Source organism: Monodelphis domestica, chromosome 4 (assembly GCF_027887165.1).
Source record: "Monodelphis domestica isolate mMonDom1 chromosome 4, mMonDom1.pri, whole genome shotgun sequence".
Classification (NCBI taxonomy): domain Eukaryota; kingdom Metazoa; phylum Chordata; class Mammalia; order Didelphimorphia; family Didelphidae; genus Monodelphis; species Monodelphis domestica.
The window spans coordinates 286,623,850-286,768,028 of record NC_077230.1 but is presented as its reverse complement, the minus strand read 5'-3'; the positions used below and the strand labels follow the sequence as shown (position 1 = coordinate 286,768,028).

Sequence of the window (144,179 nt, the reverse complement as noted above, 5' to 3'; positions counted from 1 at the left end):
TCAAAATCAGTTCATAAACCAATAAAAATCAATCCATTGCTTTATTATTTTTTATAGTTCTCATCATTATTTTTACAGTATGGATTCCTGCTATGGACATCCAGGATAATGCATGATTGTCCTTGAGAGTAGTCCCATCTGATAGCAGGGTCTGAGATGAAACTGGCCTCCTGTTACTATGGGATATGTTACTATTGTATTTTTGAAATATCATAAAACTACAAGATGGGGTTCTGGGAAGAGACCACTTACTTATTCTTCTGTGGGAGGGGGTGAGAACCAAACTGAATATGATTCTTTACTTTGATATTATCTATCCTCAGAGATGGGCACAGTGCCTTTGAAGGGAATGATGCTCCCACTTTGTGATTATGTGTGGTGGAGGGGCTGGATTGACCATTGGGTTCTGGGAAGGTATGGCATGTTAATTGGATCCTCTCTTAAGTCAGCTCTAATGGATGGAAATTGAGACCCGAGGAACACATTTCTGACTTTAGTTTGTTGGAAGGTGATAATCTTAAAGTGTGATGGTGGCCTTTAGAGTCATGTGAACTGGAATGAGGTAACAAAAAGAAGTCCATTAAAGGTGAAAGAGCTAAGCTTTATTATAAATTAAAAACAAATCTTAACTACACCTAGGCAACAAAGTGGTGCAGCAGATAGAATGTTGGGTCTGAAGTCAGGAAGATTCATCTTCCTGAGTTGAAATCAGCTTCAGTTTCCTTATCATTATAGAGCTGGGGAAGGAAATGGCAAAGTACTCTAGTATCTGCCAAGAAAACCCCAAATAGGATCAGGAAGAGTTGGACACAATTAAAGTGACTGAACAATCACTATACCTACAGAAAATGTGAGGTTGTTGGCTTAGATAGAGAGATTAATCTAGGTTGAGAATAGATTTTTTTGAAAATGTTTAGGCTGGGTTAAAGTGAGAGCATAAGATATGTAGGTTAAAAGGGAACTAATGGCTCATTTCCTCCAATTCCTCTCATCTTACTGAGGCCCAGTGAGGGAAACTGACTTGCCCAATATCACACAAATGGAAGAGCAGAATTCAAAAACAGGTCTTTCAAGTCTATATTTAGGGACTTTCCCCACCATCTTTTGCTGCTTCTCTATTTTGATACACAAATGGGCATGATCATTTTACACTTTGTACCTATTTTGGTTTTATCTACAGAATCACGGAATTTTAGAGTTACAAAGGTGTTCAGAGGTCATCCAATCCATATCTCCAAAGGAATCCCTACCACAACAATCTCAAACAGTTATTCTACCTCTGCTTCAAGACCTCCACTAAGGGAATAACCTATTAACCTATCTCCCCTTGGGACACCTCTAATTATTAAGAAGCTTTTCCTGACATCATCTAATTTTATCTTATAACCAATGGAATGGCCAGGCTTTAAAGAGTTGAGGTTAAGGTTCAATGCCAATTTGGTAAGAAGTCTCCAGTGGAGTTCCCCCGGGTTCTGTCCCAAGGTACTTAACATTTTTAACAAATACAAAAATTCTCATGTTGAACTTAATAATCTATATGGATTCAGAGTTAAGTGACATTTTGTAGAAATTTTGTAGGTTCTTGTTTAGAATTGCTTGTGTATGTTTTTGGAGGTAAGGGTGAAGCTGAGATTGCTTGAACTAGTATTTCAGGAAATCATTGGAAAAAAATGTTTTTTTTTTTGAGAGGGAAGACCTAAGCTATACTCATGTTTAAAGGTCATTTAGGCATAGATCTTAATCTCATTAAATTTACAGTTGATATGAAACTTATTCCCTGGATAATAGTTAGGATCCAAAAATATCGTGACAGGTTAGAGCAATAAGGGGGCTGGCCAATAAGCACACAGTTCTTGGGGATGCTCAGATTTGTTCTTTTTGGCCCATTGTATAGATCACGTGTGCATGTTCCCTTCCTGGTTCTAATGTAGTATATGAAACTTTCGAATCCTGTTTCCAGACATGCATGACTAAGATGTCAGTACTATACAATAATGAAATATCTTCTAATTGCCTGCAAAGCCAGAAGAACCTACACCTAAGGGAGTGATGAACTGGAACTGTCACAAACTGGATAATGAACTGGGATTGTCACAAAAAGGGATGACCTGTTATTCTCTCAAATTCCTTTTCTTTCTGGTGGTAAGTGAGCCATTTGGGTAAAGGCAAACATTTTATCTTCTACCTGCCCACTCTATGTCCTGATCAAACTGTACCCAAGCTTCCTTTATGTTTATCTTTTCCTAGTTTCAAGTGAATAAATATACCAAGAGTGCAATGAATAGGCAACTATATTAGTTAGGGACATCCATTAGAGTTTTCAGAAGTCCTGCAAGTGACCAGAGTTGGTAGTAGGGGTCACATAGAATAGTACTTGCCAACAATAAAAGGAAACACCTTCAGATGGATACAGAGAGAGACCTGAGGAAGGGGCATCTAGGTGGCTCAATGGATTGAGAGCCAGGCCTAGAGATAGGAGGTACTGGGTTCAAATATGGTCTCAAACGAAAACACAGTATTCATCCATTCTAAGACAGAAGTAAGAGTTAAAAAAAAAGGGGGCCCTGAGGATAGCAGCGGGATTGTGACTACTTCATGCCAAAGAAAAATGCTGACTATGTATAGATTCTGAAAAGACACTGATTTTTAGAGTCTATCAGAGAACTACACTAGTGGGGAACTTTATTAGAATTCCACAAAGAGAGAAAAGGACTTCTCAGGCCAAGAGCTATGAGATACCCCTGGCAAAATGTGTTCTCTACATGTTTGCCTTGGTACCATCTTATTATAATTTTGAACTTACTCTTCCCCGGGTCCTTGTATATGCAAGGGGAGAGTGTGCCTTTTGTTTTTAGGGCTTGTTTTATAGCAACATGGCATAGCAATGCCACCTTGGTAAATACACCTGATCATAGTTAATGGAGATCAACTGGTTAATTGATAATAGGGAATTCACCAGTGGGGGTCTGTGAGTAGCAGTATTAGAAAACCCACCCCCCTTGTATTTACTCTTAGATCTCTAGGGGGAACTACCTTCTAGAGACTTGAACTTCTAACTCAACAGCAAGTTGGAAGTGTGGCTCTCGAGAGGAAGATACACTAAGATGATGAAATCCATTAAGTATCAATTTAAAGTCTTGTATTTGAATTAAAAAAACAATTTCATGAATATAAGAAAAAAGATTCATAATTAGGAATCAATTTGTCTGAAAAAGATATAGGAATTTTAGTGAACTGAAAGTTTCCAAACTTCCACGAATGGATTAAAACCAGATAGGAAATATTAACACATGCTATGTAGAACTCACCAAGAAGGGCAAATGTAAAGGTGGTCTAAGGATTGGACCTTCATTGGTGGATCCTCTTATTACATTGGATTCAGACCAATGTTCTGGTCTATCAAGATCTTTTTGGATCTAATGTGTTAGCTTTATGTCATCTCCTTTAATTTGATGAGCATGCCATCTGTGTGTAAAATTCCTTAAACCATTAGTATAGCTCTTTCCTTCAAGAAAAAAAAAATCCCTCAATCTTTCAGTTGACCCTTGAAATGCTAGTACAGAGAGCTTCAGCTTGACTGTAAGGTCCCAAAATATCCATGAACACTCCTAAACAAATCCCTACAAAATGTAAGACAGATGTCATTTAATTCTGGAATCCTATAGATTGCTAAATTCAATGTGAAATAATGTTAAATAGCATTGGATCAAACACAGAATCCTAGATCACTCTACTGGATAACTCCTGCCAGGATGACAAAACTACTTTTTGAATCTGGCCATTTGATCAATTTTGAACCTCTGCTGTCATCTTTAGTGCTCTTTTCTCTACTTTCCCTCTAAGACTTTTGCTAAAATATAAAATAAAGTACATCTCTAGCATTCTCTTGAGTTACCAATTAAGTAACTGTCAAGAAAGGAAATAAGGGTTAGATTAGGATGACCTATACTTGAAGTTATGATGTTTTTTTTTAATTGTTGCTTCCTTTATAGATGTTGGCTCACCACATCTTTAATGATCTATTCTAAAATTTTCCCAGAAATCAAAGCCAAACTTATTGTTCCCATAGTTTACAGATTCTAATTTCTTCCCTTACCTAAAACTTGGGAAAATATTCACTCTTCTCCAGTCCATTTCTCCATGACCTTTCAAATATCACTGACAATGACATTGCTAATTTTTTTCAGTAGTCTGGGATGTAGTTCATTCATATAGGCCAGTTGGCATGAATTCATTCAAGGAAGCTAGATATTCTTGTCCAGTATCCGAACTTACGTTGGATAACAACTCATTGTTCAACATTTTGGTTCTTGTTTTTATTTTTTCCCAGGACAGAGCTCATTCTCTTTTTTAGGGAAAACAGAAGTAAAATGAGTTTTCTTTAGTCAATTATCATTGTCCCAACTACTCTAAGTGGCATACCTATACTTTTTATGCTCAATTTCCCCAATAACTACCCTCTCTCTTCTGTCATTTTTAGCTTTTCTCACCAGTATCTGATCATTCTGAGTTTTTTTTTATGACACTATTTTAAAGGACCTGTGTTATGCTCTTGTACAGTCTTCTGTTACCTGCCCCCCTTTCCTCATCTTCTGGGAACATTTAAAAAAGCAAATGCACTGATAGTGACTCCCTGTGCATCCACATTGATCTCTTTGGATAGCTACTTTATAAATGGAATCATTTTCCTTTGTTTCTTCAGAATTTAATTCTTGAGGTTTTGTTTTTTTACCTCTTGGATTAATTTCCCCTGTACAGTTTTGGTCTGTTGAATCCTACCTTCCTTTAGTTTCTAGACAATGCCTTTTTAGTTTTGGAATCAATATTGTTTTACCCCCATTTTAGCCTTGATATATTAACTAGGTAAGAATACATCTCAACAAATCAGTCAATCATAAACTTTATAGACTATGTGAAAAGTTTTTGTAAGTCATTTGTTGAAGTGAAATGATATTGGATTAGTTAATAAATATTTATTAAACACCTACACTGTATTAGACACTGTGCTAAGTACAAGGGATACAAAAAGAGTTAAAAGACAGCCCCTACTCTCAAGCAGCTCAAAATCTAATGAAGACAAACAAACAAATACATCCAATCCTCAATAATCATGTGCTTAACTTTCCCAACTTAAAGCATTATTGTCATTTTATTAAAAACCTAGTTTTCACTTTTGCATTGATAACCTTGAACATTTATGACTACACACAGTAAAGGAAAAATGAGAGTCATAATGCACACAAGTTTGTGATATCCTACTGGTCTTGTTCCCCATGTTGTTGTAAAGAATGCTCCATGCATTCATTGTAGATTTTCGTTATTTCCCCTAAAAACTCAAGTTTGTGTTGCAACTATGCCTAAGTGTACTTTCTTCAGTCCTTTGTGCTCTAGGGTGATGTCCAGTCTTGGCATCTGACTAAAATCCTAGCAGTCTTCCCCTTGGTTTTCAGAGGGTAGCCAAATTAGAGAGATTTCCAGTAGTACTGTGTACAGTACAATGCCTTTATAAATGGAAAAGTAAGATTCAGGTTAAAAATGTTTTATTTTTAAGTATTTTATTTGCTGTACAGTATTTATGGTACTATAGATTTTATGTTATTAAAAGTGAATAGTCTGAAATGAATGTTTTATTTTTTAAATTGAGGTGTTAGCAAAAGGGCACAGAATTCTAGGCAATTACTAGTGAGAAAAATTGTTTTGCATGTTGCCAATTTTATTTTGTGTCCTGTATTTTAAGGGTCATTTCATTTTGTGATTGCTACCTTAGGAAAAGTACATGTTATCAAAAATGTTTTATTTTAAAAAATTAAACATAGAAAAGCATATTTTCAATAATTTCTAGTGAAAATGACAGTTTTTGGTGATAACAGGAACCTAATCTCCTATTTCCTATTGTTTCAATGTTATCAGCATTTTTGTTTTTTGACTTTTGCACCATTTTCTAAGAACATTACTCTCTTAAAAGTTGATTGACTGTATTACACAAAGAAGTTCTATGGGAAGTAAATAAGGGAGGTAAGGCACTAGAATTAAGAAATATTCAAATATTCTTATTATAATTAATAATATCAAAGGGTACATCTGGCAAGAAATCTGTTCCATTTGACTGGGGGATTTCATTATGTCCTTTGGGTCCAATATAAAAAGCATCAAGTTATGTTGATTCAGAGAATTCTAGAAATTGGAGTAAATCTGAACTTCTAGCAAATTCCTGAGGAGGAACCACTTTGAGGTGGTATGGTGTGAAAAAGAGGCATTGGCTTTGATCTTGGCCAGATATCCTTCTCTTAAGCCTTCCCCTATGTCTGTGCTTTAGCCAGAAGAGGTCCTTGAAGCTTTATTGAATTGAGAGGATGCTGCATATCCCCTCTTTCCATTGGTATCTTAGCTATATTCTCAGATAAGCTGACAACAATATTTATATCAGCAGCCAAGGAAAGCTAGAACAAGATGCACATGCCCAAGGGGAACTTCTTGAGCACTCCATAAAAGGGAGAAAAAGACTTCTAGAAACTAGGATCCTTTCTCACATTTGTTCTCTAAACTTGAGCCCACTTTTCCCTGGAATCTATATATCAGTGCATGGTGTCCTGTCACAGACTTTTAGTGGAGAATGTTTATACTATTAAATGACCTACCTATGGTTATGCGACCATAGATAGTGAGTGTCAGTGATATAATAGAAATATAAGACTGATGTAAGAGGCAATATTCCTTTCTAAAAGTTATTTAAGGCTGGCTAAATGACTCTCAACTGATACTCTTGGGGAGAAACACACCAGTGAGTTGATTGCACTAGAGAATCATTTTTTGCCCCTCTTGGGTATCCTTAGAACTCTAAGGGGAAAGATGTAGTCTTGCTCTGGGACTTAAGACTCATCTGTAAGAGTGGAGTTAGAATAAGAAAGAAAGGAAATAAGATTCTATTAAGCACTTACTATGTACCAGGCATTACACATTATGCATTTTACAAATATTATCTCATTTAAATCTCTCAACAATCCTATGAAGTAGATGCTATCATCACCCCCATTTTAACAGTTCAGGAAGCTGAAGCAGATAGAGTTTAAGTGATTTGCTAAGGGTTATACAATTGGTAAATCTCTGAGGCTGGATTTGAATTCTGGTTTTCCTGAGTCTAGGTGCTCTCTCTCCTGAGCCACCTGACTGCTGACGTGGTCTCTCATCTTGACTATATAACCTTTGAATTAAGAGAAAGAGAGGAGGGTAGCTGGGTGGCTCAAGGTCTAGAGACAGGAGGTCCTGTGTTCAAATCTGCCCTCAGACCCTTCCTAACTGTGTAACCCTGGATAAGTCACTTAACCCCCATTGCCTAGCCCTTACCACTCTTTTGCTTTGGAATGACTACACAGTATTGATTCTATGATGGAAGCTAAGGGTTTAAAACAAAAAGAGAAAGAAAGAGAAAGATGACTCACTACAGGGAAGGGGAAACTTTTTAGGATTCCGGAGGAATCAGAGTTAGGTTAGTGACAGTGGGGAAAAGAATGAGGGTGTAGACCCTTTGAAGAAATGGCTTTGGGGTTCTGTAATAAAAAATGTGTTAGCAGCATATCAGAGGCATAGGTTCACAAGATTCTCCCTCCATAACAATTTGGAACTGCCCAAAGGGCTACAAAATTGCACATACTCTTTGACCTAGAACAACTCTGCTTGATTTATAACTCAAAGAGATCAAAGAAAAAGGGAAAAGGCCTTATATGTACAAAAATATTTATGGCAGCTTTTTTTGTTGTGACAAAGAATTGGAAATTAAGGGAATGCTCATTAACTGGGGAATAGCTGAACAGGCTGCGGCATATGATTGTGATGGAGTACTATTATGCTGTAAGAAATGACGAGGGAGATGGTTTCAGAAAAAAAACACAACATGGAAAAATCTATATGAAATGAAGCAAAGTGAATTGAGAAGAACTGAGAGATTATTGTGTACAGCAACAGCAATGTTGTAATGATGATCAACTGTGTAAGACTTCACTACTCTGATGAGAACAATGATCCAAGACAATAATTCCAAAGGACTCAGAAAGAAAAAAAATGTTACCCTTTGAGAACTGATTTTTTCTTGTTTTTTTTTCAATGTGGCTAATATAGAAATATTTCTACATGATTTCATATAATAATTTATCTCATTTTGTTTGCCTTCTTAATGAGTTGGGAAGGGATGGGAGGGAGAGAGAGAATTTGTAGCTCAAAGTTTAAAAAGAAAAAGAATATTAAAGAAAGAATAAATAAATAATAAAAGAAAAAAATTAAAATTAGAGATTCCTTCTCCATGCCAGTCTGGAAATAGTTGGTACTGTCATCTGGATCTTATTTTGAGAAGGGCAAGGGTTTGGGGTGCACAGTAGAGGCTGTTGGAAAGATATGTCAATTGAAAGGAGAATAATATTAACTCAATCTCACTGTGTCGACCATTTGCTTCTGGGCCCAGACGCAGCTCGGCCTCTTGCCCATTATTCTTGGGCTCAGGCTGTCAGCTCTGTACTCTCTACAACGACTCAGGTGTGTGCCCGGCTGCTGCCTGTCGCCAGTGGGCTGTGGCCAGTTAGTGAGGCTGTTAGATTAATCAGATGGGGCTCTTTCTTCCTCACTCAGGATATATTTATTGCCTTCTCTTCTGCCTCTAATGGGCAGCATTTCTTTTCCAAAAAGTCATTCATACAATAAATATCTTTTTTCCCTCCCTTTCTTTCCAACCTCCCCCTCTTCCTTTTGTTTCTGTGATAGAAAGGCTTGTTCAGAGAGCTTTCTTGGTGGACCTGGTGAGTAGTTGAGTCTGATGGTCTTATAAGGAAAGGGGCTTGGTCTATCTCTGTCTCTGATATCCTTGGACTCCTCTTTTTTAAACCCTTTCCATCTTGAATCACTTCTTGTTTGCCCCAGTAGTTTACTATCATGCCAGACAACCCCCTGAAAAGACAGGAGTCTCTTATTTCTAACCCTGTTTCTTCAGGTGGACACTAGGACCCTTCCCGGGCTGGAGAGGACAGGGAGAGGATTCCCCAGGCAGATTAAGGTTTTCCCATCTCTTCAGGTCGTACCCTTTTGAGCTGTCCTCATAATCCTTGAGTCTGACCTAGTTTTAAGACTTAACCAGGTAATAGGGATAGTAATAATAAAAACAATAGGTTTTTGTATAGTCATTGAAGGTTTGAAAAGGTCTTTACATACACGATCTTGTTTGATTCTTACAATGACCTTGGGAAATCAGAGTTGTAAGTGCTGGTCTCATTGTTCAGAGGAGAAAACATGGTACCCAGTCTGGTCCCTTTGTTTTTCCAGTGATTGTCTTTCCAGCCTGGAATGCACTCTTCCCTCACTACCACCTCTTTTGTTGTTATTGTTTATTCATTTAAATCCTGTTTGACTCTTCCTGACTCCATTTGGGTTTTTCTTGACAAAAATACTGGGAATGATTTTCCTTTTTTTTCAGCTCATTTTTCAGATGAGGAAACTGAGGCAAATAAATTTAAGTGACTTGACCAGGGTTACAAAGCTAGTGAGTGTTGTTCTCAGGAAGATAAGCCTTCTTGACTCCAAGTCTGGCACTCTATCTATTGCACCACCACCTGCCCCCATCTCCACCTCTAGGAATCCCTAATTTCATTTGTAACTCAGTTTGGGACCCATCTTCTATATGAAGCCTTTCCTGACAGTCTCACTTATGAATTCCCTTTCTCTTTCTCTCTCTCAAAACAATCTTGTATTCCTTTTGTATATATGTACATCTGTTGTCATTTATTTGTTCTCAGTCATGTCTGACTTTTCATGACCCATTTTGGGTTTTCTCAGCAAATATACTGGAGTGGTTTTCCATTTCCTTCTCCAGCTCATTTTTACGTATGAGGAAACTGAGGCAAAGAGAGTTGAGACTTGCACACAGCCAGTAAGTATCTGAGGCTGGATTTGAACTCAGGCAGAAGAATCATACTGACTTCCTATTAGAATATAAGTCCATCAAAGGCAGGGACTATTTCATTTTTTACTTTAATACTATTAGTGATTGGCATGGTACTGGTGCTGGCATATAATAGGTGCTTAATAAGTCCTTGTTGAATGATTTATTAAATGACCTAAACATGATTATACAACTGACTTCTACATTCAGTAATCTGTCTGCTATGCCATGAGGACTTTCCAGCTTTATTGATATTGTTAACATCAACAAATATTTACTTAATGTCTCCTATGTGTGTATGGCACTGTGTTGGATACTGGGGACTCTTTCTACCTCTGGAATTTGCAGTAATATTCTCTGGGAATAAAAATGTTTCCCCAGACCAGACTTTTGGATACTTAATAGTAATAACTGATATTAATATAGTCATTTAATATTTAAAAGGTATTTTATATACTCTTTATTTTTATGCCATCTAATATGATGTATTTATTACTTTTCATTATCTCATTTGATCTTTGTAATGATCCTGTGAAGTTGTGCCCATTCTACAGGTGGAGAAATGAAATCTCGAATTAGTTAAATGACTTATCTAGAGTTAAGCTGTTAGTAAGTATTAGAGACAGCATTTGTGCCCAGGTCTTGCCTTACCCCAAGTTGAGGTCAATATTTGCTATAACCCTTTGTTCTGGAAGGGATCTTAAGATGTCATCCAATCCACCCCTCTGCCCCTGGGCAGAGCTGCACACATGCCATAAAGAAAGCTCCCCATAGCCCTCTCCAATCACCAGCTTGCTTCTTCCTGCACATTAGCAGCCTGAGGAAAGAGGATAGAAGCTTTGGAAAGAGCCCAAAGTACCCATTAGATGATTGTTATTATGTCGGTGAGTGTTGTAACTGTACAAGTCTGAGGTCTTAATAAAAATCCAACATTTTCCAATTAGCCGTTGCTTAATTAGCATCATGAATATTCAAGGCCCTCCCCCTTTCACCCTAGCCCTTTTCACATCTCTCCCCCAACCTTGATTTGAAAATCAGACACTTTCTCTCTACTGTCGTCTTACTCCATCAAATTTCATTAGTAACACCCTGCTAGATGGGAAGTAGCGAAACCACATAGCTTCGGTGTCCTCTCTCCCTCCCGCTGCTATGGTGTCTGGGTGGCTGCCTGCCATCCCCAGCTCCCTGTCTCCCTTCCTCCCCCAGACCTAGAAGGCAAGGCTAGAGCTCTGATTAGGACGCCTCCCCAAGGCTCTTGGGAAAGCGCAAAAGTCACAGCTATGAGTGTTACTTACGGAGCCCTGCGCAGAAGCCCGATATCCTTCTGGGAGCGCCAAACGTGGCCCTGGAATAGATGGGGTTAGATGGATAGAATATTAGATCTGGAAGACGGTGTCGAGGTCAAACCTTCCTTTATAGCACCAGGATATTGCAGCGTAGACGGCCACTTGCCCTACTTAGAAGAACTCGTCAGTGGCAGAGGCCAGAGGAGAGTCACAGCCGTGTGGTCGGAGCAGAAAGAGAACTAGGTTTGGGGTCAGAGGCTCGTGACTTGGAGTTGGCAGAGGACTTCGAGGTCCTCTAGCACAGTCCTACTGGTGTGGGCTGGAGGGTCCCCCCAACCCTGCCAAGTAGCGGCAGAAGAACAAAACACGGAAGCAATACCTAACGGTGGATATGGGTACCTTTTAGATGAGATGTATGGGCTACTTAGATTTACAATTATGAGAAAAGCCCTCATGTCAGGCTTTAGATGCAACCTAGGCTCTTGCTTGCGGGGCTCTGAGGGGTGGTTCAGTTTCCCAGCACACAGGACTAGGTTCAAGCCATGTTCAGGGTTCGCAAGCACTGCTTTCCTTTGACCCTGTGCAGAAAGAACAAAATTGGACTGAAAGTTGCCCCGTAGTGTTTGACATGTCATTAATATCCCATTTATATTGCTATTTGCTCCCCATGAGGAGGCCAATGGAGTGAATCATGGGTAAAGTGGCATCAGTTCCTTGGCAACAACTGCCCAAACAGATGACCCCTTCCTTGGTAACTAATCAAGATAAAAAGCATTCCTGAGAACTCAAACTTACCTCCTTACTTACTCCTTACTAGCTACCCTCTCACTATACTATGTAGCTCATCATGTAGCCACTCTATTTACTATAATGTCTTGTAATAAAGCTTGTTCCTTTGCCATGGAGTCATCTTGAACTGCCAAATTATTTGGATAAGACCCTAATTTCATTGTACCCACATTACTATCATTTAACAGATGAAGAAACTGAGGCACATCCGGAGGTCAAGGGATCTGTCCAACATCAGACAGGGGGGTTAGTTATCCCAGCTGGGATTTGAACTCATATCCTCTGAATCCAAATATTCTCAAGGCACCAAGATCTGGATTCAAATTCCAGCTTGTTGACTTAATTATAGATTTAAATTTAGGAGCATCATCTACTCCGTATATGTCTTATCGGTATCTAGCGATTACATATTACCTCCTTCACTTCTGTTAGAATATATGTTCTTTGCAACTGCTTGATCACATGGGGTTGATGGGAATATGACTGGGGATGTAGACTCTAAAGTTTAGAGTCTAATTGTTTAGAATTTAAACGATCACCCTAGTGCAATTATTATCAATAATATGGAAAAGGGTCTTGATCAATGACACATGTAAAACCCAGAGGAAATGCACATCAGCTACAGGTGGGGGTAGGGGTAGGAGAGGGAAAGGGCATGAATCTTGTAACCGTAGAAAAATATTCTAAATTAATTAGTTAAATAAAAAATTTTAAAAAAAGAATATATGTTCTTTGAAGGTAGGGGCCTTTCCCTCTCCCTGTCTTCTTTAAAAAATCTTCTACCCTTTGCACAATTCTTGCCACATAGTAAATGCTTAATAAATGTTTGTTGACTGACCTCCTTAGATATCAGTTTTGCCATCTATGAAATAAGGAGGATGAACTAGATATTCCTAATTCTTCCCACTCTAAATTCTTTAACTTAGTTGTCCTAGTGGACAGAGTGATGAGCCTGAAGTCAGGAAGTTGTTGTTCAGTCATTTCAGTCATGTCTAACTCTTCCTGATCCCATTTGACATTTTCTTGACATAGATATTGGAGTGTTTTGCCATTTCCTTCTACAATTATTTTAAAGAGAAGGAAACTGAGGTAAACAGAGTTAAGTGGTTTGCCCAGGGTCACAGAGTTAGTAAGTGTCTGAGGCTGATTTGAACTGGGGAAGATGGGTCTTCCTGACTTCTCACCTGATTTTAAATCCAGCCTTAGACACTTGTGCTGTGGGATCCTGGGCAAGGGCTTCAAACTTCTACCTCTTTCAGTTTCCTCAACAATAAATGAGGATAATAATGGTGCCCCCCTCTCAGATTTGTTGTGAGAATCAGATGAGATCATGTTTATAAATCACTGAGTACACAGTACATATTCGCTTCCTTCTTTCTTCCTTCTTAATAAGATGTGAGCTTCTCTCAGAGAAAGAGGGCAAATCAGGAGAGGAGTCCAGCCTGAGCTGCTCTAGAATCTTGTTTTATTTACTGTCCTCAGGGATGTTCCTTGCTTCTTCCTGGCTGTGGGAGACAGAGATACAAGGGGCTCCACCTGGAGCCCCTTCTCCTAGACCCTCCTTCTTCCCATGGAAGGTTGGGAGCTTTGTAGGGAGAACATGTTGAATTGGCTGCAATTTGGCTTTAACTTGGAGGTAATTTCCTGGCTGTGCCTGCAGCTTCTTAATGCGAGCTGTCAAAATGATCTAAACTCACAGTCTGCCAGCTGCACAGCTGACTTTATTCAGATACATCTAATGTGACAATTTTGTCAAAGCTTGTTTTAAAGAGCTGTTTTGACTGGGTGTTAATGCACCCTTCCTCATCAGCCAATTGCTGCATCTGATCTTCCCAAACCAGGGGCAAGGGGAAATGATTTGGGGGTGAGTAAAATGTTCCTGAGGTGGGAGGGTGGGGGATGCTAACAGTGACAGTGACAGTCTGTGCTGGGTCTGATGATGGGCTGAGCAATACAGTGAGTGAGCCACCAGCCCCCGCCCAGATGCTGGCGGTTGGGACAGGGAGGCTGCGAGGCCCACCAGGCACTCATGAGCAGAACTGGAAAGCAGAGGGTGGGAGGGAGGAGCTCAAGGAGTTTACATTAATGAGGATGAGTTATGGGATTGCAGTCATGCTTTGAGAAGGAGGAAGGAGCTCTGTTGGAAAGGAAAGGGCTCAGCTGCTGGGGGGATGCAATAAGTTAATCACAAATTCTTCAGGCTAGAAAGGGCCTCCTGGAATGATCCTGTTCATCCCCTTGCCTTTGAACATGACTGCTCTAATGCTAATGGAAAAATGTCCATAAAAGCAGATGCTATCGCCTTGTGAGTCACCTGGGTCTCTGCCTCAGGTTTGATCAAGAGAGCCCCTACTGACTTCTAAGTCCCAGGCAGGCGGGGAAAAGAGTTTTTTCCCTCTTCTATTTTAAATCTTTCTGTCAATATGTGTGGTATGTCTTTTGTGTCTTTTAGCACTTTCTGTTATGTATAAGAAATAAATACCCATCCTATGCCTGAATATCTTTCTATTTTCTTCCTTTGGGGAATCCCTAGACAGGAGCCTCAACCTAAGTTCTAAATAAATCATCTTGGGCATTGGGGTTGGGGTTTAACAAGCTGACAATTGTGAGAAAAGAGGGCCATATCCCTCTTATACTTTAGGCCAGTACTAAACTGGGACCAAGATTGAATAAATTGGTCCTCTCCATAGGGAGAGGGAGTGGGTGCCAGGCCCTAGGGCATTAGATCCAACATTGATTCTTATTATGAGTAAAGACAAAAGTGAAACAGTTCTTACCCTCTAAAAGCCTTCATTGTAAAGGCTGAGACAAGATGTATTTGTCTGTCTGTCTATCCATCCATCTATATATCTGACTGTCTGTGTATTTATACTTATCTGTCTTTTTTGTCTGCCTGTCTTTCTATCTTTCTTTTTATCTCATCTATCTATCTATCTATCTATCTATCTATCTATCTATCTATCTATCTATCTATCTATCTATCTGTATGTCTGTTTATCTATCTATCCATTTGTCTATCTATTTATCTGCCTGTCTGTCTGTCTATCTATCTATCTTTCTATTTATCTATCTCATCTGTTTATCTGTTTGTGTGTCTTTCTATCTGCCTATCCGTGTGTCTATTTATCTGTCTATCTGTCCATTTGTATATCTATTTATCTGAATATCTCTCTGTCTGTCTGTCTATCTGTCCATCTGTATATCTATTTATCTGAATATCTGTCTGTCCATCTAGTGATTTCTATCTATACATAGTGTGCAAAACAAATACAGGTGTTTATGGGAGGGATAACCTAGCAGTTGGAGAGAAAAAGGAAAATTTCTTATAGAAGGTGGCACTTGAGAAGTCTCAAGGAAACCAGGGAGTCCAAGAGGAAGAGTGAGGAGGGGGTGTTATCCAGGCAAGAGAAATGGTCAGTGAAAATGCATGGAGATTGGAGATATAGAGCCATGTATGACAAATAGATAGAAGACCACTTTAGCTGGATTATAGAATGCTGGGACAGGTAGATGCCCCAATGGGCCAAGTGCTGGACCTGGAATCAGGAAGACTTGAGTTCAAATATAACCTCAGATACTTAATAACTGTGTGATCACAGGCAAGTCACTTCACCTTGTTTGCTTTGGTTTCCTCATCTGTAAAATGAGTTGGAGAAGGAAATGGTAAACCATTACAGTATCTCTGCCAAGAAAACCCCAAATGGAATCAGGGAGAGTTGGATACAATTGAACCGCAACAATAATAACAACAAAAGAGTGCAAGAAAGGGATTAATGTACTTCGAGGCTGGAAAGATAAATTGAGGCCAGGTTTTTAAGGGATTTAAAGGCCAAACAGAGGAGTTCATATTTGATCTTACAAGCAATGTGGAACTACCAGAATTTGCTAAGGGGAGTGGTGAAGATTGCTATAATATCATCAGATTTCTGCTTTAGGAAAATTACTTTGGCACCTTAGAGGGGTAGTCCTGTCTTCAGTGACAACTTGAGAATAGATGGTCATCAAGTTCTCCTTAAAACATTCTTGTGCAAGCTTGAAGACTACTTGAAGACACTATAACAGGTGCATTGTATCCTCCTCTCCCATCTTTTTTTTTTATTACCTTCAGGATTAATTATCATTTGCCAATACTTTTTAGATTCCAGATGGACCAAGTTGTCACAATTCCTGCCCACCCCCAATTCCCATCATCAAAACTTAAGGGGAATGACATTCATACTGCCCTGGCCCCTTCTCTGAGCTGCAGAACTCTCTTGATAGGCAGGGGAAAATTCCCAAAGCATTCTTCTTGAACAGAGCAGACTGGGAAAAGAAGAGCAATATGGTTTCCATTCTTTTTCTGTCTTTTGAAGTTCTCATCTCATTGTTAATTTCTTTTTAAATGTTTCCTTTCTCCATGGACTGCCAGTTATTGATGTTTATTTTTAACTTGCATTTGGTTAAGATGAATCAGAACTGTCTCTTTTTCTAACCTACAGATGGTCCCAGAAGGGAAGACTGAGGGTTCTGGTGTTTCTACTGTCACAGTGGATATGCTTAGGGTACTACCTCTTCCTGACTTCCTGTATTTCCCCAGGACTTTCTTTTCAGATCCATGGAAGATCCCTTGATCCTGTCCCAGTCCCTCTGCATTCATCCCTCGTACCCTTAGGATCCTCTGTGCTGCAGGATTGCCCTTATTTATTTTCATAAAACAAAAGTTAAAAATAAAAATCAATAAACATCAGATTACCAAGGGAGGATTAATTCAACCTTTGTAAATGCTAATGAGATTTGAAACACCAGACATTAGGGCAAAAGATTAGTGTCATTCTGAATAATCTTGGTAGAGGAATGTGCTGGGGTTTCCTTTGTGGGATGACTCCCCAAATGAAAGTGCCTTGTCTCCTCTTGACCTTTTCAATCCTCCTGGCTTGGTTTATTCAAACCAGGCCTGGTTTCTCTTCTCACCAAGACCAACTTGGATGGGGCATTGCTGAAGAAAATTGAACCAGATGCCATAAACTGGGGTCTTTCTGAAACAAGTGAGGTTATTAAAATGGTGGGTGTCCCCTTGGAAACAGGTGGGCATCTGCATGGAACTCTGGGTTCTCTTAGAGAAGTAGAAAGGAAGCTCAGATTTCTGAGAATCCTGATTAGTGGTTGGGCAGCATAGGCATTTCCTCTCACCTGCTTTGGGAAATTCTTCCAGGCCTCATTGTCAAAGGGTGTAAGAGCTAATCACTTGGTCAATTCTCAATTATTCAATTCAACAACTATTTATTGAATATCTATCATGCTCAAGGCATCGTGCTAGGTATAGGGATGCCATAGATGAATAACACAGCCTCTGCCTGTAAGTAGCTTAGAATTATTACTTGATCATAAGAGTTTGTAGAAAGGATTAGAATAAAATAGGGTTGGAAAGAAAGGTTTTGACCTGGTAGAAGGGGTGTTTGAATGCTCCCTAAGGACTAAGGGATTAGGACTTCATCCCAAAAGCCCTGGGGAGACACATAAAGCTTTTGAATGAAAGCATGAAATAATCACTCTCAGTTTTTAACAAATAATAGAAACTGAGAACTATTTCATTCAACTGTGTTTCATTCTAATTCCACCCCCCTTTACCAGTAACCCTTTCCCCAATCTCCAAGCATGTCACAAGTTTAGGCTTCCTCAAAAAGAATAAATTTAATGTGTTTTTCCTCTTCTCTCTTTACCAGCCCACCTTCTTGGAGAAGATGAGAATGACTGGTGAAGTGTCCTTTAAGTGAAGGGAGTCAGAGGAGGAAAGGGAATCAAAGAGAGCCCTGGATAATCCCTAAATGGGATAATCAGCCTTGGACAAAAGCATAGTGACTGTTCAGCCCTCACCTCCCCCACATCAGGCTTTTGGGCTCTGCATATATGTGAATGGGAATAGAGGATGGGTTTCCCTCTTTATATATATCAGATATAATGTGTGGTGTCTGTATGCAATTTTTCTAACAACAGCAGGTTCTCAATACAGAGCAATACCACTTTGGCAGACCATTTACTGTGATAAGAAGGAAATACCCATGAATAGAGTTTTCTTTGCAAATCCCCTTTCTTGGCTCCAGACCTAGCTATGGATTTCCTCTGGGTAATAGATTTTTAGTTCTTTTCACTTTCTCCTTCTTACCCCCTTCTTTTTCTGTCACTGTGTAGTTTGCTTCCTGACACTCACCTAGAGATGGATTTTTCTTCTGTGCTCCCCCAGCCCTATGTATTGTATGTCATCTGGCTCTTAAAAGGCAGCCAGTATATAAAGATGTTCTAAAATGTGGATAGTATAGGGGAAAGATCCATGTGTTCTAGGTTTTAGTCTTGGTCTTACCAAGTGTGACTGAGGGAAAGTCCCTTCACTCTTTCTTTGAGTACCATAGGATTCAATTTTCAAATCCATAAAATGGAAAGATTTGAAGAGATGATCTCCAAAACTTCTTCTATATTAAAGTATAAGATTGTACTTAGATTTTGGGGACACTCTAAATATTTATACTCTGAGGTGGTATGGTCTGAGGGGCACGAGGTAAATCCTGACCACCAGGGATACCTTCCCTACTGACAATTAACAGTCCATCATCAATAAGTCCTATTTTGTCACACTTGAACAGAAAATCAAGTGTCCTCTAGAGGAGGGAGTGGTTATGTCCACCTTTGGGCCAGAGGCAGAGAAATAGGAGCTTGTTAGAAACTCCAGAGGTGGAGGATGAGGAAATTGCCATTACACAGAAGCTCCAGATAACACTACAAATAGAGAATTATAACTAGGCAGAATAAATGAGAATTTGTTGAGTTACCAACATTCAGAAAGCTTCCTTGCCTAAAGGTTCTCTCCTAAACCTTCTCCCCTACCTCCCACTCCTCTTCTAGCTCAAGACCACCATTTCCAGGGCCTCATCTCTCCCATGTCCCATTCCTAGGTTCTCCTTCCCCAGTCAATATGGTAGCCCCTCAGTGTGCCTTCCCTTTGCTCCTGACTATGGTGTTTCCTGCACTTCTTTCCAGTGTTTAGGAGTCATTGGCTATGCTGGAGACATGGCTGGATTCTCTGGGGGGAACATTCTGTGCCTCTTCAGAACTACATTATATCCAACTCTACCTATCACAAAGTTATGTGTAGGACAGTCAAGATGAAGACCAGCAGTGTGTCTGCTAAGGGGGAATATTGATTCCCTCTCACACCTGGATGGATTTCCTTCATTATGGCTCCTCCTATTCTCTCATTCCTCTTTCTTTGCAATGGAGCATCGTGGAGTTTTTGCCTACAGGGTTTTATGCCTACTGCATCCCAAGCTCTCTCCCCTTTTCTGCCCCACTCCTAAAATAATTTCCTTGAAGGACAATGATTTCCCATTAATTCTGTGAATAAAGATCAATTGTTATAGAGGTGCAGACAGAAGTCAGACAGAAGAAACAGGTAAACAATGATTGCTGTTGAATCGTTTCAATCATATCCTACTCTTTATGACTCCATTTGGGGTTTCCTGACAAAGAAATTGGAGTGGTTTGTCATTTCTTTCTCCCTCTCATTTTACAGATAAAGACACTGAGGCAAACAGGGATTAAGTATCTGAAGCTGTAGAGATGAGAAGTCTTGCATTGAAATCTGGCTTTAGACCCTTCCTTGCTGTGTGATTTTGGGCAAATTGCTTAACCCCAAATTGCCTAATCTTTACCATTCTTCTACCTTGAAACTGATACTTAGTATTGATTCTAAGACAGAAGGTAACAGTTAAAAAAATCTGAGACTGGATTTGAATTTATGAAGATGAGTCTTCCTGATTCCTAGCCAGTGTTCTATCCATTTTACCATGTAGTTGCTTGCAAACAGTGATTAGTTGAGTATATAGACAAAGGAACAAAAGGGAGGAATTATTGAATCTTGAGCATCGTTTCCTTCTCTTAGTCATGAGGCTTCCCTTAGAGTTGAAGCTTTAAGCCCTTTTCCTGTCTTCCCTTCTCCATTTCATCCAAATAAATGCAGACCTATTGAAAGTATAGGGACTCATCTCTTCCATTCTTTGATTAAACTTGGTTTACCTCTTCTATCTTCGCAGGATGTTCTGTTTAAAATGTAGAGGCTCCAGGCCAAGCAATGAAGACAGAATCTACCTAGGATAGGGTGCTGCAGATTTTGCTCCAAGGTGCCAGTATCTAGATGGACCCCCTATTAGAAGTCCCTAAGGCTTTAGTTTGACTGAGTTCTTTATATGCCTTCCTCTCTAGGGACCTTGAGTATCTGGGGATGGAAGTAGTGATTAGAGTAAAGGACACTCTAAAACTTTAACTATGGTGAGGAAGGAAAAGGAAAGAGAGCAGAAGAAAAAACGTCCTCTAAATTACAATTTTGCTTTGGACTACATGGCTTTTATTCATCCTAAAACCTTTGGTCATACTCACTGATCCTGGCCCCTTTCACTTGTCTATCCTTATCCTACTTACTTTTTTTCTCCTAGTGATTGGTTTATAAGCATCTTGGCACTTGAGAGGCAAGTGCCCCCTACAGATTACATTCCTTTCCTCTCCCTACGGGGTTAGTCACTATGGTTGCAAATATTTCTGGGCAATGGCTTTGAGGGCTGCTTCTCTGGTGATCCCTAAGGGACTATCCACATGCAGGATGCAGTATCTATTTTTCTCTGGGGAATTCAGAGCTCCAGGCTCTAAGATTTTGTGAATGGCAGTTTCCTGGAGAGTCATCACCTTGCCTGTCCATCATGATACTCCTAGCTCCCAACCTGTGTAGCATTTCCTGTGAATTTAGTAGTTAGCAGAAGAAAGTGAGGAATGGACTCCTTTTCTTAGGTGTGAAAGTGGGAGAGCATAGGAATCTAATTTGTCTGAGAGTTCTAATATTTCTTCTAGAAATTAGCTCTTCTGTTACTGATGGGCTGACTGCATGGCCTTTAATGTAGAGGTAATAAGAATAGGAGAAATGGCCTTAGCAGAGCCATTCCAAGTCCCAGCCTTAGCATCTGTGTAACCCTAGTTCATAATCCAAATCCATTGGGAGATATGTATGGAGAAGGTAGATGTTTTTCTTGTGGGAATTTGGCTATTGGTTTTCTATTGTTTTAACCCCTCTGAGGAGGTATGATGCTAAACACAACTTCTGGTCAGTCATTCAGTCAACAATCCTTAATTATTAAGCAACTACTATGTACCAGATACTATGCAAAGAGCTTGGGATACGAAGAAAGACAAAAAAAAAAACATTCACCTCTTTCAAGGAGCTCCTAGGTTGATGTAGTTGTGTGGGTGGGGATGGGTGAGGAGCAAAGTCCCTGAGCTAGAGCCCCCCTTATTGATTCTCCTATTCAGATATTGGTTCCCCCCCTACTCATATACATTATTGCCAACCAACCAGCTCTTCTAGGTATGAGCTACTTGCCACTACCAACTACTGCCACCACCACCACCATCATTATCTTCAGTGAAAACTCTTTGAGGTCAGGGATGATTTCCATTTCCATAAAAGTAGATACTGCATCCTGCATGTGGATAGTCCCTTAGGGATCACGTAAGAAGAAGCCCTCAAAGCCATTGCCCAGAAATATTTACAACCATAGTGACTAACCCCATAGGGAGAGGAAAGGAATGAAATCTGTAGGGGGCACTTGCCTTCCATTTTGTCTTCATATCTACAGTAATTAACAGAGTACCTAACACATGGTAGGGGCTTAAGGAAGCATTTGTGATTATTGTGAGTATAAAGCACCTTTATTTGTGTATGTGTTATTCTGGACATTAAATCATCCTTGTACTTCTTTTTTTTGTTGAAACCCTTACCTTCCATATTAGAATCAATACTGTGTATTGGTTCTAAGGCAGAACAGTGGTAAGGGCTAGGCAATGGGGGTTAAGTGACTTGCCCAGGGTCACATAGCTGGGAAGTATCTAAGGCCAGATTTGAACCCATCTCCAGGCCTGGCTCTATGTACTGAGCCACTTAGTGCCCCCACATATATTCTTTGAAGGCACAGACTTTCATCTTTGTCTCCACTGTTCAGTATAGCATCATACACATGGTTGTTGTTTCCTCTTTTGTTTTCAAAGAGAACCAATGATGCTACAAGGTGATGTCTTGACTCTGACATGAATTGGCTTTAAGTGAGGCATAGTTGCACAAAGTCATTGAGCTCACTTTTCCTTCCAGAGTCGTCCAAGTCCCGTGGCAAGACAAAAGTCAGGACCACTGGTGAAGGTGCTTGATGAATGCTAATTGGATTGAACTGAGGGAAGAGGTAAGCACTTTTGTTCTTTTATGTCCTGATTTTAGAGCTTGGGCATAGGCACCTTTCCTATTTTCCCCTCCATTTCCTCATGCATAAGAAGGTAGGGTGGTACCATGCCTAGGACCGGACCCTGGAGGATCGGTACCATTATCTGAGACAGGCGGAGGGATGAAAATGAGAGCTGTGCATGGGCTTAGGGAACAGGACTGATGCTAAGGCTCTGGGCCCGGATGGTTCTGATGCTGATGAAATAAGAAGGTTGCAGAAAGTATGCATCATTATTCTATGATTAATATATAATAATAGACTAATCACCAGGCGGAGCTGTGTTATACAACATTAGGCTAAAGATAATACTCATAGAAAACACCATCTGAAGCCTCCCACAGGATTGGCAATTTGGCCTCTCATATATCTTACATCTTGGCTCAGGTAAGCGTGAGAGGGTTCTGATTTTGTTGGGTATGTAGGAGACTAAGGAGGACACCAATATTCAGATCTCTGTATCAGTCATTGGAGGGAAGCCTGGGGAACTCTGAATTCCTTCAAGGGCAGGAAAAGCTGTACTTCTGGGACATTTGAGTTACTAGAGGCAGCAGTGACCTATGGGGTATGCAAAGATTCTGTGATCCCTTTGCATTGAGAATTTCTAGAATTCCCAAAACATGAGACTCAAAAGAGAGAAGCTTTTGGGGGGCTTCCTTGGGGTAGAGTTGTGAAGGAGATTCTGTCCCTGAAGCGAAGAAGGAAACTTCCTGGGGACAGGAAGATCCAAGACGAATATAGGTCCAGATCTTGGACCCATGCCAATGTAATGGTTCAGAAAGGGAATGTATATTGCTCACCAATGTCTGTCTGCTTCCTTGGTGCCCTCGATCTCCCATGGCAGCCAGGTGCCTGGATGTTTCCTTCCCAGAAAATGCTCCTTCCCTTAGAGTGGTCATATGCTACATGGAGACAATCTGTGCCATCACTGGGCTTTGCCACTAACCCTCCCCAGTGCACTGCCTTATCTCAGAGTGCATTTTAGGAATGAGTCCATTAGATGGTTTGCTTGTATTGTGAATTAGAGAATCCTAAATCTGTGACCCTTGGAAACCCCTATATGTCTGCAGGGGACACAGACAGAGACACATAGCCAAGGATTCTCTGGCTGGTGAAATTAGGTGCGATTTAGACTACACTGGCACCCGATGTCTTCAGACAGAGACAGCTGCTTGGGGACCTGCTGCTGTCACTCTCTTGGCCAGAGGAGTTATTCCCTTGGCCTTGTTCCCATCTTGAATGCTGCCACCTGTTTTTCTTGGTGAGGGAGGGGGTAGAGGGAGAGTGGCCCATGGCAGGAGGGTAAGGAATAAAAGAATAATGAAAGCCTGTTGTGACCTGAAGGTGGTGGTGGTGGCTAACTAGTCTAGGAAAACTAGACTAGGAAAAGGCACTTTCTTTCTAGAGAGCCCATTAGAGCAATTTCCTCCTCCAGGTCCCTCAGTAGCCTGTCCCAATGGTCACTGGACTCAAGCTCAGAGAGCCTATTTCTTTGCCATCTCTTTCCTAGAAGTAACAAATCACCTCAGAGCTTTGTCTCTTAAGGGAGACAAAGGTAAGAGGCTTCTGCTAATCATAATCTAAGGGTCATTAGTGCCCTAGAGAGCCTGGTAATGCTCCAGCTGAAGAAAATGAAAAACCATTCAGCCAAACCAAAGGGTGAAGGTGGAAAAAAAATAGAAAACTGCAGTTGTCCATTGAAGAAAGCCCAGGGATGCCAGTGTTTTTTTGTTTTTGTTTTTAAATAAGCAGAGATGTCACACCTTGAGAAAGGTCCAGTGGACTGCCTGGTACTGTCTGGCAGCACCTGCCTAGGGGCAGAACAGCTTGTCTAGTGAGTATTGCAGCAGCAGCCAAGCCAAATGAAAATCAAGATCAGCACCTGGGTAACCTGCCCAACCCATCCCAGCAGGAAAATGTCCCATACAGGGTACTCTTCCACTCTCACCAATGCTATGCCCTGCAGCAAATTTTGTGTGGACTCTTTTGAGCAAGAAAGGGCACCAAATCCATGCAGGTACAGAGCTGTCAATTGTCATGGTCATGGATGTTCCCTACATTTGTGCCTCAACACCATCACATTATAAGTTCTTGCTTGTGTTTGGGGGAAAGTACACCCCAATGTTGGGGGAAAAGGAATACAAAATAGCTTTGTACCTATTGTTCTCACTGCCATCATTTGGGCAAATGCCTTTGCTAAGGAACCAGGTATTCTGGCTGATTGTGAGGGGATCATTGGGATTCTTAGTTTGTGTTAGGAGAGCCATACTCAGAATTACCTCTAGAACCCCAGAAGTAATATCAACCATCATTCTAGGGATTTACCCCTCCACTCTGAATGCAGATTAGTGAGTCCAGAGAATAGTGTTAAGCAGGCAACTAGAAAGAGTCTCTATGGGCATTGTCCACTGTTAATCTATTCCTCCATCAAAGAGTACAAATGATGTGGATTATTCTACAAATTACCATTCTCTCTTTGTAAAAGCCAGTTTGGGGTGGCATTGCTCTTTCCTCATTTACTCCAAAAGGGCCCTCAGAGTGATGCAGAGCTAACAGACCTAGTACCATTCCCACACATGCTTCTCTGTAGTTTGTGATATGGTGCAAAGAACACTAGACTGTTCAAATCCTAACTCTGCTCTTTATTGTATATCCTCTGACATTTCATGCAAATTGTTTCCCCAGTTTGGCCTCAGCTTCCTTATTTTTAAAATGGCAGGATGAAACCAGTTGTTCCTTAAGGTACCATCCAGCTCTGAGCCTCAGAAACCTTGGAGCTCTGAGAAAATTAAATGTACAACAAAAAAGCAACACTTATAAATGTAAAATCTTAGAATTGTAGGATTCTAAACCTGGAAATAGCCTTTTAGGTAATTTCCAGAAGTGTTAAACTTGCAGCTTGTCAACTTGCTCTCAGCCTTACAAAACTCCAAAAGGAAGTAATTGGGAGATGTTTGACAAAATAAGGAAAAATGCAATATAGATAATGCTAATTTGTGGTTTTCTAAGTCAATATGTGGTTCCCAGGTATCTATTTCTATTTGTGTTTGACGCTACTGAATTAGACCAACCTTTCATCTCATTTTAAAGATAAGGAAACTGAAGCCTCTCAGAGAAGGCAAGCAATTCACTCAAGGTCACATAGATCATGGCAGAATCAGAACAGAAAATTAGACTTCCCGACTTTTAGTTTAATGTTCTTTTGCTAACTGGGAATTCATGAAAATTGGCCTTGTTACATGTATGCCTTGCCAGAAGTAATCTTGTCTATCTCTCTCCTTCTGGATGAGATAGCCTTTATCTTCTACCTCTATGAAGATGGTCTTTACTAATCTAGTACTCTCTCATTCCATTTTAGAAAGATGTGCAATAAGGAGAAGCTAATCTGAGAAAGAAGATTCTGTTCCAGTCTTCTTCTAGGCTATTTCTTGGAGCACAGCCTCCAATTACCATCCTCCCTCTCTGCCCCACTCAGTATCATAGATCCTACCATGTAAATGAGAACTGAATGTGCCCCAAATAACTGCTCTGTTTGTAGCATATCATAAAGAACATACCCTGTGGTTTTATGATGCTTAATTAATAAGCTTATTATTAATCCCCAAACACATGCCATTATAAAAATCTTCTGCTAAGATGACATTACATTCCAAATTTTGCCAAATAGTCCTTCTCTGATCCTAGCTCGTATTTTAACTACCTGCATATGTGATTCCTTAGACCCTCCCCATTCCATTTTTATTCTTTAGGGATTCCCTAGGTAGTTGCTACTTCATATTTTCCTAGGATAGTTTGTTTCTGGTTGTGAAAAAATTCACTGTGTGTGTGTGTGTGTGTGTGTGTGTGTGTGTGTGTGTGTGTGTGAGAGAGAGAGAGAGAGAGAGAGAGAGAGAGAGAGAGAGAGAGAGAGAATGAGAGAGAGAGAGAGAGAGAGAGAGAGAACGAGAGAGACAGACAGACAGAGACAGACAGACAGAGAGAGAGCTTGAGGAAGGGAAATTTCTCTTTTTCCTCTTTTTTGTCTCTGCTGTCTACAGTGGCTATTGGGAAACCTTGTGTCAGGATGGTTCAAGCTCAGAATGAGTGGTAGCTGTCAAAGAATACTAAGGACTGAAGACATGTTGTTTAAAAATGGGGGGGGGAGAAGGATCAAAGAAAGGACAATACTTCTACTTGAGATGGGGCATTGATAGCAAATGGTAGATATAAGATAAAAATATTCAATTTTTATTCCACTTCTCTTTTCTCTGCTAAAGAGAATGATTTTTGCACTAGAAAAAATGGTTGATTGGGAGTTGAAACTCAAGAAAAGTCATGAGACCCCTAGCTACTTTGATGAGTTCAAGTTAAGCCCTGAAAGATTGTGTAGCATTTTACTGTTGGATGCAATTACTGAGCCACTGCTAATGTTGTTGAAAAGATTTTGGGGACTGGGACAGGTCCCATACACCTGGAAATGGCCAACTGTCCTGGTTTTCAAATAGAGAAGAGAGTAGAGGCTATAAATTTAGTGAGCTTGATTTTGATTACTGGAAAAATTCTATAACCTGGCATTATAGGAATGGTTAGTGGACATCTAGAAAAAGAAATGTTAATCTTGAAAATGAGTGATTAAGTTAAACTTTTAATAATCTTCCAAAAAACTACATTAGACATTTGTAGAGAGATCACTGGGAGAAATAGAGAAGATTATAACTGCACCTCTGCTTTGTGTACCTTTTGTTTATATATGCACACAAAGAAACTCAGATCAGTATTTTCTGCTTGACTAAGGGTCGTTTTGGTTCTAGAAAACATATCCATGTATACCTGGAGCCCCACTTAGCCATGGAACACCTAGTAACTGCCTTGGGTTCAGTGTAGGTATTTTGAGTGACTAATTATGCAAATATGGCTTGAGATTCTATTCCTGTGTACTTTCTATTTAGAGAACATTCAGGAGCCATAAATCAAATAAAAGAGTATTTAATTAAGACAGAGTAGCAAGGTAACTCACACAGGAAAATAGACAACAGAATCGTTATGATTCTTCCTATCTGTTTCCATCCTCTACTACAAACAAAATAAATAAACCTCCTACTGGCTTCTATGCCAGAAGGGGAATAACTAATTCCCAGGGAAATGGGCAAACTTATGCTATTGGTGGCAAAACTTAGGTTCCAGTGCCATCATTAAGATCTGCTATAGCCCCTTAGGAGCATGGATTTCTCTTTACTGTGGGCACTGTACTGTCTAATCCTTCCATATTGAGTTGATTTTCTGGGCTTCTGTCCATCACAGTACCCAAGTTTTAAAATCATTAATTGTGGACTACAAAGCCATCATCCTGGGCTCAGCAAATAGCCCTTAGCACCAGACTCCACCAGCTCTCCATTATCTTCAGTAGTCTCTCTATGACTATCAAGAAAGCTGTGTTGCTAAGAAAAGTTTACCTGCCAGACTTATGCATAAGGGAAGAATTTATGACAAAGCAACACATAAAGAATATTTTGAAAAATGAAATGGATAATTTTAATTACATTAAACTAAAAAGCTTCTGTACAAAAACAATGTACCCCAGATTAGAACAGAAACAATAAATTGGGAAAACATTTTTATAGTAAGTGTCTCTGACAAGGCCCTCATTTCTCAAATATATAGAGAACTGAGTCAAACTTATAAGAAGACAAAGCATTCTCTAGTAGTTAAATGGCTACACAGACAGTTATCAGATGAAGAAATTAAAACTATGGTCATATGAGGAAATGCTCTAAATCACTATAGATTAGAGAAATGTAAAGTAAAATCATCTTAATAATAAGATACCACCTTATACTTGTCAGAGCGGCTAATATGACCAAAAAGGAAAATAATAAATATTTGAGGGAATGTGGGAAAATTGAGACACTAATGTACTGTTGGTAGAACTGTGAACTGAAACAACCATTCTGGAGGGCAACATGCCCAAACAGCCATAAAACTATGCATACCATTTGACCCAACAATACCACTACTGGGTCTTTTCCCCAAGGAGATCAGAGATGAGGGAAAAAGACCTACTTGTACAAAAATATTTTTAGCAACTATTTTTGTAGTGGCAAAGAACTGGAAATTGAGGAGGTATCCTTCAGTTAGGGAATAGCTAAATATGCTGTGGTATATGATTGTAATGGATAATTATTGCACACTTAGAAATGATGAACAGGAAAGATTTATATAAGTTGATGCAAAATGAAGTAAGCAGAACCAGGAGAACAGTATATACAATAACAGAAATATTATACGATGATCAGCTGCTAAGACTAAACTATTATCCGCAAAACATGGTTCTAAAATAATCCCAAAGGATGCAGGATTAAAAAACCAAACAAACAAAAAAACATAATCACAGTCAAAGAAGGAGCTGTTAGAATCTGATTGCAGATCAAAGCACACCATCCTTTGCTTTATTTCCTTCATGATTTTTTTTATTATATATGTGATATGTGCCTTAAGTTATGACATGGGGAATATGGAAATGTGTGTTGTATTGCACTGATATAACCTATATAATATTATTTACCACCTCAGGAAGGTGGGGGAAGGAGGGAGAGAGAGAGTTTGAATTGCAAAATGTCAGAAAACAATTGTTAAATGTTGTTTTTACATATGGTTTAAAAATAAAATTTAATTAAAAAAAAGAAATCTGCATTTCCATCAGAATATCACTTTTCTTTGTCTCTCTCCTTCCTCTTCACTTCAGCCTCTCCCTGTTGACAAAATTCTTATTTCCAGGCATAAGTCCAATAATTTCCTTAATTCCCAACTTCCCTTTTTCCTTTCCCTCTTTCCCTCCTTTCCCTCCCTCCCTCTCTCCTTCCGTCTCTCCCTCCCTCCCTCCCTACCTCCCTCCTTCCTCCCTCCCTTCCTTCCTTCCTTCCTCCCTCCTCCCTTCCTTCCTTCCTCCCTCCCTCCCTCTCTCCTTCCCTCCCTCCCTCTCTTTCTTTCTTTCTTTCTTTCTTTCTTTCTTTCTTTCTTTCTTTCTTTCTTTCTTTCTTTCTTTCTTTCTTTCTTTCTTTCTTTCTTTCTTTCTTTCTTTCTTTCTTTCTTTCTTTCTTTCTTTCTTTCTTTCTTTCTTTCTTTCTTTCTTTCTTTCTTTCTTTCTTTCTTTCTTTCTTTCTTTCTTTCTTTCTTTCTTTCTTCTCTCTCTCTCTCTCTCTCTCTCTCTCTCTCTCTCTCTCTCTCTCTCTCTCTTTCTTTCTTTCTTTCTTTCTTTCTTTCTTTCTTTCTTTCTTTCTTTCTTTCTTTCTTTCTTTCTTTCTTTCTTTCTTTCTTCCTTCCTTCCTTCCTTCCTTCCTTCCTTCCTTCCTTCCTTCCTTCCTTCCTTCCTTCCTTCCTTCCTTCCTTCCTTCCTTCCTTCCTTCCTTCCTTCCTTCTTTCCCCCATGCCTGAAATCCCCTCCCTCCTCTGATCTAATTAGTGATCTCTTTGCCTTTCTTTAAGTCCCAACTAAAACCCTACTTCCTCAGGAAGTCTTCCTGTCTTCCCTAGCCTCCTCTTAATCCCAGTGCTTTCCCCCTTTTAATTATTTCCAGTTAATCCTGAATATAGTGTACTTTGCATATATTTGTTTGCGTGTTGTCTCCTCCATTAGATTACAAACTCCTTGAGGGCAGTCACTGTATTTTGCTTCTTTTTGTATCCATAGTGCTTGGCATAATGCACACAATATGTCTTAATAAATGTTTGTTGATTTGAGAAGATAAAATGAGATGATGTCACTCTTAATTTTTCCCTGCTTCAGTTTTCTTAACTGAAAAATGAGGGTAATAATTCCACCTGTCTCTCAGGGTTGTTGAGAGGATAAAATTAGATAATTGTAAAGCATTACAATTCCTGGCACATAGTAGGTATTTAGTAAATGCTTCCTTCCTTCCTTTTCCCCATGAGATATCGCATCTTTTATTTTTTATTTTAATGTTTATTATTTCTTTAGTCCAATGCGTTTCTGTCGCCCTAAGACTTCAAGTAATAAAAGGTAGTTTCTTTACTTCATATCCACAATGAGGTGATAGAGAAATCAGTCGTTCCAGACCAACAATGTGCCTCTATTACATATGCTTTTAACATGAAATACCAATGTATCTACTAGTATACTAGGTTTGGGCAAGGCTGAACCCCTTTAATGCTGAGAATCTGAGATCAAGCTGTGTCTTAATGTGCCTTCCTTTTCCAATGTGGTCAGAGCCATTTAATAATAAAGAACTTCTGAATGTTCTTGCTGACTCAAATAATATTTTTGGAAGACTCTTCATTGGGCACTATGTCATATACAAACATAAATAAGACTTAGTCCTTACTCTCAGCACTTAGAAACAACACCTCTGCATTCTCATCCTCTCAACCAATCTACCATTTAAGATAATAATAGCTCACATTTATCTATTACTTTAAGGTTTTGCAAATACATTTTCTCATGACAACCCTATTGAGATAGAAAAGGTGCCTAAGATGCTACGGTCATGCTGGAGTCTTCATGCCTCCCTGCTTCAGGCACCATAGGCACAGTCTTTATTTTGTTTGACTTCTGAATATTCCTAATGCATCCTTTTAGCAACATACTCCCTTTGTCTTATCAGGAGGCTTCACTGTGTTCATTCTTCATCTCCACTCTTCTCATCACAGCTGGGCAAAAGTATGGCAGATGCATCTTTCTGGGGAAGGAGGCAAGTTTTACTAAAAATTGAGTAAACCAATAGGTGATGAAGGTTATGAGTTTCATATTAATAAAAGCCCCATTTGGGAAGTCATGTAGTGAATATAATGTCATATTAGAAGAAATTAAGGCTGGGTATGGGTGACACTAATACTTGCTACTGGGGGAGGCTGAAGGCAGTGGATCAAAAGCTTAGGAGTTCTGCACTATGGTCATTTGAAAACCAATTAGGTGTCCACAGCAAACCTAGCACCACTGTAGTGAGCCTCTGGGAGTGTGGTGAGCCTCAGGCTACCTCAGGTAAGGCAAACAGGTCAAAAATGAAGCTGGTCAAAGTTTTTATGTTGATTAGCAGAAGTGGAATTGGGTCTGTAAATTGTCCTTGTATATCCAGCCTGAACAAGATAGAGAAAGGAGAAGGAAGAAGAGATGGAGAAGGAGGAAGCACTGATCAGGACAGAGGGAAGTGGACTAGATGACAGTATAGTTACATGGATTTAGAAATGACTGAATGACTGGACCGAAAGAATAGTCATTAATATGTCAAAGCCAACTTTGCAAAGAGGTCTCTAGTGGAGTTCCTTAGGTATCTGCTCTTGATTCTGCACTCTTAAACATGGTTATCAGTAACTTGGATGAAGGAAGGCATGGCTAACCTACTTACATCTATGTGACACAAAGATAAGGGAGATAGCCAATGCTTTGGATAACAGAGTTAGGATTTAAACAGATCTCAGCAGGTTGTACCATGAGGCAAAATCTAATAAGGTAAAATTTCATAGTGATAAATATCAAGTACTTAATTTAGGTTAAAAAAATCAGCTCAACTCCCAAAGTACAGAATGAGGAAAGCATAGTAGATAGCAGTTGGTCTGAAAAAGATTTGAGTTTTTAATGGGCAGCAAGCTTAATATGAATCAATAGTTCTATATGGCAGTCAGAATAGCTAATGCAATCTTGGGCTGCATTGAAAAGCATAATGTTCTGAACAATGGGGCTGTTAGTTTCCATTTGCTATGCACTGGGACCTGTCAGTGAGAGTTCTCTTATGTGCATACACATTTTCCAGAAATCTTGTAACTTGGTTTCTTTGGGCTTGGGCAGCTACGTTTCAGAAGACTATCTGAAATGTATGTTTTCATAAGTCTTTCTTTGAAAATGAGAGTAAGTTTATTAAGCACAAAGAATGAAAATGCATGTTGTCATTTTGGAGAAATGTGGGATTCAAAGGATCACAGATTGAGAGCTGGAAATGACCTTAGAGGTTATGTAGTCTAACCCCCTCATTGTATAGATGAGAAAATTAAGGTTTAGAGAGGGAAAAGTGACTTACCTAGGTCTTATAGCTACAAGTGGTAGAACACAGGTGCTCTGACTATGACTTTTATTCTTTTTGTTGAAAATTTTTATATTTTGTTTTTTTTCTAATTCCATGTGAAAACAATGTTTATTTTTTAAAATATTTTTAAATTTTTTTAATATTGAGTTCCATAGTCCCTTTCCCCCCTTCTCTCCCTTCCCACTTTCTTGAGATGGCAAGCAAAAGAAATTTTATATAGATTATACATGTGTAGTTTTGCCATGCTTTGGGAAAAAAAAATCCCACAGATTAAAGCAAGCAAGCAAACAAACAAGAAAAAGAAAGTGTAGAAAAAGTATGCTTTATTCTGCATTCAGACTCTATCAGTTCTTTTTTCTGCAAGTGGATGGCATTTTTAATCATAAGTCCTTCAGAATTGATCTTGGATCTTTCTGTTGCTGAGAATAGCTAAGTCATTTACCAATGATCATTTTACAATGTTTCTGTTACCACATACAACATTCTCCTGGCTCTGCTTATTTCATTTTGCATCAGTTCATATAAATCTTTCCGGGTTTTTCTGAACCCATCCTACTTGTTATTTCTTATAGTCCAATGACATTCCATCACAATCCTTATTTCATGCTTTTTCACACAGCAAGACAGTATTTTCTAAATATAACTATGCAAATCATTGTTCATTAAAATAAACATGACTTGACTAGGTAATAGATAATCCCCTTTCTACAAGGAACTTAGCTTTAACAATATTGATAACAAATCAATAATCAGATGGAAGATCTATATTTTCCCTAGAAGGGGAATGAACATGGCTATGGTACTTGGGATGGGGAAGATGTCATGGTATGGATCTCAGCTCTAGAGCTGCAAAAAACTTCAGAGCTATCTAATTCAACCCTCATTTTTTGATGGAGGAAAATTCTACAGATGAGAAAAATGGAGGCTTAGAGTCATATAGGGTTGGCTTTTTAGTCAGTGTTTCCTTCCCCAACCTTCCCCTGCTAATATTGGAGAGAGGTGGAGGCTGCAATTTGCAATGATGGTTCCTTTAGGAGACAGGAAAGAATAATCAAAGCACTTGTAACACCTTCTGACTACTCTTGGTGGGGTGTGTTGGAATTCCTAGTCATGTAGAAAAAGCGATAGAAGTTCTGAGGCTCTCAAAACTCAGAAAAAAAATGGGAGATGAATGAGAAAAGGCCAGGAGAACGGGAAAGTAACTTCAAAGCCCCTCTTCAATTCAGAGAGCAAGAATTGAAACACCACACACACACACACACACACACACACACACACACACACACACACACACACACACACACCTCCTTCCCTAAAAAGAAGCATTAGCAAAAGATAGAACATGACAATATAGGCATTTTTCAAATTGTAGAATGCCTAGGCATTCTTGCTGACCTTTACTGAAGTGTTTTCTGTTCTGATCTATAAGACCATCTTAGCCAATCTCCCCATCTATTGCAGTCTGTCTAGACACAAAAGCATTAGTTATTTCTCTACATATACAAGTTAAATCACTTCACTAAATAGCATTAAGGACCATGTAAGTGACTTCTTCAAGGACTGGCTTAATTTACACTGGAGTTTGGATGGAGACATTGGTGAACCCATGTGGGTTCCTTTATAGATTATATTCTTCAAAATTGAGTTGTTAAGAGTGCTCAGGGAGGACTAGCACCTCTGGAATGAGAACTTGCTGAACCCTTTTCAGGGCTGTTCATTCACCTTTCAGCCAGCTCTCACCTGTGGTTTCAAGAAGTTATAGCATATATGGCATTCACACCTTGGTAAAACTATCTCAGCAGACGGGCTAACCAGACTGAGGATAACTAACAAGCTTCAAACTCATTGGTGAGTTTAGGGGATTGTCTGCTCCAAGCATATGACTTCCCCCAGTGGAATGGATACATGAGAACAATTTATTCCAGTGACCATTAAGGTGACTGCAACAGGTCCTGTGGAGGACCAGTGTCATCCACTGCATCCCAGGCCATAGCCAGTGATCCTGACTTTTGTACTGCCAATAGGCTTTGATGACTCTGAAAGAGAGTGAAATTGATGACTTTGTACAACTCTGCCTCACTTAAGCTCAATTCCTGTGTGAGTTAAGACATGGCCCTGTAATGTCACTGGTACTCTTTGAAAATGAAGGACAAAACACAGTATTCTTTTAAGTTTGTCTAGAATTTTAGGCTAAGAATTTTATATCCTTTTTTGCCCCTGGACCTAGTTTCTTTTTTTCCTCAGATGTTGAGTTTTTCTGTCAATTCTCTTATTTGTGTTTTCAACTTCTTTTCAAGTTCTTCCAGGGGTTCTTTTGGGCCCTGACATCCATTCACATTTTCCTTTGAGGCTTCACATGTTTCCTTTTTGGCATTGTTGTCCTCTTCTGAGTTCATATTTTGGTTTTCCCTGTCACTAAAGTAACTTTCTACCGTCAGGGTTTTTTTTTTTGTCTTTTACTCATTTCTCTAGTTGTTCCCTCCCCCCTCCTCACCCTTCACTCACTGCCCTTACTTTATCTATCTTTTGAGGTTCTTTGTTCCTGTGGTAGAGGGCACATTGCTCTGAGCTTGCATGGGGGTTTGTATTTTCCTTCAGTTCCTTGTCAACTTCTCTGCTCCCTTGTAGCTTCAGAGCTCTGCTGCCAAATGAGACTTTTCAGGTTTCTCTGCCTTCTGTACTTGTGTAGAGTGACTTGGGTTGGGCTTATCTTTCCATTCTGCAGCCTCATTGCCTCTGGGGGAGTCAAAGTATGTTAGGCTCCTCCAAGTTCTGTCATGATGTGCAGCTTGGGTTACTTTCTCTTCTTACTCCAGCGAGACACATTCCTCCAGCTTTCCAGCTGTGGTGATTTTCTCTCTCTCTCTCTCTCTCTCTCTCTCTCTCTCTCTCTCTCTCTCTCTCTCTCTCTCTCTCTCTCTCTCTCTGTAGGGAGAGGGGGAGTGGAGCATCCTTTATTCTACTCTCAGCATGCAACTCTTTAAATTGAGTCTTGAAGAAAGTGTCCTAGTTTCTTTTAATATTACTTTAATCCTCAATAAAGTTTGATTCTGGAACTATAGATTCATTCAATAATTCCTCTCATTGTCCAGGGTCAGGCCTGTGGTCAACCAGATGAAAGCTACTCCCTTCAAGGGTGGGAGAATAGTGGGATGTTCAATTTGGGGAATGCCTTCTCAAAATTTGCTCTTTGATCTTCTACACCCACCTGGGCCTGACTCAATGGTCGGATGTGCCTCATGGAACCCTTAATAAAGCATCATTAAGTGATTCATAAGCACTCTTGTATGCTTGAGACACTGGTCAAACCCTGGACTCCAATACTAGATTTAGTCCTAGGTGTGTAATTGTAGGAAGGATATGGATATGCTACTTCAGAGTGCCTAAAGAAGGAAAACCAACATGGTGAAGAAAGTTCTTGAGATCATGGAATACAAGGACTGGTTGAAGAACTGAGAATTTTTACCCTGGATAAAAGAAAACTTAAAGGGGACCACTGCCTCGTATCTCTTTCTAGTATGGCAGGAAACCAGCAAGAAATAGGGCTAGGGAAACAACAATTTGGTGACCATATATGAAGAGAGAGTCAGAAAAATCTCTACTTAAATGCATTTTGAGGATCTCAGTTCTAGAAGAAAAAACAGAAGTTACTTGTGATTATGAGGTGCTTTAAATTAATCTTCATCTATTATTTTCTTACCATACTATTAAGGCTTGTAGATGGAGAAACTATAGAATAAGATAATCACTGCCCCAGTACTAAATGACATAGCAGAATTAAAACTCAAGACTTTTGGCTTTTTGACTATGACTGTGGCAGATGAAGGAAGTTGGAACTAATATGAAGCTGGCACCTGGGGAGAAGGAATATGGTAGGAGAGGGTCAAGGAAATCAGAGTTCCTAATATTTCCAGTGAGGTGAATATAATAGAAGCTGAGAAAGCTAGAACAAAACCCCTTTCACCCAGTGAGAGAAAGAGGTTGGTTACATGGCCTTAATACAGGATATATGTGACAGTAGCTATACTAGCCTGCTTATTGTTGCCTGCCTCAGCACCTTTCTCTAGCCAGGTTTATTAATACATTAGGAGATGCTGGATATGGAACTAGCATCCTTCCTCTTTCATTTGTTAAGCTAGTGACTTTTTTCATTCATTCAACAACACGTTTTCTCTTTTCATCTCCATTCTGTGCTTGCCTTCTTTCTTTTCTGATGCTTTCAGTGACCCCCTTTTACATCTTGCCTTATCTTTCCCCCTCTTTTGCCAACTTTACATTCTCTTTTTCCTTTGCTTTTTATGGGTTCTTACAGTTCTCTTCTCATGGCCCTTTCCCTTCCTTCTTATTTCTGCCCTGTTTTTCATCATCATTACCCTCCTTATCACCATAACAATGATGTTTGTATAGCATAATAGCACAGTCTGGATTAGATTGATGTGTTACTTGAGATTATTCCTTAAAGAGATGTCCTGGATATGGGCTACAGTTTCTTTCACTTCCTCTTAGGTTTTGTGGAAATGTCATATAGTAGAGAGGCAGAAGGATATACATTTGGCTTTGGCAATGGGGAAGGAGTTGACTAGGGCCTGCAAATGGAAATGAACTGCCATAGAAAATAGTGAGTTTCTATGCATAATAACTACAACAATGTAAAAAGACAGAAAAATGACCCACCAAAAAATCAAAAGCAAATACAGCAAAATTATAAAGATCAAATAGGACTATGAGTGAAGAGATAAGAGAAGGCAAGCCAAACATACCACTTTTTAGGTGTGGGAGGTCCACAGGTATTATACATTACTCATGTTTTTGAAATTTCTCAATATATTAATCAGTTTGCTGACTCTTCCCATCTAAAGCACTCACCCAACTCCCCATCCCCTCCTAAGCAAACACTTCCTCATAAGGGCTTGCTTCTAGGAGAGGAGAAAGGGAAGCATTCATAGGATACTATGATGATGTAAGAAATAGAAAACATCAATCAAAAACAAACTAAAGCACCACAAAAAGTAAAATATATTAATTGGGAAGAGTGTAGAAAAAAAATAAGTAAGTGTATGGTAACTATACATGTTAAACAATTTGGCATCCACAGTTGAAGGGATATATACTCAGCAAACATGTGTGATCTGGGCAAATATGTGGAGAAGCAAATCACATCCCTGACACTGCAAAGCTGCTGATGTTCTCCACTGGTGTTGCATTCTATTCTAGTGGGATCATCAAATCTAGCTATCTTCATTGTATCTGGTACAATGTTCACTCTGAAGGCTATGGCTTACAGCTCTTTCCCCTAGCTCTTTTAACCACTTCCAGCACTTAGTGGGGATGTTGTGGTTGATAAGCCTCTCCCTTGCAGAGGAGAGGCTGTACCTTTCAGTCCTTTTGGCATCCTTCTCTTTCAGATCCCTTCTGAACCTGTGCTATATTCCTCAACTGAGCTGTTATCTTCAGACCCACCTGCACTTTAATCCTTCATCTAGTGAAGGTGGATGATGAATAATTTTCTCTCGATCAGAAAGTTCTACAGCTCTTCTCCACAGTTAACAATCTCAACCAATAGCTCTGAAACTTTGTTCAGTTGTCTCAACCAAGATTTTCAATCAGCATGAAGCTTTCTTTTCCTTAGAGAGACTGCACCAGGATGTACATACAGATGACTATGCTGAGATTATGTCTACCCTGTGAAATTTTCTGTAAACTGCTTCTCTGTCTTTATTTTCCCAACTGAATTGAACTTTTTTGCCCTCTGCTATCACCTCTGAATCTCTCAGTTCAGTTGTGAAAACTAACAAACAACTTTTAGTTCATTGGTCTTATCCTACCCTTTCACTGAATTAATCTTCCTCAGACTCTCTTTTATCTCAATAGCAAATAGATTGAGAGGGACCATGGCAATAAATTTTTTATTTTTATTTTTTTAACCATCACTCTAACAATCCATCCATTTTATGTAAATGCCTCACTTTTTTCAGCTGTAAAATGAGGAGAATAATAGTACCCACCTCCCAGGGTTGTTATGAGGACCAAATGAGATGATATTTATAAAGTATTTTGCAAACCTTATAGAGCTACATAAATTCTAGCTATAAATAAGGATGATGATGATTAGTAACAATAAATGATTTATAGATCTTCTAAAAAGTCCTGTAACATCTTCTTCATGACCTTTGTGAAGGATCTTGTTTGCATTTGGCAACAGTAAAGGGATTAAATGTGACCTGAGACTGTGAATCTCTGGTTTGTGATCAATCATCCTGGATATCATTTCAGGTTACCTCATATTGTCTCTTATTTTTTTGCACATTTGTCAGAATGGGAAGCTCTAGATTCTGTACCTTTCCTTCCACTGGTATGGTTCTAGGGTACGGTTGTACTCTTTGCTTCTCTGATGTATAAGGCAAAAGGCAGAGCTTCCCTCTGAGTTGGAATGGTGGTGGGCCAGGGGAGGGGGACTTGAATGTTGTCAGAGCTTTCTCCTCCTGCCAGCCATTAGCTGGCAGATTATGGAGGAGAAGAGTAGGACCCAAATCCCACCTGCACAGCATCAGAGCTACCAGATTTATAGTGTGTGTCAATGGCATGTCAGACTCATCACCCCCATGAGTCATAGACATCCCGTGCTACTGAGTGTGCATTAGGAGGCCAAGGTGAGAAAGTAGCTAAGAACGATGAGCAGGAATTCCCCCCAACATCTGGCTGATGCACCAGTCTCCCAGTTATCCCCAAAGGTTCATCTACCACCCCAACCCTTCTACAAATATGCATTTGTGTTTGTGTATAAACTTTTCTTCCCTCCTAATACATGTGTCTTTGCATCTCTAGCACAATGACTGGCACAGCTAACATTGCTGGAATGTATAGGCATGCATATATGTGAGAGTAATATCCTATGTGAAACCACATGACCCAAACGTAGGTGTAAAATCTGCGTGTGCTGTGAAAATCTGGCTGAGTCTTCGCCATTGCATGTGAGAGAATGTGCCCATTTTGTTGAGAGACAATGCAGTGGGTCTTGGGAAGGAACATTTCCTGAGGCCGAGGGCAGGTGTTTGTCCTGGTCTCTGCCTGGAGGGTGAGTTTGGATCTGTCTTCCTTGTTCCTGGTCGATGGCATTGATCCAGGAGGAGTGAAGAATCAATTGTAATTTGGTTGGAGGGCCCAACGCCAGAGTGTGAGAAGAGTAATTAGAGACTGGAGCTGAGGCAAGGAGCCGGGCACCCTGCCCTCGTTAGGGAATGGCAGGACAGGGCCTGTGGGGCACATAGGGGTGGCCATGAAAGGGGTTGGGTGGGAGGGGACTGAAGTTCATTCAAGGAGACTCAAGGAATATTTTTTTAACTCTTGCCTTAGGCTCTTTCCTTCTGCTTCTCTGCTCAGGACACAGTCTCAAAGGCATTAAGTTCATCTCAGGGCAGAGAAGTGGGAAATTGTAGGGAGAAGTGAGTTTCCAGATCTGTTTTACTGGGTTGAATTTTCAATGTGGGGACGGAATGGAGCCAGGTCTTTGGCAGGCTGAAATAACTCTTTCCAAAGCAGACTGGGAAAATAGGCCTGATATCAGGCCATCCCATGAGGCAGTGACTTAGGGCTTTGGTGGCTGGAAAGGAACAAGCTTTTATTAAGCACCTACTTGTATTAGGTGCCACTCGGGCAGGTAGGTGGCTAAGTGGATGGACGCTGGCCTGGAGACAGGAAGACTGATCCACTTGAGTTCAAATCTAGTCTGACACTCAAATCACTTAACCCTGTTTGCCTCAGTCCCATAGACATTTTATTTTATTTATTTTTTGTTTTGGATAATGTTAAAAGTTTACTTTTTTAAAAAGTATGTTAGTTTTATAATACAGAAATAGGTCTTGATCAATGACACATGCAAAACCCAGTGAAATTGCTCATTGGCTATGGGAGGCAAGTGGGAGAAAAAGAACATGATTCATGCAAGTATGGAAAAATATTCTAAATCAATTAATTAAATAAACTTTACAAAAGTTTGTTAGTTTTAGAAGAGGTTATATGTCTTCCTTTTTAAAAAATCTGTCTATCTAGTCATAGAGTGGATAGAATGCTGGACTAAGCATCAAGAAGACCTGAGTTAAAAGTCCATGTTTGATACCTTCTGGTTTTTGTAGCCTTGGACAAATTGCTTAATTTTTCTTGGGCTTTTTGGACTTGGACTTTTCTTGGAATTTTTCTTTTCTTTATTTATTTACAAAATGGGAAATAATAATAACCTTGTATCTTAAGCATCTCACAGGGTAGTTGGGAAATACAAATGAGATGAGATTTACAAAATCCCTTTGCAAATCTTGAAATACTGTTTGGTGATCTGTTATTGTTATTATTGGTGTAATTCTAGACACTGAGAAAGATATTAAGTGGATTAAACTATGGTCTTCTGACTCCAGGACCTTAAATACGTAGTGTAGTTCTTAGCTCACTTTATAATATGACAAATGTGAATCAGTTTTAGCCCTACCTGTCAGTGGGTTAAGCTCAAAGTACATTATTCATATTAATAAAGGGAGGAAACTTGATTATGGGACTGGAGGAAGGGGACGTATTTTGAGAGCAAAGGGCCCTTCTCATAAAGGCCAAATCTTGGTAAAATCTTAAGATGGCGGTAAGGTGGGTTAGGATAGCCAAAGATGAACATAAAGGCAAGAGATCTGAGGGAGTTCAGAGAGGAAAACAATTGAAAAAAGGGAAGTGGAAGGGGGTGGTGCTAAGGATAAGCTTTCCAAACACTTCAGTTTTTCTTTGAACTACGGAGACTACATCCTCTGACTATCATCTCAGTTCTCTGGTCTTGTGCTTCCACTCTGTGAGTCTTTTAAAAGAAATGTGTGCTTTCACCCACTTAGCAATTTGATAAGCACTGACTTATTCTAGGGCAGAAATCACAATATAACTGTTTTATGTCCCTGGCTGTCAGGAAACTTTCAGCCTAGTGAGTGACATGGATGCACTCTCTCTTCTCCAGGATGTGTTTTATCCATCTCCTTCAACATTCCAGTATAATAGTTCTAAAAACTACTTCATTCCTTTTAAAAAATTTCCCTAAATCCTTAAGTTTTAAAATGATATTTGGTGTCTCTACCTGAAAACTAGTTCTTCCTTGAGGTCCCCATTTCTCATGGCTCCTCTTCCCTTCTCAATCATTTGGCCAAAAGGTATGAGGATGTTTCTTTTTTTTTAATTTTTATTTAGTCAATTTAGAACATTATTCCATGGCTACAAGAATCATATTTCTTTCCCTCCTTCCCCTCCCCTCCCCAGACCCCTTCCCATAGCTCACATGCAATTCCATTGGGTTTCACATGCGTCCTTGATCAGAACCTATTTCCATGTTGTTGATGTTTGCACTAGGATGATCTACATCTAGTCTGCATCCCCAGCCATATCCCTCTCCACCCATGTAATCAAGCAGTTGTTTTTATTCAGTGTTTCTGCTCCCACAGTTTTTCCTCTGGATGTGAATAGTGTTCTTTCTCATAGATCACTCTGAGTTGTTCAGGATCACTGCATTGCCACTAATGGAAAAGTTCATTACATTGGATTGTGCCACAGTGTATCAGTCTCTGTGTATAATGTTCTCCTGGTTCTGTTCCTCTCACTTTGCATCAATTCCTGGAGGTCATTCCAGTTCCCATGGAATTCCTCCACATTATTATTCCTTTGAGCACAATAATATTCCATCACAACACATACCACAATTTGTTCAGTCATTCCCCAATTGAAGGGCATCCCCTCATTTTCCAATTTTTTGACAACACAAAGAGAGCAGCTATGAATATTCTTATACAAGTCTTTTTCTTTATTATCTCTTTGGGGTATAAACCCAGCAGTGCTATGGCTGGGTCAAAGGGCAGACAGTCTTTTAGAGCCCTTTGGGCATAATTCCAAATTGCCCTCCAGAATGGTTGAATCAATTCACAACTTCACCAGCAGTGTATTAATGTCCCAACTTTGCCACATCCCCTCCAGTATTCATTACTTTCCTTTGCTGTCATGTTAGCCAATCTGCTAGGTGTGAGGTGATACCTCAGAGTTGTTCTGGTTTGCATCTCTCTGATTATAAGAGATTTAGAACACTTTTTCATGTGCTGCATTAATAGTTTTTATTTCTTTATCTGAAAATTGCCTATTCATGTACTTTACTCATTAATCAATTGGGGAATGGCTTGATTTTTTGTACATTTGATTTACCTCTTTATAAATATGAGTAATTAGACTTTTGTCAGAGGTTTTTATTATGAAGATTTTTTCCCAGTTTGTTGCTTCCCTTCTAATTTTGGTTGCATTGGTTTTATTTGCACAAAACCATTTTAATTTAATGTAATAAAAATTATTTATTTTCCATTTTGTGATTTTTTTCTAACTCTTGCTTGGTCTTAAAATCTTTCCTTTCCCAAAGATCTGACATGTATACTATTCTGTGTTCACCTAATTTACTTATAGTTTCCTTCTTTATATTCAAGTCATTCACCCATTCTGAGTTTATCTTGGTGTAGGATATGAGATGCTAACCCAAACCTAATCTCTCCCATACCGTTTTCCAATTTTCCCAGCAGTTTTTATCAAATAGTGGATTTTGGTCCCAAAAGTTGGGATCTTTTGGCTTATCATAGACTGTCTTGCTGAGGTCACTTACCCCAAGTCTGTTCCACTGATCCTCCCTTCTGTCTCTTAGCCAGTACATAGTTTTGATGACCACTGCTTTATAGTATAGTTTGAGATTTGGGACTGCTAGACCACCTTCCTTTGTATTTTTTTTCATGATTTCCCTCAATATCCTTGATCTTTCCTTCTTCCAAATGAACTTTGTTATGGCTTTTTTTCTAATTCAGTAAAAAAAATTTTGGAAGTTCAATGGGTATGGCACTAAATAAGTAAATTAATTTGGGTAGGAGGGTCATTTTTATTATGTTAGCTCTTCCTACCCATGAGCAATCAATGTTTTTCCAATTGTTTTGATCTAGTTTTAATTGTGTAGAGACTGTGTTGTAGTTGTGCTCATATAGTTCCTGTTTTTGTCTCAGCAGATAGATTCCTAAGTATTTTATATTGTCTAGGGGGATTTTAAACGGACATTTTAAACCCACTATGTCCCAAACTGAATTCATTATTTTCTCCTTAAACTTCCTCTCTGCCTGACTTCCTTTTTACTACTGAGATTACCACCTTCCTTACAGTTACTCAGGCTTGCACTTTAGGTATCATGCTTAATTCTTCATTCTCTTTCACTCCATCCCCCATATCCAATCATTGACCAAGTCCTATTGTTTCCACCTTCATAACATCTCTCAAATATGCCCTCTTTTCTCCTTTGACACTGCCACCACCCTTGTGCAGGCTATCTCCTTTGGCTTAGACTATTGTGATAATGTACTAATTGGTTACCCCAGTTTCAAGTCTACTTGTATCAATATATCCTCCACTCACCTGCCAAAGAGATATTCCTAAAAGGAACATGATCCTATTATTCCCCTATTCAGTAAGCTCTGTTGGATCACTATTATCTCCAGGATCAAATACAATATATTCTGTCTAGCTTTCAAAGTTCTTAATGACATGACCCTTTCCTACCTTTCCAGTCTTCTTTTTTCAAACCCTTACCTTCCATATTAGAATCAATACTGGGTATTGCTTCTAAGAAAGAAGAGTGGTAAGGGTAATGGGGGTTTAGTGACTTGTCCAGGGTCACACAGCTATGAAATGTCTGAGGCCACCTTTCCACTCTTTTTATATTTTACTCTAAATTATGTACTTCATGATCCATTGACATTGCCTATGTGCTGTTCCCTCACCGAAGACACTCCATCTCCTAACTCTGAGCATTTCCATGTATGCCATGCCTGGAACACTGTTCTATTTCATCTCCTATTGGCTTTCATTACTTCCTTCATGGCTCAGCTTAAGTCCCATTTCCTGCAAGAAACCTTTCCTAGACCTCCTAAATCTTGGTGCCTTCCTCTGAGATTACTCCTGATTGGTCCTTTATGCATCTTGTTTGTCAGAGCTGTTTGGATGTTGTCTCTTTTATTAGAATATGAGTTCCTTGAGAATAAGGATTGGTTTTTGCCTTTCTTATCCCCAGTGCTTGGCACACAGCAGGCATTTAATAAATGCTTGTAGACTGATTTACTGTCCCCAAATTCAGTGTTATTTCAACTGTAGTGATCTAGGGCTTGAACAGAGCTCTTAGGATCATCCTTTTTAGAGCTGGAAGGGATCTTGAAGACCTTCATTTTATACATAAGAAAACAGAGACTAAGAGAAATTGCCCAAGGTACACAGATAGTAGATATTATAGGTAGGATCTGAACCCAGATTCCCTGATTCTAATTCCAGCGCCTTCCAATATACCATGCTGCTCTTCCATCTGACTTCCAGGAGAGTATAGCCAAGTCTGATGTATCTTTTCTTCATCTCCCAATAGTCCTTTCCCTTATGCCTCCCATTTGCCTATGCAATATTAACTATATTTTACTGTTTATAAAATATACTTTACAATCATTCATATGGGGCATTTAACTTTTCAATGAACATTCATATTTTTATTTATTTTCTCATTTAATCCTCAAAACAGCCCTGTGAAGTAGGTATGGGGCAGTATCTTCATTTTATAGATGAGGAAATGAAAATTTTGAGAGTTAAATGACTAGCTCATGTAATGAGCTAGATGCAAGCTGGGATTAGAAGGCAGATTTCTGAATCTTAGTCTAGCATTCTCTCTCCTGTGCCATACTACTCCTATATGATGGGGTCCATGGCAACCCTGGGACTATATTGGGAGAGGGAAGGAAGTAATCATGTTGGTGGAAGCTCCATGTTGGGGATGGGCAGTGTTAGGCAAGGCTAAAGGAATATCAAGTAAAAAGCAGGGAGAGAGTGGGAAAGAACATGTTAAGTTGAGATGGATAGAAGAGATAGAGAAAAGGACAATAGGTCAAGTTAGTGGGTTTGAGTATGTATGTGTATGTATGTGAATATTTGTGCTTGTATGTGATTATGTGAACCTCCTTCAGACTCAGGTAGTTACCACTCAGCTGACTACCTCCCTCCCCAAACATGGATGAATTTTCTTAAAAACTCTGAGCATAGGATTTGAAGGTACCACTTAGAAGATTAGACAAAATTGCTTCCTTTTTAAATAGTTGACAAATGTGTATGGGACTGGGACAATGGAAAAGGGGGCAAAAAAGATTGGAGAGGAGAATATCTGGATGCTTTTACTGCACTGCTAATAATGACAGATGAGCTGCAATTTCTATTAACTGTCTGGATTCATTTTGCCAGCTTAAGGGGAGTGTGGAGTGAGTCTTGTCCTAATGAATTCATCAAGGTGGAGGGAGAAGGAAGGAATATCTGTCTGCTATGTGTTTTTTGTCTCTATGGAGAAGATACAATGGCTGGGGATTCTTAGAAAGATAGTGGAGTTGGGTACAAAGGACTAAGGGCAAAGGAAACCCTCCCTTCTTCAGTTCCATACAAATAAAAGTTTGGGGAAGGAGTCTGAGAATGAGCAGATTCTTTTTAAGAGATATGGCCAGCACCTACTGGACTAGAAAAAGCTTACTCTTCTAGTTAGGGTAACTGTTCTGGAGGGTTGTCAGGCAGGACACAAGGCCACTTTGGAATAAGTCAGTTCTAGGGTTAGGGGGAGTGTTGGGGTTTTGTGACCTTGGATCCAGAATCCTAACTGAATTTCCTTATTTGGGTCACATTCAGTTGAAATTCCTGCCCTAGACATCATTTCTTACATTCTAGGTTTGTTCCAGTCCAAAGTGGGAACTTTTTATCTTGTGTGACTACCTCCTTGAAATTTGGGGATTATCCCCTTAAAACTTGATAAGGAAGCATAGGTCTCAAAGAGGTCAAACCTGACAATTAGTTGTTTCCAAAGAGTCCTTCCTCATATTTCTTTATGGGCAATTCTGTGATTCTCACCAATTGACTATGTAATAGAAAAAGCACTGCTTTGAGAGTCAGGGGACCAGGGTTCAAATGCTATCTCTGTCACCTACTATTCATATCATCTGGGATAAGTCGCTTAACCTCTATAAGCTTCAGTTTTCTTGAATGTAAAATTAGGGGACTGAATATGATGAGCACTATTGTCTTTTTCAACTAAAAGCTGCAGAATTTTAAGATTAAAAGTGATCTCAGAGACCATTTTTTTCAACCTGAACCAGAAAACCCTTCCCTCATTGATATGCCTGATAAGTACTCATAAAGCCTTTGCTTAAAAATCTCAGGTAAGGGAGAACCCACTCCTTCCCAAACCACAGCATTCTCATTTCAGACAGCTCTAATTGTTAGGAAGTTTCCCTCACACAAAGTCTGAATTTCCTTCTTTGCAATTCAGCCCTCTGGGGCCAAGCAGAACAAGTGTAATCCTTTTTCAGATGACAGGCCTCTGAATACTTGAAGACAGTTATCATGTCCCCCATTATTTTTTTCTTCTCTGGGTTAAGTACACCCCAGTTCCTTCAACTGAGTCTTCCTAAATCAATTGGCACTATAGCCTTAAAACATTTATAAATATGATCTGACTTTATAACCAATGCATTTGTGCTATTTGATTTCTGTTCTAAGGGTTTGTATTAATTGTCAGAAGAGCCTGACTGTACCTTAGGACCAATGAAGTATCGTTATGTTATCTATCAGATAGAAGCAGGCTGATTCCAGTGGAATTTCTTTTCAGCTCTGGAAGCGGGGAGGGAAGAGGGGAGGGAAAGAAAATGAATCATGTAAACATGGAAAAATATTTTTTAAAAAGTCGTGTTGCTAGCTAAGGAAAATATGAAGTGCTCTAAATGTGATACCAACCTGTGTCCTCCCCATAGCAATATGGGCCATGGATACAATTGGAACCTTTATAAGGGAAGGAGGAAAAGTCAACGGATTCTATAACCATTTCAAGAACATTTGATCTTTTGCATCTTAATTTCCTCTAAGGCAGAATGTAACCTCTCTGAGGACAGATTTTGCTCTTTTTTATTTTTACTATCACCAGAAATTAGCACATTATTAATGCTTAATCTATGCTCAAATTCAAATGAAGGAGAGTAGACAAGTAATATGAGCTCATTGATGTCCATCCTTTACATCCCATCTTCGGACTCCTCCATATAATAATAGCTAGCATTTTTATAGCACTTTAAATGCATTATATCATTAGGTACATAGTAAAACACTTTACTTACATTATCTCATTTGATCTTCACAATACTCTTTTGAGGTACTTATTATTATCATTCCCATTTTATAGATTAGGACATTGAGGCAGGTTAAGTTACTTCCTCAGGGTCACACAGTTAGTGTGCATTTGAGTCAGGATCCAAACTCAGGTCTTCCTGACTCCGTGTTCATTACTCTATCCACTGTGCCACCTAGTTGCCATATGCTCTACCGGAATAAGACAATATTGTTATTTAGTCATTTCAGTCTCTGTAACCCCATTCGACGTTTTTTTGGCAAATATACTAGCTTGATTTTCCTTTTCCTTCTTCAGCTCATTTCCTGATAAGGAAACCAAGGAAAATAAGGTTAAGTGACTTGCCCAGCATCATTCCAGCTAGATTAGTGTTTGAGGCTGGATTTGAACTCAGGTATTCCTAACCCCAGGTTTGGTGCTCTACCCACTATACACCCAACTGTCTTAATACCACTTCAACATTTTGATTCCTATGTTTATTGGCACTCAGTTCCCCCTTTTATAACAAATTTTACCCTCAATCCTCATGGAGTTTCCAGTAGCAAGAGACAAATTAGACTACATACTTTACATTTCTATAGTTTAAAAAAAATTCCTACAATGCTTTTCTCATGTGCTAATTTAATGCTTACAACAATTCTGTACAATTCTGTAATGCACACAGGGAAGATACTACTCTTCCCACTTTGCAGCTGAAAAAACTAAGACTTCTGAATCTGAGTTCAGTATTTTCCCTAGTTCACCAGTGCCTTATCCCCCAAACTATTGTTCTTGTCTCAGGTTACTCCCATTTAGGACCCAACACTTTGGTTACAGAGCAGACGTGGGACATTAGGGATCCCTTTTGATAGTCAGGTATATATGTCCAGTGATTTGTGATAACCTGAACTTTTGTTTTTTTCATGAGGTGAAAGTGGAAATAGCTACTTCCAGGACCCTTGGAAACTGTCTTATAGATTGACAGTCTTAGAACCTGTTGACCCATTTTGAGGACATTGTCTCATTCTGGGACAGAGCCAGGAGCTGGGGTGTGAGGCAGCAGTTTTAGCCCTTTAAAAGCATAGAACAAAGGAGCTGTCCATGGTTCTTAAGCTACTCAATGAAATTATGGACACCCAAACTAACTCTCTCACAGTCCTGGGAGAAAGAGGAATTTAGGATTTGCCAAACCATCTCTTTGCTCCTCAATAATCCTCTGGTTCTGCTTCTATTACCCACAAACAAAGGAGAAAACTATCTAATACTGTGCCCTAGATCTGTCTCTGACTCCATGAGATTCAGGGGTACTGTACTGGATAGCAGACTCTCTTCTCTCTCCCATTAGCCTCCCTCTCCCACTCCTGGGAGTTTGAGGGCATTTACAAGAGAAGCACAAAACTTATGTGTGTATGTGTCAATGTATGTGTCTTTGTTGAATATATATGTATCACTGATTCTTCACTGAGCTTGTATATATGTGTGAGAGTGCGTGGGTGTGCAGGTCTGGACGTGGCAGCAGAGCACCTGCCTGTGTGGGTGGTGTAAGAGTGTGTGTGTCCTTGGAGTGTGTGGTGTGGAGTGTGTGGGGGAGGAAGCTAATGGCTGTGGGCTATTCGGGACTGATGCTACAGTGGTTGTGAGGAGTCACAGTTCTCCCTCTACTCCATCTTTACTCCCTCTCAGAAACACACACACACACACACACACACACACACACACACTGTCCAGCAAATTACATAAATTTGACACTTCTATATGTATTGATATACTAGCATTCACTGATATATGCACCCATGCCCTTATCTCTGAATATACTGTTATATGCCAACACAAAAATATATACACATAGACAGGCACAAACCCCTAACATGTGCCAGTGAAGCTGGTCTGACTAGTTGTCATCTCCTTTTTTCTTCCATTTTTTTCACCTTCCAATTGGGAACTGATTTACTTAGTCTGGAGTTTCTTGAAGATCTATTGCTAGGTCATAGATCCTTGAACAATTGGGGGGTTGGCTGTGTGTGTGTTGGGGGAAAGGCATAGCTGATTTTTCCTCTCCAGACTTATTCATCCGTCTTTATTAATAGAACTCCTGGTTAATAGACTCCTGCTGGTGCCACCTGCTGGTTGCTGGCATTTTGTGTTAGGAATATCTGGGGAGTGGGGTAATCTAAGAGACCCCACTTGGGGAAGAGGATTTGGGGTTGGAACGTAGGGCAATCTGGACAATGAACTCTAGATAAGATCATGATGAAATTCTTGAGGGGTTTTCAATAAGCATCACTTAAGAAGGTGGAGAACATTCTGGGAAAATGCCAGGTAGACAGATGTGTGTATGTGTGTGTATGTATATACCTGTGGGTTGTGTGCATACATGCATATGTATGTGTAATTTGTGGTGCAAGTCCACAATGGTACGTTTATACCCTCACAAAAGTATGATTTGGGGACTATGCATTCTGCATACATTATGATATATATGTAATAAGTGAATGTGTGTATCATCTGTATATCTGTGGGTGTATGTATGTTCTCAGTGTTTCTGTGTGGCTTAGAATTCCTTGTATAATGCACTTATATTTTGTGTATGTGTGTGTGTGTGTGTGTGTGTGTGTGTGTGTGTGTGTCCCTATGCATATGCACCTTTGGAGAGATGTGGGTGGGGTCTCAGCTATATTGGCAGATGCACATGTAAAAACATATCCATATGGTGAGAGCTTTAGAGTTTTGGACCAAGCCATTGCTTTCACTATAGAAATGAGTTGGGGGAGGTGTGAGGTGTTACTTCTCTGCAGTAGAAAACCTTGACCTTCTCCCTTCTCCACTGACTTCATTTTCAAGAACTACCAATATAATATTTATGTCTCAGCCTCTTCAGAAACCTAGATTTCCCTCCTCATACCCCGTCCTCTTTCTCAATACCTAGGAGCCAGGTGAAAAGTTTTCTGGCAGAAAGTTATTTACAGAGGTTCCCCCAATTTGTGCCACTTTGGGCTTCTAGAGATCAGGCTTCTGTCCCTGCTTCCTCTTTGTCTGCCATGAAGTTTCTGCCATAAATGATGAATGACAAACCTCCTTCTCTGTTCTCTTGCCCCTATCTTTATCTCACTACCTCCCCTCTTTCCCAGAGCTCATGCCTCAAAGAACCTCCACAAAAGAGCTGAAGCCTGGTAGAGAGAAAGGGCCCTTCTCCCCACAGAAAATGCTCTTTTCAAACGAGTCTCCCTCCTCTCCAAATGGCACAGAATCTGCTCGGTGCCCCTCAAATAACCTTGGGAAATTGCCAGGAGAGCAGCAGCCGTGGCAGTTTTCCTCCCCCCAACCCCAACCCATCCTCCTCCTCCCCTCACTTCTTCCTTCTATTGCTTCATTGTCTCCAATCTCTCATGAGACTCTTCTTTCAGTGACTGAAGGGATTTCTGCCCTCTGGGCTAGAGGATTCAAGGGGCTTTGGGGGAGTAATGACAGGCAATTTGACAGTAATACTCTTGACCAGGCAAGTTCTCCCACTTTCAATCCCACAAACATTTGTCTTTATATGTGAGTTTCCTTGGGGGATGGGAAGGAAATTGGGAGAATGGGAAGAGGTTGGATTCTCAATCTATCTTAAATCAGGGATTGGTCCCCTTACCTTTCTTAATGCTAACTTTCTGATATGCTCCATGATTTTTCTAATCAGTTAACCTTTCCTGGACCTTCTTCCCTCTTCCCTCCACCACAATCTCTCAAATAGAAAAGTTTTCAAGGTCCCTGTTTCTTAATATTGCCCAAATCCTCCTAAGAAGATGAGATCTCAGGTAGGGCTCGGGTTATTTTGGAATTAGAGAATGAGCATTGAGTCTTGTTTCCTAATTCAGAAATGTAGCTACTTTATCTTCATTAGGATATGGAAGCCAGACTGTGTTCTTTTCTCTGGGACTCTGGAATAGTATGTGATTCTGAGCTTGTAGGAGGTCCTTTAGCCTTGCTATGGGGCCAAACACCATGGAAACCTGCTGCTATGGAATTCCCTGGAGTTGCACCATCATATCTACAAGATCAAACTCAGGCTTGTCTCCAAGATTCTCCTCACTGCTCTAAAAACTATTAGGAGAAATATCAAGTGAAAAACTCAGAGGAAAGGAAGAAGAACCAAAGAGAAGGGAAGGGAAGAGAAAGGGGAAGAAAAAAATAAAAAAGAGGGAAGAGGTGAAGAATAAGGGGAAGGAGGAGTGACAAAGAGGAAACGAGCAGAGATAAAGAAAAGGAGAGGGGCAGAGGGTGCACTGATATTTCCATATGACCTCCAACTCCTCCAATTCCCACTTCCTGCACCTGGTAAGATGGTACTCATGCCAAGACTCTGGGGAGTAGGGGTGGGGGAAGTGGGGGATAGAGATGCATTTGGCATCTCTTGGTTTCTTCCTGCACAAGAGCCTTCTGTGTGGAGACTAAGAGCTGGCCTGGATGGGGCCTGGAGACAAGGGGATCTAGAGGTTGGATGTATGCCAGAAATAGACCCCATTTCAACTCTTCCAGCTGTGATTCCAGTGCCTGGCTCCTTCCCCCCAGCTTCTCCAGCTGTGATCCCTGAAGTTTGGCCTCTTCCTCATACCCTTCTCCTATCTCCTCATTTCTCCACCCCCACCTCTATACTCCCATGATTCTGCCACTCCGAGCCAAGAATGATGCTTTCTTCTTGGGCTCTTCTTAGAAACAGCTCCCTATATTTCTCCCTTCCTTCTGTGCCCCATCAGCAATCAATTCTACATTTATCTTTATCCTTTTACTCTCATTTCTCCTTCTACTCTTATTTTTTCTCTTCAACTTTATCTCCTATTACTTCCAAACATGTACACCCATCTCCTACACCCTTCTAGAAAAATTTGTCTCTTAATATCGACAAATTTTAGAACTGGAAAGGATCTTAAAGGCCATTTAGTCCAATCCTTACCTGGCACATGGACGACCTCTTCATTTTCTTCTGAAATTGCCACATTCATTCCTGTTCCCACTTCAACTACTTTGCTAATGTTGTTCTCTTTGCCCTTCTCCCTTTCACCTATCCTTTCTGAATCGTTTCATCCTTCAATGCCTAGTTTAAGTCCTACTTGCTCCACGAATCCTTCCTGCATTCTTCAGCCTTTCCCTTTGAGCTCCTAGGTCTCTTGTAGTCTGCACCATACAATTTATAATTTGGATATAGAATATCCTGCATTGTTCAATGTTACATATATATTAATCTCCTCTAGAAGATTGCAAACTCCCTGAAGGCAGAGAACCAGTGGAAAGAACACAGGACTTGGAAGCAAAAAAAACCATCTGAATCTCATCTCAGCTACTTAATATCCTGGGCATATTACTTCAACTCTGCAGGTCTCAATTTCCTCATCTATAAAAAGAGGGAGTTGGATTAGACAATCTCTAAGGTCCCTTATGGCTCTTATCCTACCCTCCTATGACACTTGCCAATTAATTGAATTCTCCTTTTGTCATCTTTCAGAATCTGATTCTCTCTCCCTCCACTTCTCTTCCAACTTTCTGCTTTGAACTCTCACAATAGCTCATGACTCTGTTCCCTTCTAGACTGCAGGTGGTAGAGTACGAGGCCTGGACTCAGGAAGACTTGCATTTAAATCTGACCTTAGTCATTTACTTACTTGTTTTGTGATCCTAGACAAAGTCACTTAATCTCTGTCTCATTTTCCATTACAGTTTGCCTCAATAATTAAATGGGATTATTGTTGTGAAGATCAAATGAAATAATATTTGTAAGGCACTTAGTACAATGCCTAGAATAGTGCAGGCAATGGATATGTCTTCTCTTATTCCCTTTCTTCCCTACTTCCCTGGTTGCATTAATCCTAGTGATAGGAATGCCTATTCCCATCTCCCCAGGACCTTGGGACAGGGGGTAGGAAGCCTTCATTGACCACTGTCAGAACCTTAATCAGAATGGATATCTGGACAGCTTGGTTCTCCAAGAATTTTGTCATAATGATGTAGTTTCTCCTTTTAGGAAGGGGCTAGGTACAACTTTCTGACTGAAGTGGAGAAACCAGTGCAATGAACTGGCCATGGCTCTTACTAGATATCTCATGGAGCCATTAAGATTTCTCTACTGCAGATGGGGAAACTGAACCTCAAATAGAAAGGACTTGGTTCTTCCCCTGCTGAATTCTCAATCATCCTTTCAAAACCTACCCAAATGCTGCCTCCTATGTATAGCCTCCCCTGATTAGCCTGTAGATAACAAATTTTGCTTTTCCTGCTCATATCTCACATAGCAATTTTTTCTTTACCTCTCATGCAACTGACATGAACTATTGTATTTTGATATTAGGTGGCACAGTGGATAGAGTGCTGGGATTTAAGTCAGGAAGACTCATCTTCTTGAATTTGAATTTTGTCTCAGATACTTTCTAGCCATGTAATTCTGGGCAAGTCACTTAATCTTGTTTGCCTCAATTTCCTCATGTGTAAAATGAGCTGGAGAAGGAAATGGCAGACACCTCCAGTCTCTGTCAGAAAACTTCAAATGGGGTCATGAAGAATTGGACACAACTGAAATAACAATAATTTTGTGTTTTAGTTATCTGGGTTTGTGTCTTGTCCTTTTACTTGACTTTAAACTTCAGAAACATATCTTATCTATACTTGGAATTTCCTCTACTAATTAGCAATGTAGTAGATTCCTAATAAATGATTATTGAATGAATAAGTGATCCATTGCCATCAAGCTTACCAAGACCAGATCTGAGACAGTATTCTTGAGTCCTCACTTCTACCTTCCAAAATTCTCAAATGCTGAGAGTTCAATTTACAAGGGCAGAATAACTACAGGGTAGGGTCATAGCTGTCACTTTATCTCATTTTTGGCCTGAATAGCAATGTATACATTTGAGAAGGAGGGCTTTGGGGTTCGAATGATTGTGTGCCAGGGATGCTAGAAGAATCTATAGTTTGATGTCTCTTTAAAAGACTATACTGGATGGGAGATTTTCTCTTTTGTTTGTGGTGGGGGTATCATGTGCATTTTCACTCAGGCAGCTGAACCTCTTGGATGGTCTTTGGATGAGAGAGAATGGGGCCATCTCTAAAGCCCTCACCTCCTCTCTCTCCTTCCTATCCTGGAAAAATTAAAACAAAACAAAAATGCCCTTAGCTAGCCTCTTTGCAAAATATAGCATCAGAGAAGAAGATTAGGGTTGTTCATAGGACCATAAGATCATAGTTATATTTGGAAGGGATGTTAGAGGTCTTCTAGACCAATCCCTTTAATTTACATGAAATTATTTGAGGCCATGTTCAAGCCCAGGTCTTCCTGACTCCAGGTCCAGGGCTAGGGTGGAGTGAGGTGAAATGGTGGTGATTGTGGTTTATGGATGCATAGGTTCTTAGTAATTCCTTCCTAAAGTATCATCCACTTTCTTTCATGAATGAGAGACCATTTGCCTTTCTAGTCAAATTCCTGTTCTGGATGGGGCTGGCACAGGGAAAATCCTTGTGAATTCTCTGGAAAGTGGCTTTGGTAAAAATAAATATTTCTGAATTCAAATGTCGCAAGGCCATTGCTTATGATGTTAACCTTTGGGAAAAACCAATAAAAGGAAAAATCACTTTGGATTCAGTGTTGCAAAGGTTTCATTCCAAATATATAAGTACTGAAATATATATGAATCAATGTACATATGTGCTCTTGTGCACACATACACTACTATTTTGATATTCATGTTTGGTTTGACAAATAGTTTTAAGGGGAGCTTCCTCTTTTGCTTAGGATAACTCTTTTCTAAAACTTACCTGAGTCCCAGGCCTATCTTTTTATCTCCTTCCTCCAGACTCTCATAACTTGGAGTGAAAATTCAGAGTAGTGTGAGCTTTTGTGTCTTCTTTGCTTAGTGGGTTTAGAGCAAGGGAATAATAGCATTCACATCTATCCCTTGGGCTCTCACCACTCACTGTTTCAAAGTTGCAGAAGGCCATGATCATAGCTTCCATTGAAGGGTGGTGGTACATGTTCTAAAGTAATAGTATTTTGTTTAGACAAATCTAGAGGATTATGTTACCAAAGTTGAACATCTCTATGATGTTAATAAGTTTCTCCCCAGTCTGAGATGTTTAATGTTCTTGGGATGGATCAATGAATTTATTAACATTATATATAAGGGAGCACCTTACCTCCCTGGTTTTGTATGTGGATCCAGAAATTTTGCTGCCTCATGGACAGTAAGTTCATCATCCAGTAAAGGGTAGTCATTCCTTTGCTTATAAAGTTCTTAGTTGGAAAAATATAAAATAATTCTCTTTGCCACCAATAATGCACCCTTTTTCCTCTGTATGTGTCTTGCTTGAGGCAAGGTTCTGGCCTGGAAAAGACCTCAGAGATCATCCAGTCCGATGCCTTTATTTTATAGAGGAGTAAAGCCTAGAGCCAGAGAAATTAAGTGAATTGCCTATGTTCACAGTATCTCTGGTAGGATTCATACCAAATGCTAGGGGGTGGGGAGAGGAAGATAAGCTCACAACATAACTGTGGATGATTATAAGGAAGATAGCATCCTTTCTCTTTTCAGCTTACGTTTTATTTCTTGTTCTTCCTTTTCTCTTTAAAAAAACAACTTTACCTTCTAGTGACAAAGAATTGGAAACTGAAGGTGTCCATCAATTGAGGAAGGTGTGCTATGTGGTTGAAATGGAATACTTTGCACCACAAGAAATGATGACTAGGATGAGTTCAGAAAAACCTGGAAAGATTTACATGAATTGATGCAAAGTGAAATGAGCAGAACAGGAGAACAATATATATAGTAATAGAAATATTGTATTATGATCAATTGGGAAGGATTAAACTATTATCAGCAAAGCAAGTTACCAAGATATCCACAATGGACTCATGATGAAAAATGCTCTGTGGAGCCAAAGAAGGAACTATTGGATTCTGATTATGGATCAAATCATGCCATCTTCCACTTTATTTCTTTCATGAGTTTTTTTATTGTATATATGTCTTCTGTCATGGCATGAGCAATATGGAAATATATATGGCATGAAAGTACGGATATAACCTATATCAGACTATTTACTTCCTCCAGGAGAGGAAGAGAGGGAGGGAGAGAATATGAATCATAAAATGTATGAAAATAATGGTTAAAAGTTCTTTCTACATGCAATTACAAAAAAAATAATTAAAACCCCCTTACCTTCTGTCTCAGTATTAATTCTAAGGCAATCAGAGGTTAATGACTTGTCTAGGGTCACACAGATAAGTTTCTGAAGTCAAATTTGAACACAAGCCCTTCCAACTTTAGGTCTGGTGCTCTATCCACTGTGTTACCCAGCTGTCCCCTGCTTTCTTCTTATCTATTCCCATTTGTATTCTCTTTACTTTCTATGTCTCCTCTTCTAATATTCTCATCTAAGAGCTAGCTATTGTCCCCCCCAAGTCACCCCTTCAAGTCCAAACACCTTTTTAACCCAAGCTTCTTCCCTCAAATTTCCTTCCCCACCCCAACAACTTCATTTCTTAGTGATAACTACCATTTGAGTAGGACAAAGTGGATGGCTAAGCAAATTCAACCAAGATGGATGATGAAAGCCACTTTGTCCCTTTATTACCATAGCTATGTTTTTCTGCTGCCTAGATACCCTTTCAGTCTCACTGTTCTCTGATTAAAGTAAAACAGAAAGGGAGGGAAATAGGATGTGGGGGCAGTGTGTGTGTGACCCCAGCATTCCTTTACAAATCACCATCACATCCCTAAGAACCACTGGAAGAGAGGGGATCCTAACTGTATCAACTTTTTGTCAAAGGACTCAAACGATTTATAGTCTCCAAACCTTGGGGGTGGGGAGTGGATAGGGTTTGGGAAGAGAGAGCTTGCATAGCTAGGAATTTCTGAGTCTTTGAGGTCTAGATGCAGTAATGATTAGCCCAAGGGCTTACAGTTCTGGTGCAACTCATTGCATTTCCCTGGGTGGGCATGAATTATGACTGAAAGGGAGAGAAATTAAAGCAATGACTTAGTTTGAGATTTTCCATCTAAACTGTTGGAAAAGGAGCAACACTGTGCCCCCTCCAAAAAAAGTTCTAATTCTTTGTTTTCATATCTCACCTCTTGAATTTGGACTTTTCTGCCTGGAGATGTTATATCTCACTATCCTCAATGCCCAAATCATATTCCACCTAGTTTGCAGGGTGCTCTAGGTACTAGTCACCTTGTCTGGCCAAGGGGTTTGGAAGAGGCTATTCCTCTGGGTTTCGAAGCCCACACTGGGTAAAAATCACTCTGTTTCTTTCTCTCTCTCTCTCTCTCTCTCTCTCTCTCTCTCTCTCTCTCTCTCTCTCTCTCTCTCTCTCTCTCTCTCTCTCTCTCTCTCTCTCTCTCTCTCTCTCTCTCTCTCTCTCTTTCTCTCTCTCTCTGTGTGTGTGTGTGTGTGTGTGTGTGTATGTGTGTGTGTGCCTGTTTTGTATCTCTTTCTTGGGAGTTCCTTGCTGGGGAGGCTCTCCATCTTTCCTCCCCCTCTGCACTACTGTTCTCCCGCCTCAGCCAGCATCCCATTCTGGTTAGTGGTGAGTCTTTTCCTGGGACTGCTGCTGCTGCTGCTCCTTAAAAGAAGAAATTCATCTTCACCGCAGTCTCAAAATGCCAGCATGAGGTGACTTCTTGCAGTTGATGTTTCCATGACACTCATTTAGTCCTTCTGCAAATACCTTTACTGTGGGTGTAGGTGAGGTAGGGGAGGAGAGGAGATGTGAAGACCCTTCAGTCTACATAACTGCTTTGCTTGGTGGACTGATCCCCCCCCCAAGTGGTCCAGGGCTCCTCATCAAGTTTCCAATGCCAACGGAGCCCTTTATTTCCTCTCCTTCCCCTCATTCTCGTGCTGCTGAGATGGGTCTAGGCTGTGGTGGTTAGGGGTAGGATAGGAGTACATGTACAGGCAGCTCCATTTAGGAAGAAAACTTTTTGCTGTTCAAAGTTAAAAATTAGGAGTATATCTGTTGAACATGGTCTAGAGGGTGAGGGGTAGTGTGTGTGTGTGTGTGTGTGTGTGTACCCATTCCAGGTTCCTGGGGAGGAGAAGGCAGGATTGGAGAAAGCTAGGTAGGGTAGACTCTCCTGCTTGGAAAGATATCCAGGGAAGGAAATTCCTCCTCATCTCTAGGCTGCCTGTTCCTGGGTCTCCCCATTACTGAATCAGCATCCTCCCTCCTCCCGGGAGCTGCTGTCCTCAGAATTGATGACAAAATGTCTGGCTCTCTGGATGGATGGGTGTGGGCCTTTCCCGTTGCATAGTCATCCAGGACAGGTGAGACCGGGGGAGGGGGTCCCAGCAGCAACCCCGAAGAGGGCTCATCTCTCCCTCCAGAAACTTGCCATGCAGTGTGAGCAAGGAGCAGAGCAGAGACGCTAAAACGCCTTCTCCCTGGCAATGCGCATGATTCTGCGGCTCTGTGCTCTCCACACTTCAACGCACCTTGAAACGGGGCTCGCCTCCTTCGCACGGGGACGGGCATCACTCTGAGCCAATCATCCTTCACTCCCTCGGGAGACAACCAATGGGCAGGAGATAGGGGCGGCCCTAGCGGCTTAGGGCCCACGCTAGGCTTCACCATAGCATTGGCTCAGCTCTGCCTTTGCTCGTAGTGCAGGTGCTGCTGCCGCTGCCTGGCTAAGGGTAGAGAGAGGGGCTGCGATAGGAAAGGAGGGATGGAGAGAGTGGAGAGGCAGCAGAAGGAAAGGAGCAGGACATGAGAGAGGGCTTCTGTGGGGGCTCCTTGATACCGCTTTGGGGCTGGGGCATGATAAGTCTTCGGAAAGAGGGGCACTTTTAAGATATGATGACGCTCTTTGCTGGCGGGCGGTAGTACTATGATTTGGTATGTGGCCACTTTGATAGCAAGTGTGATCAGCACCAGAGGTCTTGCAGCTCAAGGTGAGTTGAAGTACAGCGTGTCTGCTCTGCCCCCATCCCTGTCTCCACCTCTCCGTCCCCTCCCTCCCCCCCACTCCCCTGGGTCGCCGGGCTTCCCTTACCCCGGGCTCTCCCCACTCCCTTCTTCCCAAGGCTGGGGAGAGAGCTCTCTGCTAGCCCGGCATCCGTGACTTGCCGCGGGAGAAAGTCCCCCGATTCTGGTGACTCGCACTCAGACTAACTACCTACCAGGGAAGGGAGAAAACTTGCCCATCTATCCCATCCATCTCGGCATCTGGAAGGGATGGAGACAGCAAGAGAGAACATGTCAGGGACCCCTGGGGCTGACCCGGCATCCCAAAAAGGATGCTCCCCATAGACCCTTGGTATCCCTCACCCCTTCCCTCAACTCCCTCCATCTCCACTTCTCTAGACTTTTCCTTTGGCAAAGATTTTCTCATAAGACAGTGTGCTTCTCCCTAGCAAAGCGACAACCCGGGGTTTGGAGAGGGGGCTTATTCTCAATTCTGGTTAGCAAGTCAGTTTGCAGGTTATTTGGTGGGAGTCCCCCTCCCCCCCCCCCCCCAGCATCCCCAGTGCATAGTGACCACTCATCAGAGAGGAGCCCTTGGCTTGGCATCCGGATGGGACCCGAGAAGGGTTCACACACACACACACACACACACACACACACACACACACACACACACACACACACACATACACACCACTGCAGCCCCGCGGGCAGCAGAGGCCCCCTCCCCGCAGTTGGCAGCTTAAGGTCAGATCACCTTGCTGTCTTGGCAAGGCGGGCACCCAGCAGAGGGGCTTAGGCGCCCTTCATTGAGACTCCGGGGAGATATGACTTCCATCCTGAGCTCTGAGTACCAGCAATAGCGGCCCGGATAGCCGTAGGGTGTTTGCCATCCTTGCCCGCACCAAACCACACAAACTTCCCAGGGAAGTACTGAGCAGAAGAGATAGACTTCCCCCAGGTCCAAAGCAGAGCGGAAAGGGAGAATTCCCTGCAGCCCTCCTCAGCGGGATTCCCACCCCCTAATTTTTATTTATTCCTCCCTCCCTCACCCCCCCCCCCCAAACGGGGGTGGTGAGGAGGAGGTAGTACGAAAGAGGGAAGCCCAGGTCCGGGGCGTTGCGTGCGCTAGCGTTGGCTTGGGAGACAGAAGACTGGGAAAGAGATCTATCTGTTCAGCTCGGGGTGGTACCCCTGACTTGTAAGGAGTCCTTGTAAGGAAGTCAGAGAAGAAGAGGGCGGGTGGGTGCCATGGCACTGAGCTCATGGTCCCCAGCGCCCAGCGATAATCTGGCTGCAGGGCAAGTGCATAAACACTCTCTGAGACCACTGGCAGAAGGGAACAATCGGGCGGGGCTGGGGATTCGTGGATAGATGTCAAGCCTAGAGAGAGACGCCTCTCTGAGTCGGGGAGGAAGTGGGGAGGGAAGGCATTCCCGCCTCCCCCACCCCCATTCCCCAATCCCTACGGTGCAAGGGCAGGGCAGACCAGCAGGAGGCGCCCTTTTCAGAGACTGCAAAAATTATGTTGGGGGGGGGTGCGGAGAGGGTGGAACCTGGAATGAAGCGCCTGAAGCAACCCCCCTCCTGGTTCTTCTTGGGAGGGGGACATCCTGGAGGATCAAAGAGAGAAGACTGGAAGTAAATAGTATATTGCTATGGACAGGTCTCACAGTTCATTTTAGGTGGGGATACTGAGTCACGAAGCAAAAGCTTGGCAAGATAGAAGAATTTGGATCCAAGTAGGAAAATGCTAGGCTTCCTGGTCTTTTCTCTGCCTGGTCTTGCATTTCTTTGCCTACATTCAATTACATTATCGAATTTAATATAGTTTACTGCTCTGGGACAGTAAGTGAAAGGGCAAAAAGAATTAGGTGAATGAACCCAATTCACTCCAGGAAAGAGAGGCAGAGAGAGAGACCTGAGTAATATCAGACCTTGGGGGAGGTTTCATGAAGGGAAAACTGTTGTTCTACCACTTGGTTAAGTACTGGGTGAAGGCGAGTGGATTTTTCACTGCAGCAAGAGAGAATATACATTAAGAACTTTGGAATAGTGAGGGATTGTTTGTCATGGGGTAGGCTTCTCCAATAAAGTTATGGATCTTCCTTTAAGATTTGAAGAAATGTTTATCTATTTTAAATGAGCTAATGAAAGAAAGGGACTGATTTTGTTGACCTCCAGGGGCCTCTCTTAGTATGATATATATTGGTGGGTTAGTGGAGCCCTTACTTGCCTTTGCCTTCATTTATTCCCTTCTTCCGTAGACTTTGTAATTCAATGTACATTGATCAGAAAATTTTTAGAGAAATTTTGATGTCACTGCTAAGTATTGGGAAAGTGCTAAGAACCTCTTTTTAGGTTAAAATAGGGATGGGGAAATTCTTTTGTCCCTTTGCTTCCCAGGTATCCATAGGGAACAAGCTTGGGCATTGGAGTTGACTAAATTCCAGTGGAGGGTCTGAAGAGCCAGAACCCATTAGAGCCTGTAAAGGGTCATGTGAAGGACACCTAGGGCTGCTACTTCTCCTGTTCTCCTGGCAGAAAGCAGATGAGAACAGTTCAATGTCTCCTAGCTCCTTAGAGGGAGGGGAGAGGGTTGGATGGGGCTGGGAGGGATCTACCAGTGCATATAAGTGAGCAAATCCATGTATGGGTGAATGCCTGAATACTATAAGTATGTTTCTATGTGTATGTCTGGATCTGAGTGTGTCTTTCAGTGTGAATGTTCTCACAGAATGCTCTCTGTTCAATGACTTCCCAAAGGCAGAGAATACTTTTCCAAAATTTTCTGCAAGATGATGTCAGGGGTCAAGATCAGATATATGGGATTAAGGAAGTTAGTGTTTGACTAATAATAGAGATGCTCTAGTTATTAAACTTCAGCAGAAGGAAAGAGAGGGGATGGTATAAAGGGAGGCAAAGGTTGTTTCTCACCCAAAAAGCAACTTGGAATTTGCAAAGGGGAGGGATACAACTTCATCTTTTGAATTTTGCAGGTCAGAGATGGAGAGATAAATCTAGTAGGCCAACAGGCTTTAGAATGGAAAGGAACCTTGAAGAGCATCTTGTCCATCTTACTAATTTTATTGATGAGAGAAATAAGATAGGTTCAATGACTTGACTGTGATCCCACAGTTAATAATTAACTGAAACCAAGTCTTTTGACCCCAAATTCATGTTCTTTCCACTGTGTTATGCAGATTCTTATTGGGTAGCCTTGGAAAATCTGATGAGAGATCTGCAATCCTGGGGATATGGCCAATTTACTTTGAAGAGGTTGGATCTAGTCAATGTCAGTCAGTAAGACTTTATTAAGCCCTTACTATATGCCAGACACTGTACTAAGCAACATCAAGGACATATCATGGTTGATAGAAGTCAAAATATCAGAATTGAGACCTTGGAAGTCTTAAGTCCAACTACCTAACCAAATTATAAACCTTTACTACAATATCCTAATTCATCTAACCTCTGGAATATCACTAGCAACAAGGAATTCACTCTCTCATGAGGCATTGTTGGATAGCTTGAATTTTGAGGTAATTCTTACTTGTATTTTGCCTTTATATGGTTCCTTGTAATTTCTGTAAGGAAGCATCTCTGTGAGAATTATTAATGGCCTCTTTTTCCCTGGGTCAAACCGACCCTATCATTTTGTTTCCCTATAATTTCTACTTATTGACCTTAGTTGTCTCCTCTGAGCAATCAAGAATAATTTTAATTTTTCTTCTACATAATTGAAAGAAATTTCTATCTATTTATTTGATTTTTAAAATTTTTGAATTCCAAATTCTCTCCCTCCTTTCAGGCCCTTCCCTACCCATTGAGAATGCAAACATCATGATACCCATTATACATGGGAAGAAGTAATGCAAAACAAATTTCAGAAATGTTAAGGGGACGAAGAGGCAGCCTTGCATATAAAGAACTATCCATACTAACCCAGAAATCAAGACCCATGATTCTTAACTCAGAGTGGATCTATTATATTGGGAGCTACTAGAGGGCAGATACTGTCTTTTGCCTGGCACATAGTTGGTACTTAATAACTGTTTATTGACTGACTGACTGACTAATAGCTGCCACGGAAAGAACTGTTGTCCAGGAACAGAATGAGACACTCAGGGCTAGTTGGAGGTTTGAGTTGGCATCCTAGTTATTATGGACCCTGTTAGGGACTAGACGGTTGGGCTGGGGCTTTGGACAGACCTCTTAACTCATCTCACTGAATAGGAGATTAAGAAGGACAAGGTATTGAGAGTCTTGGTCAGATGTTCTATAGTAAATGGTCTTGAAAAACAGATTCCGAGTCTGTGGTTATTGAAGGGTACCTTAAAGAAATGTAGGTCAATAGGTAAGTGTTCTCTTTCCTGGTTTGTAGAACTGGAAGCCTTAATACCTTCCCTCCTCAGCCCCCTATTTCACCTCTGCCTAGGTTCTTTGGTTATGATCACTGCAGTTTCTGACCTCTATATGCCTCCCATATCTTCTTTCTTCCTAAATTCTTGTTTTCACTCAATTATATTCCTGCCCATTCAATACCAGGCAGTTCTCCTCTTTATAAGGTGAAGAAGGACATTTATTTCCCTCCCTGCCTCTTCTTTGGGGTGCTTAGAATGGTCTGGAGGGCTGCAGGGCATCAGGGCTCTTGGAGTAGTACAGTTTCTTGGCAAGACTTGATTTAGGAAATGACTGAGGTGGGCATATGCTTCAGGAAGGTGTCTGTCCATTATCTTGTGCCCTGAAAGAAGTTAGGGAGAGGGAAAGTTTGAAAGGGACTGACCAGGGGGCACAGGGAGGCATCAGCTTTCAGCATCAGTATGTTGTGTGACATATGACTAGTTTGGGGAATCACTGGGTCCTAAGCCCTAGGTGGTTTCATGTTTACAACTCTGAGACAGAAACACTGGATCCAGTTACCCAAGGAGCCGGAGCTACCCAGGCAGGGTAATTCAGAGTCTCAGCATTTTCTTGAGTTTCCATCCCTTCTCATTCCTTCTCTTTTAATACTCTTCCTATTCTATCTTGCTCTGCTTAGGTTTGTTTCCCCCTGGCTTCCAGGGCTTGTTTCTTCACTTGCTCCTTAAGCCATTTCTCTCTAGTCCCTCCTAAGACTGAGCTTTCTTAATGCCATCCTTCTGAGAGCCCACCTCCCTTTTTTCTGTGCTTTCCCTCTTCATGGCTGCTTTCTCTCTGTGTTGTCTATATCTGTATCCTGGCTTCTAATCATAGCTATTCTCGATTGCCTGTTGGGATGCATGGGAATGGGAAGCTGTAACTTGAAATTCATCATGTCTTCCCTTCTTTCTCTTCCATCTCCCCCCACTCCATTTCCTTTTCACTGGCTTCAGGCTCTCCTATATTTCTGCTCTGCTCCAAGAGATATATCGTCATTCCTCCCCTCCCTTGTCCTCTTGCCACCCCACCCCCCAAATCCATGGCTACCACTATGCTTGCTTTAGGCCCTAGTGATGGTGGAATAAGACTTATTCTCTTTGCACTCCTGAGAGTAGTCTGGGCAACTCATTAGGGTGACTGGATCTGATTAGTAAAAAGCTCTAATTGGTGAGAATGTCCAGTTGCTTCTCTCTCTCTCTCTCTCTCTCTCTCTCTCTCTCTCTCTCTCTCTCTCTCTCTCTCTCTCTCTCTCTCTCTCTCTCTGATTTTGTGTTGTGTGTATGTAAGAGAAGGAGGGATTAGATGAAGGTGGTGGTAGGCAGAGAAATAGGGTGAGGGGAGAGGGAAAAATCTAATTAACCTCACTTGGAGATGATCTGAAGGCTAGTTTTGGAGTCTCCCTAAATGCATTCTTTTGGCACTTGGCCTACTGTGAGCTGGCCTCTCTGTAGAGAGAGCAGCCATGGATTCCGACAATTTGGAAGAGGGCAAAGTCTGGGGGATGAGGCCGGTTGTATAGCCAACGGTTTGACTGAGTAGTCTGGGGTATTCACATTTTGGAAAGGCAATGGGAGTGGTCTGGAGATGGGATAGGAAGCAACCAGGGGAGAAGCTCAGGGATACTTTGGGAAAATCTTCTTCCTTCTCCACTGGAACCTAAGGAGAGGGAACATATCTTTGGTATGGGTGATAACAAGGGGGTGGGGAGGAGAAAACTGTTAATGCCCTGGTCTCCTCTAGTGCACTGCTCATGGGCATAGACCCTGCTTGCTTGAGGCGACTGACCTATTTTTTCTTTCTCAATATTCTGCTCTCTTGCTTTTTTTGCATGAACAAGCAGGAGACTGGTGGATAGGGCGGGGGGCTGGGGGCCTCCATGAGGAACTCAAGGGAGGAATTCTATGGTGGGCAGTGATAGAAGGGAGACACTTGTCAGTTTTGAGAGGACATAGTCATGGGAGAAAGTCCTCTCCTTATCCTCTTCCCCTCCCCCTAACTCCCCTGTTGGTCTCTCCTGGGGATGAGAAATATTATATATACATGAGACCATGTTGCATACAAGTTGCAAGCCAGCCTCCCCTTCATACTCTGCACAAGGTGAGTGATTGTCCTCATTTTCTAGCTTCATATTAGAAAAAGAGCCAGAGTTTTATAGGTGAGTAAATACTGTATTTGTATTTCACACTTCCCTAGGGACATGCCATCCATAAGGTCTGCCTCTGTCCTACCAATCTGAGCACCGACAAGGAGGGAGTCTTGATTATTGTGCTTTTCCAGATCCCTGAAAGACACCCCTGTCCCTTTTGTCTTATCCCTGGGTTTAGGGGCCCGTGTACCCACAATTTTGCATGTGTATATGTGGCCATGTGGGGGTTCTTGAACTTGAGTGCAAGTTGGGGAGGAGGGGAATTCTTGGGTGTGGGCAGGCGTGGTTTTGCTTTTCTGCTGAGAAGCCATTAAAGAAGATCAGAGATTGAATTACTGACTTCCTTCCTGTCAGCGGGTCTGCGGGGAAAGGCCTCCTAGAGATATAATCTAGTAGAGAACAAATTAAAGTTGCTAATATGTTCCTGCTTCATGGGCTGCAGTGGGGAATGAGGAGCTAGCTGAGGGAAGAAGCATATCCACTGGCAGAGGAAGGGAGCTTTTGGACTTTCGGTTCTTTGAATCCTTTGCTGCTCTTTTGGCTAAAGAGTTCTCTTCTACCTGGGGAAACAGGGTAGGATTTAGTGGACCTAGTCCCAGTCTGAGAGGTTAGAGATGGGACAGATCAGGATAAGAACCAGAAGGGTGAAGGAACACAAAGAATAATATCAGGAGAGTGCTTTATATCATCATTTTCCCTGAAGGTCTTTTGGAGAAGAAGAGACCACTTGCCTTTGATCTTGGAGATTTAAGGGGATGTTCATCCTGGAGAGAACCAAAAGACCAAGATGCCATCTATCCTACCTGTTTTATATAATTGCAAGGGTGATCACACACCCTTTCATTATATGAGAATGTAGGTTCTCCTCCCTTCCTTCTATGGCACCTTTTAGGGTCATATTATCTTTGGTGGAGGATGGTATTATTCTTCTCCAGACCTTTGGTTGACTTCCTCAGCTTAGTTTTCCATAATCACTTCCCTAGTGGTAGGTATCATGATGGTGATTAAATTGTGGCAACAAGGGGTAGATCTTGGCTGAGTCAGCAAGAGTTATATTTAAGGTTGGAAGAGGGAGGTATCGTTGATGGTGGCTTGTCCCTTATATTATTGGGCTTGAGCTCTTGGGAAGTAGGGAACAAATGGTTCTGATGAGGACCACTGCTGGCAAATGTCCAGCCCATGCTAGTGTGACACCCTTCTCTAAGTAAGCTAGAAAGCCTTCTAGAATGCCAGATAATAGGGCGGAATACCTAGGGATTTAGGCCACCATTCCTCTCTCTTCTACTTGAAAATCACAGAAAGTAAAGACTAATGAATATATTTCATTCTTCGAAGTAAAAGACTCATTCATTCTCTGCTCCCTTTATTGGATTCTAGGGATTCATGACCTAGAGGGATCTTGCCAGTGAGAGGCCTAAAATATAGATCCATCTAAGAAGGTCATAGATTTAGATCCAGAAGAGATCTCAGAAGTCATTTGGTCCAATCCCTTCCTTTCATAGATTTGGGAACAAGCTTAGTGCTTGCCCAAAGTTGTAGAAACAAGTGGCAGATCAAGGATTTAAATCTTAGTCCTGCCATCTTTGTGACCTTGGGCAAATTATTTAATGCCTCTAGGTCTTAGATTTCCTATATGTAAAATGATGTGGTTGGACCTGATGACCTCTAAGGTTACTTCCAGCTCTAAATTTTTCATTTTGTGATTTCAGAGCCATTACTAATCCCAGGACCTTTGGGGTATATGAAGTTTTGTTAAGTTTCTTCTTTCTCCTATTCTCTTTAGTCTGTGATAGATAATTTTGCCTTTGGTTGGCTGGACTAAGGTTCAAGATCATGGGATTTTAGGGAAAGGAACTCTGAGTAATAAAAATCATCCATCTGTCCTAGCTGTCTGTCCTTATATAGCCTCTCTGATATCTGTGGCACTGAATACCAGAAGCTGGAGGACATAGGTAGGGGACTAGAGGCTCTGTGGCTCCATCCTCTGTGATCCCCCAACTTCTAATTCTGAACTTGGCAAGAAAGCTCCAGGTTGGAGGTGGAGGCTATGCCAGCCTCTAGTGAGTGTATGATTATTCTGTGTTGACCAGGCTATGCCAACTACAGTCTTTGGCCCAGTTTCCTGCTGATTGCCACCTGGCTTTGAGAATTTGAGATTTGTACCTCCTGAGCTATCCAAAAGGTCAGCCAGATCTCAGAAGGGTAATATGGCCACCATAAAACTGTCTGGGCGAATCCTATGATGCCTGCTCACTAAGAAAATTGTTCCAGGCTACTATTGCTTCTTCTACTCTTTATTCTACTTTATTCTCTACTATTGCCTCAAAAAAGGGGGGAAGAACCTCCAGGAAGTGATGCAGAGCGAAAGGAGCAGAACCAGGAAAACATTGTACACAGAGACTGATACATTGTCGTACAATTGAAGGTGATGGACTTCTCCATTAGTGGCAATGCAGTGTCCCTGAACAATCTGCAGGGATCTAAAAAACACTATCCACAAGCAGAGGATAAACTGGGGGAGTAAAAACACCGATGAAAAGCAACTGCTTGACTACAGGGGTGAAGGGGATATAACTGAGGAGAGACTCTGAATGAACACTCTGATGCAAATACCAACAACATGGAAATGGGTTTGAATCAAGAACACATGTGATACCCAGTGGAATAGCTCGTGGGCTATGGGAGAGGTGGGGGGGGAGGGAAGAAAAGAAAATGATCTTTGTTTCCAATGAATAATGTTTGGAAATGATCAAATAAAATAATTTTTTTAAAAAACGGGAAAAAAGGGGGGAGGAATTTAAGTAGCACTATTCTCTACTCCATCCCTTAACCTCACCTATCAACCCCTAAATTCACAAGTTATTCAATAGGACTGCATGTCAGGGTCAACCAAATTTCCTGACCTCTTCTCCTAGGCTCCAATGATGGATGGGTCAGTGGACATTTTTTCCTTCTACACAAGAGATCTTTCCTCTATTTTACTGACAATTTCCCAGTTCAGGGATATAATTTAGGCCCATCCAGATAGGGCCATTTTATTAGGTTTTCTTTCCTAATTAGCTTTGGCTTCACCCTTCTTCATTAAATTTATCTACTAACACAGCTCCATCTTTCTCCATTAGATGATAAGCTCATTGAGGGTAAGGATCATTTTTTTACCCTAAATTGTTTTCTTACAGCCTAGCAGTGACTTGTATAAGGGGGAGCACTTAAAATATTTGTTGAACTGAGTTGAATTTTCCCTTTCACATCTGACTTGGACAGTTGTATGCTATTCTCTAAGGGTATTGGTTTTTCTATTTCACTTATTGCCTTGTTTTTCTTTTGCATTGTCATTGTCTTCCTGAGTCTCTTAATGGATTCATTCATCCATTCATTCTTTCATTCACTCATCAAACATTTATTGTCTACTATGAGTACCATGGTAAGGGTCAAGGAAGATAGTTTCTTTCTGTGTTGTATGCCTTTATTAGTCTCTGTCCCCATTCCTCTAAACTCTTTCTTTCATAACCCATTCCTCCACAACTCCCTTGTATTTATATTCTCCTAGGCTTTCTGGAGAACTTGTGGATAGTCGCCCACAGGTCTTACCTCATTCATTGAGTTTAGCTGAGATGAGGAGGGGAAATGGAAGCAGGGAATCCAAGGTTGGAGTGGTCTCTCAGCTATTTAAGAGGCAAGAAGAGGTATAGGGAAAACAAAGAGGTTTCAGAGTTGAAATTTGCTAATTTTTTTACAATAGATTCTGAGGGAGGAAAAGGAGAGAGAGAAGACTGTTTTCTCTCTCTCTCTCTGTGTGTGTGTGTGTGTGTGTGTGTGTGTGTGTGTGTGTGTGTGTGTGTGTAGTGCTATAAAGGAAGAAGACAAATAGGATACAAGAGGGATTTGGAGTGTGAAGGCAGTTCCCCACTGGGACAGGGGCTTTGAATCCCTTACCTAATTTCATCTCTGTCTTGTTCATTAGCTTTGATCATATACTCTTTCCTCTTCTTCCTCCCTCCTCCTACACATGTGTTCTAATTCTCTCTAAGAGGGATCATGTACGAAAAAAAAACACTGAGTGACTTGGAATCAGAAATAATGAGTTGGGATCTGAACTCTGCCACTAACTAGCTATGTGACCTTAGGTAAGCCACACTGGGACTCTTATGATCACTGAAGTTCCTTTCAATTTTGACTCTGTGATTCTATCACATGAGAACACCAGTGTTATGAGAACTTGTGTCATGGGAGACAACTGGAAGAATAAATGGATAAGAAAGTGAGTTAAAACCATCTAGGGTAGAGAGAATACTTGAGATTCAACCCAAATGCCATCCTTGCCATAAACTCTGGATAACAGTTGTACCCAGTAGGATATTCTGCATTGCCTGTTGGGTTGTTCTTTTGGGACAAAGAAAAGAGGGTGTTAGGGAAATTTGAGTAATAAAAGAATCTGTACCAAGTGGTCCTTTTCTTTTCCTAGTATCTGTGGTACTAAAGATCAGATGCTGGGGGCCATGGAATCTTCTCTGGCTCCATTATCAGACTCTCCCTCTCCATTCTCCATTTGGTAGATCAGTTCTGGGTTGTGAGTGGGTCAGAGATGGGAACAAACCTTGGTACCTGTGGTACCATCTTTGGTGACTGCATGACTCTTCTCCTACCTGCTAGTGACTCCCTGTGTCAGTAGAGTAAGAAGGATGGTGAAGAAAGAGGTCAGGGAGTGGCTCTCTGATTACTGGAGACTGGCTAGGAGGCAGCTGGAAGCCTAGCAGCTTTCTCCAGCCAGAGGAGGTGTGAAACCAACAGCTTCATTGGTGATGCAGTGAAAATCAGGCAAAGAGAGGTGCAAATGAGCAACCAGAGCTGTGAGAACAGTAAAGCCAGGAGTGGGTCCCCAAGCCAACACACCCCATTCCCCAATCTGTCTCCTACACATTTCCTTCCCGAAGTCCTACATTCCTGAACGGGCTTCACAAAAAACATACAAGCATAGAAAACTATCCCTGTCATCATTGTTAAATTATTTTCCATGACCCTTTCTTTATCTTGCCCTAGGGAAAAAGACTCCATCCTTGGGATACCCTCCATTCTTGGCAATTTGCAACACACCCTACACCCTCTTTTGGAGTGGCTTTCCTTCTTTACTCTGCCTTCCCTTTGTGATTTCCTTGCAGACCCATACTCCAGAGACATACACACAGACAGCTCTGTGTGCATGCATACAATCTCACCAAGGTTCTACATATATCCATCCCTGAGTGTCCCCTGAGATGCTTGCTCTCTCCTCACCTTGGGAATCAGGGGGCTAAGAGAGGGAAGAGGGAGATTCTGTCCTTCCCGGAATGCCCAGCCCATTCCTCAAGTTCTCTAAATGGGGAGGAGGGAGTCTCTGCATTTGTGCACCTCCCCCTTCCTTCATGGAGGGGCTAGAAGTGCAACCTGGGTTGGGATTGGGGGAGGGGGTTGGAGAACCTGCTGGGGCCACTAGCAGGTGAGTGCAGAGCTCTGCTCTGCTCCAAAAATATCCAGTGATCTTAGCTCCTTCTCTAGAAAACAGTGATGTCACCTGCAGCCAATCAGCTTCTAGAAGGCTTTTCCTCCTCCTCCTTCAGCAAGTTGCAGAGAGTCAGGATGCTGCTTACCTCCTGGGCTCCCTCCCCGGCACCAAGCCCCATAACTGCAGTGGGAGTGGGATGGAATGGGATGGAAGGGGGGGAGCGGATCATGGGAAGGCAACGTGCATATATCAAAGGGTCAAGCAGCTAATATTTTGGCACTGCTATCCCAGTACAGGGAGAAGCCTCATACTTCTTTTCCCTCTTCCCCTATAAATGTTGGAGGATGGGTGGGTGATAATCTTTGTATCAAAGGCAGTGTTGGCAAGGTTGGCATGATAGGATAGAAGCTTGTGGAGCTGTGGACCATTTGGACTAGTGATCGAGAGCTAATATCTTTGGGGAAGGGATTCCTATTTTTTCCTCTCCCATAAGGACCTCCACTGAACAAGGTGACCTTGTGACCTTGCTAAAGGAATTCTAGAATGAGAATGGAGGGACTTAAAAAAAGTCAGTGGGGATGGAGGTGTTAAAAGATTCTTTTCCTAGCTTGAGGGATTAAGGAAAGTATGGAGGAATAGCAAGAATCTATGGGTGTTTGGTAGTGCATGGGTTAATTGAATTCTTTTTTTTTTCTAGCTTGGTAAGGGGGATATGTAAGAGGATTTGTCTTCCAGCTCTTGGAATAAGGGCTGCCCCATTCCATAACCAGCTGTAGTTAGGAGTCTAAGAAGCTAGATGACGTACTTCATTTCCCTTTAGCATTGAAATAACTATTTTTGTCAGTGCAACAACAAGTTATAGAGAGAGGCTAGCCCCACAAGTCTCTCCCTGCTTTCCATTTCTCTGCTCTCCCAGTGGTGGAGTTCATAAAATCACTCGTGGTCAAGGTTAGATTAGGTCAGAAATTCTTAGATTTCCACAGGTCTATGCACTTGGATGGGAAAATATATTCTAATAATTCATATTCATATAGAATTAGTTTTCTTTGTGTATTTTATGAATCTAAAAACATCTGAGAGGGATTCATAGATTTCACCAGATTGCCAAAAGGGTCCATGACACAAAAAGGTTAAGAACCTCTGGATAAGGAACTGGATGATCAGATGAGAATGAGGCCCCTCCTACCAGCCAGCCGTCCCCATTCTGCGGCAGCCAGAGGGGAATGGAAAGAGAGGGGATGGACAGGGGGATAGACTGGCCAATTGGCTTATTTCACCAGTGATGCCCTACACCAGCTCTGTTTTGTCAGGGATTCCCCTAGTCCTTTCCAGAGTCCCCTCTTTTTTTCTTTGTCTTTTCTTTCTTTATTCCATTTTTTTTTGTGCTAGCATCTGTCAGTGCCCAGATGAGGGTAGGAGAATGGTTGTGTCTGCAGTTTGGGTTTTAAACTCTGATTGTGAAATCTTAGATGGAAATGTGTATGTCTGTGTCTAATAGCTAGCTACAGCTGGCGAGGGGGCTCCACAGGGAGGGGGTGGGAGTCCTTCTCTCTCTCTCTCTCTCTCTCTCTCTCTCTCTCTCTCTCTCTCTCTCTCTCTCTCTCTCTCTCTGTGTGTGTGTGTGTGTGTGTGTGTGTATTGAGGAGAATAGTAGGAAGGCAGGGCAGAGAAGTGCTTATAACTCTAATGCACTTTATCCTGGAAGGAAAAATCTAGCTTTTAGTGAGCTCTTCTCTCTTTAGCTTCCTCCTCTCTTTCTCTCTCTGTCTCACAAGGCTGGAATGTCTTAGAGTTTCCACAGGCAGTGGGAAGATGCAGCCATCAGGATTAATAGATCTCAGGGATAGGAGTTATTTTCTTATATCAAGGGTGTCATCTCCTGGCAAGGAAATCCTTGGGAAAGGGTGGTACTCTGTCTTGGAGTAGGGCATTCCTGTGTTTTATTCTTCTGAGAAGGGAAGATTAGTCTGGTGTTCCATAGGAATGCAGATGAAAGCATATGATTTATCACTTGTTTATTGGGGTATAAGTTTGAAGGTTTTCATTTGATAAAATTATTTGCTTACAAAAGTGAATAATATGGAAATATGTTTTGCATTATAATACATATATCTATAACCCAGATTGAATTGTTTGCCAGCTCTGGGAGGGGGCAGGGAAGAAGAGAGGGAGACAATTTGGATCATATAACTTTGGAAAACGTATAGGAAATTTGTTATTAAAATAAAAAAATTGAATTACAAAAAGCAAAAAAAAATTAATGTGAATGGAGATTAAGTTGTGAAAAGTGGTTTATTCTTTCTTAGAAGATAGGATATTTCTGAAGGAGAGTTGACCCTTTTGAGGTTGAGAGATTGTTCATGAGGGTGAATGGCCTCACGCCATCTGTCAATCCACATTGATTAAATATTGATCCTGTGCCAGGCACTGTAGTAAGCAGGGAGCATGGAAAGAGAAGCAAAAATAGCCCCTGTCCTCTAGGAGTTTACATTCTAATAAGGAAAACAACATGCACATAACTAGGTACATATAAAGTAGATACACAATAGATCAGGGGAATCTGATCAGGGGAGGCATTAACTTCTTGGGCACGAAGAAAGACTTGCAGAAGATGGGATTTGAGCTTAGTCTTGAAGAAAACCAGGGTTACCAAGAGATGGGGCAGAGTATTCAGAGCATGAGGGATAATCAATACAGATAGGTAAGGGGATGGGAGTATGGCTCTGGGACTGGAGAGCTCTTTCCTACCCTCATCATACCCTACTTAAACTATCTTCTGCTCACTAGGTGCCCACGGCCTTCGGGAGGAGCCTGAGTTCGTGACTGCGAGGGCTGGTGAGGGCGTTATTTTGAGATGCGATGTGATCCACCCTGTGACGGGACAGCCTCCCCCCTACGTAGTCGAATGGTTCAAATTTGGGGTCCCTATCCCCATATTCATCAAATTTGGCTACTATCCCCCTCATGTGGATCCTGAGTATGCAGGTAAGGCTGGAGGTGGGGGTGGGAGAATGGAATTACCCTTGTTCATGGAAATGTACCAGGGGACTTTGATTCTAATCTTAACACTACCACCAGCTTGCTGAGTGACCTTCCTGTGAGCCCCAACTAAAATCTCATCTTTAGGAAGTCTTTTCCAACCCCTCTTAATTATGGTGCCTTTTCTCCATTAATTATATCCTATTTATCTGATATTTATATAGCTTGCTTATGCATATTTGTTTATTTTCCTCATTACATTTTGAGTTTTTTGAGGGCTGGGACTGTCTTTTGCATCTTTTCATGTCCTCAGCATTTAACAAAGTGCCTGGCATATAATGGGTGCTCAATACATGGTTTTATTCATTAAATCATTAATAAATAAATATAGTAAATGGTTTATTGAAGTCTCGACCTCAGTTTCCCAGATGGATATAAAAACGCTCTTGCTGTTTACCTTAAAGGGTCATTGTGAGAGAAGTTTATTATTATTATTATTCATTGTTCTTAATAAATTGAAAGGTGGTATATACACATTAGCAGTGATGATGGTTGGGAGGAAGAAGTATCTTCTAGCAGGATCAAGGCCTCCACAGTGACCTCCTTTGATCCACAAGTTCTATCCATCATCCCATTATCTTTCCCTTCTCTAAAAAGCTTCTGACAGCTTCCTGGGTCCCTCAGCTCTTATAAGTCAGTCAATAAACATATATTAAGTGCTTACCATGTGGCTAGCACTGGGGATATGAAAGGAGGCAAAAGACAGTGCTTGCCCTTAAGGAGTTTCCAATCCAATGCCTGCCTGAGATTCCTTTTAATGTTTTTTTCTTTCTTTCTATTGGTTTCTTTTTCTTCTTGCCTTTCTGTTTTTTGTCTCACTATATTTTTATGTCTTCTTCCCTTTTGGCTCTGGTTGATTTTAATTGAATAGGAGGGAGGGAGTGGGAATGGAGGCAGGAGCGGGTGAGCTACAGACTCTGGGGATGTGACATTGTCCTTCCGCCAAGAACAGCCCCTGGATATTGGACAGAGAAATGGAGGAAGAGGGACTGGAGATGGGGAGGGAGAGGGGGAAAGAAGGGAGCCTGAGAGGGAAAAGCAGACAGTGACACAGGGGGACAGAGCTTAGGCGGGGCAGCAAAGTAGGAGTCAGTTTCTATCTAGGGAGGAATTTGAGTCAGAAAGGACCCTTTTGATGGAACTCCTCCGCCTCTGTTCCAGGTGGCTTTACAGTAGCAACAGCAGCTGTAGAATTAGTCCTGTCTAGCCTCACCCACTCCCTCCCCCTGGGTTCAGAAGGTGGAGCCTTGTTTCATTCTGGATTGTGTGTGTGTGTGTGTGTGTGTGTGTGTGTGTGTGTGTGTGTGTGTATGGGGGGGGAGGAGAGACAGATAGAGGGAGAAAGAAAGGAGAAGGGGAGAGAGAGAGAAAAGGAGAGGAAGAGGGAGAAGGAGGGAGGAAAAGAGAGAGGAAAGGAGGAAGAAAGAGAAGAGAAGAGAGAGAGAGAGAAAGAAAGAGAGAGAGAGAGTGTCTAGTGTTTGTTGTCTACTCTCCACCTTCCTTTGCCCCTTTGTCTGTACCATCCTGGGGCATCAGAGCTGTTGGCGGAGGCCTGGGCTTCCTCTTAAAGCCCCTCCTGATCCATCTTCCACTCCTCCTGGCCCTGTTTGCATCTTGCTCTGCAATTATTGCCGCCAGCAGTGGCCTCCCTGTCTGTGACTCACTGCCAGCCAGCCACCCGCCTGCCAGGGCTATTTGTGTGTATGCTTGTGCATTTTGGGGATTTGGAGGGAAGAAGGCCAGTGGAATAAGAAAAGACTTTACTTGGCTCCAGTCTTCTGGATTTTTTATTTCTGAACCCTAAATTCTAAAGTCTTTCCCTGAGAATCCCTCTCTTTCTAGTTCTCCCCTACTTTTGTCTTTGAGCTTGCTCCTTAGAACTTTGATGGAGTAGCAGCCCCTAACTTAGGTGACAGAATCAGTTGGCAAGCAGGATAAACTGGGTGGAGGGGTGCAGTTTTGGAGTTGAGGGATGGATTTGGTGGTGGCAGAAATGGGGAATAGAAAGCTTGGGGGTTGCCATGTCTTTTTAGTGGCACAGGTCAGGATGAGATAACCTAGACTGTTTTGGTCTAGCTTAAATCTGAGCTATTATATCCCTACCAACAGGATGGAGTCCAAAGTGTCAAAGAGAGAAAAGCTTTTGAGGGAAAACTGGACTTCCCACTGGGGCCTCTGCTTAGCTCCTCTCTCTCCTCTTTGCTCCAAGTTCATTGGAGCCTCATATACACAGATTCTTTTTTATCACTGCCTGAGAGAGCAGATCTGGGGATGGGACCCTCCTGACTAGTAACATTTCTTTTTCTCCTCACCATGAAACCCATGCAGAAATAGGAAGCTGTTTATAGTTTATGGGGATGTAGCATAGAGAGGGTCTTCCTCTTGACTGAGATGGGCTGGCAAAGAAGAGAGACAGTATGATGTAGTGGAGAGAGCATTAGAATCAAAAGATCTGGATTTGAATTCTGGCTAATACTTCCATGACGATTTTCTTTAGATAATCACCTAAGCTCTTTGGACATCAGCTTCCTAAAGATATTAGACTAAGTGATCAAAAGGTCCCTTTCAGTTCTAAGTCCTATCAGAAATTGCTGTTTGTTCCTTTTTGTCTTATTTTTATTTTGACTTCCTTCCAAATCTCTGTTTTGCATCTGTCAGGCCTTTCCCTGCCCCTTGGAACTCTGGGAAAGAGTGGGGATGTAGTCTAGGGAACCAAGGCCCCCTTTTCTGCCAAGCATCCTGAATGATGACTTCCCCTCTGCAGTCTGGGGCTAGGCCAGCATGGGGCTAGGGCGGGGGCGGGATGCCTGGAGTTTTTTTTTTTTACTTCTTTCACCACCCGCCACCATCTGCTGTTGGTGGTGTCTGTGTTGGGGGCCTTGGCATAGGGTTTCCCATTTTTTTGGCATGATGTGGGAAATGGGTTTCCCATTCTCTCCTTCCTGTTTCTTAGCAGGTCGGGGGTGGGGTGGGAAATTACAATCTGGGACCATGACACGACTGCCTTTCCCTGAGGATGTCTGAGATCCATCCTTCCTCGATGCCCCCTTCAGGCCGGGCCAGTCTTCACGATAAGGCGTCCCTTCGGCTGGAGCAGGTGCGCTCAGAAGACCAGGGCTGGTACGAGTGTAAAGTGCTCATGCTGGACCAACAATATGACACCTTCCACAATGGCAGCTGGGTGCATCTCACCATCAATGGTTAGTAACTTCCCCCTTCCCTGTTCTCCCTTTTGTCAGTCCAGGTATACTTTTTGGTGATTTTGCTTCAAACACGGTGGGTGAATCTTCTTTTTTTTTTCTTCCTCTCTTGGGTACTCTTTGCTTTTTGTCCTCTGCCCCACTCGTCCTTTTGTGGGTGGTTTGGGTGCCGGTCTATCTCCCCAATGTCAGTATGATTCTTGATAAGTGCTATACCTTGGGAGCCAAAGATATGGGATTCTGGAGGTGGGGTGAAGTCTCTCTTAGGCTATCTGGTGGTTATAGAAACGCAATGCAAAGATTACTCTTTGGCATAGATGAAGAAGACATTAGAGTCTTTAGGAGGACCCTTCTGGTCTTTTATGCCTGAAATTCTTATAATTTGTTTCCTAGATTTCAAGGTTTTGATTCCAAATTAAAGGTAAAGATATTTAGGAGGGATACAAAAAAATTAAAGTTGTCAGCAGTCACTTATATTTTACCTTAAAAAAATCCTTACTTTTTGTCTTAGAATAAATACTACATATTGCTGCCAAGGCACATAAGGTAAGGACTAGGCAATGGGGGTTAAGCGATTTCTCCAAGGTCATATATCTAGGAAGTGTCTGAGGCCAGACTTGAACCCAGGACCTCCCAACTCCAAGCCTGGATCTCTATCCTTTGAGCCATCTAGCTGCATCCTACTTTACTCTTAAATAAGTTTAATGATGAATAAGTTTACCTTTTTGTTTACTGAGCACACTAGATATCTGAGGAATGGGGAACCACCAAGACAGAAAAGTGTAGAAAGGGATAACTAGGGGTTTAGGTGAGAAACTTTACTTTTTTGAACATTTTCTCCAAGGTAAGTAATATAGGAGATAGGTTTGTGGATGCAAAGCCTCCAAGGACCAGGAACTCTGTGTGTGTGTGTGTGTGTGTGTGTGTGTGTGTGTGTGTGTGTTCAGTTGATGAATCTCCTCTTGAGAGGAGTTGCCTTGGTTGAGTTAGGAAGAGGATGCTTTCCCTTTGGACTATGGGGACAGGTCCTGTGCCTGCCTCTGGAGATCCTTGGGGATCTGAGAACTCACTGTGTGTGGGAGGAGCTCCTGAGGCTTTGTGGTTTTTCTCAGGAGTGTCCGTGCAGAATGATGGTGACTCTGGGCATCTTGCAGATTATTCTTTCTAGGGGCATGCCAGCTCTACAGCTCTAAGTACTGTGAGTCCCAGAGCCCTGGTCAGGTTTAGGCAGTGGAGAACCTGGGTCTCTAGATTGGCCAACCAAACTCTAGGGAGTTAGTCCTGTAGTCAGAGATGATAACTAGATCCAGGCATCTTGATGCCAGCCTCTAGCACTAATTGCATGGGCTTCTCAGCTATTCACATGTGCCCGATTCGCGGCAAATTTTAAATCTCAGCCAGGCTTCCCCTGGCACTCAGCATACTCTTGAGTCATCTCCCCCTGCTACCAGCTGCTGTGTGTTCAGGGAATGAAAATTCATTTTAATATTAGCTCAAGCAAAACATAATTAGGAAGGTAAATCTGCTACTAAAAGAATCATAATGTATGCCAGTGCCAAGAGTACTAAAGCCATTTCATCTGCTGTGTGCAAAGTTTCTTCTCAATTAGATTCTAAACTTCTCAAAGGCAGGGATTATATTCTCTGTTTTGTACCCTCTCTTCAACAGTGTCCAATCCAGTGCTTTATAATCAATCAAGCAAAAAAGCATTTATTATCCTATAGTATCATGTTATATTAATAATATGCATCTATTCTATTTTAAGCACTTATTATGTGCCAGGTGCCCTATTAGGTATTGGCAATACAAAGACAAAACTAAAATAGTCCCTGTGTTATAAGGCAGTGTGTTATATGCAGTGGGAGGAACACTGTATACAAAGGCAGAACAGCTGAGTTTAAGTTGAATTCAACATGGTACCTGGAACATAGTAGGTGCTTAATGAATGTTTATTTTAAAAAAAAGTTTTATTTTCATAAAACTCTTACCTTCTGTCTTAGAATCAGTACTGTGTTTTAGTTCCAAGGCAGAAAATGGTAAAGACTAGGCAATGGAGATTAAGTGACCTGCCCAAGGTCACACAGGTAGGAAATGTCTGAGGCCAAATTTGAACTGAGGTTTTCCTATTTCTAGTCCTGGTTTTCAATCCATTGAGCCACCTATTTGCCCCCAATAAGTGTTTTTGATCGATTAATTGAAATCCCCATTCTTCAAATTCAATTCCACAAATAATCATTTATTAGTTACATTTTCATATAAGGCATAGGAAATGCAAAGACAAAAATGAAACAATTATCCTCAAAGTGCTTATATTCTGCTGGAACTTAGATTCTATTTACTGATTGTGTAACTTTGGACAAGTTACTTGGTCTTTCTGGGTCTTAGTTTCCTTATTTGTAAAATAAGGAGAGTGAGTCCATCTCAGGAGTTCTGCAAGGTTCTCTTTGCTGCTGTATTTTGGCGGCCTGAGAGTTTCAATAGGTGAGCTATAAAATTTAAATGTTATGATATTGCAGAAAAAAAGAAAGCTTGTAAATAATTTTGATGTAAGTTTTACTTACCAATATATACCTATGATGGTAAATGTAGTATTCAGAAAATAAACAAATCTTGCTCATTATTCACATATACCACCCTTAAAATGTTGGATGTTGAACATACAAAGAACAACAAAAATATTTGCTTTTATTGAAAGGAAACTGTGCATGGTTGAATCTCCTTGCTTTCTTGCAGCCTTGCCAGCTTCAACATTCAGCATGCTGTGCTTCCTCATGGCAAACAATATTGTGTCATGAGCAAATAAATTTGAGGACCATTGATCTAAATGATCTCAAGAATTTTCCCATTTCTAATCTGTAGTTTTATGATTAGAGTGTCTGCTTGTTTTAGTGTTAACTATACCATGTCTCCTGACTTCCTTTACATTTATTGGCACTTTCCCCCTTTCCCTATATAAGATAAGGAAAAAATAGAAAGAAATTGTAATAGGATGAATGCTATTAGGTTAGACTCAAGAAGGAATTTTCTGATAGGAAAAGACAGAGATGTTAATTTCTTTCTTCCTAGATATTTTGGAGCCCACTGATTAACAGATATTCATTGTATTCCTAGTCAAGTGCTCAGTACTGTGGAGTACACAGAGTAGTAAGAGACCATTAGTGCTCAAAGAGAATTTACACTCCACCTGGAGGAAAAAAATAGGCTTATCTCAAGGTAGATGAAGTAATGAGCTACCATCCTATCTGAAAACAAGGAGCTGGATGAGCCCTTGAAGCCTCTTCTGTTCTACTACTTCCCCTGATTCAAGGAGAAATTTCCAAACCCTAGCATTCCATCATTTCCAATTGAAAGAACTAGCTTGTTTAACAAAAGGCATTCTTTGATGGGAATCATTTTTCTAAAATGAAAGACCAGTGAAAAATTACAACAAATTCATTCTCCTTTGGCATTTTCTTTGAAGACCAGCTGGTAGGAAACAAACCCAATTATTTCTTTATCGCTTATAAAATACCTGAAAAGCTTCAGCCTTGTTTTAGGTCTGTGAATTGCTTTCAAGAGAGGCCAACCTATTACTAACCTGCACTATTAATTATAGGGCACTTGTAGAAAAAGAATTAAGCCAGGAAATGCATCTGGCAAAGTAGTACCTAATTCAGTAAATAATCGAGAGTCAAACCATTATTTTCCTGAAAACTGGAAATTGCTTAAAGTACTTTTCTGATTAGCACCTAAATAATAAAGTAATTGTGTAATTAGTAATTAATTTGTCACTTCAGGACATAATTTAATTTATTATCTTTTTTTAAGCTTGCCACCAGAAGTAATAGATGTTATAGTTGCATTTGTTGTATTACAAGGGGCAGAAATGCTGAGGCTCACTTGCTCTAATTCCTATGGGAAAAGGAAAAATAATGGACATAGGAGTTAGAATGCATGGATCCCACTTATAGAAGGTGGGATAATTTTTTTCATCCATACTGGAAGTGTTGTCAAAGATTAAACAAGGATTTTCTTCTCATATAAAATGTGTCCCAGTTAATTTCATTTCAATAAACATTTATTAACCATTTATTGCATGCAAAGTATTGTGGTAAACACTGGGGATACACAGTTAAAAATGAAACAATACTTTTTTTATATCCTACTAGAAGGATGCAGATACACAAAGATGAATAGATACAAAATATATACAAAGTAAATAGAAAAAAAATGTATATGTGTATGTGTATGGAGACCACAAACAACTTGTGTGGGTGTTTGGAAACCACTAACAACTGGTGTGTGTTTGTGTGTGTGTGTGTGTAAACTCTTAACAATTGAGGTGTGTGTCTGTGGGTCTATGTGAGGGTAGACTACAAATAACTGGTGTGACTGTTTGGAAACCACTAACCACTGGTATGTGTGTGCAGACCACAAACAATTGGTGTGTGTATCTTGGAGCCCATTACCAGTTGATATGTGTGTGTATATGTCTGTGTGTGTGTATACCACAAACAACTGATGTGTGTGTTTGGAAACCATTACAACTGGGGTGTTTGTGTGCATGTGTGTGTGTGTGTGTGTGTGTGTGTGTAGATCACAAACAATTGGTGTGTATATTTTGGAGACCATCACCAGCTGATGTGAATGTGTTTGGAAACCACTCACAGCATGGGTGTGTGTGTGTGTGTGTGTGAGTGTGGAGACCACTAACACTGGTGTGTGTGGTGGGTGGGTGGGCTGGGGGGAGAGGAGGTGATCAGGACATGAAAGGAGCTGGAAGAAAATGCGGGTGGGTGACATGGCTGACGTGATGGGCAGCCAGGACCAAGTAGTGGAAGTGTGAGTTGCACACACAGGGAGGGCTAACAGCAATGATGGCCAGTAGCCAGATAGCCAGTAGGATGGACTGTAATGTGGATCCATCTGGGAAGAGAGGCTGGGGACAGACTATAAAGTCTGATTTTTTAGCCCGTCGAAGTCGGGGAGCGAGGTGGCTGGATGGTGCTTTAGAACAATGTCTTTGGCAGCTGTGTGGAGAATGGATTAGAGCTGGGGTAAGCCTCCTGGAGGCAGAGGCCAATTAGGAAGCTATTGTTGCAGTCCAGGAAAGAGGTGATGAGAGTCTAAACTGGGGCAGCAGTGATGGGTCTAGAGAGAATGGACTAAATGAGAGAGACAGTGGATGGAGCACCACATTGATAAGTTGAATCAATGGTGAAGGAAAGCATGACTAAGTGCTTGCTGTATGCCTGGTGCTTTGAGAGCTAAAGAAGAACTGGAAACCATGGCCTTTGCCTTTATTTACATGTCTGTGGATAGGTAGACTATAAACTCCTTGAGAGGCAGTGTGGTGTAGTGGAGGGGCTGGTCTTAGTGCCAGGAAGATGTGAGTTCAGATTCTACCTCTGATACATCCCAGCTGTGGACAAGTCACTTAACCTCTCAGGGCCCCAAGAAACCTTCTGTGACTGGGTGGCAGAGAAGGAGTGGACCCAATGAATGGTCTCCTTTAAAGGCTCCTTATGTCAGTGAAATCACAAGGCTAGGCTGTCTCCCTGCTAAACACTTTGAGATCAGTATCTGTTTTATTTTCAACTTTGAATCCTCAGGACTCAGCACAAATAAATGCTTTTGTTTGACTAAATGTGCACGAGAAATACTTGCAACTTCTAGAAGCCCAATAAGGAAAGAATTCTATCAGAGATGCCCAGTGAACAGCACAGAGGATCCCTAGTGGAGGTCTCTGGACCCAGTGGATCCCCAAGAAATAGATTTTGGGTACTGTGATCTGACCTTTATGAGCTTGTCCCAGACTGGTGCTATATGGCTGGCTATCCTCTTGGACAACTGTATCCCTTTTTAAACCCTTACCTTCCACCTTAGAATCAATGCTGTGTTTTGGTTCCAAGGCAGAAGAGCAGTAAGGGCTAGTAATGGGGGTCAAGTGACTTGCCCAGGGTCACACAGCTGGGAAGTGTCTGAGGCCAGATTTGAACCTTCTATCTCTAGACCTGTCTCCCAATCCACTGAGCCACCCAGCTGCCCTCCAACCTTGTCCTTTTAGCAGGTCCACAAGCCTTAGAAAACATGGCCCACGGACCCTTCCCTTGAGACTGCTAGTCAAGATGGGAGTTGTGTGGACCTCCTCAGGAAGGGGCTGCCCAGATAGCCCAAGGGTTTGAGACTGACTGGATTACTCTTTCAAGCAGCTCAGGCAAATGAGACTGAGTCTCTCAAAAGCCGATTATCCAAACAAGATGGAGTTTTCATCAAAATTGAAAAGGGGGGAGGTAGGAAGGAGGAGGTTACACAGAGAGCAGTAACTAGAGGGGAGAATCTTGTAAAGGGAAAAGCGTCATCTTAGAAAGTGGAGCCTCTACCTATGTGGTGGCAGCTAGACAGGAAAGGAGGCACCTGTTGTTGTTTGAACACCCTACTTGGAGTGTAGCTCCTCACCTGTGTGTTAAGGAGATGAAGGTCTGATTCAGGGCCCTCAGGACTGGGCATCACTGACCTACGGCCATAGCTAGGGGTGGAAGTGGATGGCAGGGGTGACTGGAGCTAGCTCATACCGGCTTGGGGGAACCAACGATTGAATTTTCAGTGTGATCACTTTCACCTCAGAAATTGGCAAACACTATGATTCAGGGTTTGATTATAGTTTTATTGATTATTTAGATAAGGGAAAGCAAAGAAAGGGAACAAGCGTTTATTGTCTATTTTATAGGCTAAATGCTTTATAAATATTATCTCATTTGATTTCCACAACAAATTTGGGAAGCAGACATGTCATTATCCTCATTTTACAGTTGAGGAAGCTGAAGCAGCCAGAAGTTAAATGACTTGCCTAGGATCACTCAGCTAGTAAGTGTCTTTAGGACTGGATTTGAAGTTAGCTCTTTCTAACTCCAGGCCTAGAGCTCTATTTTCTGCCTCAAGAAAGTGATGGAAAAAATGTTAGTAATGCAGATTAAACTTAATCTATGTTGTGCATACATTTTCCCTCTCCAGAGAGCTATTTGCTAAATATTTATCAGAATATTCCTAGTTATGAAGATGTATGTATTGTGAGATTTGGTCTTAGTGGTAGCAGCGTTTGAATCTTGCCTCAGCTGTGTGACCTTAGACATATCACTTAACTTTTCACAGCCTCAGTTTCCTCATCTCCAAAACGGGGACCAAAAAAAGGTACCTTCTTTACTACATTTTGGTGAGGATCAAATGAAAACCTTTTGCAAATCTTAAAGTGCTACTCAAATATTAGCTAGTCATTACTAGAGGGGGAAGACAATTGTTTATATGTTACATCTGAATAAAGTAGTCCAGGGTGCTTATTACCTTGACCGTTGACAAGATATTTAACATCCTTAGGCCTCAGTTTACTCATCTGTAAAATGAGGAGTTAGACTACATGAGCACTAAGGACCCTTCCAGCTTTAGATCTATTATTATAAAGAACTTATACAATAGGACATTGCAAGACATAGTTTGTTTGTTTGTTTGTTTGGTTTGTTTGTTTGTTTCTTTCTCTTTCTTATCTATCTTTTTGTTAAATGATGCTTTCTCTAGTATGGAGAGGTAGAGAAGTGTGGGAGATACCTGGAAATTTAATGTAACAAAATAATTATTTAAAAAATAAAAATTTGGACAGTATTCATGATCTGTGCTAAACTTATCTCATGACATGGAGTTAGAGGACTCTATAAGTGAAACTCATTTTCCCTCTTATTCCTTTGTTCTCACTTTTAGCACCCCCAACCTTTACAGAGACACCCCCTCAGTACATTGAAGCTAAGGAAGGTGGCAGCATCACCTTGACCTGCACAGCCTTTGGGAACCCAAAGCCCATTGTTACTTGGCTCAAGGAAGGGACCCTCCTTGGGCCTAGTGGGAAATTCCAGGTAAGAGAAATTCAGGTAATTCTGTGATGATGGGTAACAAAGAACCCATCCCCCACTTTTACCATAGTGAACCAAGGCTTGACCAGTCATCTGATACAGTCTGTGTCTGGGGGTGTCGCCTGGCATACCTTCATTCAATAGCTTAGTCAGACCAGTTCTGAACTCAAAGCATCTATGATTCTTCAACCTTCTCTGTACCTCAGACTTTTCAGAAACTGTCTGAGACTTTGGACAATCATCTCTCTGTCTCTCTCCCCTAAACACCAAGTTTTTGTTTTCAGAGAAGGAAACTGAGGCACAGAAATGTGAAATGGATTGTCTGTGGTCATATAAATAATAAACAAAAAAGTGAGATTTACACCCAAGACCTCTTTCCCCAAATTTCTTATTCACAAGGGAGGAACAAAGACTTCTTTTTCTTAAATAAATGTATGTGCCAAAAATTTAGACATCACTGTCCATGTTGACATATATGTACCTGTATTTATATACATATGTATATGTGTATATATGTATATATAGAAATAAATATACATATATACACATATACATATATCTATATAAATAGCTATCTCAGCTAGGTGGTACAGTTGATGAATGATCTGAAGTCAGGAACATTCATCTTCCTTTATTCAGATCTGACCTCAGATACTTATTAGTTATATGACCCTGGATAAGTCACATAACCTTTCTTGCCTTACTTTCTTCATCAATAAAATGAACTGGATAAGGAAATGGCAAATCAGTCTAGTATCTTTGCCAAGAAAACCCCAAATAGGGCCACAAAGAATCAGAGATGACTGAAATGATTGAAGAACCACAATATGTGTATATATATGTATATATATAAATATATATGAATATGTTGTTCAATCACTTTAATTTTATTTTGCATGTAATTTTGTCATATATAAATTTTGTTATATATATGTATATAATTTTGTTACATATACAATAAATTCTCAGAGAACTTAAAGGTTGCCTAACCAGTAAAACCTTTACTTGACTAATTTCTATATGTTAAGTTTTTAATTCCTGAATCTTCTCTGGGACTCAACTATGAGACCTTGGCATTACCCAAGCCACCATCTTGGATGGTCATAGTTTAGGCTCAAGGTGTCAAACCTATAGCATGTGTGCCAAAGGAGATATTCAGAACCCTCTCTGTGGGCACACGCTTCATTGTCCCTGCACAGATTCACCAGAATTCATTACTAGAGAGCCAGAGGGGTGCAGGGCTGGGCTACTCCCCTCCCCATCTCCACATGCACCTGAGGACATTTCTCATATCACTTGCCCCTCTAAAAGGTTCGCCATCACTGGTCTAGGCAATATTTCTTCTTTCCCTCAGGCTTCCTTCTCTGTTCTCTTCTTTCTCTCAGAGATATATGTCCCTTTTCCTCCACCTTCTGACTCACTCTTCCTTGAAAAGAACAAATGACAATTAGTTTACATCCTTAATATGATTGACCTATCTGTGAATCATCAACAATCTACTGCCTATGTCCTGAGGGAAAAATACAAATGATTCATGCCATAATGTTATTTTCCCACTACAAATATTTAAGAAATTTCATTTATCATAGCTTCCAGTTGGGACTTTGAGGTCAGCCTACCTGCTCTTTGCTTCCCCATGTATTTTGTTCTCTCCCAGAGACAATTTCTCATTCTGCCCAGTTCAGGTATATGTGCTAGGGGTGTGCAGAGATATGATCCATCAGAGAAGGCTTCCTGGAAGAAATGAATTTTAAGCTAGATTGTAAAGGTAGAGGAGAGATAAAGATTATCAGAGGAGAATGGGAGGGCATTACAAATGGGAAATAACGTTTCTTCTGGAATTGAAAGTCAGCTCTGTAATGAGAAATAAGGAATCTCCCTACTCTTGTCTATAATAATAAACCATATTTATAGATAATGATTTAATGTTTACTTGGAAATTACAGAGGTAGTGTTGCATGATGGATTGGGAGCTGCCCTCAAAGTGAGGAAAATCTAAGTTTAAATTCTGTATCAGACATATCCACCTTGGGCAATGGGTATGATCTTGGGCAAGTCACTCAACCTAAAAATGTTTTAGATAACTAAGAATATAAGTTGTAGAAAAGGGACCAAAGTGTATTAGCTGAGGGAATTTTTTTCACCCTGGAAATCTCTAAGAGATAATAGGGCTAGTCTATATCACTATTCCTTTTATTTACAACACCATGAGGGGACAGCTAGGTGCCATTTAGTCTCAGATACTTCCTAGCTATGTGACCCTAGGCAAGTCACTTAAACTCAATGCCCTAGCTGTTGCCACTCTTGTTTTAGATTTGATACTGACAGGAAGTAAGAGTTTTAAAAAAACAACAACAAAAAATGAACAACAAAAAAATATGTGAACTAATTGTAAATATTATTACCCTCATTTACTGAGGTGGATACTAAGGCTTGAAAAGGTTGAATGATTTGTCCAGGGTCACACAACTATTAAGTATTGGGGAGTAGATTTGAATCTTGTTCTTCTGACTCTGAGTCTAGAACACTTCCCATTGGCTGCCTCAGCACCCTGAGGCTGCCCTCACTGCAGCCAGCTGCTGTTGCTGCCTCTCTCTGGACAGGCTCTGAGCTCAAGGTGTTCTTGGTCCCTCTCTCCTCCCCCCTGACCCCTCTCCAGGTGAGTGATGGGAGCCTGACAGTGAAATCTGTCAGCCGGGATGACAGAGGGGCTTACACCTGTCGTGCATATAGCATCCAAGGAGAGGCTGTCCACACCACCCACCTGCTTGTCCAAGGTAAGAGCTATTTCCCCAGCCTTAGCTTCTTCTCGGGCACATCTGGGGGAGAGACCTGCTAGATCATCAGTAGAAAGTAGGAATGGAACAATGACCCATGGGGAAGTGTGTTCTGCATGATAAACCATGGATGGTCCAGATCTAGTGGCTTACCATCTCTGAGTCAGGGGAGAGAAGGGAGAGAGATGGTTGGCATCTTATAATCTTGGAAAACATAGGTTGAAAAATATTCCATGTAATTGGGAAAATAAAATATCTTTGAGTTAAAAAAATTGCAGGGAGCAGGGAAGAAAGTAATAATGGATCAAGAAAGTAGAACACTTTGGGCAGGCCAGGGCAGAGTAGTAGGGCTAGGCTTATGCCTCATGGTGAGAAATGCCTGAACCCCTGGTTTCAGCACTCCTCTAGAGTAACATGCAGGGAAGGATGCCCAAGACAGACCCCTGTGGGTAGCATATGGGTATAGAAATAATAATAGTAGTTAACATTTATATAGGGCTTACTGTGTGCCAGGCACTGTGCTAAGGGCTTTACAATTATTGTCTCATTTGAGCCTCACAACCACCCTGGAAGGTAGGTGGCCATTATTACCCTGGTTTTACAGATGATGAAACTGAGGCAAGCAGAAGTTAAATGACTTGCCTAAGATTGCATAGCTAGTAAGGGTTCGAGGTGGGATTTGAACTCGGATCAAAAAGATGTGCCAGCACCTAGCTGTGTCTTGTATGGAAAGTCTTTGCTGGCTCTAAAGCTGTCTATGGATTGCAGTCTTCGTGGTGCCTCCTCCCTCCCCAGGAAAGGAGACCTCCCTCAGGCCATCCATTAGTGATGACATCAATAAATAAAGATGAGAATTTGATCCAAACCCCAGACATTTAAATAACATTAAGGGCTTTTGGCTGAGCCAGAGTCTGCAGAGGCAGGGCTAGAATTTGCTGTTCCTTCCTGAATGGGGCCCGAGGGCACTCTAGTAGGGCGCTTGCACACAGTAGGCACTTAAAAGGTGCCTTTTGATGGATTTTGATGGATGCTTGGGAAGTTGGCAGTATCTGTGTGTGGGGGAGTGCAGGAGTAGGGTGTGGAGTCTGGGCAGTCTTTATCTTATCCTTAAAGAACTCATTCAATGCTCCCATCTACCCCCTCTTGGAATCCATCACTTGGGGGAAACAATATTGATCTGCAGAGAAGGGTCCAAGGTCTCTTTGCTTCTCTGATGAATGTGTCCCCTTCTCTGGGGAGTGTTCGCTTAGTGATCAGGTCTCTGCTTCCTGGAAGGAGGAGACTCAGGCAGGGACTTTGGCTCTGCTGGAGTTTGATGGTTGTCCTTCTCTCTGATTTTTCTCCCCACCCCCTTCCCTTTCAATCTACTCCCAACAGCTGGTTGAAGAGAAGCAAAAGCTTCTTAGTCTTCCAGAAGCAAGCTTATTCCTTGCTCTGGATTTAAAGAGTGCCCCTTCTCTTTCCCGTCCCTCTCCTCTGACCCCAAGAGCTCATCTGGGGAGGACGGACTGTCCACATAGGGATTGAGGTGCAGATGGTGGGGCAGCGATTGTCTAGTCCTGTCAACAGACATGTATTAAGGGCTTACTCTGTGCCAGGCAGATTGGTGCCACGGAGGGTGCCTGCTGGGTTAAAAACAAAACAAAACAAAGATCATCTGGGACCGAGTCATTGGGGTTGGGGCAATCTGGGTAGTCTCTAGGATGCTTCCTGGGTCCTCTCTGTTCTCTGAGCCCTGGAGGGGGAGCAAGCGCCTAACCGAACTGAACTGTCTGCCAGCATCTCCTTGGCAACCATCTAAATCTGGGATCTTATCCCTCGGGCGTAGGTCATTACTCTTTCTCTGAGCTCAGGGTAGTCTTTCCTAAGGAGCTGAGCTTCCTCTGTGGTCCCTGGCCCTCTGCCTTTCCCTGAAGGTGATGAAGTCACTGTTTGCTTCTCTCTTTCCCCCAGGACCTCCCTTCATCGTTTCCCCTCCAGAGAACATCACTGTCAACATATCCCAGGATGCACTGCTCACCTGCCGGGCTGAGGCGTATCCGGGCAACCTAACCTACACCTGGTACTGGCAAGATGAAAATGTCTACTTCCAGAAGTGAGTGTACCTGCCTGGCACTGCCCCTGCCCTTGCTCGCCCCCTGGAGGGCACACACTCATCTCACCCTCACCCAAAGGTCATCCCCGAGCAATGGCAAGGATCTCCATCCAGGATCTGCCTGGCACTGCCCTGGGGGTTTTGCTTCTTCTTTGTTCTTTAACTTAGTGAGAAACTCCTTGATCTAGAGGGATAGGCACTGCCAACCCCATGTGGTGAGGCAAGAGGTAGGCTTTATGCTGGAGGGGAGCAGAGATGACTATATTATAAGATTATTTATTTTATAATACTATATGACACATATAAGTGTATATAATTATGCCTATACTATATTTGCATAATATAAACACAATTATACATGTACACATACATACATTTATATATACAATTTACATGTATGCATATATATGTGTGTATGTACATATAATTATATATAATATATACTATAGATTGGGAGAGCATTTATCCTGAGGCGCCTTTTATGTTCCATGCTGTGGGAGGGAGAGGGCAAGCCCTAGGTTTCTGCTTTGTGCCTGCTAGAATAGTCACAACGTGGAGGCCCCACAAATGCTACGTGCTTACCCAGCACCAATCTTTCTTTGTTTCCCTTCGTGTACCACAGTGACCTGAAGCTCAGAGTACGGATCCTAATTGATGGAACATTGATCATCTTCCGAGTGAAGCCGGAAGATGCTGGAAAGTATACCTGTGTCCCTAGCAACAGCCTGGGCCGTTCCCCCTCAGCCTCAGCATACCTGACAGTACAGTGTGAGTAGAGGTAGAAAAGGGGGAGCTGGGGTGGAGGAGGGAGAGGATGATGGGGTTTCTTTCTGCCTGGAGATCTTATAGATATTTTGCTGATAGACATACAGCCTCGAGGATCATAGCTTTCAAGACTATTAAAGTCTTTATAATGCAGCCTCTCATTTTACAGATGAGAAAATTGAGGACTTGAGAGGTAAGAGTAAGTTGTCAAACTGGATCAAACTGGACTCTTATGTGGAATGATGAGGCAGGTCAGAACTCATGGAAAGGTAGACCTGACCCTGATTTTTCTGTATGTCAGGGTTGGTCTTTTAGTCAAGTGAGAGAGATTCTCATGGGTCTTATAGATGGACTTTCCTAAGGTCAGCCAGGCAGAATTAAAAAAAAATTAAATTAAGTTAAATTTATTTTTCTTTATTTTATTTTAATAACATGTTTTCCAAAGTTATAGGATTCATGTTGTCTCCTTCCCTTCTTCCTTCTCCCCTCCCAGAGTTGATAAACAATTCAGTCTGGGTTATACATGTATTATCAAGCAAAACACATTTCCATATTACTCATTTTTGTAGGTGAATAATCTTATAAAACCAAAACCCTAAGGCATATACCCAAATAGTCATATGTTTTCATCTGTTATTTATTATATTCATAATATATTACGACTCTATTATATTCTATTGCATATTGCATATATACTCCATCAGTTCTTTCTCTGGAGATGGATAGCATTCTTTTTCATAAGATGGTCAGGCAGAATTTGAACCTAGGTCTTCTTGACTCCAGAGTCAGTTAGGACTATCTTGGGTACTTCTCACTTTTCATTGAGATGAGGCTCTTCCTGAGGAACCTGACTGGACAATGGCCAAACCTGAGAAGGACTTAAGGAGAAACAAGGCCCTGCTCTCCTCTAGCCCACAGCCTAGGCCTTGCTGGCATCAAGACAACTGCCCTGGAATTGTATGCCAACTGGCACCTCTCCACCCTGAACACATTGCCACTTTGATGCTTCTTTCTAAAGGTTTGGCCTCAGGTCTCTGAGGGAGTGTAAGATCAGAACTTAGGACAGCTCTTTATATTCAGGCTGCCAACTATGTCCTTTGTTCTACTGCTATCTGTCAACTACGATTTCCTTAAGCCAGAAAGTAGGGTAGCAAGGGGAGAAAAACCTTCCCAAAGATGAGCCTACTTCAGCTCCTCTCTGTTTGTTTTTCCCCCTGGGCTCTTTGTATCTGGGCCATGAGCTGCTTCCCCTCTCCCACGCTAAAGCGGTCTGGTGTTACTGTTTAGTATTTTTATCAATGACTAGGAAATAGATGGCAAGCCCCTAAACTTGACAGATAAGACAAAGTTGGGAATCACAGCTAATAAGCTGGATAGTATTTAGTATCTAGAAAGATCTTGATAGACTAGAACATCTGGGACAAATCTATTAAGATGAAATTTAATTGGATTAAAAATAATGTATAAACAGGGTATAAAACTTTCCACCAGTACAAGATTATGTCTTAATGACATAATCTTGTACTGGTGGAAAGAGTATGTCTAGATGACAGTTAATCTGAAAAAAATATGAAGTTTGTAATGGATCAAAAGTTTCAATGATATATATAATGGGATAAAAATAATGGTTTCTTAGGCTTAGTGTCATAGAGAACTAGAAATGTCCTCGGAGGCCATAGAGTTTAACTCCCCCAATTTTTTTTTGAGTCATTTGAGTTGTGTCAAACTCCTCTTGACCCCATTTGGGTTTTTTTTGAGAAAGATATTGGAGTGGTTTTCCATTTTCTTTTCTAGCTCATTTCACAGATGAGGAAACTGAGGCAAGCTGAGTTAAATGATTAACTCAGGTTCATATAGCTAGTAAGGGTCTAAGGCCATATTTGAACTTGGTTCTACCTGGCTCCAGACTCAGACTCTGTCCAAGGCAAAGGAGAAAACTGAGGGTCAATGAGGTTAAGTGACTTTTCCAGACTCAGTAGGATTTGACCTCAGGTCTTCTCAACTCTGAAGCCAGTCGGTTCTATAGTTCTACCACACTCTGCCCTAGTCAGTTCACATCTAGACTATAACCTTCAGTCTTTGGCATCACAATTGTTGTCTCTTGTCTTAGAAAGTGGGCTCTTTGAGGGCAAGGATGATGCTCGGTATGTAGTAAGTGCTTATCGACTGACTGACTGATCCTCATCTTCAAAAAAGACATTAATAGAATATTGAAATGGGTATCAAGTGATAACACATATATAACCCAATGGAATTGCTTGTCAGTTCTGGGAGTGGGGAGGGAATAAAGGAGGGAGAGAAAAATGAATCATGTAACTATGGAAAATATTTAAAAATAAATAATTTTTAAAAAACATCATTAATAGGCTAGAAAAGGGCATTAATAGGCTTTAAAGAATCATTTTGATAGCCTTGGGATCATGCTGTATGAAAATGGGTGAAGGAAATGGGAAAAGCTTAGAGGAGTGAGGAAGACTTGGGAAGAAGGCAGAGGATGATAATCCCTTCAAGTATTTGAAAAGTCTTCTTGTGGGTGAAGAATGAGACAACATGGCTCTAGAAGGTAGATTGTGGGCCACCTATGGCAGGGAGAGGCGGATTTCAACCCTACCTTAAGGAAAGACTTTTTAACCATTAGAGCCATCCACAAGTGAACGGGCTGTGTTGGGAGGTAGTTAAACCTTCCTCTGGGCTCTCCAGTGAAGGGCTGGGTGACCCGCCTGTTGGGGATGCTGTGGAGAAGCCTGTATCTCAGATGGCTTTGGGGGATCCTGCCCACTCTGAGACTGTGCCATGGATGATAGATAATTCAGTATGCTAATCTTCAACGCTTCAGCAGCCCATGTGGTTGTCAGTTGCCTTCTCCTCCTTCTGGCAAGCTGGGGCTGTGACTAGGGGAGAGAATAATGACTAATGAGGATTAATGCTTTCCTTTTTGACTTGTGCAAGTTCCCATCACAAAGCAGACAACAAAAGCTCCACGTTATTGTTGTTGCTGGTGGCAAAATCTCTGTTCCTTGCTGGCTCTCTAGGGGAATTGCTCACACCTTCGAAAGTGGATTGGATTGGTGGTGATGGTGTGAAACCATGGTGTTAGGAATGTGATCTGGAGACTGGGGGAACAGGCAGTGATAAAGGGAGGCAGAGCTCATGTCCCATCTCTTCTCTGCTCCAGCTGGGGGCTGAAGATTGTTTCTCCCCTGATTCCTCTGTCCTCACTGGGGTTCCAAGCTCTCCCTGGCAGCATCCCCGACCTGTCATTCGAACTATCTTCCATCCTGAGAAGTGGAGGGAATAGGGCCCCCATTTCTCTTTTTGTCTCTACTGCATAAGAAGACTTCTTTAACAGGGTCTCTAGATTACTGTAGGAATACTAGGACAGATTTTCAGATTTGACAGGTTTGAGAGGCTCTAGGGAAAGTAAGTGGTGGAGGCTGTCAGGGATCTTCTTTTGAAAATTTATGGTAGGGGGCAGCTAAGTGGCTCAGTGGATTGGGAACCCAGGGAGGTCCTGGGTTCAAACCTGGCCTTAGATACTTCCCAGTTGTGTGACCCTGGGCAAGTCACTTAACCCCCATGGCTTAGCCTTTACTGATTCTAAGATGGAAGGTAAGGGTTTAAAAAAAAGGAAAAGGAAAAATCTATGGAAGGCCAAACAAAACCAACAAATTATTTATATAAAATAGTCACTTTATGCCCAGCATAGAAGTCCTTCAGAGGATACAAAGGGAGAAGAAGACAAAATACTTCACAGTGCTTACAGTATGATTGGAGTGATAATATGCTGTTGTTGTTCAGTTGTTTCAGTCATGTCCAACTTTTTGTGACCCTATAGAGGTTTTCTTGGCAAAGACGTATCATTTCCCTTTTCAGCTCATTTTACAGATGAGGAAACTGAGGCAAATTGGGTTAAGTGACTTGCCCAAGGTCACACAGGTAGGAAATGTCTGAGGCTAGATTTCAACTCAAGAAGATGTTTTCCTGGTTCCAGGTTCAACATCCTATTGACTGAGCCACATACCTGCCCATGTACATAATAATAATGTATATAATACACATATTACATATATACTAGTAATGATAATTAGCATTTTATAGAACGTTTTAAGGTTTACTAAGTACTTTACAAATATTATCTCATTTTATTCACACTATAGCCCTGGGAGGTAAATGCTATTTTTATCTACATTGTTATAGATGAGGAAATTTAGGTCTATAGCAGTTTAATGACTCATTCAGAGTTCCACAGTACTGGATTTGAACTCAAGCCTTCCTGATGCTAGGTCTAGTGTTCCTATCTACTGGGCCACCAGCTACATTTGAAGAACTAGAGTATATAGCACCCAGGAGTACATAAAACACAGAGCCCTATCATTCTCTGAAATAGTAGGTATTCTCAGAAGTCTTCTAAAGGAAAAAAAAATAAAGTTGGTGCAGCCTAATCCCTAAAGATCTTCCTTCTTCCCTCCTAGAGTCCTACCTTTTTATTGTTGTTCAGTCATGTTCAACTCTTTTCAAACCCATTTGGAATTTTCTTGGCAAACATACTAGAATATCCTGCCATTTCATTCTCCAGCTAATTTTACAGATGAGAAAACTGAGGTAAACTACCCCTTGCCTAGGGTCACACAGCTAGTAAGTGTCAGAAGCCATATTTGAACTCATGAATATGTCTTCCTCATTTCAAGTCCAGGCCACTATCAACTGCACCACTTAGCTACCCTTTGGTCCTTCCTACCTCCCAACTCAGTAGGAAATGAGTAATTGGGAGTGCTTCATTCAAGAGAAAATTTCTTCCAGTCACAGCTGATTCTTGGAGCAGAGTCTGTTACCTGGGTGCCCTCTAGATGATAACCAAGGCAACCATTACCAGTTGTTAGGGATCCTCTTAAGAATATTACTGTAAAAAAATGTATTCTTGTACAGGGCCAGATTGGATTAATGATCCCTTCCAACTCCAAGTATCTGTGATTTCTCTGAAAAATCCCAGGTAAAGTCCCCATCCTCTAAGCTTCAGGCATTGCTCAATGCAAATAGGTTCCTTCCCCCATCTCTCTACTGGCCCCACTCCATGCTTGTTCTTTTTTCCTCTTCTTGCTTTCAAAGAGAATCCAGGGGATTGAGATTTATGGGTGGGCGAGACAAGGATCTTTATATCTGCTAAATGGCAGTGTTCAGAGTACTTTCCCATTCATAAGTCCTTTGAAAACCTTGGAGAGGAAAAAAAAATACCTATGATATAAAAGTAGGAATCTACTTCTAAATATATAACTTGGCCTGGTATTTTAAATAATGCTGCTTGTCTGAAGGGCTCAGAGCACATTGAAGATGCCAGCTCATTCATCTTCACTGTCTACCTGAGAGTGAAGACTTGTTCTCCCCAATTTTTCTTATGGGACACATTAAGAGGGCAGTACCTTGTATCACAGTGTCCAAGGATGTCAGTCATCTCATGCCATCTCTCTTAGACTTCTTTCCATAGAAGAGCCAAAAAACTTGTTTTATGGGGGCATCTGCTGTGGGATGGGTACACCAAGTCACAAAGATGTTAGTGAGCTGAGGAGGGGAGGGAGAGGAGAAAGCACAGATGAATCCTTTGTTTCTTGGTAGCTTGTCATTAGATAGAGGGTTTCCATCTGGGTTTCACTCTTTTGGCGCAGGGGAGGATATGTGAAGTGGGATAACATTTATGGTCATGAATGGAGAAGGGCATAATCAGAGTATGACAAGCTGCATGAATCTGAAAACCAGAGGAGTGTCCTCGTGGGAGATCAGTGCTTCTTTCTGGACCAGGTTATCTCTAGGGAACCCTGGCTGTAAGAGAGGTGGGAAGAGAAGAAGAAACAAGAAATCCATCATGATTTTTAATTCTTTGTCTTCCTACCCTTATTGTTTCTCTTCTTTTCCTGCCTGCCTCTCTATGCAGACCCAGCCCGTGTCCTCAATATGCCACCAGTTATATATGTGCCAGTGGGAATACATGGCTATATCCGCTGCCCCGTAGATGCTGAGCCACCTGCCACTCTGGTCAAATGGAATAAAGATGGTCGTCCCCTGCAGATTGAGAAGGTAACAGGAAGCCAGTGTGGGAAGGGATCCATAAACCTCCATATTATGCTTGGCTTAGATCTCTGGGTCTCTGTGTTCCCATTAGATAATACCCAAAGGCCTCTGCTTTCTATGGATGAGGGCAGGCAGACCATATTGATCTCTTCCAGGGCATGGATTCCGTTTTCTATTTCTGTCCCCCCTTATAGATCCTACAATAGTAGTCTGAAAACAGCAGATGCAGTTTGACTCTGATCATCTTCTGCCCTTGGGCCATGGATGAGAACCTTGACAGACTTTGGGGCTTAAATGAGCCTCATGTGGTTCTCCACTGATCCCCTTGTTTATTCTCTGCTAGAACCTGGGTTGGACCCTGATGGAAGATGGCTCTATTCGCATTGAAGAGGCTACAGAAGAGGCTCTTGGCACTTATACCTGTGTGCCTTACAACACTTTGGGGACAATGGGCCAGTCTGCCCCTGCACGGCTTGTCCTGAAGGTGAGGCACCAGGCAGGGCACCCTGTATGCAAGCCATGTCTGCATATAGGTGCATGCTCATGGATATATGTACTCTTTTCCCAAGGATCCCCCTTACTTCACGGTGCTACCAGGCTGGGAATATAGGCAGGAGGCTGGCAGAGAGTTACTCATCCCCTGTGCTGCGGCAGGAGATCCCTTCCCCGTCATCACTTGGAGAAAGGTACCTTCAGTAGCGAGGGTCTACAGGGAACCATATTTGGGTGAATGTCAACTTGGACTTACAGGAAGCTCAATATCTTGGCTTGTGATCTATAAAACTGACAACTTTTAGTTACATATATTCTTAGTTGGAGTGGACAGGAAGCAAGAGGCAGAGGTCCTGGCATGTCTTGGGTCTTGGGGCTCTTCTGGGGAGTGGGGATGATGAGAAGGGTTTTTAGGAGTCTCTCCTTTCTAGCCATTGTGCCCCTTCACGGGCTCCTGAGATGTTGGTGGCTTCTTTCCACCTTTCCTATTCCTCCTCTTTCCTTTGCCCTTCTCCTTGCCCCCTTGTTTGCCCAAGGTAGGGAAACCCAGCAGAAGCAAGCACAATGCCCTGCCCAGTGGGAGTCTTCAATTCCGTGCCCTGAGCAAGGAGGACCATGGAGAGTGGGAGTGCATTGCCACCAATGTGGTCACCAGCATCACTGCCAGTACACACCTCACAGTCATTGGTATGTCTGGGGAACTTGGCACTGGGACAGTGGGGTGGGCCAGAGGTAGACCAGAAAGTAGAAACCAGCCAAAGAGTAGTTTTATCATTTACATTCTTCATTCTCTATTTTCTGGGTGCTCTACAGAGCAAATTACCTAGATGTGATCTCTGCCTTCTGGGGGCCCTGCAATCTAGATCAAGGCCATCTCTTGTGCGGAGAGCCCCCTGTGCATTCTGTTGGATTCTGCTGAAGGAGGAAGGATCAGAGCTTACATTTCAGTGGGAGAGAGAATATAAACTCAGTAAAAGGCCATAAGGCACAGAAAACAAATTTATGTAGGCATTTATACATATTCTTTAAGGCCACATATATAAGTATTGAAAGGGAAATGGAAGTGATTGGAATAACTGGGATTAGTCTAAGAGGGAACTGGAGGAAATGATACTTAGCTAAAGTTTGAAGGGGCTGGCCAGAGATGTAGGTTGGAAAAGAGGAGAAGACAGGCTGGAGGGAATAGGGCAGAGCTGGATGAAGGAATCAGGAAAAGGAGCAGAGGGTAGAGGGTAGCCACTTTTGAGGTTCCAGTGTCACTGTTGCTCTGTCTCTTTGTGGGGTTTGCTAGTTTAGAGGAGGAGATGGCTTATTTCATGACAGTATGCCTATTCAGCCCACATTGGAGGCCCTCCCAGAAGAGTGACATTTTCTTTACAGGTCACCGGTGGGGGTGAAATGTAATTGCCTTCTGGCCTTGGTGACTGCTCTGTTTTAAGGGGAGGCTTCCTTTATTATCTCTAGGGGATCATGGGGAGTCCATCTGAGGGCTTTGGGTTTTGTTCTGCGCCATCTTGTGATATCCCCTCTCTAGTCTCCGTAGTACCTCCTATTGGTAATGGATGGTCCTTTACTCTTGGGGACCCTGTTTTCCTATTCCTATCTTAGGCTAATGGGTATGGTCACAGTGGGCAGGAAACTGTATTCCATGCTAGTTACTATAATCTACAACCTTTTGGGGGTCTTTGAGGGAGCTTCTCTATTTCTAGAACTAGTCCATTTTGTTCCAAATCTTTTCAGCAATGGGTTTTCTTTCCCATTCTGTCCTCAGGCACCAGCCCTCATGCCCCCAGCAGCGTCCGGGTCCTTGTCTCCATGACGACTGCCAATGTGTCCTGGGAACCAGGCTATGATGGCGGCTATGATCAGACATTCTCAGTTTGGTACGGCCCTCTGTGAGTCACCCCCGCATGCTTTGCTCTGCTTTTCCCTCCTGACTTCAATCATTACCCTGGGGTAGATAGTGAATAGCAATAAAGGGGGGAGGGGATCCTTGGCCTGATAGACCCCCAAGGTAGTTAGGAGAGTGGTTTAAGGGAGTGGGATAATCCTGGGGGCTGAGACAGATGCTAAGGGCATTTTTGACCTTTTACTCTTTGGGGTTTAAGGGTTTTGGAAGAATGACTCATTTATGCTTTAGTGTGGATTGCCCAGATTATCTTTGCTGCTAACTCCCTGGCTCATTTTATCCCCTATTGTCCCCTCTTGGTTCTCTTTCCTTTCAGGCTCCTCTGCCCTACTGAGTGGGGGTGGATGGGTAGTAATTGTTACTATCAAAGATGCTTAAGACTTTTGGGGAGATGACCAAGTCCAAGCCCCAGAGTCTGATTCCTATTCTTCCCTTTCGTGAATAGCTATAGGAGAGGTGATTGTCACTTTCTTGGCCCCAGATGGCTCATTTTCTTCTTGGGTCCTCAGTATTTCATACTTTTGTTTTTTGCCTCTTTACTGAACTTAGCCAGATGCAAGGATATGGATATCCTAGTTAGGAGGTGAGTGGGCAGATAGATATGGAGCCCAGAGACATGAATGGGCTGGGAGCAGGAAGGAAAGGAGAGAAAACATCAATAGCATTGGACATTTTTCTTCTTCATTGAATACCTCCTTTCCATACTCCTCCCTCTCTCGCCCATCCTGAGCACAGAGCCGCAGCCACCTGCATGGATGGTGTCCTTGAACAGGAAGGGCAATGCTTCCCTGCTTTCTTCTGCTTGGACACGTCTCATCTTAGTGGAGATTGCCAATGGCTCTTTTTCCATGCCTGACCTGAACATAGGCAGAAGCCAGGGGAGGGGAGTCTGTGCAGGACAAGGAAAGGTCCTTTGATGCTTTGCAGTAAAAGCAGATACAATTGTTAATATGACTTGATGGAAATTCCCCAGACTATTTCTATTCATTTGCAAGGTTGCCTGGCTCTCCATTTCCTCTGCTTCTACAGTGGGTCATCTTAAATGACTAATGTGTCACCGACAGGTTAATGGCCACTGTTTGCTTTTATTTCTCTCCTTCTGATTTGAGTTTTTGTTCTACCTGGGTTCAAGATTTGGGGGTACCGAATTTCATTCTTTTTCAATGGTTCCTATTTGTACTTTTTTAAAAGCTGAAGCAGGAAATAGGAATAGGGAGAATAGTTACCAGGAGACTACTACCTCTACCAACCTTTAGGAGCTTATGAAACCTGTTATATTACAATGGAAGGTAAATATTGACATCTGGTGAGCCCAGTGAAGGCCTCCATCCTGCTGAACCTCACTTGCTAACCTATAACTCTGGCTGGTTAAGAGGGCCCTAGGAGGTTTCAGGGAAGGGAGGAAGTGAGGGTAGGATCTGTTGATAAAAACAAACCCATTTCTTTGTTCCTTACATCTTTTTGTCCCTAGCTTGTCTCCTCCCAATAATGTTTGGGCTATGCTCAGCTTGAAAGAGCAGGAGTTTGGGGGGGTTCTTTGCTTCTTTGTTCCTTCCAAGGCCTGGCTGAAGAAAAGGAGTTGAAGAAATTGGAAATAGATGGAAAGTTGAGGCCAGAACTTATTTTTGTTGCCTTGAAATTTTGGTCCCTTGAAATAATGATGATGGTGATTGTAATGTTATTTATATTGTTCTTTGGAGTTTGCAAAGCAAAAAAATTATTAAGTTCATCCTCACAATAACCCTTTGAGGTAATGACTTGTTGGAGAGGATAAATTGTCCTTTGGTTAATATTCTTAGAAAGGAGGAAGCAGCAAAGACTGAGTCTTCTGGGAACTGCTTAGCAACACCTGCAAGGCCACAGAATCATTAAAGATGTGTGGGTCTAGGGAAGAAGTTAGTTGGCCTGGCTTCTGTACATAGTAATGAAGGTACAGGGTGATGGGAATAGACCCTAGAAATTCCGTGGAGGTCCTCTTGCTGCTTATAACTCTGCTCCACTATACTTTCTGCCATTATTACTTGCTTTGGGGGTCCTAGGTGAATGGGAGGTAGAGTGCTCCTCTCCTTTTTCCCATTCCCTTCTTCTTTTCCCTCTTCCCTCCTCTTTTTTCATCACCCTGGTTGCCTGTGCCTTGGTTTGAACATTTACTAGCCCACCCAGTCAGAGAGTAGTTTGTGGTCCCTTGGGCCCAGAGGGGCACACTGATGCAGTTGCCTTTTTACAGCCCAATTTACAAGCAAAACTCAACTTTAGTTGAGCTGGACAATGTCTCCTCTTAGTGGTGATGCAACCACACTGCACTTTTAGACAAATTGGAAGCAGGGGAGAGAGAATAAAGAAGGAAGATCAAGTCCCAAGGGGCAGGATGGAAGGCTAATCCTCCTACTCCTACCCCATCACCTCCTCAGCTTCAGCACTTTGCATGCAATGTATGCTTTTTCTAAGAATCAGTGCCTTATACAATTCTAGTCCGCACTGAGGGAGAATGCTTGAAATAGAGGTGGGGTGCGGTAGATTGCTGAATAGTCATCTTTAGATGGGAATCTTGCTTGGAAATACTACTACAGGAACTCTTAACTTTTTCTGTGACTTGGATCCCTTTGGCAGTCTGGTAAAGTCTACAGATCCCATTGAAGAATAATATTTTATATGAAAAACCATGAAAACTTCATAGAATTAGAAAGGAAACCAATTGCATTGAAATAAATGTTTTTTTTTAAATTAATGCATAGATTGCTCAGACTGTAAAGGTGAAAGGAAGTAGGACCTCTGGACTCCCTGCTGAACCCTACCATTGTTCAATAACTTCTCCTCACCCCTATTGTTTTTTCCTCCACCTAGATGCTTTCCCTGTACCATGTAGTCCACACCCCTTCTCCCAGAGGCAGAGCCTGAGAAAATGGGTGTTGTTTACTCTTAGTCACACCCATCATGGGCCATCATCATTTTTATGAAGTTATCCTCAGGATGGAATTGTGTATCCTCCTTTCCATCCCACTTCCAGTTTCTGGGCCTTTGATCAGTGATTTGTCATCTTAATTGCTCTTTGAAATATATTTCATGGGAAGATAGACCATCAATGGCCTTCACCCCTGAGAACTGCCTTGTGGTCAGACATCAAGAGGACTGGCCTAGCTTTCACTAACCAAATCATCCCACCCTGGTCATTGCCTCTTTTTGTGCCTAGGTAATGCAGGTTCACCCACTGCCACTTGCTCAAGAACTCTCCAACGAACCTTACGTTCCAGTGTAATCAGCCTTGCCCTTTATTCCCTCCCTATATTTTCTTCCTTTCTCTTTGACCAGGATGAAGCGGGCTCAGTTTGGGCCTCATGACTGGCTGTCACTGCCAGTACCACCTGGACCAAGCTGGCTACTGGTGGATACTTTGGAACCTGAGACAGCATACCAGTTCAGTGTCCTGGCACAAAACAAGTTGGGCACTAGCTCCTTCAGTGAGGTGGTCACTGTGAACACTTTAGGTGAGTAGTTTCTGGGGGATTGGGGAAAAGGACAAAAGGGCCTGAGGTACATGGTCTTTATACTATCCTTTAGGCTTTGCATTGTACCAAGTGGCCTGTGGTCCATAAAACCACTTTGTGATGCAAAGGTGTATGGCTTCTTGGAAACAAACTCCTAGAGAATCTCATATTAGATAGGAAGGAAAGGAGTGGAGAAGGAATCAAAGTTCCTTCCTCTTAGGTCATAGGTCCAAGATTGCCTTTTTGTCCTTCCTCCTGTCCCAACATGATGCAACTCCTCTGGTCCTATTTTGGGGGCATGGGGGTTTTTTGTTGAGTGGCTGATAGTAGAGGGAAACTTTTTTGAATTTTTTGAATCAGCTGGAAATATATCAGCCTGAATGATGACATCTTTCCAGGCAGGGCCAGATGCTGCCTTCTTGCTCATTCATGCTTAGAATTGGTGGAAATCTTCTTTCTGTCCCCTGGAAGCCAATGAAGAGTTGGGAGGAATCATATTCTCTTCTGCTTAGAGTGGGGCAGGTGGTTCAGCTCAGTCTAAGAGATGTCTTTACCCCCAGAGGACTTCATTATTCTACCAGTGGAGAGGGTAGAAGCTAAGGGGATAGAATACCTGTCTATCTTTACTTGCCTGAAGGTTTGGTTCTCTTTTCCTCCATCTGTACTAAGAAGGGTCTGAACCCATGAGGCCCACAAGAGAATGTTAAGACTGTTTTGTCTCTCTAAGAGAGGACCAAAAAATTGTTTATTAGGACTAACATTTTCCCTGTCTTTTATCACAAATGCTGGCTACATTTTCCTTCCTTGTAAATTTTTTTCTTCAAATAGATTCTCCAGAGCAGTTCGACAGTGGGATATATCTTAAGTTTTAGGACTCTTAAGATACAGAGGTGATCCTGTAAGGATTCTTCCTTTGCTTAAGGGAAATATTTGCTTTGAAGTCCCCCTGTTTTCCCAAAACTGATTGATGGAATTTGGGGAACTTTAATGTTTAGGTACATTAGGGATCTTAGAGTTTGCTTTGGCACTATGACCCCTCTGGGATATAAATGTTGAAAGGTTCCAAGAATGAAGGTGAGAGGGTGCCAGTCTCTCAGTCCCTACGACCTTTTCCCTTGCCCTTCTCTCCATCCTATTGCAGCATTCCCTATCACAACTCCAGAACCCCTGGTGCTGGTTACCCCACCAAGGTGCCTCACAGCCAATCGGACCCAGCAGGGCGTACTCCTGTCTTGGCTCCCACCCGCCAACCACAGCTTTCCCATTGACCACTACATCATGGAGTTCCGCATTGGAGAGCGCTGGGAAATTCTAGATGATGCAATCCTGGGAACTGATGGAGACTTTTTTGCTAAGGATTTGTCACAGGTGAGGTTGGTTCAAGGCTTGACAATGGGGATGCTAACATAACCAGGACCTCCTCTTTGTCCAGATTCTGGTGGAGACGACATGTCCTTTCTCAGATCCATTGGTAGCTTTGTTTGACCCAATTTGGAAGCTTTAGTTTCAAGATTACAGAGTTATCTTTATTCTCTCTGGGCAGTTCCCTAAATCTTGAACTAAAGAAGTGGGGACCAAAGTTCAGAGCAATCAACTTTCATTGGAGGTTGTCTTGAAGGAAGTTAGTTTAGGGTCTGCTAGAGAGGCCAACACCTATTAATCTGGAATATAGTATTCCCAAACTGTTACATATTTGGGCAATCCTAAACCATGGAATCTAACCATCTTGTTGTGAGCCTGACCTAGGATAAATTGCAAAGGCAGTTGGGAGAAGCACTTTGTATCTCCTTTAGCTTACTGAGTTTGCTTTTGGCATGATCACGTTCATGTAACAAGGTGAAGGGCAGAAAGAGCTCTTGAATCAAACCTTCTGGCCCTTTAAAATTTTGCTTCTGTCTAGCTGAAAAAAGTAAGATCTTTGTTGTTTGGATAGTTACCCCCTTTGGATACCGTTACTCCCCTTCTCTTCTCTCTGACCCTGTTAATCCCAACCCCCTTGTTCTGTGAGGGGTCAGACAGGGTTAGTGGTGGCCAACCAGCTGACAAGGTATTGTCCTTTGTGGGGGGCGCTCTAGGACACTTGGTACGAGTTCCGAGTTCTGGCTGTCATGCAGGATTTGATCAGTGAGCCCAGCAACATTGCCGGCGTCTCCAGTACAGGTAGGTTGAGAGGGGAGTGTCTTTCCCTACACAAACACACAGAGACCCAGGCACCCAAGCCGACTGAGGGGTCATCAGCAGCTAATACAGTGAGAGAGGCTGGGTGGGAGAGTGATGAAGAGCCTGAAATGAAACCACAGAGGCTATTAAATCCCCTAGGCCATTTCAATCCATTTAGTTTCCATTCAGGATTATATCTTAACCCAACCTAAACAGAATGGTGTCTGACCTATTCTTCATGTCATCCACAGAAAGGATTTCAAACACTTCCCCCATTACCGAATTTAGTAATGTTAATTGGCATTTAAACTAAGTCTTGCTTGTTTCAGTTTAAGTCTCTTTCCCTTTTAAATCTCTAATGATGGGGGGAAAATTCTTTCCATAACTCAACAAGTATTTATTGAATGCCACATATGCCTTCTTTTAAAAGATAATTATGCCTGCTTTGCAAGGAAGTGGTTATAGTCATTGTTCTTTTCTTCTTTCATTACCCCAGTTTTCTTCAGACTAAATAATCTCAATTCTTTAGGTTTTTATTTATGTCTGTTGTTTGCCTCTGGCCTATTTTTACACCTTTCTCTGTAGCCATGGATCCTGAAACATAGGCATTACCTCCTCCTCACTCTTTCTCTCCCTTAAGCAAAATAATCATTGTGCTCTAAAATGGAGAGAGAAGACCTTCTAGGTAACCAAACGGAAACATCATTACCTTGGGCTGAAGGGGCAGGAGCCTAGGCAGTGCAAACACTTCTGCATGGGCTGGGATGGAGTACAAGCTCTGTCTCATATATTAGAATTGTCTAATTAAGCCTCCAGCCTTAGCCGTCAGAACATAGCATACCTCCTTCTTGGCTCAGCCCCAGGGAGAGGAGGCCTAGGGAGATGGAGCAGTGGGGAGTGGGCATGATGCCAAGGCTGGAATAGATGACTTGAGGTCTGGTGGCTTCTGTCCTTTGGTTGGTCTAAAAAACTGCTCTGTACTGAGTAAGCTTAGATATGGCTCACAGGACATTGGCCCTACTGCTCCTTCATAGTCTATAAGAATACCATCCTGACTAAGACCTGTTTTTCTCCTTTCTTAAAATTCTTGCATACTCAAAGAATCATGGAATATTAGAGATGGAAAGGACCTTAAAATTAAAACTTCTCATCCCTTGCCCTCGTTTATATGATTTCTTTTGAGGTTGCCATGATTTCTTACAGTATCTGGGCCTCAGAAGTCAGAGTGATTTATATGGCTGGCTGAGTAAATGCAAAGTCTATTGTGGCTGAAAATTTTTCACAATGATTAGAAGGAGAATGTTTTGAAACATAAGATTGTAATCTAATTATCCTGACTTCTCTGAGGCAGTCTAGCCTATTTATTTCATAGCCCTTATCCTTTTTTTTTCTTTTGTGAGTTAAAGGATTTTCCCCCTTATGAAATCATGTTTTCCTCTTGCTCCCAGAGTATCTCCCTGCCCCACAGCCTCCAAAGCCCTAAAGATGAACAAAAACAAACAAAAAAACCATATTCCTAATATCTTTAGCCTTTTAGATGAGGTCTGGGGGAAATTGTCTTTTAAGATAAGACTATTCTAAAGGAGCATACTGTCTAGTCGAATTGATAAAACAATAAGTAAATAAAAGAGTATAATTAATGCAAGTTATCACAACACAAATTAGAAAGTGATAAATAAACTAGTTAAAAATTCTACCACAGAAGGCTTAGCTTCTCAAAATGCTGAACTAGGAAAAATGGATAGATATGTGGCAGAGAGGCAGATGACTGCTCCATTGAGGGAAAGATTTTCTAGTGGGTGGAACTGTTCAAAAGCACTGTATGTTACTCCAGAAAATAGTGAGATTCCCATCCTACTTAGGGAATTTTAGAGGCTATTCCTGTACAGGGAGCAAATAAGATGACGCCTGAGGATTCTTCCAACTCAGATTCCATTAAATGTTTTGAGAGCAGGTGAGCAAGAAATCATTTTCAGGTAGAAGCATCAGGAAATGCTTCATGCAGCAAATATTATTTGCCCTGGGCCTTGAAGGATAGATGGTATCAATAAATAGATATGGAGAACATTTCTGATGCATAAAATGATGAGAACAAAATGAGGTTTGTTTGGAGGATAACAAACAAATGATTCAATTTAGTGGCAGGAAGTGGTGTTAGACAAATCTTAACTCTTAGCCCAACTGTTGTTTTCCCATAGATGTAGGAAGATTAATTAACTCTGGTTCAGGAAGGTATAGAAGGTTTGAGACTCATGTGTTTCTTTCATTCCTGGCAGACATCTTCCCACAACCTGACCTGACAGATGATGGGCTGGCCCGCCCAGTTTTGGCTGGCATTGTGGCAACAATCTGCTTCTTGGCAGCAGCCATCCTTTTCAGCACGTTGGCTGCCTGCTTTGTCAACAAACAGCGTAAACGAAAGCTCAAACGCAAGAAAGGTGAGTGATCTTTTGGCCTCCTAGGCCTAGCACTTCCATGGGACTCCCCTCCACTATATCCCCTAGGGAAGTTGACCCTTCAGTGTGGTCTCTGTAACAGGGAGGCCTGAACAATCTGGGGTTAGTACAAAATGAGGCATCTGGAAGTCATTCAACAATCAATCAATCAATAAACCTTTATGAAGTGCCTAGTATGTGCTAGGCAATGGGCTAAGTGCTAATGAAGTTTACCTAGTTATAACATAGAAAAGATATTCCATAAGGAAACTTCAGCACTGTTTGGGTAGATTTGGCCTTCTTTGCTTTCATATGGAAATACCCCAGATCAGGAGGACAAGGTATGGTGACTTAAATGGCCTTGGGACTGCCCTCTTTGGAAAGAGAGCCTACTAAAGAGGGAAGGCTTGATAGTGAAATATCAGGTAATTTGAAATGTTGAGGATAAGGAAGCAGATAAGAAGAGCCAATGGGGAACATGCCAATGGTGAAGGTTAAGCTAGAGATGGTGGAGTGAGGTCTTCTTGTGGAAGGAGAGTCAGATAACCTGAAAAGAGGCCTAATTCAATTTTCTGGCCTCTCTCAGATGGGTACTAAGATCTGGAAGTCACAGGAGAGGTGCCAGTGATGACAAAAAGAGCTATCTGCTTTCCCTTCCTGAGGCTTCTGTCTCGTGCATATCTGTGTGCTCTCTCCATTTCCTTCCAGATCCCCCTCTCTCCATCACTCATTGCCGGAAGAGCCTGGAGTCTCCGTGAGTATCTCCATGAAGTATGAAAACGGCCTGGGGTGGAGGGGACCAGTGAGAAAATAATATATTCCTTCTTGCCCTTTCTCTTAGGGCATGGGAAGCACTGTAGTGAGATTTGGGAACCACTTCAGATATCTTTTTCCCGACATTTAAACATCTGGGCTCATCTGTCTGGCCCCACTGACCCTAATTCACTAGTATCACAAACAGTTCCTGAGCTGTTGCCTTAATTTATCAACATGATTCTTGTCGTAGTTTCCAGTCACCCAGTACCTGGTACACAGTAGAAATTTAGCATAAATGCTTGTTGAATAAGTGAATATAGTTAACACTAAGCTATCTATACTAATGGAAGGAAGCAGTGATGTGGATAATCTAAATTAGCCCATAATCTAAAAGCCATTTCTCTTTGGCCATGGAACGCATGCATTAATGTAAACCTCCCCCCACCCCCACCTCCATTTAATGCTTTGCTTATATGCTTGACTCGGACTGGTATTAAAATGAGTTTGCATTTCCCAAACATATATCAGTTAACAGTGTGTATATATGTATTTATCTAGAGGGGAAGGGAATAGACCAGAAGTCCTGGGGCAGAAACCAGCCTATAGTTAGAAATGTGCAGTTATTAATCTAAACATTGAAAAGCATCCCGATATGGTAGATAGAGAGCTAGCCAGCCTCAGAGTTAGGAAGACCTGGGTTCCTGTGTTGTCTCTAATGCACACTGACTGTGTGATTGGGCGAGTCACTTACCTTTGTAATCTGAATTGGCAGAGGACATTTCTTTACTGGGAACTGCCCATGTGGGGATAGGTTTATACTTTAAAAATAATTAAAAAGCTAATTCTTATGCAAAAAGGGGAGATGGTTATGGTACATCTTCCTTTCTCTTTCAGTGTCCCTTTCTTAGGCGCTTTTGTGTTGGGTGGGGCTAGATTAGCCTGGAAGAATAAATGGTCAAGCATGGGCTGAGGAAGCCCTACTCGACTTCCTTTTCCCCTCATTGTCTCCTTTGCCTCTTTGTCCAGTTTATCCTCTGGAAAAGTGAGCCCCGAGAGTATCCGGACACTTCGAGCCCCTTCGGAATCCTCCGATGACCAGGGTCAGCCAGCAGCCAAGAGGATGCTGAGTCCCAGCCGTGAGAAGGAACTGTCCCTGTACAAGAAGACCAAGCGGGCCATCAGCAGCAAAAAGTACAGCGTAGCCAAAGCTGAGGCTGAGGCTGAGGCCACCACCCCCATTGAGCTCATCAGCCGGGGCCCTGATGGACGGTTTGTGATGGATCCCTCTGAGATGGAGCCCTCGCTCAAGAGCCGGCGCATTGAAGGCTTTCCCTTTGCAGAGGAGACCGACATGTACCCCGAGTTCCGTCAGTCAGATGAGGAAAATGATGACCCACTAGTGCCCACCTCCGTGGCTGCCCTCAAGTCTCAGCTGACCCCTCTGTCGTCCAGCCAAGAGTCCTACCTGCCACCACCAGCATACAGTCCTCGGTTCCAGCCGCGGGGGCTGGAGGGTCCCAGTGGTCTGGAAGGTCGACTCCAGGCTACAGGCCAGGCCCGGCCCCCAGGCCCCCGGCCCTTCCACCATGGCCAGTACTACGGTTACCTCAGCAGCAGCAGCCCCGGGGAAGTGGAGCCCCCACCTTTCTACATGCCTGAAGTGGGCAGCCCCCTGAGCTCTGTCATGTCATCCCCACCCCTGCACACTGAGGGACCTTTCGGTCACCCCACCATCCCCGAGGAGAATGGCGAGAACAACTCCAACAGCACGCTGCCCCTGACTCAGACACCCACGGGAGGCCGCTCCCCAGAGCCCTGGGGCCGGCCCGAGTTTCCCTTCGGTGGGCTGGAGTCCCCGGCCATGATGTTCCCCCACCAGCTGCACCCCTGCGATGTGGCAGAGAGCCTGCAGCCAAAGGCCTGCCTCCCCCGGGGCCTGCCCCCGACCTCCCTTCAGGTGCCCGCAGCCTACCCGGGCATTCTGTCTTTGGAGGCACCAAAGAGTTGGGCAGGCAAGTCACCCGGCAGAGGTCCAGTCCCAGTGCCCACCGCCACCAAGTGGCAGGACAAACCTATGCAACCTCTGGTGAGCCAAGGGCAGCTCAGACATACCAGCCAAGGTATGGGCATACCGGTGTTGCCTTACCCCGAGCCGGCTGAGCCCTCGGGTCATGGCGGCCCAAGCACATTCGGCCTGGACACCCGGTGGTATGAGCCCCAGCCTCGGCCCAGGCCCAGCCCCCGGCAGGGCAGGCGAGCCGAGCCCAGTTTACATCAAGTGGTGCTACAGCCCTCGCGGCTCTCGCCTCTGACCCAAAGCCCCCTAAGCTCCCGCACCGGCTCACCCGAGCTCGCAGCCCGGGCACGGCCCCGCCCTGGCCTCTTGCAGCAGGCAGAGATGTCGGAGATAACCCTCCAGCCACCCGCCGCAGTCAGCTTCTCCCGCAAGTCCACACCATCCACGGGTTCCCCTTCCCAGAGCAGTCGGGGAGATAGCCCCAGTTATCGGCCGGCCATGGGCTTCACCACCCTGGCCACTGGCTATCCCTCCCCACCCCAGGGCCCTGCCGGGCCTTCGGACAGCCTGGATGTGTTCGGACAGACACCCTCCCCTAGGAGGATGGGGGAGGAACTGCTCAGACCAGAGCCCCCACCAACAACCTTATCCACTTCAGGGTGAGTTTGCTCTGCTGGTCCCTCCCCCTCCTCACCTGGTCTACTTCCTTCCCCCCATTCCTTGCCCTTCCACTCCTCTCATCAACCCAAATGACAGGGCTCGTTTGGACACGCTGCAGCATCCCTTTGGGAGACGATTTCTGGTTGGCATTGCCAGGGTGTGGCCATTGGCAGCGAGAGGGGTCATCATCCGTCCGGGTGCCCTGCCAGCGGCATGAGGGGCCTCCTTTATCCACCTATCCCACCAGAGCTTTAGGAGGCATTTAAGGTTACTGGGAGTGATGGTGGGAGTAGTTGGGGTAGAGAAAGGCATGGAATTCGCACTGGTTACATTACCGTGAAAGACCTCTGTGTGGGGGTGGGTGGGCAGTCACTTTCTCTTCGAGTCCAGGGCTCTTCCCCTCCCCACGTGGTCCTGACCTGGCATTGGGGGTGGGGGTGGGTCCAGAGGAAGCCCAGAGTGTCTCCACATTCCTTTTCTTCCTGGCCCTTCCTCCCTTGCGAAGCAGGACCCCGGAGCGTGACTTTCCTGGATCACCAGGGCAGGGACCTCCTGTCCCCAACCTCCTGCCCCTTAGCAGCCCTAGCGCGCACCGGTCTCCAGTCCCTGTCCCTACGGCCTCTCCGAAAGGGATGCTGCGGCCATCAGGCTTGGGGGCTGGGAGGAAACACTCAGGCCCTGTGAACGGCATGCCAGGAGCCACACACCCCACCCCCACCCGCGCGCCTCGCAGGAAGCTGCAGACAGACAGACAGACAAACAAGCTCCCACGATCGGCCTGGCAGAAAGAGCACACCCTATACTCTAGCGGCTGGTATTCCAGGTACCAGAGTCACCCCCAGACACCTGTCTGTGTCCATCTTCTTCCTCTTTTGCCTATTCCTTCCCTGGCTCTCCTTTCTTCTCCTCTTCCCTTCCTCTCCCCTCCTCTCTGTCTCTCTCTCCCACTCTTCCCATCTTCTTTGGGCTGGTCTGCCTTATTCAGAAAAGCCTGCGGAGTCTCTGTAGTGTCTTTCTTAATCCCTCTCCCAACTCTTTCTCCCTTTCTCTTTTTTTCTCTCTCCTCTCTCTTTCCCGTTCGGTACTTTGGTCTCTTTTCTTGAAGTAGTCGCCCATCGGAGGGGAGTCGCGGCGAGTGCCCTGCCCTGCCCCGCCCCACCCCGCCCCGCCCGGCCCCGCCCCGCCCCGAGGAGGCTGGGATGTTGGTAGGAAAGATAGAAAGGTGACTGAGGAGGGGAGGCCAGCTCTCTCCTACCTAGGGCTCCATGTTTCACTCCCACCCTCTGGTACCTGGAAGTCGTAAGCCCTACCTCCCACCTTCAGCACCGTGCCTGGCTGCTGCTGGTGGGAGAAGAAGGGAGTGTTGGGGGTTCAGGGAGAGGCGGGGGAGAGTCCGTAAGCGGGCTGACCACACACTTCCTGTGGCTTTGGGACCCCTGTTATCTAGAGACGCGCAACCCCACCCCGCCTGTCTCCGGTGGTCGCAGGAGATGCTGTGCGTCGAAGCTGTCGTCTGTGCTTTGTGCAAGCCTGTTCATCCGCTTCGTTCCATCTCTCCCTGTTTGGTTCTCTGTCTCTCTCCCTTCCTCTCCTGTCCCCACTCCCGTCTTTGGCCTGCCTTCTCGGTTCTCGGCTCCCCGTGCTCCTCCTACCCTTCCCTCTGGGCATGTGGGGTGGTCCCCCCCCGCTGCGCTGCTGGTGTTGATAACTGCTTTGTTTCTGATTGATCTCAGCTATCTGGGCAGTGTTGTCGAGACAAGCCTCTCCTCAGCTCAATAGGTAAGGGAGCTCCGCGGCCACCCGGCTGGGGCCGGGGCGGGGGCTGGGGGGAGCGAGTGGGAGGATGGACAGACTGACTGATGGGGCTTTGCCAGGGCCATCGCTTCCTTTAGAGGGGAATTAGAGGGGAACCGCCTAACCAGATCCCCTCTGGTTACCCCCATCTTTGGGAGGTAACTTTGACTCCTTCTGCCTCCCTCCCTGCCCCCACCCCCCACTCCACCTCCCCTTGGCTTCTGGGTTCTCCACTCAGAACTGCCTAAACAAGCCTGCTAGGTGGAAGGAACTCTAGGGCTATCTCAGCGTTTCTTCTGAGCTTCCCACTCTCTATGTGTCAAGCCCCCTCCCAAAGCCTCCGGGAGAGATTCCCTCACTCTAGGTACCACCTTCCCCAGACCCTACCTAAACTGCCTACAGCACATAAAAGTGGTCCTTTGGGAGCCTGTTTGTCCCATTCAGGTCCAGACTGCAGGGGATCTGCTTGGCATCTCTCCATCCTTGGAAGACCTCTGGGGCCACTCAGGCCCCTAGGTTCACCTAGTTTTCCAAAGAACCATTAGGCATGGCTCCTGGAAGACTTGGTTCTTCCCTGGAAACCTCTCCCTGTTCTGGCTCCTTGCTGAAATGCCATTGGTACATCTCTTTTAATTTGGCCTCTCTGGGCTTAGAGCTGCCTCAGCTCTTTTCCACCAATGATAGGAAAGGGAGAGATGCTTGTAGGGATACCTGGCTGACAGCAGTTTCTTCTTCCTTCTTTATATTCCTTTCCTATCCCAGCCTACTCTCAGACACATTCTATGTGCCCTTCTCCTTATCAGGGAGGTATGTTTGTAGGGGCAGATAGCCACAGGTTAGTCCCTCAGCCTAGAGTTCTGTGGAGGGGCCCTTTTGGATGCTCTATAAGATAGGACGAATTGGAGAGAATTTTGTTAGGGGCAGGTTGTGGGACTGCCCGATTTTGGTCTTTCTTTGCTCTGGGGATTAGCAGTGGCTTTCCATCTGCTCATGACCTGGGCTTACTTCTCCAAATACATGCCTCATGACTTAGATCCCTTGAAGGGACTTGGAGATGCCAGAGAGTTCCCCTTTCTACTAGCCACAGAAGAAACCTCTTCTGGTCTAGGTCTCCTTCCTCTCCAACCTTATGTAGAAGTTAGAGACCATCCCCTGTGCTCAGAGTGCTAGACCTATTGGTCCAGGTGAAGAGAAGCCCAGATTTCCCCTCTGCCCACAGTAAGGGTGAGTGATTATTTCTAAGCAGAAAGGACTTAGGGCTGATAAATTCTTTTTAGTATAAAGAGTTTTCTCTCATAAAGTGGACTGCCTTGATATTGCTTTATGATTTGAGTCCATAAAATTGTCAGTGGCCAAGAGCGCAGGGACAGACTGGGTATTATATTGCAGTCATTAACACTAGGGGAGGGTAATAGAGATCTAGTGGAATGCTTTATGAGCTCACCTGCCCCAGGGGCCTTCTGCCAGCCTTGTGTACCAGAGCTTTTGAGTTAGTGATTGAACTGTCATCCACTCCCCCTTCTCCCCAGTGACTCCTTAGTTTTCTTCCAGAGCATCCCTTGGGATTTGGGAGCCTCTGGGAACCAGCTCAGCTTTCACTACAGTCTCCCAAGGGTGGTTCAGCTCTGCTATTATTCCAAATGATACAAGAAACTTGACTGCCTCTCCACAGCCCCATTTCCTAACTTTCCCCACTAATTCCACTCATGCCATCTTCAGACCATACTGATCTGATACAGCAGAGATGCCATCTCATTGTAATGACAGACTTAGAAAATGGAGTTTGTGAGCATGCCAAAGCTTCCTCTCCTCCCTGTCTCTCTTCTTCACCCAGGATTGACTAGCCTAGGATGACCTCCTTACCATCTTCCTGAGCTAAACACCTTATGATCCTGTGGGGTGCTTGCTGAGACTCCCCTGGAGTATGGTAACTGTTGGGGTCATTTGTGAGACTCTAGGTTCGTTCCCCTTTAAAGCTGTCTTCTTGCTGCATGTGTTTCCACTTGATCTTGCTTAAAGGAATTATAACACCTCTTGTCTATGCTCATTCTCAGTCTTCCTCTTTCTTCTTCCTTCCCAATCTTGCAGTTGTTTTTTCCATCTTTGCTCTTTCCTCTTTTACCTCTCCTCTCTTTTTTCAACTCCTGTCTCTAAATGGGGAACTGAATGTTGCATTGTATGGATTGGTCATTTTTACAAACTTGTAGAAGCTTGTGTTGTTTTCTCAGCTGACCAGTGTTATTTTCTCTCCCAAACCTCAGCCTCTCTTTTCCTAATCCCTAAATCAATTCATTATGATGATGGTGTTGCCATATCCTAGAAGTGGGGTTGGGGAGCAGGGATCTGAGTTCTTTCTCTACCAACTGGGGTCCCTTACATTGCTCAGTAAGTCCCACAAAAGACTTGTCCTGGGTAAGCCTTTTATCCTATATCATCCCAGTGTGATCTATCCTGGTTCCCAGGACTGGATGTGGGGCCAGTTACAAATGTCATTTTATCCTTCAGGATCATTTTAGTTTGAGCTCTCATTTGGAAAGAAACCAGAAGCCATCAGCTTCCAAATCCTTCATCTAAGTCTTTTATTTTGAGATCAAGAAGTCTTGTTTTTCTGGATCCTATAGCCAATTCCTTCATTCTGGGATCAGGGATTGATATTCTCTGTTCCTATCACACATACACAGATGAATATCACTTTGTGCTAATATAAGGGGCTATACACTCAACCTCCTGGCTTCCTTTTTTTTTTTCATTTTCACTGTCTTAATTTCCCCACCTATAAAACCAGGCAGTAAGGTTAGCTTCTAAGTTGTTTGGGAACCATGAAGAAGAGTCAGTATTGTGTATCAGTGTTCCACAGTTTGTCTTGTTGCTTTGGTGCTGGAGGAGACCTAAAAAGATAGTTTGTGCCATATTGAGTTGTTGGTATTGAATCATTGAAAAAGTTTTCATTTGCCTAAGTTGAATTCAGCTTTGCTTCCCTAGGTTTTAAAACCCATCTCAGCTTTAGGAGAGCTTTAAAGAGAGTACAGCTGAAAACATGAACTTCTTTGAAACTGTAGGAAGAGTGAGACAAAAGTTTTCAATGGGGACTGAGTCTTTTTCAGAGGGACTGAGTCTGTTTGTAGATCTGATTTCAAAGAGCTCTCTAGTCTCAGTGGGTTTTAGAAGTCCATGAACTAGATCTCTTGGAAGAGCAGGGAAAATTCAAGATTTAGGAACCTTCTTCTGTGTGTCAGGACTACCTTTTGCTGTATGAAAAGAAAAACTGCTTACAATCTCCCAGATATCATGGAGACCTCAGGCTACCTGAAACTGGAAGAAATAGGACATGCTTCTCTTTGAAGTGAGCAGATTTGGAATTCATCCCAATTTGACTCATTTGTTGGAGTCACATCTCAGATAGTTTTGGCCCTAGAGTAGAATATTATTCACCCAATGTTCCTTAAAATGCTTGTCTCTGAGACATGTCAGCAATTGGAAACTTCTCCACTTGTAAGTCCATAAGCTCATTTGTTTCTCTGGATAGCCATAGCTAGCACAGTACCTGGCATGGAATAGAAGTTAATAAATTCTTGTTGAGTGTAATTTTCAATTCAATGTTTCTGGTTTAAATTTTTCTAGATTCTTAGGTAGCTCTGAGTTGGGTAGCTAGAAAAGAATTTTAAGGTAAAGATTTACTTTGCTTACTGATTTCATTCTTTCTTTTTAAAAAACCTTGAAAAAGATGGTAACCATCTATCTTAGAATCAATAATTAAATATCAGTTCTAAGACAAAAGAGCAACAAGGGCTAGGCAATTGGAATTAAGTGACTTGCCCAGGGTTAAATAGCTTGGAAGTAACTGAGGTCAGATTTGAACCCAGGACCATCCATCCCCAGGCCTGGTCCTCTATCCACTGAGCCAACTAGCTGCCCCTTGCTTACTGATTTCTAAAGAACTTTGAATGCTTTAGGTGGATACCTCTGTAGGGCAGTTGATTTCAACTGGAACATGTTTCCTTTGTCTTTTCTGTACAATTTGTCATTACTGTGAGTAAACTCTTTTACCTCTCTCCCCCGTCTAAGCTCTCCATGCTTGTTTTTTCTCCTACAATAAGAATGTTAGTGGGTCCAATCCTGTCCTGATATATTTTGGTGTTTGAGCCCAGGACCAAAAGAGGAACTATGTAAAAGGCAGGCATCTTGGAACAGTTCAAGTTTGATTGTCTTACAACTGAGAATGGGCTTATCCCTTAGTTTACTCTTACCACTCAGAAGTATTTGTCTTTAGATATAACATGAGCCAGTTTTTTCCATATCCTCTGCCTGCTCTGATGACAGGAGTCTGTGACTATGATGGGTGATGGTCAAACACAATATGAAGGAACTAAGGTCAGGTTTTTCTGTAGTGACATTTGTGAACTCTTTCCTCTAAGGAGGATCAACGTTTGAATTTAATATGGGAAATAGTTTGAAGAGAGATCCATTTTAATCTAAAAAATAGTGAATGTTTGTTGAATTGAAGAGTCAATGGTTGATCTTTTTTTGTCTCTATGGAAATGTACCCATTGGGAAAATCTATAGTAACTGTGGATGAGACTCTTTGTTTCCATGATGCCTGTGTGGGTCACTTTCAATTAGCCATGGAGAATATGATAAACAGAACTATCCCATTTGCTTGTTATTGCCTTATCAGGTCATGTGATTTTTTAATTAGAAGACTGTTTCTGATCAAGCTTTTCAGGATTGGGAAATATTACTGGTGGGAAGAAAAGGGATTTCTAATCCTTCTCCTTCAGCAGTGGTGGTAATGTGGGATTGATAGTGTACATTTAGCCTGTATTTAGGTTCCAACTTATTTCCATCCCTCTTGCCTATTCTAAAATGTTATGATTCCCTTTTCACTTACAGCTGTATTAGCAGGCTGCCAAAACTAAGAAAGAATTGGGATCTTGGTAGGGTGAATAGCCAAGGTTATGGAAAAATAGTTAATATTTATATAGTGTCTACTATGTGCTGGGCATTATGCTAATCACTTCACATATATTATCTCATTTGATCCTCCTAACAACCTTAGAAGAATAAATCCTATTATTATTATCTCCATCTTACAGATGAAGAAACTAAGGCAGATAGCAATTAAGTGGACCCAGGGTCACACAGCTAAAAAGTATCTGAGGCCAGATTTGAACTTAGGTCTCCCAGATTCCAGACCCAATACCTTATCCACTGTGCCAACCAATTGCTGGATGTCAGTTCATTTTTGTGGGATATCACAAATTCATCTCTCTTCCTCCCAGCCAAAGGTTGATGAAAGGGGAGGCTATGTCCATTAGAATGTTGAATATTTGGGGGTAAAAGTCTATACTCAAAGCAAAGTTACCCCCTTCTAATAGAATAACGGGGCCTATTGGCTTAGATATTGGGGCTGACCTCAGGGCAGGGCATGGGGCATAAAGTCTGGGATCAAGCAGAAGGAAATCAGTTCTAGGCCTGGTTATGTCATAAACCTACAGTGCTATGTTAGGCTAGCAAGTATATTTCCATGATTTAGATTTCAGTTTTCTTATCTGTAAAAATGAGGCTGGATGCTGTTCAAAGTATCTTCTACGTCTGAATTCTTGCCCACTGTGAATCCATTCTCTTCTTGATGACTGTGCCATGACTCAGAGAAGTAACATCAAGAAAGATGTTTTAGTGCAGGGGAAAGAATGATGGATTTGGCATCAGATGGTCAGGGTTCAAGTCCCTGCTTCCTTGGATGAGTCACTTAACATCTCTAGGCCTCAGTTTCCTCATTTGTAAAATGAGGGAGCTAGACTAGGTAGCCTTGAAGTTCCCTTCCAGCTCCAAATCTATGTTAGCTGGTTCTTAAAAAAAAGAGCAAAGTCATAAACACAAGTGAAATGTCAGTTCATTTCAGGTAGAGGGACTGTTTTGGTTATAGTTAATATATCCTTTCCCCTAGCTAAGACCTTACACATCTCAAGTATTTCATAAATGCTTTATTAGATTAAATTCAATCAGTTCCTAAGGGAACTTTGCGACTTCCTTCTAAGCAGAGCAGGTAGAATTGTTCTTCTCCAGTTTAATACATTCATTTAGCTGTCTGTTATGATTTTGTGTCAGACTTTTCCTTTTTAGACTACTTTTGATGTTCATTTTAACCAGATTTCATCTGTAGAAAAATTGTTTTGGGGAGATATAGTAGGCACACACGATATAACACACCCCAGACTTTGCTGGACTAGATGACCTCTAAGGACGCTTCCATCTCTATGCTTCTTTGGACCCATGGATTTTTCTCTAGCCCATTACTGTCAGCAGAAAACTGCCTTTCCCCACTCTTGGACCTGTTTCCTTCAATTTCTCAGGTTAATTTCCTCCTAAATGAACTAGCAGTAGTTTTTTTTTTCAGTCTCTGGGTAGGCTAAACATGCTTTAACAGACCCTCCTCTCCACTCTCCATACCTTAAATTACATAGGCTCCAATTAGATTCCTTATTCTCCCACCATATGCCCTGACTTATCTGTAACCATTATTTATTGGGTATTCACTGGGTATGGACACTGATAGGAGATGCCAAGGGATTTATTTGCCTAGGTTCCCAGGAAGGCAGGTGATTTCACACAGTGGAGCTTAATAGATATCTACCAATGGCAAGGGGTGGAATGAATTGGGGGCCCTTTGATTAAAAATGGAATTATGTAATAAAGAGAATGCTGGTCTTGAAGTCAGGAGACATGGGTTTAAATTCTGTTCCAGGTGGTTACTAGATGTGTGGCCCTGGGCAAGTCACTTTCTCAAAGCCTCAGTTTCCTCTTTATTAGATGGGATTAATAATCTGGTAGCTCCCTAGCTCAGAGGGTTGTGGTGAGGAATAGAGCTTTGCAAAATCTTCAAGTGCAATGTTAAGCGAGTGGTTTGCTGTATGTCTTTGTATTGTTAGCCCCCATCTATGTGAATTATTATTGTCTTGTTAGCCCTTATATGTGTGGATTACTGTAGTTTATTGTTGTATTGTTAGTCCCTACCTGTGTTATTGTTGTCTTGTTAGATCTTATATGTATGAGTTACTGTAGTTTGTATTGTTAGCCTTATATATGTTAGTTACTGTTGATTGTTGTTATTGCGGGTCCCTTTCCCCTCACCCAGCTCCCTCAGCCATGTTCCAGACTTCCAGAGACCTCTGGTTCATATACTCTACTCCCACTTTTTCCCTTTAATGTGGACATCTAGCTATGGTCAGCAAAGGGTTAAGGGGATCCCCTTACAGAAAGATGTTGGCATCTGATAGATGATTTCTACCTCTGGCTGCCCACCTCTGTGTCCTGCAGTCAGACGGAGAAGAAGCAACCTGCTGGGATGGGGTCTTGGGAGCCTGTGGCTTCTTTTGGCTGTGACATCTCTCCCTTAGCGCTGGGGCTGCCCTTCTCTGGAGGCTGGGGGAAGGAGGAGCACAATGCTGCATGCCAGTCATCAGGGCTGGGGTTACCTGCCATCTGCTTCACTGCGCCTCTTCCCTTTTCTTTTAGAGAACTTTTCTGTCAGGTATTCCAGGAATTTCAGATACTGGAGCTGCTTCCCTCTCTTATCCTTCATTCCTCACAGCTTATGGGCAAGTGCTGAAGGGGCTCTCATTATGCTAAAGTCATGATTTCTACTTTTCAGGACTTTCTGATTCTCCCACAGATTGGTTTCCTTCTACAGGAACTTGCTGGAGTTGGGACTCAGGAATAGCTGGCGCTTGCAACAGAATTTTCTACCTTCCTCGAGCACAAGAGGGGAGGGAGGAAGTATGAATGGATGTACTAGTGGGGAGGTCTTTTTAGTGAAAGACAGGAGTCCAGGAGACAGCAAGGAGACCCCAGCCTCTCCAGAACTGATCTCTGCTTCCAGATGGGACAGCCAATCAACTTCCCTCCTTGAGAGACTCACTCTTCCTGAAGGAAAAGTAAGTCATGCTGACCTGCATTTATCTGCCTTTCCTTCTTTCCAGAACACATCCATCTGCATCCGGGAATTCTGCTGCACCTGAGAGGCTTGAAGCTCTGAAATACCAACGGATAAAAAAGCCCAAAAAGTCAACCAAGGGCTCCTCGAAATCCAAAAAGCGATCCGGTGAGTTATTGGGAAGAATCCCATTCTTTTAGTTTCTGCATCTGTGAGTGTCTAGCCTGGAGAAGAGAAGGTTAAAGGGCTCAGGAGAGCTGTGTTCAAGTTTTTGAAAGACTGTCCTGTGGAAAAGGGATTAGACTTGTTCTATTTGGCTCCAGAGGGTAGCACAAGGAGTGTTGCAGTGGGTAGAAGTTGTAAAAAAAAAAAGGCACATTGAGGCTCAATGTCCAGAAACACTCCTGTCTAAAAAGGAATGGACTGCCTCAGAAGTGGTTGCCTTCTCCTTAGAGATCTTTAAGCAAAAGTTACATGACCACTTTTCAGGTATGTTATAATATAGGCATTAGTCATAATAGTGGTGATGATAGGGAGGACAATAATGCAACATTTATATAATGCTTTCAGGTTTGCAAAACATTTTTACATAATTATTTCATTTTTTCTTCATATCAACCCCATGAAATAGATGCTATTATTATCTCAGTTTTACAAGTGAGGAAACTGAGGCAGGCAGAAGTGAAGTGATTTGTCTAGAGTCACACAGGCAGAGTAAATATTTATGGTAGAATTTTAACTCAGGTCTTCCTGAATCCAAGTCCAATGCTATATCTACTATTTGTCATTGCCATTGTCATTCATTGTTGTTTTTGACTCTTTGTGACCCCATTTGGAGTTTTCTAGGCAAAGAGACTGGGGTAGTTTGTCATTTCCTTCTCTAGCTCATTTTACAAATGAGGAAATTGAGGCAAACAGGGTCAAGTGACTTGCTCAGAGTCACCGTGCTAGTGTGTGTCTGAGGCTCAGGTCCTCCTCCAGGGCCAACACTCTATCCACTATACCACCCAGATGCCTCTTTATCTATTATACCACTAAGGGATGGGCTAGATAGGTGGCAGCTGAGATTTCTTTCAGTGCTCAAATTCTATGATTTTGTTTCCCACTATCTAGTCCATCTCTCTTGAGACCCTCTGCTGGGTATTGTGAACTCTGTTTTCAGATTGCCTACGAATTGAATTCTCTAAGGTCCTCACTCCCATCCTAGGCTCTGGGAATTTTCTTTGTCTCCCATACTTGGAATTCTCATCTTTGCCTCCTCACTTCATGCAAATCTCAGCTAAAATCCCACCTTCTCCAGAAAGCCTTCTCCAATCCCTAGAAGTTTGAGTGCCTTCTCTCTGTCAGTTATTTCCTGTTTATACTCTGTATAGCTTATCCGTATATAGTTGCTTACATATTGCTTTCCTCACTAGATTATGAGCTCCCTGAGGGCAGGTAATATCTTTTGCCTCTCTTTGTACCCCCACCACTTAGCAGAGTGCTTCACAAATACTTCTTCACTAACTGCTTATTGACTTCAAAAATGCTTTTTGAAAAAAACCCATTTTGATGGTATAGTTGCTCTGTGTTTTCCTCCCTAGCATTTAATACTTCTGTTGTTAACATGGGAATTGGTACAAATCTTTTTGATTCTTGGGGGAATATTATAAGATAGATTCATCCTCTCTTTTCTTGCTTCATGTTGTTTCAGAGAGATTGTTCACCTTTTTTTCCCATGGCATCATCTCTTTAGCCTAGGCATTAATACCTTTGTTGGATTGTGGTCCATGTTTACCTTATAAGGTTGGGAGACTATCAGACAGAGGTCAAAAGTAGTCATAAGTGTGGCCTTGGATCAGCAAATCCAGGTACCAATGCCCTTTCATATTTACTAGCCATTTCAGTTTTTCCAATGATTTTTGATAAACTAGGATAGGTTGCTAAGGGAGACTGGATCAACATCTATCTAGATCAGGCACAGTCCTTGGATTTTTAAAAAATATATATTGATAACTTTATATCTCCCTGACTTCCTTTAAGTTCCAACTCATCTTTTACAGAAGTCTTTCCTGATAATTCTTAATTCAAAAGCTTTTATTTTTTAATATTTCCTCTTTATCCCATATGTAGGTTTCTTTGTCTATATTTGTTTGCATGTTGTCTCCCCCATTAGATTGTGAGCTCATTAAGGTAAGGAACTATCCTTTGCCTCTTTTTGTATCCCCAGCACTTAACATTAAAAGTTCATAGTGGGTGCTTAATAAATGTTTATTGAATTGAGTTTTAACTTCAAACTTTCTTTTATTTTATAATTACATTATTTTATCCAAAACTATTTTATCCATTTAGAAACATTTTTCTGTGAAGGAATCCAGTCTTCAGCAGACTTCTCAAGGGGTCATAACACTGAAAAAGGTTAAGGATCCCTACATTAGAACTTGAGTCATGTACATAGACCTCTGGGATTGTTAGGCAAAGTTTTCCTTTGAGTCAAAGTGATAAATCAAATAACCTTCAGGGGAACCATCTGTCTTGAGAAGTCTGTGATTAATTATCTTTCATACAGGTTTCATTCAATGCAGTCATAGCCATTCTACAGATGAGGCTCAGGAAGGGAATGTTACTTTTCTAAAATCCTATGGATGTCCCATTGGTAATTATGGGACTTACGTTGAGGATTATTTGGAGGAAATGGGGAATAGATGGGAGAAGAGAAGTTTTAGTGATTTGTGATTGTGTTCTTCCCATATTTGAGGAATTATCAGACAAGGGATTTGACTTAATTTGCTTCATCCCGGAGGCAGAACTACAACCCGTTGTTATGTTATAGGGAGGTGGATTTTTACTTCAAAAGAAAAAACTTTCAAACTATTAAAGAATTGTCCAGAAATGGAATCAGCTGCTTTATAAGGTTGTGAGTCCCCTCTCTCTGGCAGTATTGATATGAAAGCTGGACTTAGTACAACTTAACAGATACTGGAAAGTGTTGTATTAGGTGCTAGGTTAAATATAATATTTAGAAAAGACTTGGTGCTTACTTTCTTGCGGCTTACGATCTAATAGCCTGAACAACTACTTGTTAGGGATTTTGCCGAAGGAGTATTCTTCATGGGTCACAATCACACTAGATAATCATTGAGGTTCCTTTTTAATTTTTAGATACCATACTTCTGTGATTCATAGGGCAACATGGTGAAAAGATTCAGGGAGTTTGCTTAAGTAATATCTTAGGCTCCTTTCAACTTTATGCCACTTGTGATTCATGGATTTGGGGTGAAAAATTAGTATTCCATGCAGCAAATCTAGTGCTTAGTTCCTCGAGTTGATGTGAGTCATGTTAGGATCAGACTCCTTGATATTTCCAATTCAAGATGTTTATACTCCTGATTATAGAACTTATTATTTTGAATATTTGTCACCTGGATTCACAGAGACTATAACTGTCAAAAATTATGGTCCCCATATTTTTATATAATCTTGCTTATATTAGTGGGTTAGGATTACTGGTTGAATCGGGGAGGAAAATCTCTACGTTACAGAAATCTTCGGCTTTCTCAAACTTGTTTTCCTCTTCTCCCCAGACGGTTCTGCTTCCCAGGTTCAGCAACTTCCTAACTCTCAGGTACTGTGGCCCGATGAAGCTGTCTGCCTCCGAAAGAAAAAGAGACACTCTCGTCCTGATCCCTTTGCCCGCCTCTCAGACCTGTGTCATCGCCAGCTTGCTGAGGACCAGACAGCCATTCTCAACAGTGTGGACCATGATGACTCGGGCCATGCCACCTTGCTGTAGCTTAGTGCCAATTGTAAAGGTTCTAACAGCAAGAAAATTGGTTAGGGGGATGGGGAGCAGAGGGGAGAAAGTGGTCTATAAGAAATACATGTGGGGGTGGGGGGTGGATAGAATGGGTTTGACTGACATGGCATGGGGGTAAATTTGCTTCTTCCATCAGTAAATGGCTTGCCTTGAATTTTTGTTGTGGGAATTGTTCAAATCTTTACTCCAGTATGGACCATTTCCTTCTTCTTCCTCTTCTCCTGTTGGAATAGCTTTCAGGCAAAATCCTCAATTCCTTGGCCAGTTGGCCTCAGTGGAAGGACAGAGAGGAAGAAGTAAGCTGTGAGTGTATGGTGGTGGGAAGTAATTTGAGAGCAGGGAGAGAGCTCCCTAGATAGATTTTTCTCACCTCCTCCAGCTACCTGTGGGAGAATTAAGGAAGAAGAGGAAGCCAAATGTCTCCTTTTCTCTCTTCTTCTGTTTCAGTTTTTCAAATCCTGGAAGACAGATGGATTTTCCATCCAATTCCCCCTACTTCCAAGCTAACATATATGTAGATATAGATACAGATACATATCCATGTAATGTGTTTCTGTATGTATGTATATATATATGTTCAGATTAGCGTGTCATCCAAACTTAAGTGTTACATGTCTTTCTGTGGTATATGAAAGGAGAAGAAGGGTATCAGTGGGTAGGATCAGCATGCGGGTTAATGGGATGCCCCAGTGTCTGTCTCAGGATATTATTTCTCCTTTCAATGAAATCCACACGTTCTGGGCAGAATCTACCATTTGTCTTTGCTACTTTCTCTCATGCAGAGGAGGTGTGGACCATTGCTATGTTTGCTAACCATTGCCCCTTCCCACACCCCATATATCTTTGGATACTCGGCAGTGAGATACCAAAGAATCAAATCCTCCCCATCCCTCTCCCCTTACTATTTTTCCTAGCCCCTGGATAAAGGAAATATATTATGGAAAGGGGCCTGGCTGGTGTCTTCCTTCCATCCACAGGCCAGCCAAGGCTCCTGAGGCTCAGGCAGGAAGGCCTCTGGGTACAAACTTCATCTCATTTTTCACTCCCCCGCCCCTTGGTCTCTCTAGACCTCGAGCCCTGTGGCTGAAGGGGTCCTTTGCTCGATAGCCTGTTCACTGTGCTGAGTGCTAGGTTGCCTCAGCTTGATTTATTATCCTGTTTCCAACATGGCAGCACCCTTCCAAGTGCTTTTTCAGACCAGCTGGTTGGATTCTTTCTCCCTTTCTGTGGGAGACAAAACACCAGACTGACTGATTGCCACTCGTGCATCACCTACAAGTGCGCACCCAATGATCTTCCTCTGCCTTGTGATAAACGTTCCTCCCCAACCTATGGCTGGGATGGGATGACATTAGGTAAATCCTGAAGGCTTGAGGCTTCTTGGTTTTCAGTGGGGTGGAGGGAGTTTCCTCACTTTCCTCCTCTCAGTTCTGCTGAAGCCAGGCCCTGGCCATCCTAGCCCTAGGGAGGAACAATGTTCTTTGATCTATCTTTTGCCAAAATATTGTCTGTCCAGACTGTTAGTTTCTGGCAGCTTTTGTGGAGTCATGTTGGGGATGCTTACAGTGTATCACTTCCAAAATGGTAAGCTGCTAGCCAAGAGCAAGACAGGATGTCCTGCTAGTGGTGAAGATTGGTGGTGGTGGGGTTATTTCTCTCTCCCTTTGACCAAGGAGATTGTTACCCTGCTTTAGTAGAAAGAGAAGACCACTGGCGTCTCAAAGGATTGCCTTCTTGGTGCTGTTGTTTTGGTGCATTTTAGGGTCCCAGCTTCTTCTCTGATTCCTACTTGGACACTTACCAAGTTCTGGAGCAGTAAAATTACTAGGTCTCACTCCACCTGGTCTGATGACAATTGCCAATAGCTGGGCTCTAGGGCATGGCCTTGTCCATCTGGTCTGGCCCTCCTCATTCGGGCAGTTGCATCTGCCCTGGGGCTTTTAAATTGGAGGGGAATCTGTCTTCCCCACCATTGTGACAGGCCCTTGGTGCTTCCTTTTCCCAGCCCAGTGGGCCAGGGAACAACCTTGCCTCTAGGTGAGGTTCAGCTGAAGCAATTCAAGCCACCACAATTCATTTCTAAGCAAGACAAACCTTTAATGAAAGGAATGGGAAGAAGGTAGGGTTCTCCCACTCTGGGCATTTCTGGTCTCCCAGAAGTCTGCAGACACTTGTATTTTTGCTTGGCAACTAAGATGCTGGATGATGCTTCCATCTTGCTTTATCCAAAATTTCTCTACCCCTGGCTGTCAGGGTAACTTTTCTTCCCCAGTGAGGTCCTACGGAGGAGAGAAAACTGGGTGATCCTGTGTCTTCTATCTTAAGGCACTTGGACCTCTGCCATGGTGCCATGCTGTGTCCTTTGTTTTAGTGTCAGTTCTGGGTGTTCTCAGGAAGTGAGAATTACTGATGTATTAAGGAGCAGGCATAAAATATTGTCTTAATTAAGGTTGGGTGAAACTCCTGCTTGTATTCTTCCTGTGTTCACTTTCTCTTCTAAGAGTAGGAAGTCTAGGCCACCCTTCCACAATTTGGACCTGGGACTCTTGGGTCTGGAACACCAACATCAGTGAGGTTAAATCTTCCTGGCCCCTTATTTTTTCTCCAGGAAAGATACTTGATTAGATTCTGAACAACAAAGCCATTCAAGGAAAGGAAAAGGTTCAAACTGAGCCCATGGAAGAGAGATTTTGAAAAAAAGACTGAATATTGTACATGATATTCAATTTAGGTGAGTGGGGGAAGTTTAGAAACCTTGACGGATGAACCTTGCCTGGAGTTCAGCCCAGCCTATTTTATAGACCTCAGATCTTGGAAGTCATCTGACTATCTCTCTGGAAGATGATCTTTTAGGGGCTTGGTTGATAAAGGGTAGAACATCCTTAGATAGACTAGAGCATAGCAGGGAAGCTTTCTACATAGCACCAGTAATGGGCCTGCCAAAACATTGTTGTGTCCCCAGTATCTTGGAAGCATATTTCTTGCACCATTATATCAAAGGGTCACTTTGTGATTAGAAAGTTTGTGAATTCTAGAAGTTTCTTGATTTCTGGTCTGCCTTGCTTTTATCTCTTGTGGAAGAGGCAGTGACCAGAGGTGTTTGTAGCTGAGGTGGGCTATAGGTGATTTGGGGCTGAAGAGCTGAAGAGGACTCTGGGGAGTATTTAGAGAAAGTAGTCAGACTCACTGGACTGATGGGTTTCTTTGGGAGTCTATGATTTTCTGCTACTGTGTGGCCTGGTTCTGCTTATCTGCAGACTTGGCTAGAGAATGAAGAGTCCTTAAGGCTCCATTGGACTCCCTTGTCTGGCTAAGTCAAATGGAGCCCAAGAATCACTGGAAGAGGGAAGCAGTCATTTGACAAGCTGTTGAGTGGCTGTTTCCTTTAGAATCTTTTAAGGGTAGTCCTAGAACCTGATTTTTTTTTTAATCAAGAGAATGCTTAATTAAAAGGTTTTGGTTTCTTACGTTTGTTTGGGGTAGAGGAAATGAATGAACATGTCCTGATCTTGGACCTCTAAAATGAGTCTGTGGGTATGTTTTTTAGGTAGGGAATTATGTGTGCAGAAATACAAGCACACACATATATATACACACACAAATCTGTTCACATTCTTCAGAGGAAAGTTTGTCCAGCAAGTTTTGCCCCTTGGTCCTTACAAAGGTGCTGATCCCATCTCTTCTTACCCCTGGCAAATCCTCTTACTTTAGCACATCAGGACAAACTGAATTGGATGTTGTTCTTTATGCCAACCACCAGATTTATTCTGTGACCAGGGAAAAGACACAAAGGAGAGTATTTGAGAGTGGACATGTTTTTCCCCTCTTAGGAGAGCTTTCTCAAGCGCTCTTTCTCTCTTGTTGCCTGGCAGCTACGTTGGGTCTTCCTTCAAGGGTATGAACTAGGGTGAATAGGTAGGGCTGCTTTACCCAGTGTGATACAAGAGTAGAGATTTTTCTTGGCACTTTTAGTGTAGAGTGTGTGTGTGTGTGTGTGTGTGTGTGTGATCAAGCATGATTGTATCTATTTCCAAATCTCCCTTGAAGCTCCTTTCTTTATCCCTGAACAATTAAAAATAGCATTAGACCAAAATCCTGCTTTACTTGAGGTATAGAACCCTGGTTACCATCTTTCTTATAAGGGTCTGATGGATTGATTGCCTTGTAGGTTAGAAGTTGCTTTTGGAAGAGTCCTTCCCAAGACCCAAATATTAATCTTTCTTCTTTTCTTTTTCTTTTAATACCCTCTAACTCCCACTGTCTCAACTTTAGAATTGCAGAAAATTGAAGTAAGGGAAAAAGTAAAAAGGACCCCAAGGGATCCTAAGGTAATAAGCACAGGTCAGTGGATCTGAACCCCTATTTTATTTAGGGAGAGTAAATAACAGTTGAGGAGGAGATAGCAAAACCCAGTGGCATCCTAACCTTGCTCCTCATTTAATGATGACTAGATCTGGTTTGTTTTGTGGTCATCTTGTGGTTAGGCAACATGACTGCCCCATGTGGGTGCTAGAACATTGGCCTTATTGGGCTTCTGGGAAAGTAAGGCTATGAATACTGAGACACCAGTTCCTCAACTGAGGAGGTCCTTGGCCTGGAAAAGATGGGACAGCTTTACTATGGGAAGGCTGGTAGATTGTTTGGGCTACTTCCTATCTCTCCATCCTATGTTGCCATTTTCAGTTTGATATCCTCTGCCATGGAAGTTTCTGTGTTTTCTCTTAACACTCTTCCCTTTTAGAAGAAATAGGGTGGGGAGTTTCAGAGCTCTTGGTACTGGTATATGTGTTCAAACTATTCCCTCAAAAAGAGGGAATGAACACAAGAGGCAGCAATTAATGCTTCTTGCTACCTCCCAGGATTCAAACCCAGGGCTGAGGTATATTCTCCTGGTTGGGGATAAATTCCCTCTGATCTTTTTAGGAAGAGCTTTTTGGAGGGTGGGGTGAGTAGGAGTGGGAGAGGAGCTGTACATAAGATGTTTTACATCTGTAGAGAAACATAAGATATGAAAAGCTAACCATTTATCATGGCTTAATTTGTTTGCATGTAAAGGAGCTTTTGGGGAGTCCCAGGGAAAGCTAGTTAGAGGCTAAGGAACAGAAAGGGAGATGGTTGGGAAGTTTGAAGGAGCTAGATATACCTCTTTTAAGACAGCTTCTCATAATGCAATAAGGGGGTCCCCTCATCAGCATTCCTAAGCCTAACCTAACTCTTGTGTTTCTTGCTGTATAAAATGGGAAATGGCATCAGATTTGAAAACTGGTCACATTGAAAATAGGGCCAGTTACTGTTAAGAAGGGGATCCAAAATATATCTAATGGACTGTCCAAGATGGGGAAGGCAAGTGACAATAGGAGTTGGAATATAGGGAAGGAATCAACTTCTGTTGCAAACAATGTATTGGAATGTGGGGAACTATGGGATATGGGGATGAGTACATCTTTAGATAGAGAAAAGAAGTTGGGGTCAGAGAATGGGGTAGAGGGGACAAGAGACTGCCATTCTACTTCAGACACCTACCAGTCCTCCTAAAATAGAACTAGAATTTTATGTTCCAGAATTTTGACCATCTAGGGAAATGCAAGAAGGTTAGGGTAATAAACATGGAAAAGAGGAGAATTAGTTCTTAGAATCAATGAAACTAATTGAAGGATGAAGGAAATTGTGGTTGAAGGAAAGTTGAGGGACCTTTGAATATTAGACAATTGAAGTTTGTCTTATTTATTTTGAGACTACTTGATATGAGATTAAGCTTCCATGCAAAGTATTCAAACTGGAGATTCCTCCTTGGAGATTCCTGTTAGGGTACAGATTCACTTTACCTATATTCTTTGCTGGGAACTCTTGAGCTTAAACCCAAAAGATTATCCATTCTTTCTATCATGAGCCATTCATTGGTGGGTGACCTGTGACCATTTTTTTATAAGGAGAAAAATCCAGACAATCTTTTCCTATTATTCTATTGGCCAAGGAACATGCCATGGTATTTGTGAGATGTATTAGAAATATAATAGATTTGGAATTTTAATTAAGGGGTTTAGTGACTAAGAACAGAATGAGAGAAGCTGCCAGAGGGTCTTAAGCCCAGTTTGAAACCTTGAGGAGGATTCCTGGTAGAAATCCTGAGGTAGAAAGTGTGTTGGTGACCAACTGTACTTGGGACATACTCCTGAGTGTATCCAACTTGGGAGGTGCTGGAAAACTTTGGCTCTCTAGGGTAACATAGATTTTTGGAGTGATAGTTGGGAAAACAGAAAGTTTGGAGGTTTTGGAATTAGCTGAAGAAGAACATCAACAGTGAATAAGGAAGAAAACTGGGTTTCCACTCTTGAGTGCTGCAGAGTGGGCCTAGGTTTGGGCCTAGCAAGGCCAAGAAGCCTAATCCAGCTTCACTAGGCCAGAAGTGAACTGGCAGTTGGAGTAGTGATCTGAAGAATACAAGAAGGTAAAATGTATATATAATTTTAGAATTGTATATTTCAGATAGATCCTCGGGATTAGTGGTAGTTAAGGAGAATAAGGAGGCTTTGGGTAAACCCAAGTGAGAAGCAGATTTTTGAGAATCAGAGGGGAGTGGGAAAGCTTAGACCCTGTTTAGATGAGGGATTTATTCTATACTCTTTATCTATCTTTACCCTTACTTAAACCTTTTACCTTATTAAAAGAGGTTTTGTTTTTGAACCTGTTGCCTCCAAAGTTGTATACATCAGTCTTCCTCGACAAGGCCTAAATTGTTACATAGGTCTCAGATCACAACAACTCTACTTCAACAGATAGCCAGCTGACCTTTTACTATCAACAATATTTACAACAGAGACTAAATAGATACCGTGTCCAAAATATACCTAACAGATGGCAGGTGAGTATGGAGAAAAAGGGGTACTAGGTCCTTTTATCCCATAAACATAATTTTCCTTTTCTTGCAAAGGAGTAGACATCTTGCTTCAGGTCAAGAAATATCACCTTGCCCTTGAGCTTAAGGTTTCTGCCCTTACTTTCTTCCCCCTCCTGGACAGTCACTGATTGGCACTGCTCTTGTATAGGATGGACTGAAGGCAGGGCTGACTGAAAATGGCCTGCAACCCAGTGACCCTCCTCTCTCCTCTTCTTCAGTCTTGAGACAGAATTATGAGCTTTTCTGCTTAGGAAGAAATCCAGACCTAGACCCAACTTTTGCATTCTCTTTTCCTTTCTGTGGTCACTCCTTCCCTCAGGTAAACCAGCCCCCTTGCTATTGAACACTGACTTCTAGATTTGCAAAGGCATATTAGCAAATGTGGGTAAATTCTTCAGATGGGCATACCCGTTCAGTTATCAAGGGATGGCACTATGGCGGTGAATCCCATTTGGAATTGATGGGCGTAGCTTTCAGTATAGGTTGGGGACTGGTTTGAAAAGTACCCCCTTGATTTCCCATGGGTATTTTGACAAAGCTTTCTCTAGAGGGAAGGAGAAAGTGCTACATGCTGAAGAATAGCATTTGGGGTTTAGATGCTTCATAGGCAGCAAAATCGAGGCAAAAGGCATTATAGAACATTGTAGACAATGAATAGGAAGTGAGTCAAAATTCACTTGGTTTAATATTTGGTGTTGCTTTCTAGCAGGGACTCATAGTAAGCCTGGGCTCAGAACAGGGTTAAGGGGAGCCATTCCCTGCTTTGGATCATCTGGCAAGGAAAGGGAGAGAAACTGAGGTGAAGGGGTGGTGTGGGCTCAGCTCCCATCTCCTTCTCTTCAACTTATGTCTACCTCATGCTCCCTGGTGTTATTTGAGTTTCAATGGGACCTGTTGAGCTTCCTGGTCTTTGAGGCATACACGTCTCTTCCCCTCCTTCCTAGTATTCCCGGTTCTGAATTTGGTTCAGGAAAGGGGCAACTCTTGCCTCCCCCTCCCCCAGGCCTTTTCTCTTTTTTCCCTATCCTCTATTTCTTCTTGGCTCCAGGGATTCTGAACTTGTGCATGGCTTAGGTGGTATGGGGGTGGGGAAGGGGAATCTGGGAGGGTTAAATGGGTTGGTTTGGGGTTGGGGGGGATTTGAATTATTCAGCCTTAGAGATGTTGTAAGCATGCTTTCTGGTGATGTGTTTTCACATAAGTAAGTGGAAGGGGCAAATGCTTCCCTGCATTTTCATATCTGGAGTGATGGCTTGGGGCTCAGCTTCCTTAGGAGACTTGTGAGAGTTCATTTCCACTGAAATTTAACCTCTCTGTGGGTCACCTGGCAATTCTGGGTGAGTACACTGCTAATCAACAAATATTTATTGATTCTACTCAATGCAAGTCACTTGGGGAGGTCTATATTGTTAAATAGCTGGGTACTGCCTGAGTGTGGGGAGGTGAGATGATCCCAATATAAAAAAATCCCCCCCTTTCCACAGGGATTACACAACCTCCATCCATCTCTACAGATGCTCAGGGGCTGCCTTTTCCCTTTGGGTTTTAGATGCAGAATGATGGCTTGGATCTCTCTGCTTGAGGTCTGCTTTGTGTTCTTCTTTCCCACTTTCAAGAAGAGTCTGCTTATGTGAGTGTGTGTGTGTGTGTGTGTGTGTGTCTGTGTGTCTGTGTGTGTGTGTGTGTGAGAGAGAGAGAGAAAGAGAGAGAGAGAGAGAGAGAGAGAGAGAGAGAGAGAGAGAGAGAGAGAGAGAGAGAGAGAGAGAGAGAGAGAGAGAGAGAGAGAGAAACAAGGAGATGTGGGAGGCAAGATTTTTGAATCTGCCCCTAAGGGGAGTTAGGCTCCCAGTTCCCCATCCCCATTTTTCCTGAGAAATATCATGCATAAGATACCCTCCCTCCTATTGACTCCCAGCCAGACAACTTTGTTTTGGCAGGAGGATTACAGGGGAAATCTTCCATCTTCAATGTATTTTTATGAAGATTGTATATAAAATTATATAAATATATAATTTTTTCTATTTTAGAGAGAGAGGGGAACTTATGTAAAGGGGGTGGGTGGGATAAGTCACAATGAGGAGATGCAATAGCAGTAACTAGAAGGCTGCAGACAAGTGCTACATTGGGGATGGGTAGAGTGTGGGAGGGAATGAGCAGGGCAAGAGGAATGGGGGGAAATTTTTTTCTTAAGCTGCACTCGGAGTCCTCCACCTCTGCATTTATATGTATATATAAATATGAAGAAATCTATATAAAAGACTATCTATCTTATCTCTATATCTATCTCTATACATATATATGAAGTCATAGTTTGCTTTATTTTTGTACCCATGCTTTGAGATGTTTCAAACAAGACCACCTAGCCTAGGTGGTCTGGGATCCTTGCTCACTTCCTAATGCCATCTCTCTCCTCTTCCTTATCCTTTTCTTCCTTCCTTTTCCCAGTTGCTTGGGTTGATCTGTCAGAAATTTAAAAAAAGGAAAACCAAACAAAAGGAAAAAAATCTTTCAGATGCTTGCCAAGAAGTGCGGAGAGAAGTGGGAGAAAGAGGAAGCTGAAAGATTTCATGGGAAATTGTGACCTTGGTCTCTCTTGTCCAAATGCATAGCAGATGATACCAGGGGAAGGCACAGTGGGAAAGAGCTGCTAAGAGAGGAAGCTCTGGGAGTGATTCCCTACAATATTCTGGTTCGACCTCTAGTCATCGTAAAAGTGTCCAGCTAGCCTGTGACATTGTTAGAGATGATAAGACCAGGAAAAGTCATAAAGCTAGAAAGTGACCCACAAGAATAGCTGTCCTATATTATGGCCTCTCTGTTTAAATAACCAGTGAGGGGCTGAGAGGCCATAGGCATGGATCCAAGTGGTACTATCAGCAGTGCCAGAAGAAAAAGAGACTCTGGCTTTGCAATGCTTCAGGTTCTTAGAACCAGTGGAATCTGGTGTCTAGTATGAATATAAATATATAATTATATATATAGATATATATACACACACACAATATTTTTCCAATTGTTATTATTCTTAAGTGGCAAAACAAAATGCAGTTTGAAATGGAATGGCACAGCCCTGGAGGCATTGAGTGGAATGGGGGAAGGGAACAGGGGTGGGTGGGGTGGGAATTGGGGAGCAAGCTCTCTAGGAATGACTGGGATGGGGAATTGGGTGGGTGTCCAATATATGGGCTTTTTTGCACAAGCCAGAGTACTGAATTGTGTGTTAGATATAGAGAATTTGCTATACAATGGGGCCTCTTGCAGTTTGGTAGATTTCCCTGGTGATCTAAGATTTCCACTGCAAGAATCTTACACCATGTAGCTTCAGCACTTGTTTCTTGGGTGATGTGTCTTCCTTTCTTGTTTTCTAGGAGATCAGTTCTATATCTGACTGGCAGTTGGTCTGATGGTACTGAGAAGCAGGGGAGGCTCCTCTTGACTTCTGACTTTCATTCCTTTTCATTGCCTAGAAAAAGCAATATTAATCCTCAGATCCAAATAGGCTGCTCTACTGGAGCTCCTGCTTTGGGCTGTTTGGGGAGAATGGGGGTCAGAATGCCTCAGCTCCTCAAAAGGGCTTTTTTGCAGACTTTTCAGGGCCATTATCTGAAGAACAGCTGGGTGAGGAGACTGAATTTGACCTTTGAGGCCTTGAATTCCTGGAGCAGATCTCCCTGGGTTCTGTTAGACTGATTGCTTCAGAGAACCTTACATCTGACCAGGAACTCAGTAGGCCTTGCCCACAGGGGAACAAAGATGACTTTAGCAGTGTGTACAGAGATCAAGTCTGTCCTAGTTAGGCCTTTGATCCCATGATGGACCTTCTCATGAAGTCAAATGAGGGCAGGCAAAGATTGCCAGGGCAGGCTCCCTGGGAAATGGTTTTGATAGGAATCACATCACTTTCCAGGTGATCAGGAGTTTAGGACTAAGACTAGCCACCATGTGGAAGCCCCCAAATCAAAGTGGGGTCTTATGGTTTTCCTTCTCACTCTGCTTGCACTCCTGGGGAGTTAGATATCCCATTTCCCATTCCTAGAACACCCATCCATTAGGATACCAGGAGACTCACAAGATGAATCTCTCCTTCCAAGGACCAGGGAAGGTCAGGACACCAACCTTCTTCTTTCTGGCCAAGCAGTATGTGAACAGATAGAGGAATTCCTAACTCTGTGCCCCTCCTCTCAATCCTCAGTATATTTCTGAGGCCTTTAGTTTGAATTAAATGAAGAGACAAAAGACTAAAGGGAAGATACTCCCTTCCTGTCTTGGACATCCAGATCTCAGAGAGAGTAGCACCTCCCTGCTCCCCAGCTTCTACTGTCCATGGCCCTGGCCCTTCTCAGAGATGGTGGCAAAAGGAGAGAGAAAAGACACCCTGCACAGACATCCCATTCCTTCACTTTTCCAACCACATCTCATTCACAACTGAGGGGATTCCAGTCGGAGCTGTGTGGGGAATTAAGAAGGGTGCCTGCTCCAAGAATTCCTATCTCTCAGCTTTCTAGATTCAGCAACTCAGAGGGCCAAGCTGGTTCTTGCTGAGCAGTCCTGGGTCAGGTCTCGTTTGCAGCTGGGCTACATTTCTCTGTCTTTAGTCAATGTAAAAAAATTTTGGTGCTTTGATTTTCTAGGATGGGTAGAATTTTTCTGCATTGCATTTCTGTCTTTACTGTCTAGGATGTGAGCCTGATCCTCAGGACCTGGCTGAAGAGGAAAATTTGGGTTTCTGTCCTTACACTCCTGCCTTGCTTTGATCTTCCTTTTGGTTGGGAGCAGAAAGGCTTCTCGATTGCTCTTTTGGGCAGATTTTCAGCAGTTATTCTCTTCGGAAAAAAAAAGAATAAAAAAAGGATGTGGGGAGAGGGAGGCATTACTGTTTCACAAAGTACACTTTCTGCCTGTAAATGATTAACCCTCTAGATGCCAAATAGTTGTGTTTAGCCAGGGGGCCTTGGGGGGCATCTCCTCCATCATCCCCTGCTTGACTCCCATGTCCAGGGCCTGACAGAAAGGATACTCTATAGAAGTGGCCTCCATCCCTAAAACTGTCAACTCCATTGGAGTGGGGAGTGTCTAGTTTTGAGTAGAGCAGAGAGGAAAAAAATTATTTCTAGTCACTAACATCTTTTTAACATGTGAGACCAATCTTACGTCCTCTTTGGGACTGATTCTTCTGATTTCTGTGTAGGGAGCCACGGACAAAGGGTGGTGGGGAGTCTGTGGCAAGAACATACTTGTCCTAAATGCTCTTTCTCTAATAGGCACTAGTTTGGAAGGACTGTTCCTTCATCACCCTAGTTCCTAGCTGATTCCTTTTTTTTAGCCCTTCACCTTTTTCTTTCATAGGGAAAAATTCAGTTGTTCTGTTACTTCACATCTTTTGGGCATTTTTTTTCCCAGTAAAAATGTCCCTTTTTTTTCACTCTTCAGTGGGTAGACACAAAGTCAGAGAGGAAGAAGCAATAGGGACATCTCCTGAGACCCCTTAGAACCTTCTGGACCTTGGGCCCAGCAGCCATTTACAACCTTTTTAGTCCTCTTCTGATGAGTCTGGGGAGTCTGGGTGATGTTCTTTTTCACCTTGGGATCTCTCTTTCTCTTCTCATTTCTAGTTCTTCCTTTTCTTTAAATTATTTTTGGGAGTCACCACCCATCAATGCCAGATGGCTCTCTTGTGAAGACCATTTAAACCTCGTTTCCATTTCTTGAATGTCTAGTATTACAAGGTACTGCGCTAGGGTGCTTTATGGTGCTGTTTCCGAAGAGGCCAGCCGGACTGAATCACCTCTATTCTGCTGGCTCCTTAACTCGTCGTATTTTGTCTTCTTTTCTTTTTCTGGGAATGGGGTGGGAAATGAGGGAGTGGGGAGCAGGGAGGGAGGGAGGGAAGGGGGAAGGGCTTTTGTTGTTTCTCTTTTTTGGGTGGGGGGATGGGGATAAAATTAGTTGCAGTGGGTGGCTGACTTCATGGTATTGGTTGCTGACTGGTGCACGTTGATTAAAATTTAAAGATATAAACCAACAGATTGCACAGCCGCACACAGCAGAACACCATTCAATGTGAGTCTGAATGGCAACTAGAGGGTTAACTTTTGAACTTCAGGTATGTAACTCAAAAGTAAATTGAAAAAAAAAAAAGAAACCACTATTTTTTCAGTAAGCTTTTTTTTTCTTCTGTAAAACAAACTTAGAAATACAAACTACCAGATCACGAACTCGGTGCTGTACCAAAGCCTTATATGAACTTATTCCGCGCTCTGTATAACCTGTCTCTATTGAGATCCTTGCTCTCCTGTTACCCCTTCTCAAAAGCCTGGGAATGCCAGCCATGCCAAGCCTGGGACCAGGATTTGGAATCCTGTGGGGCCTAAGGGAGCCAGCCCTGAATAAGAGAGCAGGTGGTGATGGAAGAGGAAGGGATGCTCCTGGGGATGGATGTGCAAGGTGGATGTGTGTGTGTGTGTGTGTGTGTGTGAGTGTGCGTGTGTGAGTGTGTGTGTGTGTGTGTGTGAGTGTGTGTGTGAGTGTGTGTGTGTGTGTGTGTGTGTGTGCGCGCGTGTGTGAGTGTGTGTATGTGTGTGTGTGTGTGAGTGTGTGTGTGTGCACATTACCCCAGGGGTGCTAGTTGAATTATTGTGGTCCTAATGGAGTGGCCTCAGTTATGGGGGTTGAAGTGGGGAGATGAAAGTGTAGACCTCATCATTTCCCTGCCTTTCCCCTCCATATGGGAGAGGAGGTGGCTTGGGAATAGCCAGTCTCCCAGCATCCCCAGAAACTCTAAACAAAGGCACTCCTTACCACAAATCATAAAATTCCAGGGCTGGAAATGAGTGACCTACGGAGGTCATTCTGACCATCTCTTTTCCCCAATTCATTCCAGATCCCTGCAGGTCCCATCTCATTCTTTAAAAATTCTAGGGAAGGAAGTTAACATAGTTGTTCTCAGCTGTCCTTTCTAGCCTCTGGGCTAGTTCCACTTGACTATGAATCTAGGTGGAACCCCTTTAGTTGGCCTAACCCCTCTGCCCCGCCATCAAAGGAAGAGCTAGCCTAATTGACAATTGGTAGAGGCAGCTCCTAAGCCACGCCTGGCTCCGTGGCCCCAAGCAATAAAGCCAGCTCTGGCTGCCAAGGACAGTGACTCCTTCGGCCTTAGACTGTTGCCAGTTCCAAACCAACAAGTGAATTCCCTAGGAAAAGCTGGGAGAGAGAAGACACAGCCCTGCCTTAACTCAGGCCACTTGTCCCAGGCTCCACTTGCTGATATTTTCAGGCTTGCTGAGTACTAAACAACTCATCACCAGTAACACTGCATGTTCATAGACTGGATTAAAAAAAAAAGACAAAAAAATGCAGACACATAAAGCAAATCAGACAGTGGAAGGTGTGCCCAGTGAAGGAACTCTGGGAGAGTCGCAACTTTCATGTTGCTGTGGGTGAGCTAGTAGTCTATGGAACTGATTTAAAAGTTTAGCATTGAATTGCTCCTCATGTAACATTACTCTGCTTTAGAAATGTTTTGTATTTTGATATAAATAAACATTTGCTAAAAAAGAGTTTCTGTTCTTTATTTCTTTTGGCAGCTGGAAAAGATTTGCTGAACTCATTTAATCTATTCCTCTGATTCTAGCCCTCTAGACCAGGCCAGGTATCAGATACCTCTGAGTGCGCCCAAACCAGATTAAAATGTAATTGGAAAATGTTTAATAGCATCGATTTAAAAAAGTAATAAAAACATAGATAATAATACATTTTAAAACAAAGTCAACATGGGGCCATTGGGATCTTTATGATCATTCCCTGTCATTATGCAGTCATTCAGTCGTGCCTAATTCTTTGTGACTCCATGAACCATACTATCTGTGGGTTTTCTTGACAAAGATACTGGAGTGGTGTGCCATTTCCTCTTTCAGTGGATTAAGGAAAACCGAGGTTAGGTGGCTTGCCTAGGGTCACACAACTAGCAAATGTTGGAGGTTGAATTTGAAAGCATGTCTTCCTGACTCTAGTAGCAGGGACTGGGGCACCTACCTGCCCCCTCATAAATGTATTAGAAATTCCTATTTTGATTTGAATTTAATACCACTTCCTTAACTGACCTAGTTTTTTTGTTTCCCTTCCCTTGCTCCTGGGCTTGATGTATGATTGAACCTGCTAACCCAGTCCTGTCCCCCAATTTGAAAATTCACTTTCTTTAGAGACTTTATTTTGAAAAATCATAAAAGCACATGCTCTATTTGGATCAGGAATACTTTTAATATAGGCAGTAAAGGTAAGTTAATGGATTTCACTTCATCCATGTGTCAGGTTGTTCTTTAGATGAGTCTACCACTGTGGTTAGGTGATGATCTTAGTAATGGCTAAGGACCAGCTTTTGGCAAAATTGGACAATAAAAGCTTTAAAAAAAATTTTAAACTCTTACCTTCCAACTTAGAACCAATCGGGGTCAAGTGACTTGCCCAGAGTCACACAGCTAGGAAGTGTCTGAGGCCAGATTTGAACCCCAACCTGGCCCTCTATCCACTGAGCCAAGGAGCTGCCCCAAAGAAAAGTTTTTCTTTGCATTTTCTATCCCGCTATACATTTGTGAGGAGATGTGGGAACAAAGCTTGATAGATTGACAGGGTTGATTTAGGTGATATGGCTTGTAACCAATGTCCTCTTCATTTTCCTGGAGCTCTATGACAAATCAGGAAAATGACCTTTCCTCATCTTTGTCCCCTGTGCCCAAGGCACTGGGTTCTTTCATGCTGCCTGATGGCTGGCGAAAGACTCCCACTACTGAGTGATGTACCGTGTTTCAAATTTATTTTCCTCTTCATCTACCCCTCACTACAAATCAAATCTCCCATTCCTTAAAGTTTGTTAATTTTATTTGGTTTGTAAGACACGCACCAATGATTAATATCCCCATTTATACCCCGAATTACAAAAATTAATTGTACCTTTACAAATATTTACTTTGAATAGTTGAAGAAGGAATATGATAGGAATATTATATTGTGCTACTCTATGTCCCTGGCACTTGCTCCCTCTTTCTTCCTTCGTTTCCCTATTCTACCTTCTTCCTTTTTCTCTTATTCTTAATTTAAAAAAAAGTATTGATTATGCAAGGCATTGTATTGGTGCCCCTTCATTGACCAAGCTATAGGATGAAAGCATATTTTTTTATTTATTATATACACAAAATAGAATTTTGTGTTCCGTGTTACTGAAAATCTCTCTCAGAATCTCATTGTGTTTTAGAGAAGCCTGGAGGCTGGAAAGGCCACCCTCAGGTAGGCCTTAGCTAGACTTCAACTATGGGCATAGCGGGTAATGGACTGCTTTTCTTGTGGTAGAGGATCAGCTTAGTTAAGGTCAGAGAGGCTAACCCTTTGGTTGGCAGCTGGCATCAGGGTTATTCCTTTTGAAGCCATAGCAGCTCTAGAAGATCATTTACTAGGTTATAGAAGGGTTACAATCATTATTGGTGGTAGAGAGGATATCTATAAAGACAGAATTACAGTTCCTTTAAGTATTGAAGAAGACTCTTTGTTTAAAAATATTTCTCTAAAAAATAGTGTTGCTTTCTGGTTATGTGGCTCTGGATTTTTTCTTTTAGCTTGTATTCCTTATTAAACAAAAAGATTCCTCATTCTGGAAGGAATACTTCGAATTAAACAAAAAAAATCCTCATTCTGGAAGGAATACTTCTAATTATACAAAAAAATTCCTCATTCTAGAAGGAATACTTCTAATTAAACAAAAAAATCCTCATTCTGGAATACTTCTAATTATACAAAAAAATTCCTCATTCTAGAAGGAATACTTCTAATTAAACAAAAAAAATCCTCATTCTGGAATACTTCTAATTAAACAAAAAAAATCCTCATTCTGGAAGGAATACTTCTAATTAAACAAAAAAAAATCCTCATTCTGGAAGGAATACTTTTAACTAAACTCATTGACACTGAGCCAGCAAGTCCTATTCTCCTTCAATCTTCCCATAAGTGTGGGATTTTAAAAGGGGCAATAGTTTGGTACTGAAGCAAAATGAAATGAAATATTTCAGGCAGAGCTGAATAAATGAAAAATAATTTAAACAAAGACTTTGTGGCAGGTCTGTGGGCACAAATACAAAAGAATCTTACAGGCAATGGGAAACAATGTGTATATAGGAATGGTGGCTAGGGAAAAAAAGTTTTGGTCTGGGAAAAACACTGGGATGCTGAGTTGTTCCATAGGACTAGTCAGTCAGTATGTATTCTTTAGAAGCAACAGTTCGTACTGATTTGGGTAAAGTGCCCAGAGGAAGAGGTAGAAAACAGAAATGGATGGGTGTTGTACTCTTTGTGGCAGGGCAGTTAGCAGAATGGCTGGAGTGGACACCTAGAAGGAATATGAAGTATGGTCTGGTCTGGGTCCACTACATAGAATGGGCTAGCTCAGCCTGAATTCATTGAATCACTTAACCCCAGGATGGGAGATCCAAAACTGAGTGGACTAACTGGCCCAGGGACTTGGACATTATGAGTAGGTGAAGTGGGTTAGAGAATGCTGATCCAGGTCAGGTGAAGCTGGGCAGCCATGGAGGGAAGATGGGGAGGGTGATTGGATGGGATTGGTTGAAAAAATATTTTGAGGAATGGAGGAACTCCTCTCTGCTGATCCTGAACTTATATTTGCATACATTTCCCCAACAAAAAGCTATTTTTTACATTTATTACCTCACTTCATCTTCACAGTAATGGTTATGAAGTAGGTACGGGAAGATTTTATTATCTCCATATAGAGATAAACTGAGGCTCAGGGAAGTTGTTACTTGCCAATACTGCAGAATAGGTCAGTGGTGAACCCAGAACATCTGACTCCAATTCCAGTGTTTTCCCTCTTCCCCCAAACTACAATGTACTCTGTCCTATACTTTGTACACTATCTATCATATATCTGAGTCCTACTTCAGTTTCAGGAGCCCTCCACAATCACACCTACTCTTATGAAACAATCTGATGTTAGTCCCTTATACCTTAGAACATGGTTCTAAAACAGTTTGGTATAAAGACCCCTTTTCATTCTATTTTATTTTTTCATTTTTTACTTTATTTTTTACCAATTACACCTAACAATGAATTTCCACATAAATTTTCCAAAGTTATATGATCCAAATTGTCTCCCTTTCTCCTTCCCTCTCCCCTCCCAGAGCTGGCAAGCAAATCAATCTGGATTATAGATGTGTCATCCCCAAAATATTTCCATTCTGAATGGTTCATTTTTGTAAGGGAATGATCTTAAAAAAACAAAACCCCAAAACATATACCCAAATAAACAATGGAAAAATCAAATGTTTTCATTTGCATTCCTGCTCCAATAGTTCTTTCTCTGGAGGTGGATAGAATTTTTTCTTAAGTCTCTCAGAACTGTCCTGGATCATTGTATTGCTGATAGTAGCTAAATCTGTCACCTCAGATCATTCCACAATATTGCTTTTACTGAGTAGTGTTTTCTTGGTTCTGCTTATTTCACTCTGCATCAGTTCATGTAGGTCTTTTTAGTTCTTTCTGAAATCATCCTGTTCATCATTCCTTACAGCACAATAGTATTCCATCACCATCATATACCACAATTTGTCGAGACATTCCCCAATTGAGGGGCATACCTTTAGTTCTAATTCTTTGCTGCCACAAAAAGAGCAGCTATAAATATTTTTGTACAAACAGGTCCTTTCCCTTTTTTTTTTAATCTCTGTAGGATACAGATCTTATAACACTTAAAAAATCATTACCTTAGAATTAATACTACATATTGGTTCCAAGGCAGAAAAGATCTAGACAAAGGGGGTTAAATGATTTGCCCAGGGTCATACAGCTAGAAAGTGTCTGGGGTCACATTAGAACCCAGGATCTCCCATCTCTAGGCCTGGTTCTCAATCTACTGAGCCATTTAGCTGCTCCCAACCCCTTTACATACTTAAAAATTATTGAAGACTCCAACAAGGTTTCATTTATGTGGATTATATTCATAAATATTTACCATATTAGAAATAAAAACTAATAAAATTTTAAAAATAGTTAATTAAAAATAATATTACACCCCAATCATATTAACAGAAGAGTGAAAATAACTATTTTCCAAAACAAAAAATAATGAGAAGAATGGTATTGCTTTGTATCTTTTTGTAAATCTCTTTAATATCTGGCTTACTAGAAGACAATTGGGTTCTCCTATCTGCTTCTGCTTTCAATTTGTGGCAATGATTTGAAGTATAGGCAGAAAATCTAGCCTCACACAGATAAATAGTTTTATTTATCTATTTATGAAAAGAAAAAATTTAACTAGAAAAGTTTTAATAGGCAAATAATTCCTTTCTATCTTTCCACACATCTGCCCATATATATTTTATATATATATATATATATCATATATATATATATATATATGAAGGAAAAGACAGACAGACAGAGAGATGGAGAGAGAGAGAGAGAGAGAGAGATGGAGAGAGAGAGAGAGAGAGAGAGAGAGAGAGAGAGAGAGAGAGAGAGAGAGAGAGAGAGAGAGAGAGAGAGAGAGAGAGTCCTTCCTTGTT

At 42.2% G+C, this 144,179-nt stretch overlaps 1 protein-coding gene across 5 annotated transcripts; it reads left to right on the top strand.

Annotated features, from left to right (window-relative positions):
- Window positions 1-59,092: 59,092 nt before the first annotated feature.
- IGSF9B (immunoglobulin superfamily member 9B) lies at window positions 59,093-134,702 on the top strand. Of its 5 annotated transcripts, none has more exons than XM_056794649.1 (21): window positions 59,093-59,417; window positions 74,247-74,444; window positions 77,552-77,698; window positions 85,430-85,581; window positions 88,238-88,355; window positions 90,309-90,450; window positions 91,073-91,218; window positions 97,142-97,284; window positions 97,622-97,762; window positions 97,848-97,964; window positions 98,307-98,457; window positions 99,542-99,665; window positions 102,989-103,164; window positions 104,306-104,532; window positions 105,240-105,324; window positions 107,601-107,762; window positions 108,468-108,513; window positions 109,542-111,191; window positions 111,701-112,015; window positions 112,926-112,971; window positions 120,966-121,087. In XM_056794649.1, exons 1-20 carry the CDS (start codon window positions 59,354-59,356, stop codon window positions 112,969-112,971), a joined length of 4,350 nt encoding a protein of 1,449 aa, XP_056650627.1. In that variant the 5' UTR covers window positions 59,093-59,353; the 3' UTR covers window positions 120,966-121,087. The 5 variants fall into 5 exon arrangements, with proteins under 5 accessions (XP_056650627.1, XP_056650628.1, XP_001374186.4 ...); XM_056794650.1 differs by having other exon boundaries at window positions 59,120-59,417; window positions 99,542-99,653; XM_001374149.5 differs by lacking the exons at window positions 111,701-112,015; window positions 112,926-112,971 and adding an exon at window positions 124,483-134,702 and having other exon boundaries at window positions 59,120-59,417; window positions 99,542-99,653.
- Window positions 134,703-144,179: the final 9,477 nt, after the last annotated feature.

Excerpts from the sequence above, each read along its gene's own strand:
- IGSF9B (XM_056794649.1), top strand. The coding sequence starts at position 59,354 with ATGATTTGGTATGTGGCCACTTTGATAGCAAGTGTGATCAGCACCAGA. Across the intron at positions 77,699-85,429 it reads GGTGCATCTCACCATCAATG|CACCCCCAACCTTTACAGAG; the intron begins GTTAGTAACTTC and ends TCTCACTTTTAG. Across the intron at positions 88,356-90,308 it reads CACCCACCTGCTTGTCCAAG|GACCTCCCTTCATCGTTTCC; the intron begins GTAAGAGCTATT and ends TCTTTCCCCCAG.